Source organism: Balaenoptera borealis, assembly GCF_965194805.1.
Source record: "Balaenoptera borealis genome assembly, chromosome: 7".
NCBI classification, from domain to species: Eukaryota; Metazoa; Chordata; class Mammalia; order Artiodactyla; family Balaenopteridae; genus Balaenoptera; species Balaenoptera borealis.
This window is the reverse complement of record NC_138864.1, coordinates 103,441,031-103,558,521: the sequence shown is the minus strand read 5'-3', so window position 1 is coordinate 103,558,521 and position 117,491 is coordinate 103,441,031. Positions and strand designations below refer to the sequence as shown.

Here is a 117,491-nt window from a genome sequence, read left to right as displayed (position 1 = left end):
GAGACTCTGAGGGAGATACTCTGTTCCACGCTTCTCTCCTAGCTTCCGGTGGTTCCTAGAAATCTTTACTTTTCCTTGTCCTGTAGATGCATCACTCCATCATCACACAGTGTTCTCCCTGTGCTTCTCTGTCTCTATGTCTCCTCTCTTCTTCTGATAAGGACACTATTTATATTGGATTAGGAGGCCACCCTACTCTAGTATGACTGCATCTTAATTAATTAATTATATCTGCAATAACCCTCTATCCAAATAAAGTCACATTATGAGGTATGGGGATTAGGACTTCAACATATCTTTTTGGAGAACAAGATTAAATCCGTAACAAATTTGTTAGCAGAAATGTATGACTATTCAAAACTATTAGAATTTATGAGTTGAAATAAATACACCCATGTTCCTGCAGTTATGGTTTCTCTGCTTTTGTTTTTCATCAAAGAAAACTTCTCGGTCTTAATGTCCTGTGAATATTAATAGAATATAGTTATTTTGTTTATTTTGTTGGCTATAACTACAAATAGTTTCACATTTGTATCATAAACGGGCTTACATCTTATTCAATAAACGTTTACATTTCTATTCACAATAAGATACTGTTTTAGGAGCAACAGGGGTTTATAGAAAACATGTAAGGACAACTCATTCCTTCAGGGAACTTTTAATTTAGAATAAGACTACCTAAATTGTAAGGTACTTGTTGTACTAAACTGCTAAAAAAGGTAAAAATGAAACATTATAGATTCCAATAGAGGCAAAACTGATGTCAGCTGAAGTAATGAGGAAAGGCTTCCCAGAAAATATAATTTTAATTTTTTTAATAACTAAGTTTAATATAAACTTAGTTCTTAAAGGATAAGTAAGGAGAAGAGCAGTGAACACTGGATTAGGTGGAAGGTTGTATATTTTGTCTCCCGAAATTCTGAAATTCTATGATTCCATCATCTCACAGATGTGAAAATAGATCGATGATAGACAACATTCCAGGCAGAAGAAAATCAAATTGTGACTAATTAAAGGAGGGCAAGGAGAGTACACCTTGGTGGTGCTGGATTAAGGCTAAGGGAGCAAACTGGGGATGAGATGGGTCATACACACCATGTACCACCCGGTATGGTTTCCAAGAGCAACAGCCCAACCTTCTGCTCTTAGGACCAATCTTTGTCAGAAATAGGAGATATATAGGCACTTCCCACCTGCCCAAACAACTAATCACACTTGTTATTAATCCCCCATAACAATCAGAACGCATTGGAATGAGACACAGTACATCGTTCAAAGCTAAAACTCTGAAATTTATCTTTAAATGTTATATTTTAGGATGGAATGTTATACTTTTTCTGGCAATAAGATCTAGAGTTTTCCCTATGAATATACTTTTACCCTAATGAATACTGAGATATAGGAAATCTTGTCAACATTTGCGAAAGTTAAACAATAATTCTAAAAATGAAAATCTGCGGCAAATCTAATGTTCTCCATTCATGGTCAACCTGCCTCCCCATCTTAGGTGCCCTGGGTACTCCTCACCTCCCACCCCCTCCATCCTGTCAATCCCATTATCATGGGCTTTGCCTTTATTCCCAAGGAGACACAAAGGACTATAAGTGTAGACCGGAGATAATATCTTGAAACCGTGCAGACTAGGGCGACTTCTACACTTCCCTTACATTAAGCCAGTCCTGGGTGAACATTTATATCAACCAAGGAGAGCCAAGAATTCTCCAAACACAGAGAAAACTTCTCAGTCTTAATGTGTTGTGAATATTAATGGGATTTAGTTTATTTTGTTCTCTATAACTACAAATAGTTTCACATTTGTAACATAAATAGGCTTACATCTTATTCAATAAATGTTTACATTTCTATTCATTAACAAACCTCATTCCTCTCTGGACCAAAAAAATTAGCCGTTTTAGGAGTCATGCCTGCTTATCTCTTGGCAAATGTCTTTATCCAGATACACTGAGAGAATTAGGACACATTTGGAAACAAATTCATACCAAATAGTGAAAAATTTGATAATATTTTAAAATATGAATCTCTTTTTACATAGACAGATACCTTAATAATTCTGCCAGCATTTGGAACTAAAATTGCATTCACAAAAATAACTTTATTCACCCTTAAAAACATCTTACACATAATTGCTCAGTACAGAATGTTTCTTCCATGCCTGCTTTTTTCACTTTTAAAAGAATACCGACTTTCAGAATTTAATTGGCTACTAAGCTGCCATGTCACAGATAATACAGCCACATGTAATTTTTAAATATCATACAAAGAAATATTCAGGGCAAATATTTATAATGTTACATGCTCAGTGAAAATGTAATAAAAAATAATTTGGGGTTTGTATTGAAAAAAATATCATGTGCCCTATACTGTCCACCTTCATTTAGAAAGTCAAAACAAAATATCCCTAAAGATACTTAAAAAGGTATGTAATAAAAACTCATTGTTTATGAAATAGTTCATTAGTAAGGTGAATGCATTTTTTTTGCTAGAATTTATCAGCAAACCGGTATTTACATGTCTGTGTATGTGTACAGAATCTTTTATCTGCCAAGGTAAGGATCACTACCCCTGAATGTAGAGCATTCACCATGACAAATTATCGATGAAAACAAACAAGCCATTGTTCACTTTTATGGAAAGGTGTTGGGTGGAAATGAAATTAATTGAATTAAATATGATCTGATAGTTGGATGATCATGCTGAACTAATTAGTGTAACACTAAATGAAAGGAAGGGAGAATTGGGCATCAAGCCAAGATATCTCATTTTAAACAGACTCTTCTGCTCCTTTTTAGAGCATGTGAAGGAAATGACAATCTCCAAATGAATGTCTCACCCACCCCATAAATGAAACAGTAACAGTGAAGAGGGTATAAAAGTATCACAAGCTCAGTGAGATTGTAGATCATTTAGCACTTCTATTTAAGTAACCATTTTTTTCCCTCATTTTAGGGACATTTTTTGTAACAGTTAAGAGAGTAATACCTTGACACGTAATAATTTTGTAATTATTGTTTTAACCTGCTACAGTCTTTCATCAGAGCAACTGTTATCAATGGAATTTGCTCAGTGTAGCAAGGTAGAGCCCAAGCAGGGTAGAGGAGGAAGACAATCATTCTCTTCAGGTCTTGGTTCTAAAGCAGACAATTATGGCAGCAGGAATATAAGCCCTCATGTACTGTGCACTCTTAAGTCCTCATTTTTAGCTGTTGGAACAGATCATAAATGTGTTGGGCAGACCTCACAGAGGGCTGGGCTTAGCAGGAGGAAACACAGATCTACACTGATAGCGCATTCTAGGAGTAAATGTTGCTTAGGCTCACCTTTTCTACAATCCATATAGAGCCAGGAACTGGTACCCAAGTTCGTAACAGTATTGGTTGGTGCCAAAGGGTTGGTGGGTTTCTAAGAACCCTGGACTTTTATCTGAGGCTGACCCTCTCCTATATTTGTATCCAATGCGGTAGAACTTTAGTTGTTTCATGCCTGTTAATGGTGAAATATTTGGACCTTCTTTTCTTGCTCTGATCTTTTTTTTTTTTTTTTTTCCTCTTCTACATCACTTCATCTCTGTCCAGGTCTATTCTTGATTTATTTAGCTCTTCCTGCTCCTGTATGTATTATCCTGGAAGTTATATAGAAGATTTGGCTTTCTGGTTTGATGTTAATCCCATTACTCTCCAGCACCCTTTACCTTTGGCCATACCAGGGAATGAATAGGAATCAGAATCAAGGAAAGCTTGCAGGCAGGAAAATGTTATTAAATAAAACATCTGGCAGGGCAATAAACAGGGAAAAAGGATGTGAAGTTAAAAGGGTGAACTATCAGAGACAAATTAAAATGTGGTGGATGTAATATTAGGATTTACTCTTGAAGACAGTTACCAAGAAAAAAGGAAGGGTGTTGGTGACCACTTATGTAAAGTGCCAACTGTGTGTTGCAGAAGTCAGACAGCTTAATAGGACCTGTCTCTTGGAATGCTCTTGTCCACCCCACCCCCATCTGCCTGAACAACTCCTGGTTGTTCCTCAATTCCTTCCACTTGTTATGTTTGATAACATTTGACACCATCTGTAATTAATGTGTTTTATTTATTTGTGAACATGTTTATTATCTCTCTTTCCTAATAGAGTATATGCTATGTGATATTAGGAGCTTCTCTTTCTCATTTACAATTTATAACCAGCACTAAGCACAGTGCCTGACACAAAACTGACGCTTAATAATTTTGATAAATACATGCATGCTAGCATACATGAATGAATGAACGAATTCAAGAACCAATTCAAGCATCATATCCTTTGTAAAGTTTTTGCTATACACCTTAGTAACTTCTTATAATGATGGCACCTTCTATATACAGTTGTATTGTGTTCTACTTTAATAAATTCATGTGTTCACTTTTGATTCTAACAGAATGAGTCCCTTAAAAGTTGGGTCATGTATTATTTCTCTTTGGAACTCCCACTTAGCATAGAGTTTTGTGCATAGATGAACAGTTTTGAGAAAATATTACTGGGTACCCAGAACCATTTTGACTACATGAGAAAATTTAAATTTAAATTATTTTTAATAATTTTAAATTATTTAATAATTATTTTTAATAATTTTAAGTTATCAAATATGGAAAATATACTTCTTTATAATTCACATAGCAGAGAGTTTTATATTATTTGCTTATGAAAATGTCATAATTTAATTACATATATTCTCTTTACCTATAAATTCCGTACTCTATTTTAACCACTTCCTTAGCTAAAAAGTTAGCTGTCAGTATAGGAAAATACAAGGCTATGAAACATTTCTGAAGTATTCTTTTTAAAAATTGGTAACTGGCTTCATAACTTCTTCACTTTCTTGAGCTTATCAGCTGCTATGATGCCTGAAAATAATTGTGAGTTTCTCTATAATGCTTAATAAAAAGTCCAGGAGTACCAGAGACTTCTTGACAACACATATTAATTTAAAGGAAAAGTCATTTTCCACCATTTTGCAAATTTCCCACTTAATAAAATGCTCAATACTTAGGCAAATTAGAAGGAGATAACGTAGGCTACAAAAGTGTAGACATGTTCTTTTTTTTAACAATAGAAATAGAGGACGTTGATTAAGGAAAATTGTTAATATTTTTCTCCATTATGGATATTAATTTTGGTCTTTGCCTAAACATGTACTTAGATAAAAATTTAAATAAAAAGTATGAGATGTATGTGCTTTAGATTATTTAAAAGAAGGCAACCAACTATCCCAGTTTTCCTGAGACTGAATTGCTTCCTGGGAAACAGGACTTTCACTGCTAAAATCAGACAAACCAAATGGTTGTTCACCCTAGACTGATATAGCATTATTTTTTCGTTTCTAACTTAAATAATATACTTAAAAGAATTTCTAGAATTTTACACGAATGCATCTCTAAGGCATTGTTAAAGAAAGGAAGGTAACTCATTTTTGTTTGAAAGGTTGACACTTTTATGTTTTATTTTTATCCCAAGATGGTGATTATTATTTATTTATAATAGTTGTAAGGGTACATGGCACTTACAAACACATAAAAGACAAAGCTCCTGTGAGATTTCCCATCTAACTCAATATACAACACACCATATAAGAGCAAAGGGAGAGGTAGAAAAGCGTTAGAAAAAATCAATACTGGAAGGCTTAGTGGGAGAAATGTGTTCTAAACTTTCAAGGAGAGATGTCAAGGAATAAAAGGAAGTTTGTTCAAGTAGGACTAATCTAGTTTCAAATCTTTTAAGAATTATACATGCATAAATAACAGGAAAATGGATTTCTATATCTTTTTTCTCCTTACATCTTCCTGGTGAGTATTTTTAAAATCATTTTCCAGTGACCCTTTTTAACTTCATTTAATGTTTTCGGCCTTAAACTGTTTTCCCTGTGAGTTGTATAGCCACAGCAGCTTCTTGTAGTTAATAATTGTCAGATATATCATTTTTCTTCCCCTTACTTTCAAATTTCCCCTGTCACTGTGTTTTAGATGTGCCTTTTAAATTAACGTATAGCCGGAAATGTGTGATCTAATCATAAAATTTCCATCTTTTAATTGTCAAGTTTTTTACTTTTTCCTGTACCGTTTCTTAGTATTTTATTTCTGCCGCCTTACTTTGTGATTTTATGTTCTTTCTTCCTTCTTTACTGTTTTAAGTTAGAATGGTCAAGTGTATTTATTCCATTTTTCTCCTCTAAATTATTGGAAGTTATACCTTATTTTTCTGTTATTTTATGGGTTTCCCTTAAATTTCCAATATGTTGAGCCTAACCTGACAAAGTCTAAAATTAATCACTATCTTTGTACCACTCACTCATAATATAAGTAACTTATAACCCCCTTTCACATAATTCATGTCTAATAGTTTAGTTATGTTTTATTTTTAAACCATACACAATTAGTCATTATCTTTATAGTAATTTTAATTTAGGTTCACCACAAATTTATCAATATCCATTCCTATCATCCATTTATGAGTCCTGCTCCTACCTTGTGGGTGTAATTTTCTTCTTCCCAAAATAAATCATTGAATGGTAATTTAAGTGATGGAGGGTCTCCGGCAATTTTTAAAAAAACTAACAAACAAAAAAAAGTTCTGTCTAATTGAAAATCTCTTCCTCCTCCTGCCCGCGCCCCTAGCAACTCTTGGAAAATTATTTAGCGGGGTATAGAACTCTAGTATGATAGTTATTTTCTCTAAACAGTTTTGAAGATATTATTCTTCTTTATTTTCTGGACTTTCTCGCTGCAGTCTAAATATTATTTCTGTGTGGTGAATCTGTCCCTCTCCAACTACCCCCACCATTTCTTTCCTAGTAATCTTATTTCACCTGGTTGTCTTTAAGATTTTTCTTGTTGCCTCTGGTGTCCAGTGGTTTCAACTAGATATGATTAGTATAACTTTATTTTTATTTATCCTGGTTGGAAATTATTTTGCTTCTGGACTGTAAGGATTCTTATTTTTCCTCGATCTGGAAAAAACTTTAACCATTATCATTTCAAATATTACTGCTCTCCTATTCTACTTCAATAACTCATATAAATATATATGTTGGATTTTCTCTTCAGTCTTCTCTGTGTCTTAGTCTCTCTTTCATATGTTTAATCTTCATATCTCTCTGGGCTACATTCTGAGAAATTTCACCAGGTAACCAAGTCAACATTCTTATTTAATCTACTTTTCGACCTACTCATTGATTGTTTTTATTTCAAGAATCATAAAATAATTTAATTTCTAGAAGTTTTAAGTAATGATTTTTCAAATCAGCTTGCTCTCTTTTTCATAGTCTTTAATTCTTTTCTTATGGTTTCTATTGGTATACAGTTTTAACTATATTAAATATATTTTTTATTTTCTGTTTCAAATTATTTCATTATTCTCTTATATATTTTAAATATGTTTCTTATATTTGCTGTATCTCAGGTGGATCACTTCCTTGTGAATTTTTTGATATTTAATTGTGATCTTATCTTCCAAAGCAACTATATTTCAAAGGTCTTTTGTGCAGCATAGATTATGGAAATATCTCTTCAGAGTAATTTTACACTTACTTTTTCCAATGTGTCGTAAGTAGCCCCAGGAACAATTTTTTAAACATCTTTATTGATACTATAATATTTACTAAAGCTTATAATTCAATGGCCTTATTATATTCACAGAGTTCTGCAATTACCACCACAATCTAAGTTTAGAAAATTTTATCATCCCAAAAAGGAAGGGTGTATCCATTAGAAGTTGCTTCTCAACCCATCCCCTTCCCCAAGAAACCACTAATATACTTTCTATCTCTGTGGATTTGCCTAGTCTAGATTTTAATACAGTATGTAGTCTTTTGGCTTTCTTCATTGAGCATAATGTTTTAAAAGTTCATCTATGTTGTAACATGTATCAATTCTTTATTCCTTTTTATTTCCAAATAATATTCCATAGTATAGATATACTTGTTTATTCTTTCATCATGTTTATTCTTTCACCAGTTAATGGACATTTGGGTGGTTTTTACTTTTTGACTTTTATGAATAGTGCTGTTATGAATATTCATATACAACTTTTTGTATGGAGGTATGTTTGCATTTCTCTTTGAGTATATACCCAGGAGTGGAATTACTACACCATATGGTAGCTCTGTGTTTAGCATTTTAAGGAGCTGCCTAACTATTTTCTACATTGTTTGCAGCATTTTGCATTCCCACCAGCAGTGTGAGAGTTCTAATTTTTCCACATCCTTATCAACATTTGTTTTTATTGTTTTTATTGTAGCCATTCTACTGAGTGTGAAGTGGTATCTCATTATAATTTTGATTTGCATTTCCTTAATAGCTAATGATGTTGAGTTTCTTTTTATGGGCTTATTGGAATTTTGCATATCTTTTCTGGTGATATGTCTATTCAGATCCTTTCCACACTCTTAAATTGTGTTATTTGTATTTTTATTATTGAGTTATGTTTTTGTATTTCTGGTTACTAGTTTCTTATCATATAAATTATTTACAAATGTTTTCTCTCGTTCAGTGAGTTATCCTTTCACTTTCTTGATGGTATCAGGATTAAATGAGGTAGTCTGAGCAACGGTATTAGTAATTAGAATAAGTTTGTAGCCACTCAAATGAAATTACAATGTTAATCTTATTACTATTCAGTTATACATTGGATTACATGTGTGTATGGTTTACCTTGAGAGTTACTTAAATACTTAATATTTCTTATTCCATAGGAAAAAATGCATTCTGAGTTCCAAATAACTAATTTACAAGTGGCTTTTGAAATAAAAAGGAATTGGTGTCTGTCATTCTATATTATACATAAGGCTTTATTTGCTTTAAGGCAAAAGCAGTTAGGCAAATATAAAGGCAGGTTATGTTGTAGTGAAGCATGCAATTTCTAAATGTTTTCCTGCTCTCATTGTGATGATACATTCATGGAAATGCATGATTTGAATAAATGATTTTTAAAATCTCAGAAGAAAGGTTTCAGAGAAATTCTTTAACTATTTTATTGCGAAAATAATTAGCTATGGGAAACTCTCCAACTTCAATTATTAATGCACAGAAATGATGCAACAAACCACAATAATCTTGAGAACATTTAATTCTTGAGACGGACCATTCCGCTTCCATTTCTAATGAAGGGGCAATAAGATAAACACGTATTTCTAATATTTTTATTTTAAAGCTCTGATTTTATTCACACTGATGATAATGTTATTTTAAATGTTTATCTATGAAATACATTTTTAAACTAAAATTTTAAACATTTAAACTTTTTCTTGTCAAAATGTTTTTCTTTCTGGAAAGCTTTTCCTGTTTTCTGTGTTGTCAAATACATTTTGAGAAGCAATAAATCAGTATTTTAACACCAAAACTTATTCTTCCAAATAAATATTGCAATAAAACATTTATTACAAATCAGAGTTTTTCTTACAAAACATGAGTGATTTCACATAGTCCCAAAATATCTTCTAGCCATACAGTTTTGATTACCTTCGTCTTACCTGGTGAGGGAGCTAACGCGCTGGATATCTGTATTAAATATCTATGGGGTTTATTCAGGAAAGAAGACAAGCAAAAATCAAGGTATACAATGTGCTTAGTTTGTATGAATTTATAGATATGTCTTACTCCATCAATTAGAACGGGGGCTAAGCCATACAGCTTTGATTACCTTTGTCTTACCTGGTGAGAGAGCTAACACGCTGGATATCTGTATTAAATATCTATGGGGTTTATTCAGGAGAGAAGACAAGCAAAAATCAAGGTATACAATGTGCTTAGTTTGTATGAATTTATAGATATGTCTTACTCCATCAATTAGAACGGGTGCTAAGCCATACATCTCATAACTGTATGTGCCACATTGTATAAACATAATTTTTCTTAGCTTCAACACAAACATTTTACAGAACGTAAAACTTTGTTTTATATAACATGCTGAAATTATTTTATATATTTTTGAACTTGTGTTTTGGTTGAAAATTGATCCAATTTAAGCATACTTCCAATTTATTAAAATAGATATTTGGTTTTGCCTAATTCTATAGGTTTGATGTTGTAGGATGAAGCTTTAAGCATGCTGTTTCAACAAGATTAACAGCTGATATAGTCTGCCTTAGCTGGGTGAGCTTACTTCATAAAGACTTGTTTTGCTATGTCGCATTTCCCAGAAGAATTGAATCTTTTTCTCATCATTTAATCTTTTAAAATCCTTACAAGTGATGTTTTCATTATTATGTTAATTACCTTCTAAAGAACATTTTTTTTTCCCCCTGTAGAAATAATCTACTCATTTTCACATTTAGGTGAAAGTGTAAGATTTTTGTTTTAAGCATATCTATTTTTGCAGCTCATTCACTTTTTTTTTTTTTTTTAAGAAGTACACCCAACTTTTTTTTTTTTTTTATAGCTACTTTATTTATTTATTTATTTATTTATTTATGGCTGTGTTGGGTCTTTGTTTCGTGGGAGGGCTTTCTCTAGTTGCGGCAAGCGGGGCCACTCTTCATCGCGGTGCGGGGTCCGCTCTTCATCGCGGTGCGGGGTCCGCTCTTCATCGCGGTGCGCGGGCCTTTCACTATCGCGGCCCCTGCCGTTGCGGGGCACAGGCTCCAGACGCGCAGGCTCAGTGATTGTGGCTCACGGGCCCAGTTGCTCCGTGGCATGTGGGATCTTCCCAGACCTGGGCTCGAACCCGTGTCCCCTGCATTAGGAGGCAGATTCTCAACCACTGCACCACCAGGGAAGCCCTCATTCACTTTTATATCATCCATTATTTAAAAGTTTCTTTTGAATTGTTTGATGTCAAATGACAGTAGTGTCACAAAATAAATATAAGGGTTTTTCATTAAAAATATGTAAGATTCAATAGTCTCTCAATTAGTTATTGATAAATAAAAAATGCCATTCTCCCCAAAATGACAAGAAGAAAAACCTCACTGAATTTATCTCAGAAGTTTTCTGTTAAGGTAAAAGGAAAAAGTATCACTGCCTGCATTCCTTCCATTACAGTGAAAATTTAATTTCTGACCCATCCCCATAGGGATTTTGAAAATGTTGACAATTTCCTAAACTCCAATAATTAAAAATTAGTCCTAAAAAAATCTTAAGTGTTTGTGATAAATTAGCAGAACTGCAAGAATAATGTCAAGTACAAATACAATGTATAAGTTTTTGTCACTTGCTAAATTTGCTGGGAAGATTCTCATTGGTGTTACAGTTTACCTACCAGTTTTTCTGTTATATGTGTTCACAGAAAGATTTTGAAATCAGTATGAGGTAATGGTTGAACATAAGAATTGAGAGTAAATATGACTCTGTTTTCACTTTAAAATATCTTCATTCTTCAGATGATTTACTTTAAATTTTATACAAGCTCTGTATATGAACAACAGATTGTGAGGGCATACTCTTCTCAGTGTAGATTTTGCTGTGTTTTCACAATCTAAGATTCCAGTTATCAAGTAATAAAATAGCTAGCCTCTCTGGTTGCAGAGATAGCCTTTATGCTATAAATCAATGCACTAGCTTCTTGTAAACTGCTATGAAGCCAGACAGCCTGGAACAATTTAACAACAAGAGAGATGTGAACTTTCTCTATTTATCTTAATAAAGTGTTAACTTCAAAGTGTTTAAGTGTTTGCAGTTTTATTCCAAAATAAAAATGCTCAGATCCAGTTATGGAAACTTAATTAAATCACTTTTCATTTTTCAGTGTCTTTCTTAGGTTCTGCTATTTAACTACTACTATAAAAAAAGGGTTCGCTAGAACTGATGACAATAACTGGTGAAATAAATTTCTGAGCATAAACACGAAAAGGATTTTACTATACTTCCAAAGATTTTATCAATAATAACAACCTTGAATTTTTCTATCATGTAATAAAACTGCAATATTACTACAGAGTTAGACATCAGCATAGAACAAGAACTGAGCTTGGTTATAAAGCACTGGGACTCGAGTGAGATTTTTCTGGGTTGTAAAGAATAAACAGAAACTTTAATCTTCAAAAGTCAGGAGACCAGAAGGGGGCGCTCTCACACCGAGCCGCAATAGATAGTGAGGCTCAACAAGAACAAGATAGATTCCTCCTCCTTCAGCAAGGACTCAGCCAATGAGAACTGTCTCAAGTCAGCCAGTGAAAAGCCATGGACTCTTTGTTTACCATAGCCCTCCCAACTTCCTTTTCCTCTTCTTCTCTAAGAGTTTTTCTCTCTTCTCATTCCAGGAGGTAATTTTGCAACCCTCCCTCAAAAATGGGAAGACGGGATGCTATCTTTCTTGATGATTGCATTTCAAAGAGATGCCTTCCAGTTTCCTTGAGACAGACATACCTGGGTCCTAAAGCTGGTAAGAGTCTTATTTAGCTTCTAAAAGATTTACATACTTTTCAAAGAGACAAAGAAAGAACTTACAACTACGGTTTTCTAAAGTAAGTTTTCTAAGAAAAGGGGTGAGGGAAGTCTCTTAAGTCTCTTATTTTTAATTTATTTTTGCACTTAACAGTAGAAGTGAGAAATTGGAAATGGAAAGGGGAAAAGCAAAGAGAAAGTCTCTGCCATGTATCATCAGACTTAAGATACAGAAAATATAAGTGGCTAAAGAGAGAAATCAAGGTTATTTGGTTTTTAACTACTTATTAATGAGTAACATCAAGGCAGACAGTTTTCATTACGAAAGAAAATATATATCATAATGTAAAAAATTTTAAATTTTAAGAAATATTCACCACTTATATCTAATGTAAGTTTAGCCTAATAAAATTATGCTTACATATGTGGAAAAAAAAAAAAGAAAACTTTCTTTACTTGTGTCCAGGCTCCAGTATTCATTGTTCCAAGAAGGTAACTGGAAGGTAAGCTAAAAAGAATTTCACTGGGAAGATCTGTACAACATTTACACAAACCCATTTCCTGGAACATACTCTGAGAAAAGAAGAATGCATGGGAGAATAAGTATGAGAAACATTTCATTTGCATCCCTGTGTAGGAGGTTCACAAACTACATTTTCATATTAAAGTCCCTGTGAAGTCCAGCTTTTGAGGAATCCCTTTAATTTTTTTTTTTTTTTTTTTTTGGAAATAACATAGACTATCCAAATTAGAACAATCTAATTTTTTTTTCAGAGCTTGCTATGGCAAAAGAGTCATCTACTATCACTTGTCTGCTGCCTTTATAGATAAACAAAAATTTAAAACAGTACAAAATATTTGAGTCACACTTCTCCTACTCGAGGACTTCCTAGAATTGCTTTATTTCTTTCTCACATTGAAAAATGCTGTAGCAAAGGTTAAAACCAATCTGACAAGTGGCTTAAAATGAGTTGATCTTTTATTTTATTGAATATTTTGGTCTGGTGGCTTGAATGCCATAGAAATCTTTCTGTTGTTTTAAATCCAGGAAATTTACATGAAAATGTCATAGTATTAATAAGTCAGAGCCAATTTTAATTAGAATACAATGTCCACCTTCAATTTATTGAATCAAAATTTTTTATCTCAGGAATTTTTCTTGATTTATATTTTTAACTCTATTTTCTGTTAAAATTGTTTTATTCTCCTCTACATGGACCCCAGGTATGTGTATAATAGGTCTACGTTGGCAAACTTCCACATCTATCTCTTTCTAATTGTTTAAATGTTTTTTTCTTTTCTATTACATTTAATTCAATATGCTGAAATTTGTCCTTCTTTTAGGTAGATTTGTTTTCAATTGTGTGGATGCTTCAACTCTTGCATCACTTATTGTGGTTTTATTTTTGTCTCCACTTCTTTTGTCGTATTATTATTTCTCCTCTGATTCCTATATTTCTGTCTTGAAATCTTCACACATGGAGGGCTTTAAACAATTAAAATTCTTTTTTTTTAATTTACAAAGCTATTTGGTTCTATAGGAAAATACTTCACCAAAGTTTTTATCTACTCCATGTTAAAATATTTTGTAGGCCATCTTAGTTTTCAGCTTTTTATATTCTTTTATGACTTTTTTCCTTACGTGTCCCTTTTACATTTCTGCATACCTTTGATTGTGAGAAGTTCTTTCTGGCCCCAGTGGTTTACAGAATTTAATGTGGGAACAGACCGGAAGATTACTTTAGGCTAACATTATGAAGGGTGTGGTAAACTTCTTTGCTCCAAAAATGGAACATATATATAGTTTTTTTCCTTCAACTCCAATTCCCTTACCAATCCATGAGGGCTAAGACAATCAGGATGGCTTCTTCAGCCCACGCACTTGGTCTTGATGTCTAACGCAAGAGTTAATTTTCCACTGAGTGGTAACAAGCACTATGGAAACCTGCTACTCTGACAGATTTGCTCATGATCAGAAGTGGCTGCTAATCTTTCCAAACTTTCTCTCTTAATGTAATCATTCTCAACATTTCATCTCCAATGTCCAATGCAGTTGGTATACTTTATTAGTGTGCTTTAAAGTTGGGGGTTATTGGTGCTAATATAATCTAACATAAAATTACTATTCTACTTCTCATTTTCTTTGTTAGAAGTGGGCAGAGATTTTGTTCCTACTCCAGATTAAAAGTGTCTTTGTTGTGCATTTTTTAAGAATAAATCTTTCAATTTTTAAATTTTTATCTATAATTATTCATTGATTCATAGTCCATCACTCTAGAACCAATGTGAGCAATTTATACTTCCCTAGAAAATTATCGATTTGTCTATTTCAGTTAGCCTTTGAATTTTATTGGTGTAAGTTTTTACAGAGCATTATTTTATACACATCTAATAATCTACATCTATGATAGGTAACATTATTATTTCTGATATTTTTGTAACATCTTGACTCACTCTGAAGATGTTAACTCTGTGCCTTTTAAAGTCTTCTGTTTGGTCTCTAAAATATTGAGGTTAATTTCTTCAAAAATTGGGCTTGGTGACATGTTAATAAAGCATATTTTCCTCAAACTTTTTGTGATATTTTTGCTAGTTCCTTATAATTTTGTTTGCTAATTTCTCTTTGCCTGGCCATGGATGTATGTTCTGATACCAGAGCAGGCCTCAGGAGACCGTGGGAGTAAAGTGCTGGTAAACTCTGCTTGAAATTTCTGTCTAATTATGTCTGGTTTCAGTGATGCAGGCACTGACCCTTGCCACTTTGCTCTGAGGGCAAATGCAGCTGATGCCCAGAGAAGGAGAGGGTTCCATCCAGCTATTCTGCATGCATTCACCCAAATAATCGCTTCTCTGGGGGGCTCCCCAGCTGTTTTAATGTGTTGCTCTGGACTTGAATCATCCTTTGGTAAACATTTCACATCTGCCCCTCAGTCCTCCTCCTAATGTCTTTTGAGCTGTAGTTTGCATGAGCCTCTTTTCTCTGTTTTATACATTTAACTAATTCCTCAAATTACATGGCTAATTGATAAAAGGTATTCTAGTTTTCCATCACCACTTTATATTTATCATTTTGTAAAATATATATGGCCATTTAAAGGTGATTTGGCTTGGAGAGGGTTCTTATGTTTAGTCAGCCATCTTCATCCAATGTCCTTGTTCAGCACTTCCTGTGATTACTGATTTGAAGCCCGATTTTTTTCTCTGATCTGGGTTGAACTTTTCTAGGAAAGTTATATAGTATCTGTGTGGATTTATTTCTTCTAGAAATTTGGGGGGTTGTTTGTTTTAGTGATATTTTTGGTGAGGGAATTTGTCACTTGCAGAATGTTTTTTCCTTATGTGTTTAAGAGATGAGTCAGCTTACAAAGCCCATAATGGGAGAAGAATGGCTTGATTATACCTTACACATTAAAACACAGTAATGTGTGATGCAAAGATCTGAAGAGTATCATTAGATATTTTATTATCTACTGGTCCTAATTGGAAGGGACCCTTTAAAGCTTGTAATTTAGTTTACTTTGGGCGTTTTAGATATTTAATCGTGTCCATGTTTTTCACCTCTGTGGTAGTAATCTCCATAGAACGCAAATATCAGTTCACAGGCATAGTGTGGATGAATCTATGCAAAAATATGGATATTTGCACTCTCACTTAAATGGCTGTTATTTTAATATTTGCTTTCATTAAAAAATGGGGGATATGTCAAAGATAGCTTTGAAAGTCTAATACTAAAACTTGGATCTATCTGAGAGTAATCAAACTATGCAATTATAATTAGAATATGCTGAAACCATCAATCTACAAATATGACTCAGGCTGTAGTGTGTATTTTACTATTTGATTCCGGGGAAAGCTGGAAAATTATGAAGTTTATATAGGCCTGTGGAAATTGCCCCATATACTATTTTTGGGAAGTTTTGCAATTTTAGTATTTCATCTTTATATTAATATTTTACATGACTTTTTTTTTTACAGTCCTCCAGGATTTAAAACAGTGCTAAACTAGGGTAATAGATAGCTGTATTTACCAAAGGGCCTCTAAGAAATCGGAATTAGATTATCAATTTATTACAGGTCCCAGTATGTCCTGAAAAGTGTATTTATTACTGTTTTCTCACAGATTGGTGATTCATCCTCAAAAACAAATAGTTTGGATGACACTTGCTTTGCCTTGAGGCATTTACTGTCTGGACTTTTTCTTTTTGCTCAGTATTCCCTAAGGGGTATTTTACCTCCTAATTCTGTGTCCTGGAAATAGATAGTTTTGAATTAGTCTTCAAAAAGTGAGATAAAGATACCTAGGATATGCCATATATCCTCTCTTTGCCTTTCTGTACCGTCTCACTATTCTTCTTTGACCTGCTCTCTGCCAGAGGAGGCTTGCATGTGTAGACCACATCATTTCTACCCCATACCCTCTGGTTTCTGGTTTCTTGGGGACTATGGATCTGTGGTTTGGCTTGAAGCTGACTTCACCACTACACTGAAGGTCACATCTCTATTCAAGTCAGTCTTCTCTACATGACTTTCTCCTTCTAAGATCTAGGAACTGCTCCCTCTCCTTACTGTTGACATAGGTGGTCTATAGCTTTACTAAGACATGTTGACACAGGTGGTCTCAAGTTTCACAAAGCAAAGAGTAATGACACTAGTAAAGAAAAGGAGATAGCGATAGTTTTAATAGTGAGGTTTACATAGTATAGCCAAGCTCAGTTTTTGGCTCATGGAGAGTTAAAAACTTGTACTAATTATTTTGTTGCAAATGAGAAAAAACAAAACAAAACTCATGTCAAAATGTCATAAGCAAAAATGGATTAGCTCTTATTACTGAAAAGTCTAAGAGTAGATGATCAGTTATCAACAGATCTGGAGATCAAACATTGTCATTTGGACTGATAACATATAGTCACCTATTTGCTTTAAAACTAACACAAGATAGTAAAAGACTAGTGAACAAATGGTTAGGAAAGCACCCTCTGGTAAGGTGACTTTTCAGCAGAGACCTGAAGGAAGAGAGCAAGTTTCATGGATATTTGGAGAAGAGAATTTCAGTGTGTTTAGGATGTTTCAAAACCAGCAGAGGGTCAGTACTTCTTAGCAGAGAGACTGAGGAGAATATTTGAATGTAAAGGTGGAGGTGGTGAGAGGCCAGATTATTTTTTTCTGAGTGTGATGAAAAACCATTGAAAGATATTGCAAGGGGAAGTGACATTTTCTGAATATATTTTTTAAAGAATCACTCTGGGTCCTATGTGGGGAATTGGATGTAAGAGGATAAGAATGATAGTTAGAAGGCTGTTACTTTGTAACAGTGAAAGATAATTGCCTTAATGGAGGTGGTGGCAAGTGCCTGGATCCAGGATAGGACATGATCTGAAGACAGAGACAAAGGACTTACAGACTGATTGTGGAGTGTTAGAAGAAGAATTAAGGTGGTTTAGCCTGAGTAATGAATTGCATGAAGGTGGTGTTGTTCACTGAGTTAGGGAATATTAAAAAGTAGCAATTTGGAGGTTCATAACATCCCGAGTTCTCTCTTGGGCCTGTTATGGTTTGAAAGTTGGAGATATCTTCTAGATATCTGAATGGAGATATCTAGCATGCATCTGAAAATATAAGTCTGGAATTCATGGGAAATATGAATTTTAGAAATATAGATCTTAGAGGCTGTTTTTTAAAAAATCCTCCCATAAGCAACCTAAATGTCCATCGACAGATGAATGGATAAAGAAGATGTGGCACATATATACAATGGAATATTACTCAGCCATAAAAAGAAATGAAATGGAGGTATTTGTAATGAGGTGGATGGAGTTAGAGTCTGTCATACAGAGTGAAGTAAGTCAGAAAGAGAAAAACAAATACAGTATGCTAACACATATATACGGAATCTAAGGAAAAAAAAAAAAAGGCCATGAAGAACCTAGTGGCAAGACGGGAATAAAGACACAGACCTACCAGAGAATGGACTTGAGGATATGGGGAGGGGGTGGGGTGAGATGTGACAGGGTAAGAGAATGTCATGGACATATATACACTACCAAATGTAAAATAGATAGCTAGTGGGAAGCAGCCGCATAGCACAGGGAGATCAGCTTGGTGCTTTGTGACCACCTAGAGGGGTGGGATGGGGAGGGTGGGAGGGAAGGAGATGCAAGAGGGAAGAGAAATGGGAACATATTGTATATGTATAACTGATTCACTTTGTTATAAAGCAGAAGCTAACACACCATTGTAAGGCAATTATACTTCAATAAAGATGTTTAAAAAAAAAAAATCCTCCCATCTCGTCTCAGATTTTGCTAAGTGAAGATTATTAGCGATGTTAGATGTCTTGTACCTATGAATTCCCTTCTGCTTGCCTGAAAGAAACCTTCTTTCGACTTCCAGTCATGTAAAACTGAAACAAGCTCATATAACTAGAAATTCAGAGGCATGTGAATTTCAGAGTTAATTGATTCAAGGGCTTAAGACTATCAAGTTTGCAGAATTTTTTTTTTTAATCTGACATTCTGCTCAGTTACCACAGACTGGCTTCATCTTAAATCTGGTTCCTTTCTGGTCATGGAGCGGCATCCAGGAGTAATTAGTCTACATGTTTCCTCACTTTGTATCAGGAAGATGGGAGGCTGATTTGTCATATTGTCACTACAGAGAGAGGAAAAAAATCTCTCCCAGAAGTATCCATCAAATATCTTTTCATCTCTCCTTGGCTCGCATTGGGTCACATGCTCATTCCTGAATCAGTAATTGTGGCAAAGAGGATAGGACTTTTCTGAGGGAGGAATGAATGGTTTGATATAAAGGCTGATAGGCAGAGATTGAAAGAAAAGAATGTTTAATATAAGGAAAAGTTGAGATTTATCAAGATTAATGTTATTAGTATTTGTAAGTTTAATATGAATAGAATTGATTAGCAGATTACTTGGAGTACATAAAAAATTCTTCATGGTCAGATATAAATGACAAGGTAAAAAGAATAAATTTCCTTTTCACCATTTCCTTACATTCTAATAGACTTACAAGACTCTTAAACAAATATGCCTCTAGACTTTGGACTTGTTTACACCATCTTAATATGAAAATAATTAGGAATGGCAAAGTATTTGTTTTTCTCCATCTGTTCTATTCCTTTGACTGTGCCAGACTTTGACACTGTACTCTGGGTTGAATATACCCTAATTAAACTGAAGTTTTTCAAATGTGGTTATATGGTAATCATTTGTATTCCACTCTAATCATAGGAAAGATACTTTGGACTAATTTTTTACTATTGAGGACTAGATAAAAGTAGGGCCAACACAAATGATATTTTATTCTCTAATTAATACGGTAGCTATAATCTATCATTGTAGGGAGAAAAGAAAAACTGTCATTTAGCTATAGAAAGTCGCATTGTACACAAGTGAAAAATGGATAAGGTACCCTCAATTTTCATCAAGGGGACTCTATGATGTTGAATTTTCCATTTCCTGAAAAAGAAATGTATGAAGGTAATGAATAAATGCAGATTTTATTTAAACTAATAGAAGAAAGATCTGACAAAGGTACAAAATGTCTTTTTGTGTTAAAAATGCATTTTGAACCTAAAGCACATGGTTCTCAATTATTCCAAATAACCATGATGAATTTAAAAAACATGCAACCTCCTAATCAATTTTCCATTATTTAAAACTATTCATTATAAAGGTTTTTAAAATGTGCCTATTTTTGATCACTCAAAAAAGATGGGAACAAAAGAGAAAAATATCAGATTACATACTGCTACCTGCTACCATGCTCTCCAACTTTCAGAACTGGACCAGAGTCTTTCTAAAACAAGTCATCAGCACAATTTTTTAGTCTAAGATTAAATAGATATAAAGTTCTATATGTGAGTAGTATTGCAGGATTTTCTAGGACATATCCTCATGGTATAAAGCATAGGGCATTCAGAAAATGGGGACTCTAAACTCAAGGCATAAACCCATTTGTCTACAGTGTTAAGAAGTTGAAAGTTCCCCTTTGACTAATCTATTCTTCATGTCTGTTAATTTCCAGCAGGTCTTTCCCTCTTATTTTTCTTTATCTCTCTTCTGTGTGTGCTGCCTCAATTATACTTGTATCAATCTGAACATAGACCAAGTTCCTTACTTCCTTACTGTGATCTCAATAATTTTACCTTATTAAAGATTTTTTTTTTGAATGGGTGAATGAAGGACAGCACAGGCATCAAAAAATGACATCTCTTCAGGGAATCATGCATACCCTCTGGCTTTTTCCTGGTTCCTTCTCAATTTCTCCCTCTTCCCCACCTCTACAGAGAAACTTGAAGAACCAACCATTTTCTTAGGCAACGTGGTTCTTCCCACACATTGGCACCTGGGGATCTTAGGGGTTTTTTGGTTTGTTTGTTTATTTGTTTTGTTTTTTCTATAAATGGTTTTGTCAGAGAATCTTATTCTGAATTAACTCATGTTGATGTTGTGAATGCAGGTATTTTTCATCTCAATATATATCTTTGGTGTAACTTAACTAAAGATTATCTCTGTTGAGACAGCCTGTCTCAATCAACCCTGTGCCTCTTAGACACTATGAGTTACTTAGGTGCCTCATGGCATGGTCCAACAGAGGAGAATATCCCACTCTTGTTCATGATAAAATCATGACCCTTCTTGCTTAGTGCAGCCTTGCTTCACACATGTGTCCCTGTAATGTTAACTAGGCTTTTAGGCTGTTATTTTCTGTTTCCAGCCATTCACTTTTCCCTTAGTGTGTGGTTTGTCCCTTAGTATTCCTCTCAGACAGGGCTTTTCACTGAATTTCGTTTGAAGAAAACTAGAAGTCATACGTAAATTTTAAAAAATACTACTAAAATACATAAGTTATCAGGCAATCTCTTCAATAGACATTGATTTTTTCCCCCAATTTGTGATACTCAATATTATGTCTAAAAAATATCTCTATTGTTTTCCTAATATGCACTGTGATTACAAACCTATTACATATTTAAATTTATACTTGAAATATAAATTTGCTATAAATTGGAGATATCTTGTTTCAACTATATAACAATATAAAAATTTGATGCTTTAGAAATAGGATTTTATACATTTATTGAGATGTTCAATAGGATTGGACAGAAATGCTATTGGATTATAAGGAAATGAACGCTAAACAACGTAGCCTAGATATTACTGTTGGGAAATCTCAGGAATAAGTAGAACATGATATTGTCAAGCTGTTGGGATGCAACATGATAACAAATGCTTGCAGGAAGATAGTTGATTGCAATAGGAATGGGTTAATGGCCCCACAATTAATGCAAAGGAAATAAATTTGAAGTGTTGGGTGTCTAGAAAATTCAATTCAAAATTTCAACATTAAAAAGTAAATATTAAGGAGCAGTTTAAAAATGCTAATGAGAGATAAGAAGTACCAGAAATTTGTAGATTAATTTCTTTCATTTTGGTCAATTACTGAGAATAACAGCACTGAATCCTTATATTTTTTTCTCAATTAAAAAAAAAATTCTACTTTTAGTGCTCATTATTTATTAGTGAGAATCTCATTTTAACTTTTCTTAAAAATTGAACATTTTTACGTTGTAGATTTTATACCAAAACTTTCTTCTTTGCACGTTTAAAAATTATAACTTGTAATAGCTATTACATTAATTATTAGTCTTGGAGCAGCTTTTTATGCTGCTTCAATGGATGTAGAAAAACAGTAATGGATTGTTGTGGCATTATATGAGTTCAGTAACCTTATCTAGTTGATTCAGTTTCTTTTTTTTTCTCCTCTTATTGTCTTAAATTATGCTGTATTTCATGTTCAATTTTCTTCATTTGTAGGACAAACTAATTGCTAATGTCAGAGAAAGACGTATAGGATCTGGAGCCAGATGCATCCCCAGCTCTGCCACTAATTGGGAGGTTGTGAAGAAGAAACAAGATTGGAAGTTACTTGGATGTGTAGGGAACACCTGGGTTCTAGAGTAATTGAGAACAATCACAACAAAAAAAAGCAGTTATGTACACTTCTGTTAGATATCTGCATCTGCGGTGGGATATGGACATTTATAGGCTATATAGGAAAGAAAAAAAAACTTTAAAAGGTTCAGTTGATGGAGGATAAGAGAAAAACTAAGAACATGTGGTAGTGTTACCAAACTCAAATTTGGCTGCTCATTGCTCAAGAATCCAATACTGAGAGGCAAATAGTGGGTAAAAGGAAAGATAGCATTATTGAAGAAGCTAGCAGTCCTGCGGAGAAGGTGGACTCATGGCCAAAGAACCAACTCCCAGCTCCCTAGGTTTTGCTTGGAGATTATACAGGGTAAAGAGGAAAAGGGCTACATGCTGAGGAGAGGGTTTTGGGGCACATGATCAGTACATGGACATTCTTCCAATTGGTTGGTGGTGAGGTAACTGGGCGTCAACATCATCAACCTTCTGGTTCCAACTGGTTTGGGGGTCTACGTGCTTGTGGGCAGCATACAGTTAACATCTTCCACCTGGTGGGCGTTTCACTATCTGCAAGACAGCTCAAAGGATATGGCTCAGAATGTTTTCTATAGCCTTTAAGGAGGAACCAAAGGTCCTTAACTTTGTTTAATGGCTAAACCATCATTATTTTGTCTTATTTGACTATTTTCCTTTGTTTCTGCATTTTCTCATTTCTCTGATTGAATTTATTGTTTGGCTAAAGGTTTTCTACAGACAAGAAGCAGGTGAAGGACATTGGCGGTGGGGGGGTGGGGGGGATCCTGTCCCTGGAAGGCCCCATAGGGTCCTGCTCAGTTACAGTAGCAAAATGAAAATACTTTTTAAAAAGATGAGTAAGAAAGACTAAAAAGTGTCCTTTTGGCTTAGCAACAAAGAGGTCTTCAGTTATCTTGGAAAGGCAATTTCAGTGTTAATAGGGTAGAATCGGGGGTGAAATGGAATGATGGAAGCCAGAGGTGAGGAAAGAGAAAATTTTTTCCAGAACATTCGTTCATTCAACAAATATTTAGCACCTACAATGTGCCAGAACTGCTCAAGTTTCATGCATACAATAGTAAACAATTCTCCTTGCCCTTAGTAAACTTAGGCTGTGGAAGAATGTGTTTAAATGCCAATGGCGAATGTAAAAAATTAATAAACAGAAACCTCAATTAAATAGAGTTGGGAAACCAGAAGGGGGAGCTCTCACACCCGGCTGACCTCAACAGTTAGAAGAAAGACTTCTTTCCTGGCAAAGACTCAGCCAATGAGAAGCCATGGACTGTTTGTTTACTAAAACCCTCACAACTCCCTTTCCCCCTCTGTATCAGCTTTCTTCTTCCCTTGCCAGTCTGGGTCTTGCATATCTCCCCCTGGCTCAGAGTTGCCATGCTCTGCTGATCCCATATAAACCCATCTTTGCTGGAGAATTATCCAGTAGTCTCTTTGTTTCAGATCGACACAAAGAATAAGAAGGAAAAGTTGAAAATAGGTTGAGAGAAGATATATAATTTATGACAGAGGTGAAATGAACGTGGCAAGGATCCAGAGCCAAGGTGGAGGGCTTCACTTAGGCAAGAAGAACAGTTTATATGAGCTGGTAGAGACCAGGGTAGGAACAAGGAGAGGATCTAAGCCTTACTTAGGAAAGTTTTCCTCTAATGGCCAGCTGCTGAGCTCAGACTGTTATCACAACTGGTGGTATATGAATCCAGGGGTGGGAGAGAAAGGGAAGATGGACTAACACCAAGTGCTTCCTGCTGAAAAGAATACTTTCTTTAAATATAGTTAGCTATTTCTTCCTGCAAATATATATGTACAGCAGATATTTTAGTCCAAATAGGCTTGGAAATACTTATGTAATTCTTCATTTCATTATAGTTTTGCACTGAGGTGGTTTCGCTTAAATAGAATGATTGGAGGCATGAATCAGAAATTAGCAGAGGATTCACATTTAACAATGTCTCATTAATTATAGCACAAAATCATAGCCCTAGAAACCAATGAAGCGGTTAATCAAATCTGTCTGAAAAGTAGCATTACTCATTGGTGGAATTATTTCACTGTAAAAGCTGCATTTGAGCGCTTGCTTTTGGGGGGAGAGAAATGGAAGCTAAAATAAGGGCCCTGCCCACAGGAACTTCCAGCCTACCAAACGGAACCTTTAAACCCGCTCTGGTTTTGGAGAGGCTTTTCATTGGTTACAGGATTTAGGAAACACGAAGCATAGCGTTCCCGTCTCCCCCCGCCCCGCACCCCCCTCCCCCACCCCCGCCCCGACACGGCTTGCTCAAAATAGGCGGGGGCGGGGCTAAGGGGAGCGGAGGAAATTCGGGGAGCGGGAGAAGTACAGCCGCCCCACGCTTCCCCAGGTGCCGCACCCTCTAGGTGTTCCGTGAAATTTCCAGGGCATTTTAGGCCTGGAAACCGTCTCGCAACTCGTCCTTCCAAGCGCCCAGGAGGAAGCGGCTGATTCCGCTCCCCCCCCCCCCACCGACCGTGTACGCATGCGTGGGACTGGGTTGCTAGCGTGCGTGTGACGTCACGGGCGCGCCAGTCTGAACGCTTCCTAGTTTCTCTTTAGAGCGCTGGTCAATTTCCACGTACGTTTGGAGTTCGTTGCTTGGGTACAAGGTGAGTCGGGACCTGAACCAGTATTATGAAGAGGCTGATTTAATTTAGATCAAAATTTGGAGGAGTTATTGCAGAGAAACTCTTCGTACTTGTCTTTCTCGTGAGCTTGCTGTGTTGAGCATCTTGCTTGGCGTTTTGTGAGCAGCTGACTTGAGTTAATGCAGGTCCCCGCCCTCTAGACGGTCAACTGGCTTGGAGAAGCTTGGTGGGCACACACTAAAATTAAATATCGACACTAGCTCGTGTCCCAGGCAAGAAGTTTGAGAAAAAAGATTGAATCTGAAATGCACAAGTTAACATCAGTTCAATAGTCGTTTCTTTCGATTGCATAGGGGCTGGAGGGGGGGAGGCAACTGATATATTTTGGAGTAATAAGCTTTTGGTGCACAATTTGCCCACACAATATTACAACTGCCAAAGGGATTAAAAAACAAACCCCAAACTTTTCAACCTCCCTTCCCTTCCCCAATAGTTTGTACATTTTAAAGCACAGTACTAAAGGGAATTGCTAGTGCAGTGTTCACAGATCCTAAAACTGGCTTTTAGAAGTAGTTCTTTAAATACAAAACTAAGTAAAAAAGGGTTAAGTTTCAATGCCTTAGGAGGATGCGTGTATTGGTCCCTGTAATAAAATTATAGAATAATCCATCCTTCCTCCCTTTCCCCCAACAGTGATGACTAACTTAAAGGAAAGGAAAAGCAAAACTAAATCAAAGAAGCTTAAAGCAAATTATTGACTACATTTTGGATAAAACGCTGGGCTTTGTGTTTTCAGCAGTAAGCTATCAACTTCCCTAACTGAATTTGCTTTCCACGGCACTGTGAAGCAGATCTGATATGCCACTTGAATTAATAAAAGAAGTCAAAGGAGTGCCTGAAGTTGATCTGCTAAGTAAATTACACAAAGTAGATTTCAGATACCTACAGCCAGGTTGTGATTATAGCAGGAAATATATCGAGGTAAGAATTTTCATAACTCAGAATAGTTGTCTTTTGTTTTCAGCAGTTGGATTGTCTAGTGCCTAGGTGTGGTTTTTCTTTGAATTTCTCTTGCTTGTGGGTGGTAACTGAGCTTCTTGGATCCACAAGTCTATGTTTTTCATCAAATTAGGGATATTATTGGCTAATGTTTCTTGGATTTTTTTTTTTTTTAGTATATTATTACTCTTTTCTCCTTCTGGATGTCAGTTACATGTATGTTTGTATGTTGGGCTGTTTGATATTGTACTTCTGGTCTCTGAGGTAGTTTGTTTTTCTTCAGTACTATTTTGTTTTTGTTTTGTTTTTTGGCTGAGAGGGATTTTCAGATTGTGGAATTTCTGTTCTGTCTTTAAGTTTGCTGAACTTTTTTTTTGGTTATATCCAATATTCTTTTATGCATATTTAGTGAATTTTAAATTTTAGTTATTGTATATTTAAGTTTTGGACAAAGTTAAGAATGCTGGGAAGGAGGTAAGGGGCTTACTGATAAAATGGGTCTGAGAGTAAAAGAAGGAGAAATAATGCCACACTTCAGTTTTGCCCTTCTAATCAATATTCTCCATGTAGACATTTATCTTTTATTCCTTTATTTTCCATTTTCCTTATATTTCATATGAAATAGAGTATTACGTATTACAGTTGGTCTTCTCTACTTCATTGAATTTAAGTTCCTAATCAAATGCTTGTTAGTATTTGCAAACTCATTTTGCATTTGGTTGATTTGGATGATGTTTCTTGCATACTTGTATTTATTAATAAAGTGCTGTGATTAGATTCCTTTTCTTTGTGACAAGTCATTAATACTAATTATTACTGAGCTGTATCTAACTTTATCATTCTTCTCTTATTTTGTGTTTGATATAGAAGCATTTAAATGAAATATTTTTTAAATTCTAGCACTTTTATTAGTGTTACTAAAATAAACCCTTTTAGATATAAGTGAAACGTCAGTTTGAATTCTTAAATTCCTTTGTCTAACCTGCACGTGTCTGTAGATATCTCAAGAAACATATTTATGTTTCTTGAATTTTATTAAATACATTTTACTGTGAAATTCATTGTTTTTAGTATACAGTTCTGTGAGTTTTGAGAGATATATAAAAACGTATAACTACAACCATAATCAAGGTATAGAACAGACAATCACCCCCCTAAAAAAAATTTTATAGTCAGCTGCTACCCTAATTTCAGTCCCTGGCAACCACTTTTGACCAGTTTTCTGAGAGTATACAGTATTCTTGCTTTTCAAGAATGCCATGTAAATTGAATCATACAGTATGTAGCCTTTTATTTTTTTAATTGAAATATAGTTGATGTACAATATTATATGTTACAGGTATCAGTAGGTAGCCTTTTGATTCTGGCTTCTTTCACTCAGTACATTTGAGATTCTTCAGGTTGTTGAGTTTATCAATAGTATTACTTTTTATTGGTTGCTAGAATTCCATCACAGTCTGTTTATCCATTCCCCAGTGTAGCAGTACTTGGATTCTTTCCAATATTTTGTAATGGTGAATAAAGCAAATTAAAAAATTTATTCTAATTTTTACTTGTATCTTGGTGTTATAATCTCTTTTGGCTTTTCTGTGTAACTGTTTTTCTCTCGTTTCAGGGAAAACTCTCACTTATCTCTTCTTTAACTTATGGTGGAAACAGAAGAGCTGTTTTGAGGATTGGACTACAAGGTATATAAGAAGACCATTTCTGCTTAACTTTTTGCTTGTAATCTAGAAATGGGTAACTTTATATATGTATACATACATACATAAGCACAAAAATCATTTCTAGTATAAAAATCTATGGAATGAAAGGTTATTCTTTTCCTCTCTAAATTTTTTTCTCCAAAGTCTATCCTCTCCCCATTCCCCCATTGCTTCTGTTTTACTTCAGATTCCTTTAACGTCCTATCTAGACTATTACAATAACTAACTCATCCCCCTACTTCTAGTTTCACTAATGTGACCCAAACAACTTAGCAAATTTTAAGAAAATGCTACTTTCAGCATGTTATTTCTTACCCAGGTGTAGTTATATGAGAGATAATTCTTCTTCCTAGTAACCCTTAAATAATCCTGGTAAGAGCTTAGAATACTTGGGGACCGAAGTAAATCTCATCTGAAGTCTGAAATTAGTTGAATGAATGAAGAATGGTCTACAGCAGTGAATGGGAAACAAACTTTGAACCACATTTCTACAACTATTGAAAACCAGATATATATCAGACACTGTTCTAAGTACAGGGAATATAGCAGTGACCAAAACAACGTTCTTGCATTCATGGAGTTTACATTGTAGGGGAATAAATAAATTCAACAAATAATTATATAAAGTAATAATTGATAGAAATGTGGTTTGTAGACAAATAGAGCAGGATAAGGTGGTATGCCTGATGTATTATCCTTTTATATATTCCTAGGTATGATTTGCTAGTATTTTGTTAAGGATTTTTGCATTTACATTTATGAAAAATATGATAGGAATCTGTCTTTTCCTGTAGTGATTGGTAATTTATGTTTCTAAGGGAATTTATCAGGTCATCTTGGTTGTCAGATATATTGGCATAAAGTCATTCATAATATACTTTTTATATGCTTTTAATGTTGGTGGGATCTGTAATGGTGTCCCATTTCACTGATTTGATAATTTGTGACTATTTTCTCTCTCTCTCTCTCTCTCTCTTACTTTTTTTTCTGATCATTCTGGCTAGAGATTTATTTTACTGATCTTTAAAATCAGCCTTTCTTTTCATTAATTTTTCTCTATTTTCCAGTTTTCAGTAACATTTCTTCTCTGTTAATCTGCTGTTAACTCCAATCAGTGTACTATTAGCTTCTAATATTATATTTTTCAACTCTGGAAGTTCATCTTGAGTTTTTTCATATCTGCCAGTTCTCCTCACCTATTTTCTTCTACTTCCTTGAACATGTACTTTTAATAACTGTTGCAAAGTCTTCTCTGACAATCCTATCATCGCTGTCATATCTGAGTTCTTTTCTGTTGATTCCCTGCCCCCCCCCACCATCCTTATGTGTTTTTCCTTTCTGTATGGTTGGCAGTTTTTTAACCGGATCCTGGACATTTAGAATTTTATATTATCAAATATTGGATTTATTTGTAATCCTTTAAATATTATTTGTCTTTGTTTTGGGATACTATAAATTCTCTTGGAATCAGTTTGATTAGCTTTTTTAGGATGGGTCTAGAGCAGCCTTTATTTGGGGGCTAATTTGCCCTTATCACTAAGGAAGTGCCCTTCTGACAAGTTTACTATGTGTTTTGTGTATGAGGATTCCACTCTGGCTGGTTGGAACCAGAACAGTTCACAGCCCTCTGTGAGTCTCAGAATTGTTCTGCCTATTTCTTTCAAGTGGTTCTAATCCCTTTCCTCCCGTGCTTTTGGAGATCAGTACTCAACCAGAGACCAGAAGGCACCCATCTCCAGAGCACTCTTATCTATGCTGCTGTCTTCCTTTCAGCACCATGTCATGCAGATTCTAGCTGCCTTGTTGTCCTCAAATCTGAACTCTTCTGAATTCAGTGAGGCTGTTGGGCTTTCTTTGGATTTTTACATCCATTTTCTGCTGCCTGGAAACTCTTTCCAGGAAGTAAGCTGGAGCTATTGCTTTGTTTTCCCTCTCAAAGACATCACTTACCTGCACCTACTGTTGTCCAGTGTCTGAAAACTGTTGTTTTATATATTTTTTCTTGGTTTTCTAGTTGCTTTAAGGCCAGACAACAAATCCCGTCCCTGTTACTCTGTCATGGCCAGAAATAGACATTTGATAGGTCATTTAAGATGTTAAAGAAGTAAGTTATGTCTCGATTAAAAACCATTGTATTTTTGTTTTTAAGGAACATTAGTGTTTCAGTTTATGTATATACTTGTTTTGAGGAGTTGGATGAAAGAGGTAAGTGAAAGGCAATAGGCAGATGTAGTTGTTTCATTGCTGGTGATAAAGTAGCAGATTCAAGAGTTTTAAGTTACACTGCAAATTTTGGAAAGATATTTCATGTACTTCATAGATGCATGAAAGTCTGATATGAAGGCAGTTTCTTCGAGTAGTTGAATGTTTGAAAGCTGATGTTAATGAGACCTCCCTCAGATGATATAGTAATTGAATCTTAGCATTTGGACTTGCTTCAGTGGTTCTAGGAGGTGGCCTCTGGAGAATGAAGATTATGGAGATTCTTCACCAAAGCCTTGACTATCCAAATGAAATTATTGTAGAATGTTTGTTTCTTCTTTTCCAAGTAATTTTCATTGTCAAAATCACAGATAGCTTGGTTTTTACACACACATGCTCTTTTATTCTTCAATATATGGGTGCTGGGGGAGAAGAACACACTTCCCTAGATTAAAACTTCATGTTTTAATAATTATAGATTACCAGAAGATCAGTAAAAATGAAGTATTTGGGGAATGATATGTTATACACTATAAAAATTGAATAATTGTATCTTATTCAGTTCTTTTGATCATAACCATGTGAAAATAAATTGAAAGTGGTCATTATATGATGTTAATGTAGTATTTACAGAAACTTGTGAAACATATTTTAGGTGAAACTAGTTATAATTTTGGCCTTCACGCCTAGTAGCATTCTATACATTATTTTTATGATACTTAAGGTGTTAAGAGTAAACTACAAGTGAATTATAAACATTTTAATTACTCTTCTTCATGATTATATTTTGAAGTAACTATAGTTTTTAGAATTTAGTTGTCATCAATTTTCTTGTCTAGAGCACTTTTATATCTAAAATGTTTTTCTGTGTGTCTGTGTTTCTCCACAGAACAAGAAAATTCAAATTCGGAGATCAACACCATCAGTGTATTATTTTTTGGAAAATTAGCAAAGGACTGTGCTAAAGTTTTCTATGAAGGGGTAAAGTATTTTTATATTACTTTATCTTTTTCACAATAGACTAATTATTGATGATGCTGTATTTATCCTATAGGCCATTTTTTAGTGATTCATTATATATTTGTAGATATATGAAAAACTATACTTAAAAAAGGAACATCTTTAAAATTGAACACTCGTAAGAGGTTAGTAAAACTTATCATTGACATAAAAAGGGACAATTTTTCCTCTCACTTAAGTTTAATTTTTAGTATTCAGTAGAATATCTTAAAGATATGTACATTTTCTCTTCACTTAATTAAAAAATAATTCTCACTAAAAAATAATGAGCTATAACTCTGTATTTTTATAATATTTTATATAATTGTTATAAAAATAAATGCCTGCTAAATCCCCAACAAGATAATACCAAACCAAACACAACAGCATATTAAAAGGAGTAAACACCATGACCAAGGGGGATTTATCCCAGAAATGAAGTTTGGTTCAACATAGGAAAATCAATCATTGTAATACATCACAGTAATAGAGCAAAGGGAAAAAAACACAAACGATCGTCTTAATTGATGCAGGAAAGGCATTTGAAAAATTCTACACACTTTCATAATCAAAACACTCAGAAAACTAGGAATAGAAGGGAACATCTCGACATAGTAAAGATCAATTATGAAAAACCTACAGCTAACATCATACTCAGTGGTGAAAGACTGAAAGCATTCCTCCTAAGGTTAGGAACAGGACAAGGACGCTTGCTTTCACCACTGTTATTCAACGTTGTACTGGAACTTCTAGCCAGAGCAACTAAATAAGAAAGAAATAAAAGACATCTAAGTTGTAAAAGAAGAAGTAAAACTATCTCCCTTCTCAGGTGACATGATCTAATATATAGAAAATCTTAAAGAATCCAAAAGAAAGCTACTAGGGCTAATACATGAATTTAGCAGTGTTGCAGGTTACAAGATCAACACACTAAAATCAGTAGCACCATCCAGTAGAACTGTTTGCGATGATGGAAATGTTCTATATCTGTGCTGTCAGTATGGTAGCCACTAGTTATATGTGGCCAATGAGCACTTAAAATATGGCTAGTACAGCTGAGGAACTAAATTTTAAACTTTGTATAATATCATTTTAATTAAATTTAAATAGCCACATGTGGCTAGTTGATACTGTATTGGACAGCACATCTCCAGAAATTAACCACTGTTTAGTGTATAATCTTACAGATTTTTCTGCATGTGTATTAAAATGATTTAAAATTAACTTTCTGTAAGAATCTCATAACATCTTTGATGTTAATTGGAGATCCTCTAGATATTTGCAAAACCAGTTTTCGCAATTAACCAATATTGAAGCATATAGCTATAAAACATTGTTGAGTCATTGATAAGTCTCCAAATAAGTTGCTCAGAGTTAGACAATACTTCTATAATGATGTTGCAGGAATATTAGATACATGGTTTCAATCCTTTTTGATTTATGGTTGTTACTAATAAGTAAATGACATGGGAAAAAACAATGGTTTCTGCAAAACGACACAGTCAGATGAGATTGTCTGTACTCTGTCTCTTTTTTCATTTAGGTTCAGTAAACATTTATTAAGGGCTGACATTTTGCTTGACTCTGTGCTAGGCTCTGGAGAAACCAAAATGAATAAGACACAGTGCTTGACCTTATGGAGTCCACTATCTGTAGTCTAATGGAAAATCATTTAATGGTGGTAACTATAATAGAACTGGAATAGCAGCCTCAATAAACTGAATCTGCCTGGAGGATTTGGGGAAAAACATCAAAGAGTAGGCACTTAGTTTTTTAGTGGGATATTTTATTTGTTAGTCTTTGAACTTTTTATTATGAAAAATTTCTAACATATATGTAAGTGGTGAGAATTGTATAACGACTGTCCATATTCCAAATATCTAACTTCAGTTATCAGCATTCAGGCTCTTATTTCATCTGTTTCATCTTTTCATTTTACTGCCACAAATTATTTTGAGGCAAATATCAGGAATTATATAATTTAAACCCTAAAACTTGCAGTATGTAAAAGAAAAGCATCCTAAAATTATATGTGTATGTGTATATATACAAATGAATACATACCATAGTACAATTATACTACTGAAATATTAACATCAGCTTTTATAAGCCATGAAATATCATCAATGTATTCATGTATATACATATACAATACATTGTATTGTATGTACAATACAATACATATACAATGTATTCATGTATATACATATCTATGTATATCTATGTGTCTTACTATCTATTTGAATAAACACAATTTCATCATTATGCCTAAATAATTTAACAGTAATTCCTCTATATAATCAAATATCAAGTCAGTGTTCCCATTTCCCTGATGATCTCATAAATTATTTTTAAATTTATTTTCTTCTACCAGGAGGAGACTTTAGGTAGGGAGCTCAGTGAGGAGACCTTAACAGTAATTCAGAAGCTATTGTGTATGTATAAAGACCAAAACTAAAGCGATTGTTGAATTGACATAGAATTGATTAGTTGTATATGTGTGTGTGTGTGTGTGTGTGTGTGTGTGTGTGTGTGTGTGTGTGTGTAGTTTGGAGAACTGACCTAAGAAAACTGTATGATTTATGTTAGAGAATGTTTTGCCTGTGTTCTCTCCTAGGAGTTTTTTGCTAAGTTTCTCTAAGGAGGTGGTAAATCAGTTAATTTTTTCTTAATTTATGATTTGAACAAAGGAAAGAATTAGTGTAGTGATTTTTTTTCTCAGTGAAAAGCTGTTATTAAATCAGTGGTATATCTTAAAATCTTACTTTACAATTTGAAGAAATCAAATAGTTGCCATGCAATTCATGTCCAGAAATTCCTAGGACAGTTCATTACACTGTTTCTCTCAGAATGATAACTAGACTAATTTTTGATGCAATTTTAAAAACTTTGAATGAGATATAGTTTTAATATGGTTGGTATGGCACTGTGAAGTTCTAGAGGCAAGTATACTAAAAAAGTACTATCTGACAGTCTTATCAAGAAAGGGGACTAGGAAATAAAGTATATAAAGCATGTGTACACACACACACACACACACACACACACACACACACACACACACACAAAATCATACCTGCTTGAGGCCGTTTAGGTAGGGTAGGATCCAGTATCTCTCTATAGCTATTTTGATGAGGCACTTTTGTGAGTGGCTCCAGTAAAGGCCTGTTATTGTTCCTTATTATTATTCTTCTTGCCCTTAAAGGCATGACTTTATTTCAGCTTTGTTAAAATAATTAATATTTATGATGACAGTTCTGAATTATTAAGAATTCAGTGTTTAATAAGTCCCCAAATCATGCCATTTTTTAAGGAAGATATTCTTCAGAAATGATGAGAGTGAGGGAGGGAGAGAGAGGAATGAAAGTGAGAATACTAAGCAGGTGTTTAACAGGGAAAGATTCACTTATTTAGAAAAATAACTTAACATATTTTTCCCTTGAACTAGAAAACAATTTTTCTATTACAATACTTTGATGAGATAGGGGAAAATGAAAAAAAATCAGTTTAATGACTAATTTGCATGTGGATGCTAAGTTATAACAGATATTTTCTCTGGCTGCCCATCCTTCAAAACAAACAAACAAAAAAACCCCCAAATCAGTGTATTAACAGCTTTCTCATTCTTCAGGCTGTTAGGTATGCATAGGCAAGTTTTGCGATAGTACATTGAATTAGTAATATTTAGTTTTCATGGGTTATAGAATATTTGAAATATACATGAAATGTAGTTTCATGTTCTTATTTCAGATGAACTCTTTCCTTTCTGTAAAGAAGTACACTTTTAACAGTTTTAGAGATTTCAAGGACCTGGGCCAGGAAATAATAGCCTACTTCCTTTCAATTTGCTAAGATCATTAAAGTTGCCTTTCTTTTCTTCGCTCCTGATATATTTTTTAATAAGTACGACATTACACTCTCTGCTTCAGTTTCCTTCAGGGAAGAAAAGTTGATTTTAATGCATGATCAGGAAGAGGCTTTAGCATCCTGTTTTAAGAGTCAACTGGCAATAAAACTAAAGCCTGCTTCATTTTTATGAAAGGGCCTATAGTTTATAGATGAAGATGAGACCCTAGGGTGCTCGGGTCTCCAGTGAATCCCCAACAGTGTATAGATAGCCAAAAAAGGTTCTTCAATCAACTAAAAGTGTATGTAAATGTATTTATGTATTTTTTTCCCTTCTGAGGAGGCCATCTGTAACTATTACCTCATTCTCAAAGAGATCCATGAACATATGATCATCAAGAACTGCTTTTTAAAGGCCCAATTTCATGATTCTATCTCAGTATATAGTTGAGTTAATAGTGAACTCCAAGAGCAATTAGCTCTTTGCCCACATTATACAGAAATAATAATGATCTTATATTAGAAGTTGGTATCTTACAAAAATCTTCTTGTATTATTTTTAGAAAAGTTGTATGTTCATGAAAGTCAAGTGCTAATATGAATGTAATGCTTTAATCTTCTTAAAGAATGTTTTGAAACATTTTACAAAGACAATACAAAAGAATCTTTGGAGGAAATGTTCTAGGTAGAGTTGCTATTAGAGAGGTTTGTGTGTATTACATTTATTATGCATATATTAATTTTTTTTTTTTTACCTTAGTGCATAGATCTCTGTTTATCTTATACTTCCTTCCTCCTCATTAGTCCTGGGTGTCTCTGACTGTGTATGTGTGTGTGCGTATGAATATGTGTGTTTGTTTTTGGAGGGGTTCATAATTAAAGAGCTCTTCTGGCTGGCATGTTTGGATGTTTTGAAGTGAAATGATATAAAGAGATCGCAAATTCTAATTTTTAGTGATGTAAGGAGATTGAGGAACTTACTTTTCTGGTTTTTTTTCTGTCCTTTATTTTACATAGTTCAATAGCAAAGGCCATACTTAAGAGGCTGTTAGATTTTGCTTAAGCTTAGGCAACAAAACACATTTGTTTATTTTTCAAACATTTATTAAAGCTAGCTTCTAATGCTTAATCAGGTTTTTGGAATCTTTTACTAAAATATGGTACTAGTCTTTTATATATTATATTACTAATCTTTTATTGAGAATATCATATTACATTTGTATGGAACTTTACAGATTGCAAAGTGCTTCCATATACGTTTATCATTTGAGCCATTAGTAACCCTCTGTCCTGATGGTCAGTAGTACTGTTATTCTAAATCTAACCTTGTAGTAAGTACAGAAACTACTCTGTCTCCACGACTGTATTTTTTTCCTGCCTCAAGGAGATATTGTGGGCTTGAATTAGGTCTTGCAAATATTTGCCCTAGAAGATTTTGTTCTTGTGTGGCCATGGTTTTAAAAGCCTTCAAGCAGCATGGAAGGGCATAACCAGAAAAATAAAAGCTGCCCCACTCACTCGGAACCCACTCTCATTACCTACTCCCATTATTAGATAAAACCACTGCTATGTCTTTTTTTGTTTTGGTATCCTTCCAGCTTTTATATATGTGTGTATATATGTATACTTATGTATGTATGTATGTATCTTTATATACATATAAATATATATGTACATTTTCTACCAAATGACATCATACTATCCATGTTTTGTAAATTGCTTTATTTTACAACGTATCTTGGACATCTTAGAGAAGTGTTTTAAAAATAAATACATGGTATTGAATATTAGGGATCTGTTTGCTTATATTTTAAATACGTTTTTATCTTTATCCTTCCTTAACATTCTTGTATTTATTAAATTCTTACCTGAGAAATAATATAAAAGGTTTATAATATAATGAATTAGCAAAACATGTACGTGTATCTATAAAACATGTATGATATATTAGATATTAATATTTTTCCTAACTGATATGAAAGGTGCCTTCTGCTTTTGAAATATATTTTAAATAGGTATTCATTAGAATAGAATAGAACTATACAACTAATTAGTACTTGTCAGATAATAGGATGTTGGTAATGGTAAGTCAAGGTTTCTCCTTTTAAAATATAATGGTGAGAAGACTGAGGTCACAATTTAGTTTAAATTCTTTCTGCGTTTAAAATCACGAATGTTGATCATTTGGGAGGTCTAATTAGGCTATTTATTTTAGAGTTTATAGTATTAAGGTTAAAGATTGTTGCAAATCAGAGGTAAAACTTTTTGCATAAAAGAATGAATTTTTATTGTAGAGAGGTGGATGGACCTAGAGACTGTCATACAGAGTGAAGTAAGTCAGAAAGAGAAAAACAAATACCGTATGCTAACACATATATATGGAATCTAAATTTTAAAAAAATAAATTAATTTAAAAAAATTTTTTTAAGTAAATAAAAAAAAGAAAAAGAAAGAGAAAAAAAAAGGTCAGAAGAACCTAGGGGCAGGACAGGAATAAAGACGCAGACGTAGGGAATGGACTTGAGGATACGTGGAGGGGGAAGGGTAAGCTGGGACAAAGTGAGAGAGTGTCATTGACATATATACACTACCAAACGTAAAATAGATAGCTAGTGGGAAGCAGCCGCATGCACAGGGAGAGCATGCACAGGGAGATCAGCTCGGTGCTTTGTTACCACCTAGAGTGGTGGGATAGGGAGGGTGAGAGGGAGGGAGACACAAGAGGGAGGAGATATGGGGATATATGTATATGTATAACTGATTCACTTTGTTATAAAGCAAAAACTAACCCAACATCCTAAAGCAGTTATACTATAATAATGATGTTAAAAAAATTTTTTTAATTAAAAAATAAAATAAATAAATAAATGTGGACATACACAGGGTAAAAAAAAAAGAATGAATTTTTATAGCTTGATTCTTACACCATTCTTCTTTGTCACTTGTTTCCTTAAGATTAATTCTGTATTTGAATACAGCAATCCTACAACATCTTTGCTTTGCTAGATTAATGGTACATTTTGTGGGAATACAAATGGTCTAATTGAAATTCCCTCCATCTGAGGCATTTTTTTCAGTTTTAACTTTCATTTCAAGAAAGTTTGAACATTAATATGTAGATATAAAATAGGAAAGACTTTTCCAAAGTATTTTAAAAGTTTAAAAAAAGGTCTTATCACAAAACTGTCAAAGTTACAGACATTTGTTAATACGTTTTTTCCCATTCCTGTAAGATTTAGTTCTGAAAGAGGAGGTAGAGTAGTACCTACCATGGAAGTCAGGAGATCTGGGTTCTTGTCTTAGTCTACAACTAATTAGCTGTGTGTGACCTTAAACTGCTCATTTATTCTCTCTGGCCCTTATTTTCTTATCTGAAAGATGAAGGTGTTTGATTACACGATCTCTAAGGTCCTTCACAATTCTAAAATGCTAAGATTCTATGAAGTAAGCTTTGTAGTAGTTGTATAGTTTGTGTTAAAATTTAATGAAGGTATATTTTATGTAATGTGTGTGTGGTGTGTGTTTGTGTGTGTACATTCATATATTTAGGTATTCACTGAGTTGTCTAAACACTTGTTGAATGTTTTTTGTCTTCTATGCTCCATGTCAGAGACATTTTAACTGAATAAGACAGTTATGGACCTTGCCTTCGTGGAATAGTTTTCAATGGAGAAGAGTGGAATTAAACAACTGTTATGTAATTAATTATTTTATCCAGATATGATAGGTACTAAGAAGATTGAGTAGCAGAATGAGAAAAATAGCAGAAAGAATGAACATAGGGGTATTGGGAGAGTAGATAAGTAAGAGAAAACAGCATATACAGAGGCCCTGAGTGAGGATCCTGGAATGCTAAGGAATTATGGTAAGGCAGAGTTCCAGAGTGAGTCACACGAAATGCGGCTGGTGAGCTGGTTGGGCATCAGATCATAAAATGATTTGTAGACCATTTAAAGATTTTGGTTTTTATGCTAATATTACATATATTACTTCCAATTATGTCCTTGGTGTTACATGATCCAATAAGTGCTAATACCCATGAAATACATTTTTTATGTTAAAGAAACATTTTCTGTCAATCACTGCACTATCAATGACATCAGGTCCCTGGTTTTTCCCTGTACCCTTTCACTCTTTAACAGTGTTTTAAGATGTGATAACCTAACAATATTTGCAAGGTCAGTATAGTAAAAATTAATGCCTGTTAAAGTCAGATAAGTTTTTCTTTTTGGATTGTCAACTGTTTCATATTTTCTTTGCCCTTTTCCTGCTCAGTGATGACTTGAGAATTTTTAGTATATTATCCATTAAAAATTAGCAAATTAATACACTGGTTTTGTGATTTACATTTTTGTTACCTATTGGTTTGCTTCCTATTTCACCACTGATTGTGTTCCTCGTTAGGAGATATTAGCATGTAAAAACCATGGTTGTTTATATGCAAGTAAGTTGTCTGATTTTTTTTTTTTCCTTTTAATTGTTCATTTTTAAAGAACACTTAAGTTAAAAAGACCCGTACTGATTTCATTCATTTTCTCTGCGACTCTTTTGCGGTAGAAATAGTCCTGTTGGCTACCCTGAAAATTGTTTAATGATGAGGGCTCAATCTATCAAAGGCACTGTGACAAAAGGGAAATGACTGCTTTGCTGATATCTGAGTATGCTGAGTTATTTCAAAAATTTCATTTCAAATGTGTTTTCACTTTTATAACCTTGATGCAAAGATAGCAATTAAAACCTTATCATTTTTAGTAGCAGGGTTATGCTTCTCAAGCTGCTTTTCTAATACTGTTTTCAGCAGACTGAGATAGGCATCTACTCTGACATATCAGAATACTGTAGTCTCACCACTGAACTGTGTAATTCCCATTCTTGTTTGAATGGCTTCAGTATGCTATGCTCTTCTCAGAAACTTAGAACAATGCGTATTAAATCTCATTTTCACCTCAATCTAATGAGTGTTTATACGAACTAAAACAGCCTATTATATATTTATGTTTCTTATCCTCTGTGTATTTGAATTAATTTGAAAGTCATTATGATTAATAAATTCATGGGACATGAATCCTAAGCCATTTATTTTTAGATCTGTATTTCAGTTTCTACCAGTGTTGATTAATCTATTCAACAGATATTTGTTGACCACTGATTATGAACAGAAGCCTCCACTAGTCACTTGTGTGGGATATTCAGATGGATAAGACATTCTTAGTCCCAAGGATCTTACAGAGTTTTAAGGGCAGTAAAAACATTAAGAAAGTTTATAACACACAACATGAAAAATATTGAAATGTGGCATAGGAGAGTTCAGAGGAAGGAAGAATTATTTTTCCTTCTTCCTTCTTTGGGGTACAAGTTAAGCTAAACCTCACAGGGAAGAAGCATTTACAGCCCAGATTTTAAAAGATAGGTACTCAGAAAATGCAAAAAATGTATGAGGAAAAACATTGGGTATATAAGAGAATCTGATTTATTTTGTATTGAATGGAAGTATAGGGAGATAAAGCAGGCAAAGTAAGTTGGGATGAGATCACTGAGAGCCTTCAATGCAATTTATATGTGTAAATTAAATATAAATTCATGTTTATAAATATAAATAGGGGAGGGATAAATTGGGAGTTTGGGATGGATATATACCCACTACTATATATAAAATAGATAACTAATAAGCACCTACTGTATAGCACAGGGAACTCTACTCAATACTCTGTAATGGCATATATGGGGAAAGAATCTAAAAAAGAGTGGATATATGTATATGTATAACTGATTCACTTTGCTGTACACCTGAAGCTAACACAACATTGTAAATCAACCATACTCCAATAAAAATTAAAAGTAAAATTACATTAAATTAAATTTAAAAAATAAAACATAAATATAATAAATTGAACATTTATTTTTCTTTTTTTATAGCTTTATTGTGTAGCTTAAAATTTTTTTAAATAACTATATTTTATTTTTTTTTTTGAATTTTTTAGTTTTACTGATTTTTTTATACATCAGGTTCTTATTAGTTATCTATTTTATACATATTAGTGTATATATGTCAATCCCAATCTCCCAATTCATCACACTACCACCACCCTCTGCCGCCACTTTCCCCCGTTGGTGTCCATACGTTTGTTCTCTACATCTGTGTCTCTATTTCTGCCCTGCAAACTGGTTCATCTGTACCATTTTTCTAGGTTCCACATATATGCGTTAATATACGATATTTGTTTTTCTCTTTCTGACTTACTTCACTCTGTAGGACAGTCTCTAGATCCATCCACGCCTCTACAAATGACTCAATTTCCTTTTTATGGCTGAGTAATATTCCATTGTATATATGTACCACATCTTCTTTATCCATTCGTCTGTCGACAGGCATTTAGGTTCTTAAAAAGTATTTTTGGTTCTTATTTCCGTTTTGTCGATTGTATGCTAGAGGAAAAGTTGTAACTTTTTACTGAGTTGTGTTGCTAATGTTAGAATAGACTTTTGAAAATTTTTTATTATGAATACTGATGTCTTGCTTTTAATGATTTATTCTCTTTATTTAAAAATGTTTTCTCCATCATAAAAGAAATACTTTTATTCTTTAAAAGTTTGGTTTATACAGAAAAATTGAAAAATATGCATTTCTTCCCCTAACACTTGCATTTAGTGTATATCTTTCCGTATATTTATGTTTAAGACATTTTAAAGTAAAATAGAAAATAACATGAGATAGGTTATTTTTTGTATTTTGAAGAGAATTTAGAACTGACAGACCAATGATTTCCCTACTTCTATTTATTTTCCTGTGTTAGTTTGATTAAACAACTTTACATCTTTGACTAAAATCTTAAGTTTTCATTTAAATCAGAATATACTGTTCAAAGGTAAATTGGAAAAACTGCATATTTTTCAGTTATAAAAGTAATTTATTCCAGAAGCACTCTTGCTCTTTATTTTATTCCCCTTTAAAACTGCCTAAACCATGGTACCAACAGAAAATCTTCAGTGGGAAGGAAAATTTTCTCCCACTTAACTGTGAAGAATTGTGTTTATTTAGCATTAACAGCACAGACACAATTATGTTTGCAGTCTCACCTGAAGAAAATAAAATGCAGAAATTTGCAGAGCTAAAATATCTGGATAGGGCCAGAGATTTTAGAAAGGCAATTTATGATCCTTCCTTCGATTCACAGGTAGTTTATGGAGGGCCTAGTTTGTGCCAAGCCCTGTAAATACAAAGCAGAATAAGACATGACCCTTGTCTTCAAGGTGCTTACAGCCTAATTAATGGATCTAAATAGAGAATCCTGGGGGTTGACACCACACTCTTATATGTGCAAAATAAAAATCAGTAATGCAGAAGACTTCCATTTGGTAGAAATTAAGATTATTGAAGGAAGCTGACTAAAGTAAAGCCCAGGAATTTCTGTTTATCTTAAGGTTTTGGTGTTAAAATTAGAGGAGTAAGATAATAATGTGTGTGTGTGTGTGTGTGTGTGTGTATGTGTGTATGTGTATATATATAGATAGATAGATAGATAGATATAGATATATACATAAAATACAGCAAGACAGGACTCACTAAGTGTGGATGTTCCAGTATTTGGAAAATAAGAAAAGGGAAATTTAACTAAAGAATGAGAGAGGCAGGAATAAATGGAGATTGGCTTCTTCTTCTTCTTCTTATAAACCTACGTGGAAAGAGAATATCTTTGTTCTTATTAGTGTATAAATGGAAATGTCTTATTTATGTCTCATACCCTGGATCTTTATGCTCATGTTAGTTTTATAACAATATGGAGTTCTTGCACTAATGACATGTCTTCCTCAATGTAATCTCTCAGAGATTTAGTTTCATTTAATTTCCATTCTTAATACTGTTGGCTCATCACTGTCTCTTCGTTGTGTTTATTCATGCACACTTATTCACATAAATTGAGATAAACATTGATTTTTGAAGCCCTACTAGATAAATAAAAATTTCTAAGTGATTTAGGTAGTGTTTTCCTGGTCCATTAAGAGGAGCGCTGTACTTACCTATGGCTACATTGCTGATACCCTTTTGTAGGAGGTGGTAGTCTCAATCTTATATTCAGAAAGCATTAAACAAGTTTAGGCTAACCAGCTTTTGATTTTATAGAAGTGATTCCTGTTTTTACATAGTAATAAAAATAAGAATCCCTATGGCATTCAGAATTATGGTATTTTGATGATTTTAAAATTATTTTTTTCTATATAGGACACCATTGCAGTGGCCGGATTTGTTATTTTGTCAGCATCTTCATCTACAAGCAGAGATGGTAAACTTTGCTTATTTTTGAAAGCATCTGAGGACTTCAAATCAACTGTTTATGTAAGTGTGCAACTTTTTAGTCTCTAATTATATTGTAGTTTTAATGAGCTAAAGTAATGGAATAGAAGTAGTATTTCTGTGTATCTGCAGATAAACTACTTAGTCTGACTGAATTATTGTAATTAAATATTTTAAGTTTAAAAAATAAAAATCCTTTTCGTGGCTTTATATTTAGAATGATTCCAGGTAGCAGAGAAGGATCCCTTAAAGATAGGTATTTGTTACTCAAATTCTTAAAGCTTCACGGACACTCTAAACCTGATCAATATATTCTTTGCAGTTATACTGTCATCCTCCATCCTCTTTTGATGGTCTGCTTGATTTTATCTTAAATTGATCAGGCGCTCCTTTTTAGGTAAAACTGATTTCCTCCTATTTCATTCTTTATGAAGGTCTTCATCCTCTCCCTCTCACTTCACCACCCCCCGCCCCCTCCCCCCCCACACTCACACAAACACACACACACTTTTGGAGACTACCTGTTTGGTCAAGGCTGTCAGGTGGAGAAGTAGGGTTGGGTCAAGCTATGTGCCTGCAGACCAACATCTGCCTGTTTTGTTTTGTTTTGTTTTTTTGTCTGAACAGGGCATTTTATGGGCCAGGTTGTGGTTCTATGATATTAAAATTAGTGAATTAAACTGAAGCTTAGCTTAGACAACTTTGTACCTGCACTCTTAATTTGTAAGCTATAACTTTATGCCATTCTGTGAACTGGAATATTATAAAGTGTGTAGCTTTACTACAATTAAAGGTCTGTAATCACATTGGACATGTCTGTATACAAATAAGTCCTCTCTTTTTTTTTCAGGTTTATGTTAAATCCGTAAGAGATTTTTCTACAGAATCAATGTCTTTGGTAAGATGGTATTCATTTTAATTTAGAAATGTACACCCCACACACACATACATATATGTATTTGATCCACTTTATAGACTGATTTTGAAATAGTATCAATACAGTGGGAAAACATAATCTCTACTTTTTTGGTATATAATGATATTACATTTGAGTTATATATTTGCTTAGTAATTAATACCTGGTTCATCTGTTGTTTGGAATATTTGCTGATAATTTGCAGATGTTACATACACAAGAAAATTAAAATGAAAAAGAAGTTTTATCGTGTGAAGACACTGGGATTTTTACTCCTTTTAAATCTTAGGCAAATTCATTTCTTTTGCTCTTCATCAGCTTATATTTAAACAGATTATTAAGTGCTGAATTGTGATTTGACAAATTATGTAATTTTAAGTAAAGAATTTTATTTTACTTTTGATACATTTTGCTTTTTCTTTTAAATCATATTTTCAATATTTTATAAAATTTTGTCATCTCATAGCAATGGGAAGGTTCCCATTTTTAAAGGTGAGCTACTTGTAGCTGAGTGAAACTGGAAAGAAGGTAATATGTTGATAAAGTTTAGTTATGGCACATGGGCTCCTTAGTTGCACAGGCAGGTTCCTTAGTTGTGGCACATGGGCTCCTTAGTTGCGACCCATGGGCTCCTTAAAATAAATTTTATGTTCTACCTGTGTTCTTAAACCTTTAGTTTCTATTGGACAGAGTTCAAGGACTTTGCTTCTAGTTGACAGTGACTACAGGATACAGGTTTTAAATTCTGAATACTACCATAATAGTATAACTTAAATATGTTATTTAGGGTAACTGTAACCAATAAAAGTATTGATGTACTTTTTAAAAAATATGAATTAACTCTGATATTAGTGTTTTTCAAAATTGTTATAGATAGGTCAACTTCAAATATTTTATACATCCATGCACTTGTAGTAAGGCAGAAGTAAATGAGAGAGCCTCTGAACTTGGCAAAAATGGTTTTTCAGGAAGCTCAGGTATTCTGAACTATTAGAATATAACCTAGCTGCTCTGCACACATATACTGACTTATTTACATTGAGAGCCAAATTACAATCAAGATGTTGATTGCTGGTTGTGAATTAACAAGTACATTACTTGGAAGACCATAATGGTTAGGGTCATTGAGCTGTGCTGGCCTTCCCATTCATCTCCACATTAGGGAGATATTTGTTAAGATAATATATTGGATCCAGTTAGTCTGTCAGCTGAATACCTATTGTCTCTATTCTGTCCCATATGCTGACCATCGTTTTTCTTTCATTACTTTTTCTTAATATCATGGTTTGATGAGATTTCTAAGCAAGCCCTACCCTTGTGTTTGGCCTGAGGGATCAGCTTCCTTGAAAAAACCGATTCATTTTGATTTGATTTTTAAAATTTTAACTCTTAGTGTGATAGGTAACCTTATTTCCAATTGGGAGTGAAGTGGGTGGGTGATGGGGCCAGATGTCTGAACCCTTTTCAGGATTGTTTGACTAACATCAGACATTCTTGTGAAATCACTTCCCCTTTTCTTTCCAAACTTCTGTACAGTTATTTCAGAAAATCTTTTTTCTTTTATTACCATTTTTAATGTCTTTATATCATTTATAATCAAAATCTGGCTTTATTTAGGCCTTATTACAACCTTCATAGCAGTATAGGAAAAAAAATAAATATATGCCACAAGTTTTGAAGTGATATTAGTTAAGGTTAAAAACCAGAACAAAAGTCTCTTAAACTGCATTTTTTAGAGTTGTGTACAAATTACACCATTTATAATCAAAGTTATTTATATGAAAAACTAGATGGTTTATATAGCAACCTTTATAAGCTGTGCATTTCCCCTTTTTTCAGGCTACAGCCTCTTTTTAGACACTTAGAAGGAAAAAATGCAGATCAGTTTACTAACTTACAAATTTGATCTTACAAATAAGATCTAAAATCTTAATACTTTTATTCACTGTCTTTCTTTAGGTTCCAGCCACACATTATGTATATACACCCCTGAATCAACTTAAGAGTGGCATGATTGTCAATGTCTATGGTGTTGTGAAGTTCTTTAAGCCTCCATATCTGAGCAAAGGAACTGGTAGGTATTATTAAAATTGGTCAAGATTTTAATGGGCTGGAACTGTTTTATTGGTTCGGGAACACAGCTCCTTCAGTACTCTAAGTCTTAATTTAATTGTGAAACTTAATTGTGATTTATAATTGTCAAACAATACTGATGCAAATTTTCTGGCCATTTTTATTTATAAAATAAGTATAAAATAAGCAACATGACAGCATATGAAAGTATAAAATAGCCTATGAAAGTATAGAATAAGCTAGAAAAGGTAAATATATAGACACGTACAGAATGTGTGATGCTGTAATGATGTTATGTAAATCATTTTAATTCTTGTATAGAAGTTAAAAGGCAAAAGTATAAAAAAGAGCTATGTAAACATATGTTAGTGGTTACAACATAAAATTGTGACATCGGTAACATAAAGTATTTGTTGGGGGAGGGGAGTAAAAGTGTAGAGCTTTTGTATATGATAGAAATTTATTTTTTATCAGTTTAAGATAGTTATAACTGTAAGATGTTTTATGTAAATTTTGTGGTAACCAAAAAGAAAATACTTACGGAAGATACACAAAAGAAAATGAGAAAGGAATCAGAGTAGGTCACGACAAAAAAAAAATCAGTGAAACACAAAGGAAGACCATAAGAGAGGAAACAAGGGACAAAAGAGCTACAAGGCAGACAGAAAAGAATTAACAAAATGGCAAGAGTAAGTTCTTCCCTATCAGTAGTTACTTTAAATGTAAAAGGATTAAACATCCCAGTCAAAAGACATAGTACTTGGGTTGTTTTTAAAGATAATTAAGGAGATATAACCTATTCGATATAAAAATGTAAGCTTTTAAACAGACTAACATGTAAAAGAATGAATCAAAAAAAAATGGATTTCAGCTTTCTGAGAGTTAATGTAGTTTGAACAGACAGGCACTTTCACCTTGGTTTAATTTAGTTCAACGAAATTTAATGTTTATTGCTCTGTTTAGTCTAATTTGAAACAACAACATTTGTAAAAGGCATCATTATTTTATGTATCATTAAGAAAAGCTATGCTTCACTGTCAACTGTAAGATATAACCATATTTTAGAGATGTTACAAATGTGAAACACTGGTCTTGTTGATGAAATACTGTATCGACTGTATGCCTGCCAGCTGCTGTGGCTCATGCTGGGAACACAAAGATGTTCTCAGTGAGTTAATATTTTTAAAAGATTTAATTTATTAAATTATATATATGCAAATTTTATTGTGGTATGAGCTCTAAGTTTACTCCTTGGTGGGGTGGATGGGGGAAAAAAAGTCTCATTTTCATGTGGTCAGCATTTTTTTTTAGTGTGTGTTTTAAAATTTTATTTTGAGCATTATTTGATTTTTTTTTACATTATGAAATATATCAAACATACAGAAAATAATTAAATGACCCCTATATTATATTTACTGGGCAGATTTTACCATATTTGCTTCAGTTTTTTTAATTTTTATTTATTTATTTATTTTTAACTTTTATTGGAGTATAGTTGACAGAATATTTTGTTAATGTGTAAAGTCAAGACTTAGTTTATGTGAAAGTGACTATGTGAAGACTATTGAATCTAGAGATGAGAAGTTTGAAATAGGTGGTAGCTAAGTCTGAAGACCGCAAAAGGATGTTTTATTGAAAACCCTGATTTCTGTTGTTTCAGCAGGAGGGGAAGAATTAAACATTAAGGTTGAAGCAGAGAAATTTTGTTTGAATTTCTCAAATATTTTCATTCAACTTTACTTTTTTGCAAAGTCTACTTTCCACACCCCATCATGCCATTCAACATACATATGAATACTTTCACCTTAGTAGTTTCTTCTCATCATCGAATTTTTTTCCCCTGAATTTTACATTGCCCATTCTGTGAATTCCTTGTAGAGGTGTAATCACTGCAGTCCTCTTCCAGTTGCCAGTGTTATCTGGCTGGCTTTAATAGGCCTGCCAAATTTAGGAATAAGCTACAATACTGGTAATAATGTTCATCTAACTTGGTAGAAGATATAACTTTAAAACTTTTTGCACTTGGTATGGTTCAAATGCTTATCATTGAAAGTTTTTAGTAAATTAATCAGCAAATACATTATTTTAAAAAATAACATGAAATGAAAGTATTATAGAGTAAAATGATAGCTGTTTTTAAAACAGCTATGATGACTCAATTTTAGTTTGTTATTAGATAGCATAATCATTTTCTTCTGACAATGTTATTAAATCATGTGTATATAATGAAAGCATTGGGAAACTGTAGTATTTATTGTATATTCTATGCATCCTATATCTCTCAGATATGTTTATAGTTAGATCCAGTCCCTTACTAAAAAAATTCATGAGTAGTAATAAGCCAACTTTTATTATAAAGATAATATGTTTCTCTGTTTCTTCTGAGATACTAAATTAAAATGAATGTCATCAATTTTTTCTGAATATATTCATTGAAACTCTAAAATGTGTTTGAAGACACAGCGAGATGTCGTTACTACTACCAAGATGGTAATATTTTAAAACTATCTGTCTTATAATTTTAGTTACACTCACATTTTTTTTCTGTTGATAGAATTTATCCTTCAACATGCTGCAGGAGAGTCAGACAAATAACACTGATTTTCGTGTTCAGGAAAGAATCAACTTCATTAGTATTACCACTGAGAAGTACTAGAATAAATGTACAGGAGTAAGCCACAGCTGAGCCTTTTTTGTACTATATAAAGCAACATTATTTCACAAATACAGGGCCACAACCTAAATATTACATCTTGATGTACATAATAGTTATGTGTAGGAAAATTACCTTTATGCAACTCAAATTTAGATAGATGGAAAAAAGTTTATTCTCTTATATACCGTTAGCTAGAATTTTTCATTAAAATTCATTTTATAAATGTTAAATTCAATGCAGTAGAAGCAATTTGGTGCAATTTAGCATCCTTACTTCTTGACTAAAATTTTTCTTGAGGACTTTCCTCTCATCCTCTGTAATAATGATTACACATGACCTGTAGCATACTGCTATCTTATTTCTGTAGCAAATGCTTTATTTCCCAAGCTTTATCTGCAGTCTTGGAGGAGTTGTAGCTTTTATTCTTACAGAAGTCTATCAGTCCTGTTTTTAAAAGGACTGTCGATGCTCACATTCTTACTCATTTGTGATAAGATTCATCATGAAAACTGAGAATTTCTCAAGGATTATGGAAACAGCATATATTAAAAGATCATCGTATCATCAAAATTGATTTTGATCATGACTCAGCAGGGATACATAATATGGCCTTTTTCATATAGGAAGACAAGGTTATTGCCACATTCTTGGGATTTTGAGATTTTATAGCATTTATCTTCTCTGAAAGCCTTACAGTTACTTTTGCTTTGAAGAGCTGGGTAGGTAGAGCTACGTAGGCAGTGTTTTGCCCTGCACAGATAACATTGGGCATTTTTCTTAGATAACACGTATAAAGGAGTTTAATTTTAGCTTTGTCTCAGATTTTAAGAAGTAGCTTAATTTTTTTTTTTAATTTGAGACACCTTTACTCTGTTCTTATTGTCTGTTCTTGCTAAATAAGGTAAGTAGAGGCAGGCCATAAAACATATCCATCCAGACTTGTTAATAGTATGTGGTCCTGCTTGCTTGGTTAATATCATAATGCCTGCTCACTCTGAGCAAATGGGAAGAGTAGAGAGAACCCTGTTTGTGCTTATTCTTCCTAATATTTGAGTCCAGAGGAAAGAAGAGAATAGCCAGAGTATTCATATCATCAGTTTTTACTGTTCACCTCTTTTTTAATTTTCTTCTCTGTCCAACTTTGAGACCCTAGAGGTCTCAGCCTTTTTGTGTCACATAATGTGGCACATCACCTGTGGCTCCCTAGCTTTCTTTCCTCAGGAATGCTTTATGTTGCTAAACTATTTTCACACCTCCTCCCATCAAAAATTCTCAATATTAGAAAAGCAGCTTGGTTAAACTGAACAGTTTTGGATGTTACAGTGTTTCTACAAGCAGACTTCTGCTATTCAGTTTCTTAGAAAAAGGACACCTGTTTTAGCTACTTACTGAGCATTATAATCAAATTACTAAAATTGTATCCAAAACATTGGATTTCTAAGAGCCCCTATCTGTTTACCTTACTTTTAGTTCTTAGGATAGAGTGCTAGGATATAGAGCCCTAGGATTTTTTCTTTTCATGTTCTGTTAAACATTCCAGCTAACTCTGGATTACTAATTTTGGCTGTGTGAAAATACTGTTTTCACTTATGAGAATGACTTGCCATTTATGCATTAATGTTATGTAGCATAATTGTTTGAATATTTTTGTTTTGCCTGAGTAATATTGGTTGCCTATTAATGATTATGTAGTTAGTGTCTTTTAATTTCTTAAAGTATAATAATTAACTCCCACATATTCTACATTAAAATGGTTGAAAAAGAATTTATTAATTACTGAATGATTAATGACTTATTGGTACTCCATAAGATCCAGGAGCCTTTCTGATTCATCAAAGGGAGATTAAAACATCTAGTACAACATAAAATTGTATGTAACATTTAATTATATTTTTTATTTTTTAAAATTGATAACACATCTTTAGAATTTTTGACCCTTTTGTAGTCCTACACCTTTCTGAAAATGTGATGACAGTTATAGAGCCTGTCCTAGAAAAATTCACATGCATGCTTAAAGACTTAAATATACAATATCAACGTTCATTCCCTGCTGCCTCTGAGCCTCAGATTGCAAAATCCTGATCTGTGGTATGTTCATACTCACTTATTTGACTATTCAGTTAATATCAAAACTACAACATACATTTTGGTTTAATGTATGGCATTTAAAACAAAATAAATAAATACACAGTTTTGCTTTTCAGTTTGCTCATTTGTTCATTTATTCAACAAACATTTATTGAGAACTTTCTATGTGCCAGTGTTATATTTTATAGACATGAGACGTTCAAAGATTTATGTAATTGTTTCCACCCTCAAGAAATTAAAGTCCGTAGTTGAGCAGATAACCATTATAATACAATGATTATAATTATTCATGATTTCACTTTGATTTTAGTCTTTCCCCAATTTGTAAAACTCTATTTGTCCATTTTATTGTTGACTATGTAAGGCAGAATCTTCGCTGTAAAATGTACCATGCTTTTTGAATGTGTATTTTAAAGTTGAATGATGGATTTACCTTTTACATAAGATGCAGGTTGTGGGCAGGCAGAGTTTTCCATTTCCCAAGAGCTAAAAAATGATAATATCTAGTTGAGTGAGGTAAGAATCTTCAAGGGCTTGGCTGTCTTGCTTTCAGGAATGGAGGGCATCCGGGGCACAGCTAGTCATCACTTATCTCTTTAAGGATTTGGAAAGGTGAGCTCAGCCTCTCTTCAGCACTGTTTTCCAGCTATTCTGTCTGTGCCAGTAGGAAGTAGGTTTCCACTTGGAGAAAGAAGGTGAAGAAAGATCTTTCTTCCCCGTCACTGAAACTTTGTATGGCTTGCTTTCTTATATTCAAGAATGACTTCTTTGATGAAGCTTGAGGCTTCTATCTGGCTTCCTATCCATATCCTAAGAATCTGTCTCTCATGACCTTTTCCTCTAAAAAATTATTAACCTGCTTATTTAGGATGTTACCCTTACGTTTCATGAGTTTTTTAATTTGAATTATTTTCATGAATCATAAAATCAGTACTGTTTTCCCATTTTTTTCTTGACACTCGTGTTTTATTCTTTTATTCATTAAATTAAAAAATGTGTTTGCTAGCCTTGTGTAGCATTGTACTGTACTTAGTTGTTTTCTATAGACTCATAGATTGTTGTCCATAGATAAAATAACTCTCAGAGAGTTTACAAGCGAGGGAGACCCAAATGTAATCAGCTAGCCAATAGAAGGCACAGTTGTATGCTGTGACTAAAGGAATAAGCAAAGTGCTTTCCGAGTAGGAATGGAGAGATTAATGCTAACAGGAGAAAAGCTTCTAAGAGATGTAGCATTTTAGCTGAACTTTAAAGGGTAAATTGGATTTTGATAGATGAGGAAGAAGAGGCCAACATTCCAGAGTTTGAAAATAGCAACGAAAGTTGTCAGATTTATAATGAAAATGTGAACTAGTGCTGAAGCAGTTGACTTAAATATAGTTTTAAGCAATAGAATGTCAGCAATATATTGATGCATAATTTTATGCTCTTGTAGCAGTCTTTTTTTAGGGATCATTATTAAGGACCTATGATACTTTTGTGGTGTACATTTTGTTTATATTCTTGAAGAATTTTTTTTTTGATTCTATATTTTATGGTTTCCATATGTGGTAAAACTGGCTTGTTCAGATTGTATTGGTTATATATGCAATCAGCTTTATTTATATGCTATAGCTGTCATGTAGTTGGCAATTTGTCTTTGAAAGATTGTGTGTTCAGAATTATTACAAATATATCTTAAGTGGCTATCAGTGGAATGCTTTGTTACATTACTTCTCAGGTCAAATGGATTCTAGTAATATTTAGGTTCACAAAAATTACTTTCGAGTTACAAATTACTTTGATTTCCATCTGCATTGTTAGGATTTTCTTCTACTTCAGTATATTAGTTTCCCTCCCATCTTTACATAGCAATTAAGAAAATCAAAATATATTCTCTTCCTTATTTTTCAGTTTGCTTGTTTGTCCTTTTGTAGTGGTTTCTGGCAGCTTCTTATATATTAATGATAATCTCTTTTTTGTCATTATGTTACAGATGCTTTTCACAGCATTTTAGTTTTGTGCTGGTAGTTTTTGAAATTTAAATGTTTAAAATGCTTGTGGAGTCATAATTTGTTTGTTTGGAAAGGCTTACCTATTAGAAGATCTGAAAAATATTACCCTATATTTCCTTAAAATTATTATTATATATTTTTTAAAACTACATGTATTGCCTGGAATTTTGTTTTTTATATAGTGTGCAATGATCTCACTTTTTGTTGGTAACTGCCTTGTTTCAAAATCATTTATTAAAAATGTCATGTTTAAATCATGTATAATTTCTATACCTCTATATAAGGATCCATATAAGGAGCAACACCTAACAGAGAGCCTGAGGTGAATTTTCTTCTCCCAGTATGTGACCTGCAATAGGTCTCCTCAAAAACAAGGAGGACTATTTAGATGTTGCCCAATTTTTAATCATTAGGCAGAGTATTTGCTACAATGTCTACATGAATTTTTGAGGATGTTTGGGTTGGTAGGATTCTTTATCCTCAATTCTGATTTACTGTGTAATAATATAGTTTGCTTGTTAATCTCAGTTTTTTTGTTTCTTCATTCATCATTTTAGTACGCTTTTAAGCCTTACAGGAATATATTGGGTGCATTTGCCATATACATACTGGTATCAGGATTTTAAAATATTTGAAATCAGATTAGGATTTATATGAAACTCTACCATAAGTTGTGATTTTTTTTTTCCTACAGCTAGAATAAATGGTGTCAGGTTCTTAAAGGGGTGTGTGTGTGTGTGTGTGTGTGTGTGTAATATATCCCTAGTGCATTTTGTAAGATAAATGTTAAACGTACGTATTATTAATAATTTATCAATACTTAATAGAATGAATATAAAATTCATAAAATAACATTTAATTCACTAGCGGAACTAGTCACTTGTCCTAGTGCTTGGATTTTAATGAAGAGGTGTAATGAGTTTTAGCTTATAAAGGAATATGTTAGAAGTTAAAGTAGTTCACCTCTCATTTTAACTTTTATTATTATTACTTTAAATTATTTTCCTTATTTATACATTAATCATAGTACTTTTATTTCTACAAGTGTCAGTTTTCTTTTGGAAGTATAATATGCTGTATATTTGAGATACTTACATAGCTTTTAAATTTTCCTTTAAATGAAGCTGAAGTGTAGTAGACTTAAATAAAATGACGTTATATTAAGTTCATGTTTATAAATTTATTGTGAAATTGTTTGAAAGCTCAAATGCATATAAATGCTAAGCATTGCTATATCTAGTCCAGTATAGTGAAGTTCTGCTGCATATGTTATTAATTGTCCTATTTCCACAATAGAGTTGATCTTTGAATAATTGAACCTCTTGCCACTTTTAAACCATATAAGGCTCTAAAGTCATGAAGAAGACTCTCTCTTTCCACTGAGAGACTAATTTCACTCCCATCTCCAGCTAGTGAAATTTTTTAATATAAAATTAAGAATAAAAAGAGTTTAGAGGTATTATAATACCTCTGTTCGTGAACCACAGAGGTTGACCCTTTTGTTCTGTAAAATTTTTATTGCCTGCATTCTTCAGGGGCATGGCCATCTAAATAATAACATTGCAACTCTTATTTACTAAATTCTGTGATGTCTTTCATATGATTATCGTTTATGCTTTACAAAATACCCTAAGCGTGGTGTTGCATCGCCTCTATTTTATAGATGTGGAAACTTGGAAGTGACACTGGTCATGCTTTCTCCTGTTCCAAAAGGCTTTTAAACAAGTCACATATTTTGCCAGTTACCAGCTCGCAGTATCATACACTGTTCAGGAATGCCACTTCTTTGTGGGCATTCCTGGCTGTTGCTCATCAATATGAAGCTTGAAGCCCAATTTTATGAGTCTTAGAATCAGCAAAACAAATGTCAGGTGGCTTAGTTGGGGAGTATTCCTAGGATAATAATCTAATTGGTAGCAGTACTAGTAACTTCCTCTTTGAAATTTGAGGAGAGTTTGGTTGTGATTAAGAATAGGTTTAGTAGTACGTAAGAGCTGAAAGAAAAATGTGAACAAGGAAGATAAATAATATCTATAAATTACATGGCACTTAAACTGTAATACATACATTTAGTGCCTTAAAGCAGCTGTTTCACCAGATACTTATAGTCCCTTTTTTTAAAAACAGCTTTACTGAGATTTAATTCACATCTAATTTACTCATTTAAAGGATACAGTTCAGTAGCTTTAGTATATTCATGGGGTTGTGCATCTACCACCACAGTCAATTGTAGAACATTTTCATGTCCTCCGGAAGAAACTCTGCATCTCTTAGCCCCCAAACTCCCCGTATTCCTCCCAGCCCTAGGCAACGATTAATCCTGTTTCTGTCTACAGATTGCTTATTCTAGACTATTCATATTAATGGAATCATAATATCTGATAGTTTGTGACTCGTTTCTTTCACTTAGCATGTTCTCAAGGTTCATCCATGTTGTGGTATGTATCAGTACTTCATTTCTCTTTGTTACTGAAAAGTATCCCATTGCATGGATGGACCACGTTTTATTTATCCATTCGTCACTTGATGGACATTTAGGTTCTTTCTGTTTTTTGGTGTTACAAATAATGCTGCTATGTACATTCATATATATGTTTTTGTGGGGGCATATGTTTTCATTTCTCTTAGGTATATACCTAGGAGTGGAATTGACAGTCTTTTTGAGTACTTTTTTTCTTGTAGGCAGTTTTTCTTATCAGAAATAATTGTTGAGTTGCTTTGAATATCATGATCTTTTATCTTCTATACTAAGTTCATCTTGAAATTTCTTAAATTGGTCATGTAAATATTACTGCATTTGATGCTGGGCTGTTCACATACTAGAACCATTACTTTGAAAAATTGAGTTCTTGAAAGATTAAGTATTAAATAAAGACATTGTAGTGTACTTTAGTTTCTTTTCCTGTTTCAGAGTATTATGCTCTTAGTCCTTTATTTCCAGTATCCTTTTTGTATGTCCACCATTAATCTAGTTTAAGAGTTGGATTTTTTTCTTAAGGCACTGGATAGGGTACATTTTAGGCTTTGCAGGACAGGTAGTCTCTGTCACAACTACTCAGTTGTGCCTTGTAGCATGAAAACAGCCATAGACAATGTGTAAATGAATGTGTAGCAATAAAACTTGATTTTACAGAAGTCAGCTGGCCCACAGGCCATAGTTTGCTGACCGCTGATCTCATTCATGGTTATGGTTTTTGTCAAATTTTAAGAAGGATTCAGACGGTACAGCACATGTGTTTATATTTGCTCCCAAGTTACAATTAAAATGATGATTTAAAAAGATATAATTTTTAATGTCAAATCAAATGGATGAGGAGCTCATAGTTAACAGAAGATATCAGCAAGACTTCATATGCTGACATTTGTATGATTGATGCTAACTGATTCAACCACGAAGAGTGAATTTCATTTTTATGGCCGTGAGCAAGCAACACCATACAAAAAGATCTCCATTCTGTTTGCAGTCAGTCCTCATTCCCATCCCCAGTCCTAGGCAACCGTTAATTTGCTTTCTATCTCTGTACCTTTCTGGACACTTCATATAGATAGGCTCACTTTGCTTCTGGTTTCTTTCACTTAGCGTAATGATTTTGAGGTTCCATGTTGTAGCATGTATCAATAGTTTATTCCTTTTTATTAATGAATATCAATACACTTTTATAGTTATTTTAAAAATTAATCTTATTGTTTTGTCTCCCTTATTTTAAACACAAACTCTGTGAAGATAAAGACCATTGCTAGTCTTAGTTGAAATCCTTACACCTAGGTATACCATCTATGACCTATGGTTGCCCAATACATAGAGTAAAACATAAGAGGAAAACTCCCCCAGGTGTAATTTCAGAATAACATTTATGAACTCATAAATATATCTACCTACCTATCTCATCTGTGTGTGCATGTATATATATCTATATATTAGAACCTATATCTCTATCATACTATTTACGCTTCTCTTTCCTGCCTCCCATGATCTTTTTCAATATTATAAAAACATGAGTGGAAATTATGTTAACCTCATACCAGCATAATAAAGAGAGTGCTGTTATATGTGTATTGTATAGCAAGTATCCTTGTAAACAAGTAAGATTGTAGCATATAGTGTTGCCTTAGTTCAGTGATTTGCCTTCACGGCTTTTACTTTAGTATTTCAATAATAAACTTTTATACAAATGGAAAACTGTTGGTGAAGTACTGATTGGTTTAAAAACAACAACACTCTACACCATAAGCTTAAGAGAAATTTTTAGTTGTTTTACCATAGACAACTTACACTGCTTCTCTTGCTTAATTTGTTTATCTGAAAATGGAGATGATGATGGTCATGGTCTCTCATGGAATTTGCTGTAACAATTGAAGTAACATATGCAACTGTACCTGTAATGTGGTAAGAGCCAGTTGCAGTAGCTATTAATAGATATGTGAATTCTTTGTAAGGTAAATATTATTTTAATTTTCAAATCTTGAATTGGATATGTAGAAAACATAGTTAGAAAATCAATGGCAGATTGCCTCAGTGAAGAACAGCACTTGTTGTAATAATATATAATATAACAAAATAGAATTTCAATTTACTTTCAATAAATAAATGCCAAATTACCTCAAAAAAATAAATAAATAAAAACAACAGTGCCCTAGTAGATAAAAAGGTGGTGAAGCAACTTTCATGGAGGAATTTTTTTGTGGATTATATAATTATATAAGCAAGCATGCATGCATGCTTCTTTGATTAAAGACATTACTTAGATGAACTACCAGCTTTCCCTTATAATAAGACTCCAGGGCAATTTACACTTAATCATACTGAGGAAATTAGGTGAATTGCTAAAGATCGCAGAATGTAGGGCTTAATTTATCATTTGTTACCTTTTCTAGATTTACATCAAGTTAAATGAAGTATTACCTAAGTGTTAAAGTAGTTAAAATACTTTGTCAACCGTTTAAACATGAAGTCTTACTGAAGCTTTAAAGTCAGTTCTTTATCAAAGTTTAAATATGTATTTTTAGAGGTTGTTATTTAGATAAACTAAGAAAGAATACTGATTTATTAAATGTCTCTCTACTCTCCCTACCTTCCCTGCTGATACAGGCTATCAAGAAAGTAGACTTAAATTACCTCTTAGTTTTGTAACTTTATTATTAAAATATTAATTTGTAAGTTGACTCTAACTTCACAAGGTGATTTTTCTTTCATTTCATTTGGGAATGAGTAAAAAATGAGGCACGGGGAAAATAAATATTTTTATCATTTTATGTAGTCATTATTGAAGGATTATTTACTTACTTGGTGAAACACTTTACGTCTTTGGAGCAGTTAAATAAAACTTATTCTAGCAGTTTGCCTTGTTAGTATTTGTTAAAATGAGTAGCTTGGTTTCCAGTTATGTCATGAATCTAATGGTAATTTGTGAAATTACCTGAAAGCTGAAAGCTATTTAATATTTCATTTATATTACTTCTTTATTGTTCTTGAGAGCAAATTATTGGACAGATTTTTTTAAATGCCACTTGTTTCTTGAATCTGAATTTTTGTTTCCTTCTTTTATAACTATATACATATCTAAACCCAAAAATCTGTATATAAAATATGCATATAAAATTTTATTTTGGAACTCCTCATTATTTTATAGATAACCTTAGGAGACTCTGAGAATTTCCTCATGTTTAGTTATGCTATTCTAGAGAGCTTGCCTTGTAGCAGGTAGATGATATTTTGAAGAATATTGCTACAGTAAGTCTGTCTGGGCCTGCAGCTCAGTAATTGAATTGATTGTGTGTGTGGGCATGCCTGTAAAGAAAATACTTAAAGTTAGATTTAATATACTAAGAAGTAAACTTCAAGTGAGGTAATTTTAAATTCTGTTTTTACAATCCTTGATGTTAAGAAAGTAGTTTTTTATTTGGTAGTTCTCTAACTATATACACATCTGCGTATCTGTACATATATTTACATATAAGCATTTTTTAACAACTCAGAAATATCCATAGATAATGTGGTAGCACTAAATGTCTTTGCTAAGAGTAGTGACATATTTCAAGAATGCTGTTTTAAGTGTTTGTAATTTGGTATGGGGAGAACAAAATATGAGTAGGAAAAATAATTCCAGATTATAACAGTAGTCCAAAATTAAGCTGCGGAAATAGAGCAATAAAACAAATCTGAGAAATAATGTACATACAGGGGGATTTTATAATTTTTCAGTTTATCTTTTCAGTGTGCAGTATTTGTGAGTGCAATTTATGTACCCTTTCCCTTAGTCACTGCACCAGATGTTTATAAAATACACTGCTGTAATTACTTGAATAAGGCAAAACATTTTAATTTATTGATGCAGAGTCCTAAGCTTTGTTGTGAATACTTCTGAAATGCTTTATGGAAGAGTTAACATAACACAGAATTACAATGGGTAGGGATATATTAATGTTACCTCACCTTCCCATCTCCCCTTCCCTGAATGAAAACACACAAAAAATTCTCTTTGGTTAAAAAATGAAAAGAATTAAGAAAAAAAGTAGGAGTTTGAAATAGAGAAACCAGTGAAAAGTAGCTTATGCATTGGAGTATTTCTTATAATTATTTTATAATTTATTTTATACTTTTAATTCTTTACTTCTAGGAATTTGAAATATTTTGCTTTATTTGGAAAACAGTATCAGGACTTCATAGGATTTGTGTATATGCTTGGATGTTATTACTAGTTGAAAAACAGTGAGTTTGATTTTTAGAGTGGAATGATAAACTGAATACATATTCTCTGCTTTGCAGAAATGTCATGATAAGAAAGCTCGTATTTTATGCTAAATATTTGAAAGATTTATTGTCATTTATATGTATTATATAAGTTAGATTTAAGCAAAAGATTAATGGGAGCATGTAACAGCAATAGAATAAGAACTTAGAAATACAAATGAATTTCTATCAACACTAGAAATAGTTTTGATCATTTAATCATAAACAGAATGTATACACCCCAATCTCTACCACCACCTTAGCAGCTATCCATCAGTTTTTAGCCGAATCATCAGGCTTCTGATTTCCAGTATACGTGATACTTTTGAAAAACTGGTATCATCACACACAATTACTTATATAACTGAAAAGAAGATTCATGTAGAGTTATAGATAGGAGAACACTCCAAGTTGAGAAAAGAACGAAGATCAAAAGTAGGGTTTATTGATTTATTTATTATCCTTCATAGTACTGTCAATTGGTTTGGTATCAGGAAGCATCAAAATGGGATTTTACTCTTAGGATTATTTTTTTCTCTCTCTCTTGTAAGTTATAACAAAGAGGGAGATAAGAAGGCAAGAAAGAGAAAGTCTAGAGCAGTGGATTGCCAGGAGATAGGTAGATAATGGGGAGGCAGGAACTGCTGAAGAGAATGTCCCAAGACAACAGGGAACTGTAGTCCTGAAGAGCTGTCTGCCTCTTCATCAAGTGAGGCTGTAAGTTCTCTAGTTTTCTCAGTAATATTGCATTTAAAATAACTTGGAGATCTAAGCTACATAAGCTTTTAGCAAAGCATTTTCAGTGAGAGAAATACCAATTCTGTGAAACATTCCACGAAAAAGTGGGAAATTTTGCATACTGTATCTGGCTCTTGAGATTCACGGTGCATTATTAGCACGTTATCACCTCTGAAAAGTTTTAATAAAGGAATCTGTTTAACTTTACTTTTAACATAATTTTACTTGGAATTACTTGAACATGGAACCCTTTTTAATGTACTCTGATTCTTGTTTGCTGAAACTATTGTTCCATAGAATCAAGCTTAGAGATTATCGACCTAGATTAAGGTTGATAGAGCTTCACTTTCAAGCAATTCACTATCCATATATGTATCTATTTTTTTACCTTTGTTTATTTATTGTGAACTGGGAAGGGGTAGGACCAATTCTTACTTCTTTGCAATTTTGATTATGGTAGAATTGCAAGGGACTTTGTCTCTGTAATGATCTATATAAAATGCAGTACTTTATGAATTTTCACTTTCAGAAAGTATAATATTGTTGATGCCCTAAATCAGTGCTTCTTAAGCTTTTTATAGTCCTAAAAATTATCAGGATCTCAAGGAGCTTATATTTTTATGGATCACAGTTATAGATATTTAAACATACTGGAAATTAAAAGTGAAAAACTAACATATTTAATGACATTTAATAATTCATTTAAACCAAAAATAGTCTGTTGTAAACATAAGTAACATTTTTAATGAAAAAATATATTTTCCAAAAATATGGAGTGTGGTATCGTTTCACATTTTTGATGACATTTTTATCTTTAAAAAATAAAAGTAGCAGCGTTCTCTTATCTCTTCAGCAGTCTGTTACGACATGTTATTTCAGTTGAGATACATAAAAATTTCTGGCTTCACACAGCTATGTAGTTGGAAAAGGGAAGAGGACTTTTATAAAAGTCTTCAGGTAATTTTGGATATTCTTTGATAACCTTCTTAAAGGTTGGTTACAATGAGGAATCTGAAACCATAGCAATGAACTTTCATATTCTATTGAATTAAAATCCATTGATCCATCTTGCAGTTTGAATGGATCTTTAAATCATCCATGATTTGTAGTGCATAGGTCATTTGAAAAAAAACATTTCCTGAGGTATGCAAATCTTCTATATGTTGACCCATTTCATTGTACAGTATCATACAATACCAAAATATAACAGTTATTTCTGTCACCAGTCAATTTTATCAGAAAAGTCTTTGACACAAGAGGGAGGAGATATGGGGATGTATGTATATGTATAGCTGATTCACTTTGTTATACAGCAGAAACTAACACACCGTTGTAAAGCAACTATACTCCAATAAAGATGTTAAAAATAAGATTAAATTAAATTGTAAAAAGTCTTTGAATATTGAGAAGCCATCAATATCATGGTAGAAGATGGAACTTTTCCAATATTGTAATTTTAGCCTAAAAACTTTGGTTTTATCATTGGCAAAAAATGCCAGTTTTCTTTGAACTGAAAGATTAATTCCATTCATTTTTGTAAAAACATCTGACAAATACCAGAGCTTGAATAACTAAAATTTTTCTGTCAGTCATCCTTTTAAATAAAAATGCTGTTCCATGAAAAGAATGTGGCTAGTGTAACTCATAAACAATCACACAAGTGCTTTTCCTTAAGGTGACCTTCATACTTTGGTAAGCATTTGAAATATTTTGCTTCCCATTTCACCACGTAAAATATTAAAAAGACATGTACTCAAGGATCAAATATAAAAAATTTTTAATGCTTCATCAAGAATGGCCTTATTCTTTAGTAAAACTGTTGTGGTTTTTGTTTTAATGTTAGTGTGTGTTGGTGAAGGATACAGTGACCACTACTACAGTTTGAGGCTACTGCCTTGATTCTTGCCAAGACACCAGCAGTTTTACTCACCAATGCTTCTATACCATCAGTCCAAAGGTCAACACAATTGAAAAGGCAAATAACATCTTAATATTACTATGAAAATAGGTTTGAATTTATGGACCCCATAAAAATATCTTGGAGCCCCCCAGTGGTTTGCAGACCAAACTTTGAGAACTGTTACCCTACAGGAACTTGAACATTTCTTCAAGCTGACACAGTGAACTTCTTTATCCTAATTTTTAAGTGAGGTATTAGATCTTCTTGGCCCTTGATTACCATTTTGATCCATTAAAATTGTTCTATATTATCTTCAACATTGTAATTTTTGAATAAGTGGTTAGTGCTATATTCCACCTTATAGCTTTTTCAGAAACTCTTTGTGTTCCAAATGAAATTTCTCTTGAGGACGAGATGCTCTTGTTAACTACAAGATATTTCTCTGTGGAAGGTTGATAGCACCATATCTAAAAACAACTAATTGAGATTCCAGTGGAAATTAAAATTGGAATTCCTTTGCAGTCCCTTACATCTATACTTTTGATTTTATGTTCTGACTGTGATCCGTTTGGCACTGTATCTTGGCAAAGTATCTTCATGTACTTCGTTAAGACAGATTCTAAGATCATGTCTGTGTTCATTAGAAAAGAATGTTATGATTAATTATCAGTAATAGAAATGCTGCTGTTGCTACTGCTGCTGCTACTACCACCACTGGCCACCTCTTATACATAGCATTTAATCATGTTCTAGGTGCTATTTTAAATACTTTACATGTAGTTACTTATTTAATTTTAACAATCATATGAGGTGAATACTATTATTTTCCCCATTTTTTAGATAAGGAATTTGAGGCATAAAGAGGCTAAATGATTTTCAGTGTCTGCAGTAGGCTTCAGAGGGAGAATTTTTGCAAGTACTGTATATTTGCTGTAGGTAATGACATGCATTAATTTAGTAAAGATGGTTGATCAGCTACTGTGTGTTATAGATGCTGTGAACTGTGAAGACGTAATGCTAAATCTGGAAGCCTACCTTTCTGTGTTTTCTGATTAAAGAGTGTCTACTTTCCTTCTGGCATTCTTCAGAAATCTTCTATATACAATCACTGTTCTGAAAATTATTTACTATGTACACATATGTCTTTGTTACACAGTAAATATATGTAATTTATTTCATGACACATTGGGTGTTTTCCTACAGCTAAGTTATTATTTAAATTAGAAACTTTCTTAAGCAACTTCTTATCTAATTTGACAATGCACAAACGTTCTACACTCCATCTGTAAAACACTGTTACTGATGCTTTTGTCATCCCAAGCTTTCATAGCTAGGAATTGGTGACTGGGAATTGCCTAGCCCTGATGCGCCTGCTCATTTCCGCTCCCGCTAGTGGAACTGTGTTCTCCAAAGAATTGCATTCTTACAATTTTGTTCCCAAATCTCTTTGTACTCCTTTTACTGGTTATTCTCATCAAGTAATTTCATTAAATCTTATACAACCAAATGAATATGAATGTGAAAAGACTTTTTTTGGAAAACTTAAGTTGAATGCTTTGTAAAGATAATAAACCAGTGGTGGGATGGATTTGGCTATGGACCATAGTTTGCCAATTCACGATTTATAATACTGTGCTCTCTCCTTTGTCCTCTTACACTCACAATTCAGTTAACTCCTCTTTAAGTAGCCTTAAACATACATCTTCTTTTATTGCTTTTGTCTTTCCACTAGGATTTAACTCTTGTTCAGATACCTCAGGAGATACTCTTTTTTGTCTCCTTTTCTTCTTTTATTCTTTCAGTTTATGAGTCAAAAAATAATTATTACAAGAATGTACAAATGCATATAAGCCTCATAAGAATGAATTATTGTAGAATCTTTCTATGGTGTTTGTGGGGTTTCTGTGATGCCTCTGGAGTAAATTATAGGTAAAGTTTCATTATAATGATATGTTATTCTTCAGTAATGAACTCTCCTTTAGTATGTTTCAAGATAAATGCATGAAATAGTAAATAATACAGAGTTAAGATACAGTATAATTTTACCTACTTAGGAAAACTCTCAACCCTCCATCACAGTTTTAAGCATAATATTTTACTTTCTTTGGGATTGTTATTGATGTTTTAAAAAGCATGCAACATGGAGACAGTGTGGTGTTCTGGTTAAATGAAGAAACAGGAGTCAGATATGCTGAGTTATATGTGACCTATAAGACATTCACACTTGGATACCTTGCCTAGAATTTTTAAGAAACTAAGTTCTCTCGTTTGTAAACTGTTACATACAACTATCTAAGAATTCAGGGAGATAATGCATATAAATTGCTTAGCACACTACCTGACATATAGTAAGCCCTCAGTAATTGCTGACTGCTAAATAATGTAATTTCTGCCTAGTTATAGGCCTGGGAATAAGATATCTTGCTAACATAAGTACTGTATTTTTGTTTTGTTTTCTGTCTGAGAAGTAAAGTGGATTATTCCATTTCTATAAATTCATTTAGAATATTGACATTTTGCACATTATTAATCATTATTTGATAACCCCAAACTGTATTTAGGACTGTAAATATCTTTTACCATAATATATTCTTTAACATTAAACATAATTTCAGACTCTGATTAAACTTCAGTCATGGTATGAAATTTAATTTAAGGTCTCTTGTGTTTTGAACTGCAAGGTTGGGTGTGAAATTTATAAAACCTTTTGTTTTCACCACTTTTCTAAAATATGAATGCTTATTGTACTGCTCACCAAGGATCCAGGGCCGTCTTAAGGCTGTCTATTTATCCAGTGCCAAGCTTAAATGTCAGTTTCCAGTTATTCTAGAAAATGTCATCTGGATCATTAATTCTGCCTTTACTGTGATGAGTCATTACATGTACAAGGAGTATAAACTCTATATACCAGCAAATGTTGGCATATAAAATAACACACAAGCTGAGATTATAGCATTAGTTTTTAAGGATGTAAATCAATAAAAGGAAAATGTAAACTTCATAGGAGAAGGTGCCATGCCTTGTTCATTTAATATTCTTCCTGAATAGTAGCTATATCTAGCACTAGGTAGACACTCAAAAAATTTTAGTTTAACTTATGTAAAAAAATTTTTTTAATTGGATTGGAAAATAGTAAAGCAGAGACTAAGTAGGGTTCCTTGCTGCTAAAATACAAAATTCTAACCAGCACTGAGATATTTGGCATTCTAGGGTGGTGGAGGGAATTCCTACGGAGATTTAAATTCTAGAGAGGTTTATTCAAACTATGCAAGCTTGGTCATTCACCTATAGTTAGTATCTATGGTGATTCTGCTGTTGCATAACATTCACTCCACTGCCACCACTGTTAAGATCCTTACTGAATTGTCTTATTTGCCTACAAATTCTCAGTATTTTGTCACTCTATATATATATGCAGTATAGATGTTTTTTGCTTTCACGGAACTCTTGCTCTATGGAAAGATTCTCTTTTTTCTTTCTTTGTTAATAAAATCTTACTTTATAAAAGGATTTGAGCACCAGGTGAGTCTCTTTGGCTTGCACTTGGGAAAAGTCATCGGTAGTACTTCCGATGAAAGAGAAAGAAAGGAACAGAGACTTAACATATGATAGTTCAGGTATGCAGTGCACAAGTGTGCACCGTCTAAGGAGATACCATTTTCATCCACATGGAGTCACTTAGATGAAAGCACACCTGTGTAGATTTCAGGCCAAGTCCTATTGCAGCTGGGGAGTGCCCTCCTCTGCATAAATCTACACCAGCACGTAGAGCCATCCCTTTGACCCAGTCAGAATTCTGAGCATGCACATACACACCCTGGCACACACGCCTGTTGTGTTGCTCTCTGGACAATCCCCTGCAGTCACTTCCCTCTCTCAGCAGTCCCTGGCCACCCTAACTCGGAACCTGACACAGACACTTCAAGGGGAGTGGGAAGGAGGAAGGGCCTCGAGAAGGAATGTGTGCATTGCAGGTGGCACATGTGTCCCTGTTTCTGAGGGTTTGTATAAAAAGGCCAGAATGTATGTGCCAAGGCTGCTACTCTCTTGGGCTCAGTAAAGTTCCTCTGTAAAGCTGTCTAAGTTGTACAGCATTTCTATTTAAGAAAGAGGAGTCTTTTTCTAAATCTGCACAAAGATACTGCAAAAGCTAATGGCGACCCTATATTAGACCCTCTAGACAGTGGGCCTACACAGTGTTTCTCAAAGTGTCATCTGGAGTCCTTTGCAATCTATCAAGTCATCTTTGGGAAGGCTGGCATTTTCCCGGAAAAACGAAACCATGAGACAGTTTTCAATATTTTGAAATTTAGGTTAAGCCTGATTTTTTTTTTTTTTTTAACTAAAGCCCCAGGTTTTGTTTGTTTGTTTGTTTTTCCCAGTTATTCCATTCTTTTTTTTTTTAATATAGATTTATTTACTTATTTTTGACTGCGTTGGGTCTTCACTGTTGCGCGTGGGCTTTCTCCAGTTGCGGCAAGCGGGGGCTACTCTTCCTTGCGGTGTGTAGGCCTCTCATTGCGGTGGCCTCTCTCATTTCGGAGCTTGAGCTCTAGGTGCGCCAGCTTCAATAGCTGTGGCACGTGGGCTCAGTAGTTGTGTCTCGCGGGCTCTAGAGCACAGGCTCAGTATTTGTGGTGCACGGGTTTAGTTGCTCTGCGACATGTGCAATCTTCCTGGACCAGGGCTCGAACCCGTGTCCCCTTCATTGGCAGGCGGATTCTTAACCACTGCGCCACCAGGGAAGTCCCTCTATTCTTCAATGTCATGTACATGCTACAAAGACTGGTCTCTGTCATTTCATCCTGGCTAACATTTAAATTCAGCTATTGTTATTTATGCCTGCTAAATTTGCAGCTTTCTTGGTGTATCATAACCCCAGTTTACAAAAGTGGCTCACTGTGAAGCATTTAAAGTGAAAGGAGTAATCTAGAATCACTGCAGCTTAAAATAACACTATAAGTAGTAAATCGTTCTCTGGTATAAATATGAAATGTGAGTTTGTGTATTCTATTACAAATAAATCTGTGATACGTGATCTTGCAGAAGCTGCCAGGAAACAAAAATGTAAAGACACCAAGTTTGATCATGTGTACCTGAATTGAGTTTCATTAGATTAGTGATCTCTTTGCCCTTGTGTTTAATCTGTCATGAAATTGTATGAAACTTAAAACCTTCAGAGCATTTGTGTTTTATTCAAAGTACATTCATCGTTATCCATAGTGTCTAACGCGCTGCTACCTGTCTTTGCATTCAACTTCTGGTCCATCTAATAATGAGTAAAGGACTTCTTCGGTCAATCTTCTTCTCTGTGACTATTGGCAAAAAAATTTCAGTTCTGAATTCTTAACTGAATTCTTAAAGCTGAAGAAGAAACTTCAAAGATAGTTTTCAAACTTGGTTTATATCTTCTTGAAAGGTGTTATAACACATTGAGCAGCGGCGCAGTGCAGTAGGGATGATTAATTTCACTCTTGCATCACTTCCTCTAGGCAAGTTTCTCATTTTCCCATTTTAAAAATTAATTTAGTCTTTTTAAAGCGTAGATAGGAATAATGATGAAATAATTTATAGGATAATGAAATAGCAAAATATTTTGAGATAAAGGAAAATAGATGACTAAGATTCTGTAATGTATCTTAGATTTATAAAAGGGTACAATAGAGCCATATGATCATCACAAGAAGAATGTGTTTTATTCTATTAAAAAATCAGTAAAATTTATCTTTAATCTTTGGAAGACTGCTAAGAAAGAAAAAAAAAAAAAATGTCCTGAAGTAACACTCCTTACAAATAGTTAAAACTACTGAAAATGGAAACTCCAAAACTAAATTGGGTCCAGTAGATCCTGTATATCAAGAGACAAAGATGTAGTATCTTTTTACTCTTTTTGAAGATGCTTATTAAGGTTTTGTTTTTAAAGTTTTTTATGTTCTCTGAATTGATTATTGTCCCCTCCTCACAGAATCAGGTTTCTCTTTCTCCTCTTGCCCTCCATTCCTCTCCCCTCTCCTTTCCTCTCTCCCCACTTCCCCCATTCCTTCCCCCTTTCTCGCCACTCCTCCTCTCTTCTCCTCCACCTCCTCCCCTCCCCAGTGTCCTTCCTTCTATCCATTGTTGTTCTGTGTCTGGTAATGGTTTACTGTTTACAAATTTACAAATGTAGGTATGGTTTATTTTAGGTTGTAGACATTTGTTTCCTTTGCATTGTGTATAATGAGTTTGTTTTTTCAACTGGATCTCTTTTTTTGAATGGGAAATCTAACAGTCTGACAGAGACAAATAGTACTTACATAGGGCACATTGATTGAAAGTGTCAGTCTAAGGTGGGTGGGAAGAGAGCCTTCTGACTGTAGACCCCCTAATGTGATAATGCAGATGGATTTATTCTGGGTGCTAACACCCTCATTAGAAGCCTTACTACTTCCTGGTCTATCAGTGAAACTTCCTTGGAAAGCAGCCTGTGTTCCAGGAAGGGCTTGGTGTTAAAGACTGAGATACCCTACCTGCCTACCTGAAGTTATTTTCAAGGGGAGTGAGGGTTAGGATGGGTGCTCATTGAAAGTTGTTCTATGTGTAAACTTTTCATGAGCCCTGATTTTGGCTCTATTTTTCACTGTCACCCTTAATCCCAACGGCTCCCATCTTTGCTGTAGCTACTTTAGAGTATCTTCTGGATGCATCCTCCTCTGTCCATTTGATCCCTTAACCATTTACTTTCCCAACTTCCTGAAATATGTTGATATCTTCTCTCCCTCTCCTTCACTCCCCTCTCCTCTCCTCTCCCTTCACTGTTCTGGGTTTATCCTTTTCTATGTCTATACTGCCCCAAGTATATTACTGAGAAGGAAGGAAGTCAACACATAACTCTCAGTGTGCAATTTTCTGAAACATGTATATTAAAAGGTAGCATCTATTACAGTTTTTGCTGCCACCAGTGATTGAAGTTACTTGTTTTCATGGCAACCCAACTATCATTAAATTTTTTTTTTCCTGCCAGCTTAAATTATATAAAATTGCTCTCATTCTAATGTGTAACCTTTTATAGATAACTAGCAAATCATCATTTTCCCTTTTGAGTTGTTCTTATATAGTTTTCTATGAGTTGTTTGTTCATTTGCCTTTCATATTTACTGTAAAATCTGGGTTTTATAACCAGTTTTCATAGTATCTTTATACAGTATATTGACTCTTCATCACATTTGCTGCAAATATCTTCTAGTTTTTTGCTTTCACTCTAAATTTAATTGTGTTTATTTTAGAAATTATATTATTTGAATATGTTTATCTGCTTCATGGTTTCTAAACTTTGAGGTAATAAAGTTATTACACCTCCAGACAATTTATATTAAGTACGGTTTTTATTTTTGTTTCATTAAACTTTCTAAAATGAATTTTTGTAGAACACTTTTGCAAAATAATTTGGCAGTGCATTTTGAGAGACAAGAAAATTTCTTTATGTTTTGATCCTATTCTTAGAAGACTTAATTAAAGGGAAGAATAATGTTTGGTGTTTTGAACTCAGTATTATTTTGTCAAATGCTTTGAAATACGAAAAGTCAGGTAAAATATTTTTGTGTTTTCCAGATTATTGCTCAGTTGTAACAATTGTGGACCAGACGCATGTAAAGTTAACCTGCCTGTTCTTTAGTGGAAATTATGAAGCCCTTCCAATGATTTATAAAAATGGAGATATTGTTCGCTTTCACAGGCTGAAGGTATAATTCTTACTGTTTAGAACTTATATTTGTTTGAAGAGAACACTGTATTGTTCACTAAAACTAGTTACACTAATTATGTGGTTGCTTTGTTAGAACATGATGTCAGGCATTTCAAGAGACAAGAAGAAATGTAAATAGTATCAGACTTCAAATGATTTATATTAGGAAACCTCTTCATTTGAACAAACTACCTGACCTCCTTCCACAGAAATGTGTTAGCTGCCGCGATTCGGACTAGTTGCATTCCGTAAGAAAACATTTAATAAAAAGGTAGAGCTATTAGATAGTATGTGATTTTTTAAAAATCAGCTTTTTAACACTTTAATATTTTCAGTCTTTTAGGTTTTAAACATTTCAGTCCCTTCATAGTTTGCTTTTGTTACATGGGTTTCCACGCAACCCCTTCACTATCTTGGTTGTCTTTTCTTCTGATGCTTCAGTTTACCTGTGGTCCTCATGGTCACTGATGCTCATAAATGAATGCAATACTCCAGATGTCTTCTAGTCTTAAGATATGGTGGGAAATAACTCTCTTGCTCTATTAATGCCTTTTCCTTGAGAATAGAAGAATAGTGGAGAACATTTGCTTAAAGATAAGGAGAACTAGAAATATTACTGTTGTAGCACTATATTACAGGCTTATCCAGACTTCAAAAAAATAGCTTATTTCTCACACACTGCTGTTTCCTATAGAACAGTTGACCCTGAACAGCACAGTTCTGAACTGCTCGGGTCCACTGACGTGCAGATTCTTTTCAGTAGTAAACACTGCAGTACTACAGGATCCCACGGTTAGTTGAATCCATGGATGCTGAACTGAGGATAGAGGGCCGACTGTAAGTTATAAGGGGATTTTCAACTGCACGGATGGTCGGTGCCCCTAACCCCCGTGTTCAGGGACCAACTGTATTTGTAATTCTTGCTATTGTTTAATTGAAGTAAAATATGCATCTCTCTTTTCACAGTATTAGCATGTTCATGTTACTAACACTCTAGAAACGTCCTTTGTACCCCTACCTGGGGTTGTCATTCACATTTCTCCTACCCCCAAGAGTAAATAATCTCATAACTTCTAACAACATATATAGTTTCATATATATTTGTTCTTTATATAAAGGAAAAACACTATAGTTTTTTTTTTTTGTTTTTTTTTCGTTTCTGGCTTATGCTTGTGTGAGTCAACTGTACTATTGCATATAGTTTTACTTTGTTCATTTTCACTGCTAAATGGTATTCCATTGTTTGAATACACCAAAAATTATATATTTATTCTGTTGGTCATTTAGTTAGTTTTCAGTTTGAGGCTACTATGCTGCTATAAACAGTCTAGTACATATCTTTTACTGAATATATATAATTATATGTAATATAATATATACGTTTATATGTAATTATGTAATTATAATATATTACATATTATATATTGTATAATGCATAGATATATATGCATTTCAGTTGATTGTATACCAAGGAGTGCGGTTCGTGAGTTCAAGGTTGTGCATATATTAGCCTTTAGTTTTCCAAAGTGTTTTTTTACCAACTTACACTCCCATTAGAGATATAAGAGAATTCCAGTTGTTCCACATTTTCACCAGCACTTGATGTTTTCCATTTTTTTGAATTTTAACCATTCTGTTGCATATGTATTAGTATCTTATTGTGGTTTTAACTTGAATTTCCCTGAAAATTTATGAAATTGAGAACCTTTTAAAATTTGTATGTCTTCTGAAGTAAAAAGTGTTCATTTGAGCCTTTTGCTCGTTATAGAATTTTTAACTTTTTTAAATTATTTCTGAAAGTTCTTTATATATTTAGGCTACAGATCTTTTGTCAGGTATATGGATTGTGAATATCTTTTCCCACTCTACGGATTGCCTGTTTACCCTCTTAGTGATGTCTTTTGATGAACAAAAGTTCTTTATTTTAATATAGTCTACTTTATTAACTTTTGTTTTATGGTCAGTACTTTTTAATTTCCTGTTTAAGAACTCTTTGTCTACTCACTTCATGAAGATGGCTTCTAAGTTTTCCTCGAGGTCATTTATTATTTTCCTGTTTCATATTTAGATCTGTAATTTTCTTTTCCTATAATGTCTTTGACAAATTTTGAAATTAAAGTTTTGCTGCCTCATGAAAATAGGAAATGTGCCCTCCTTTTCAGTTCTAGAGTTTGTGCAAGATTACTGTTGTTTTTTTTTTCGTACTTAAATGCTTGGAATAATGCACTGGTAAAGCTATCTGAGCCTGGTGATTCCTTTATTAATAGATTTTATTAATGAATTAACATTTCTTTAAGAGGAATGAGATCATTCCGATTTTTTATTTTTCTATCAACTTTGATATATATAATTTTTAGAAAAGTTTATTTCATCCAAATTGTCAAATTTATTGATAATGCTACTTACCTATTAGATGCTTATAGAATTTATAATGATAAATCCTTTTTTGCAGTCTTGATATTATAATTTGTGTTTCTTCTCTTTTTTTCCAGATCATTCATTCTAGGTTTATCATTTTTATTAATCTCTTCAGAGAACCAGTTTTTAGCTTTGATTTTCTCTATTGTATGTTTCTATTTCTCCTACCTTGATTATGTTTTCTTTCTACTTTCCTTGGATTTGAAATAATATTCTTTGTGCAGCTTCTTGAGATAGACGCCTACATCTCTGATTTTTAACCTTTCTTCTTTTGTAAAATATTCACTTATTTCTATAAATTTTTCTCTATGTATTGAATACTACTTTAGTTATATCCAACAAGTTTTAGCACATCACAACTTAAGTATCCTTCAGTTCAATATATTTTCTAATTTCCAATAAATATATAAATACATTTATTAATATCAGACAGTATTACAGGAGACTAAAGGAGGTATTTCATAAGTTCAAAAGGGTTGCTTTATGAAGAAGATATAACAGTCATAAATGCATGTGCATCTAATAACTGAGCCTTGAAATTCAGAAAGCCAATGTTTTTAAGGCATATCTCAGCTCTCTCAGTCAGACTGATGAGCCCTTAGCCTTAGCTGCATTTTACTCACTTCAAACTCTTATATTTTAAGTGTTCTAGTTTTCCCTATAATATTCATAAGTAACTATTACTTATTATCCTTTTTCCTTTTATAAATTTTACCTTAATAAAAAAACTAATAGATGTTTTGTTAGTAAAACTACAAGCCTGATAGTATTAGGGAGGCTGCCACCTAGCTCTTTAAAAAATAAAAATAATTTTGCATAGTGTTTTACAGTTTACATGGTGCTTGTGGATTTTGATATAGCCCAGTAGATTTTATAATTTCATATGCTAATTAAATGAAATATTTAAAGAATTATGTCCTCTATTAACTATGATGGCAAGATTTTATAATCTCACAAGTGTTTCCAGTTCCTAGGTTCTACATCAGTAACCTGTTTTGTTTGTTGCTGTTTTGTTTTCTACTTTGCCACTTTCTTAGATCCAAGTATATAAAAAGGAGACTCAAGGTATCACCAGCTCTGGCTTTGCGTCTTTGACATTTGAGGGAACTTTGGGAGCTCCTATCATACCTCGTACTTCAAGCAAGTGTTTTAACTTCACCGCTGAGGACCACAAAATGGTAGAAGCCTTACGTGTTTGGGCATCTACTCATATTTCACCTTCTTCAACGTTAGTGAAGTTGTGTGATGTCCAGCCAATGCAGTATTTTGACCTGACTTGTCAGCTCTTGGGCAAAGCAGAAGTGGATGGAGCATCATTTCTTCTAAAGGTAGATATTTTTAAATACTTGAAATTGTGTTGTAAGTTACCATGACCTATAAGCCTGTAAAGAGCTTATATTTCAGCATTCTGATGGAATAAATATGCATACTGTGTATTAAGAACTTAAAATCTAACCATTTTTAATGAGCCTGTAATTTCTATGCAACTTTACTCTTGAACTTCTCTTCTTTATCCTATACTTCTAGAGAAAAATAGTATTACCAGATCTACATTTTAAGTATAGTATTGTTTATGTTGTGTTTATATATTTCTTATTAGTACTAACAAAATGAGTTGTTTTCTATTGCTATTTTTAAGTTGCAGTTCTAAAAATGCATATTTCTGTTTCCCTGTCAAGATGTAGCCTTCCTTCTCACTCATTTGCCTTCTTCTTGGCCCATTGATGTTGGATTCTCTTCCCATGTTATTTCACTGTTTGCTTCATAGGTAGATCATGGATGGTTTTGAAGTGTTTATTTTTCTTGTTATATTTTATTTTGTTCTTAAATCTGCAGAAAAAAAAAGTGACGTAAGACCCACCTAATCTTTGTTTACCCCTATCCCAATTTATTCATGAAGAGCTTCTGGAGAGGACAGTTGTCTGATACCATCCTCACCTACCTAGCCTAGGCAGGATGCATTTAAACAAACACTGCTTCAGCCCTGCTTCTCTGGTTCTTTCTTTAACTTCTGACTCTTTGGAACGATGGAACAGGAAATGGAGTACAGTGGCCCTTGGACAAATATTGGGGTTTAGCATTATTATCAGTTATACCTTGCCCATATTAAAGAACAGTGAAGATAGAAATTATTGAATAAAATACAAAGTTTTTGAAGTTGAAAATAGCACATATTTATATACACATGAAATACTCTGAAAAAGTAAATGCATGCTATAAAAAAACATAAATAAGTTAAGTATGACAAAATTGAAGCTAGAGCAACATAAAATCATCCAAACAAAATGAGAAAATCTTAGGTCAGCCAGTCATACTTTATGCCCAGAGTGACATATTTAACAAATGAGTGTTTGCTAATCACTGAACACTTCCAATGACAAAAAATCGGCTGTGCAGAGAAGTATCCTCCACCTTTTGGCTGCTGCATTGAGCGTAAATTCTTAAATTCTGAGATAAAACCTGCCACCTTTTAGCTGACGCAGCTGAATCTACATTTTCCTTCTAAAGCAAGAAAACATGCCTGCATCCCATTTTTATAGATAGCCTTTTCGGATAAGTAAAAACAGCTTTCATGTAGATATTATTTTAAAATACAGCATTCGGAAGTGAATGTAAGAAATTACATTAGTAAGACTTTCTTGAGGACAATTTAAAAGAAATCTCAAAAGTCTCTCTATGCTCTTTGTCTCAACAACTCTATTTTCATAAATTTATTTTATAGTAATAATTTAAAATGTGGAAAAATGCCTTTAAAGGAATATTTATCCTTATATTTCTTGCAGTAACAAAAATCAGAAAAAACATACTAGCAATGGAGAATTTTGTGAATTATTTATGTGTTGTGGAATACTCTGTGACATTTTAAAATGACATTGTAGACATATACTTATTGATATAGAAATTCACAATATTCTCTTTAGTGATTAATGTACTTTCATTTATATACTAAAAGTGTATTATATGCATAGCAAAAAATATATTGAGAGGACTACATAGCAATATTTTGCTCATTTTATCTATGGGAAGTCAAATTTTAAGTGATTTTTTTTTCTGAAATTGATTTTCCTATCCCAAACTAGGAATAATTTTTTTAAATTTTGTTTTGAAAACAAAAGGAGCCAGACCTTACTCCAAATGAGTTCGGGTCAGCATGGAATAGCGTAATTATTTCCTGTCTCAACTGAGATATGATGCTAATATTGGTCTCTTTATTAGTAACTATAATACATTCATTTTAATTATTCTAGTAGATATGATTCCCCCAAATACTGTTGTTTCTAAAAGAAGTTAATTTTAATTATAGGTTATTAAGACTATAATGTTAATAAGAAGAGATTAAAGGCTATGGTTGGAGATAGACTCAAAGATAAAATTTAGAGCCTTAAATGTCTTCATGAACAAAGAAAGAAAAAAAAAGCATAGCGTATCAGAATAATCTTTCAAGTCAAGAAATTGAAAAAGTAACAAACAGAATTATAGAAAGTATGAGGTAGTATTTTAATAAGGTATTTAATTTTTGGATAGGTAATTTTAACATTGCCTAGAAATTTAAAAGATATTTTTAAGTGATATATAGTAAAAAATTTCTCTCCTTGACTTCCTCTCTTGTCCCCATTCTACTATAATAATAAAAATAACATTAACATTTCAAATTGTCAAAGAAGGATTGTTAAATGGTGATTGTTATCTATTTGGAAAAAAGAATTAGATCTGTATAAAATATGCAGATACCTAACAGATTGAGTTTTGATACAAGATTACAAAAGTTCCAGAATTTCAACGCAAGGTCTGACTTATACTCTACTCTCTCAGCCCCTCCTTCAGAAGACTCATGGATTGGTCTGTAAAGCCATTTTAAAGTCTCAAAAACACATATACAAAATGAAAGAACAAATTCCAAGTGAAGAAAAATGCGACATAATGTTACTACTCCCAAAGTGATTGTCCTGGTTCTTTGAATAATTTAGGAAACAGAGTGAGTGACACAAACTCATGATTGTTTATTTACAACTTAGCACTGTCACCAACATTATTCAGTACTTTCTCTGTAATCTGACACTGGCAGACACCTGTATAGATATGCGGTGTTTTCCAAACAACCCAGTCAAAAAATAAGCAGAAGACCTAAATAGACATTTCTCCAAAGAAGACTTACAGATAGCCAACAGGCACATGAAAAGATGCTCAACATCACTAATTATTAAAGAAATGCAAATTAAAACTACAGTGAGGTACTGCCTCAAACTGGTCAGAATGGCCATCATTAAAAAGTCTACAAATAACAAGTGCTGGAGAGGGTGTGGAGAAAAGGGAACCCTCCTACATTGTTGGTAAGAATGTAAATTGGTGCAACCCCTATGGAGAACAGTATGGAGGTTATTTAAAAAACTGGAAATAGAGTTCACATGATTCAGCAGTCCTATTCCTGGGCATATATCTGGAAAAGACAAAAACTCTAATTTGAAAAGATACATCCAATTTTCATAGCAGCACTATTTACAGTAGCCTTGACATGGAAGCCACCTAAATATCTATTAATGGATAAAGAATATGTGGTGTATATATACAATGGAATATTACTCAGCCATAAAACAGAATGAAATAATGCCATTTGCAGCAACATGGATGGACCTAGAAATTATAGTAATAAGTGAAGTAAGTCAGAGAAAGGCAAACATCATATGATATCACTTATATGTGGAATCTAAGCAAATGATACAAATGAACTTATTTACAAAACAGAAATAGATTCACAGACATAGAAAACAAATTTATGGTTACCAAAAGGGAAAGGATGGGGGGGAAGGATAAATTAGGAGTTTGGGATTAACAGATACACACGACTGTATATAAAATAGATAAGCAACAAGGACCTATGTAAAGCATAGGGAACTATATTCAATATCTTATAATAACCTATAATGGAAAATAATCTGAAAAAGATATATGTGTGTGTGTCTGTGTATGTGTATAACTGAATCACTTTGCTGTACACCTGAAACTAGCACAACATTGTAAATCAACTACAATTAAAAAAAAAAATAACAGTTAAAAAAAAAAAAAAGGAAATGTGGTGTTTTCTATTTAAGTAGACTGTTCACTCTTACCCAGCCGAAGTTCTGACATGCAGAGGCATTCTCACCTCTCTCCAAATGTCTTTTGTCCCTCCCTGTTATAGCATAGCATAGCCTCAAGCTCGTCTCTTCCAGCCCTAGCACAGCACAGGCTAGCTCAGGTCTTCAGGACGGGATAGTGCATACTCGTCCTGGGCCCCTGTTCCCATCCTTACCTCAAGGTGACTTAAATAGCAATCCAACCTACCTTTCCCTTTCCATCACCCATGATTGTCATTCATTTGTGTTCATAACATCTAACATAAACAAAATATTCATAACTGTACTTTCAAAGGCCTTTTCCAAATCAGAACAAAGTGGAAAAATGGGCAGAGGTCAGATTAGTTCCCTAAAAGCTAGGAATTTATACTTAAGAAAATTAGCAGAGATACTTGTAAAGGTTTATATACAAGATGGTAATTACTAAATTATTTAAAATAGCAAAAATTTTGAAACAAGTCAAATGGCCAAAAAAGGGATTGGTTTAATAAATTTGTTTGCATCTATAACGTAAAGTAATGTGAAGCCATTGAAAATCCTATTTTAGAAGAATATTTAAATTGCCTGAAAAACTGCCCAGCAATAAATTAAGAAATGAAAAGCAGAATAGAATGCCAGTTTGGTAAAAAGAAAAAAAGACATATATATTATAAATACATAGAAGAAAAAAAAGATAAGTAAATTCAACAATATATTAATAGTTTTTCTAAGCTCATAGCTGTTTGAATTTTTTTCCTTACATTTTATTCATTACCTATACATATGTAGTCCTTTTACAATCAGGAAAGAATATACATCATATTCAAAGTTTAACAGATATTTGGGGGAATATATTTAATTACTTTTAAGCTATGTCACCAGCAAATAAAACTCTTCTAGCCTCCACAATTTTACAAAAAGATCATTAAACTTTTGTTCTACTTCTTGTGCAGGTATGGGATGGCACCAAGACCCCATTCCCATCTTGGAGAGTCTTAATACAAGACCTTGTTCTTGAAGGTGATTTAAGTCACATCCACCGGGTGCAGAATCTGACAATAGACATTTTAGTCTATGACAACCATGTTCAAGTGGCCAAATCTTTAAAGGTGATGTTGTGTAGCAAGCATGTTTGCTCTTTTGTATTTTTATAAATTTTAGGGTAAATCACATGTTAGATGATATTTGAGGTCTAGAAACTAACTACAAATTAATTTTTTTCTTTAATTTGTAAAATGTGTATTTAAATTATTAGAAGATCTATTAAATTATAATGGCTTGAACAGCTTTTTTAAAGTTAAAGAATGTTTCCTGAATATCTTAAAGCTGTGCCCAATTTCACTATGGAAATAAAGAAAAGTTTTTTTCTGCAATAAAATTTGCCTTAAAATAACAAAGGATGTATAAAATGTTTGTAAACTTAAATGATAAGCTCTTTTACTTGGTTTGATAAAATCCAGTCTTTAACTTTTTACTCATTAGTCTAAGAAATTGTTAATCCACCTCTAAAATATATTGATAAATTGTCTGTGTGTACCATACAGTTTATTAGCATTTGCTCACTGTTTTTGAGATGTGGTTTTCTAGGTAAAATAACGCTGCTTAGTTTTGGCACTTCTTGCTTATTAATAACATTTTAAGGAATATTTTTCTTCATTTTACCGTGTCTTCTATTTGCAAGTAACCTTTCTTGCAAAAAATGCTGTCATTGATAATAATGATAATAATAGTAACATTTGTTAAGCACTTCATATGTATTTAGCACTGTCCTGTGCAATAGGTACTGTCATCATTTCTGTTTTACAAATGAGAAAACTGAGGCACTCAGAGGCCCAAGATTTCGCAGCTACTTGGGTAAAGCCTGTATTTGAATGTACGTCTGTTTCCAGAGCTAATCTTCTTAAGCAGTATAAAGAAATTAATTTCTTTATTGCAAATAGCTTCCATCCTACATTTAGGGAGTTATATAACCTACTTATAGGAAGAAAATAGGGAAAGTGAATTGTAATTTCTTTAGATCTGAATTTTAGTGCCCGGTTTATTTTTTGCAAATAAATGTTCTTGGGGAAGGAAATATTTCCCCTTTTATACTGTGTTACAAAGAAGCCCACCCAACTCAATAAGTTAGGTTAAAGTCCAGGTCAAGGAAGGTGATAACTGTACTCTTTTGTCCTTTATGAGTGTGTTCATACCTTTCATATCAGAAAATTGACTGTTGACGATATATTTTTGATGCTTTTACTTGATTTTATCTGCATTGATTAGCTTATTTCAAAATTAAATTTAATGATAAAGCCAATTCTAAAGTCTTTTTAAAATACAGATAGAGTTCTTTTACGAATGAAAAAGATTTACATTTTAGATTTGACTTTCACTGTTTAATTCCCTTCTCTTTCCCTATGCTGTGTCTATAGGTCTTTTGTTCCTCTCTCTTGTCCTGATTTCCTTGTCCCAAGTCCTGAACAGCACCTGCCACAGTGCTTTCCATGTAGTAAGGGTGAAGTAAATAACATCTGCTGGTGAATGCATGAATCAATGAGCGCTGTGAATTTTTTTCAGATTTTTTTTCATTTCCTTTGTCTGCTTTATCTCACCCACTAGAGGGTGCTATGAGCACACATAATTCAGAAAATGAAGGGCAATTAATTTTTCTCAAAGATATCATGACATTTACCTACAATGTAACAAAAATGAAAAGGATTTTCTCTATGTGTAAGTAATATAACTGTAGGCTTTTATTTAATGTACATTGACATCACATTTTATTTGTTCTGAGGCAACCTCTATACTAACCATTTCGTATTTTTTTAAGAAGTGCCCAGAGTCAAATGATATTGATATCAATTAATTCTTGTCAACACTTGACGATAACTGCTTAAAATTGCATATTTATATTGAAATGCGTGGAATACATGTATTTTTGTTGAATAGGAACAGGAAAAAAATGTGATTTTTATTTTATGTAATAAAGAGGATAGTTAAGGCAATTATAAAGTACAATATAATTGAACTCTATATACGATACATTTTACAGCTAAAGTTGCCCTTAACGTTTTTCCTAAACCTTGCTTTTTAAGTAAGTTATCTCCTTCCCTAAACAGTTTACACACACACACACACACACACACACACACACACACACACACACACACACTCTTCAAACCTTTTGTCTACAAACAAAAGCAGTGTATTTTCAATCCCCAGACTTATTCTGACACAATTTAAAAATTATTATAAAACACACGTAGTTCTAATTATGTTTGGCATTCAGTGACCCAAGAACTATAGTTTGGTTATTTTCAGACATATACAGGTCATTAAAAATATTAAACCTAAAGGGAAATTTTTGAAAGTTTATAAGGAATATTTAAATTATTTGTAAAGGAATAAACATTTCTTTTTTTTTTTTTTAAACATTTCTTAATAGCCAGTTTGCTTTGCTTTATTTTTACTGTTTCTGTATTAAAAAGGGCTTTTACAACATTTTTAGAGGTATGTTTTATAATTTTTTGGTTATTACTAACAAGACGATTTGTTTGTTATATATTTGTCTATTACAACAGAGCATCTGGCACATTTTATAATATATTTAGCAAGCTTAAAAAAAAATACAATGCTGCCTCCAGAAGGAATTTCTGGAAATAACAGTTTGTCATTTTTATAGCCTATATATATAAAATTCTCTCTTGGTCTTTAAAATATAATTTTGTTTTATTATGAAATACAATAGTAAAGAAGATAGTATAACAAACATCTACGTGCCTGTCGTCCAAACTTAACATTTCTAAATGTTTTGAACACTTATTTCAGGTACTTTTAATTTTAAGAAATGAAATTTCTACATGTGGAACCTTCTTTGTACCTCTGCTTATTCTAATTTTTTGCTCCCCAATATCCTCTTTTTATTTATCCTAACATGTACGTGTGCACACCCATGTTTATTAGGGTTTTATATACTTTTGTCTGAAAAATGCATATGGTTATGTATCATTCTATAATTTGCATTTTTCCTTTGACATTATATTTGTAAGATTTATCCGTGTTCATATATGTGTCTGCATTAATACCAGCCTGTCTTAATTATCATACCTTTATTTTTAAATATTTCATAGGTTAAGCCCTCGCTCCCAGTTCAGTCTTCAAAACTAACTTGACTGTTCACTTTCAGATCAGTTTTTACAATTCCTTGAAAGGCACTGGAGATTTAGATAGAAATTGCATTGATTTTAAAGAATAATTAATTAGGAAATTATCTTTATAATGTTGAAACTTTTCATTTATGATTATGGTATCTTTCGCCTTGTGTCTGGCCTTCTTTAAGTCCTTTGTAGATTATATACATTTACTGCACTAATATATTATGTATATTAAAAAGAATTACAGAGTAATAAATGTTCAAAAAGAATGACATAAAAGTAAATAGAAATAGACATATTTCCTTCCATCATCTTACTTTGGAGACCATGAGGAAAATCAGTTTTGTCATCTTGTGTGTGTGTGTGTGTGTGTGTGTGTGTGTGTTTTCCTTCTCTGACTCTATTTACCCTGCTCCCCTGCTGTTCTGTCAGTGGAAGAAGTTAGAGAAGAAAAGACTAAGTGCCTTACCTCCTTATAAAACCCGTGATTGGATGGGAAAAAGATCCTTGAGAATGAAGGAGTAGCTCTGGGAGTGTGGATTTTTTCCCCTTATTTTTCCCCCCATTTCTCTCCTCCATCACATACAGAGGGTGATGAGGAGAAATACAATGATCTGAAACAGCAATAAGCAGAGGTGGGAGGTTGGTTTACTACCTTCTCTTTCTTTATATTCCCCCATGTATAGCTTTTCTGTTACACAGAATCTCACCACTGTTAATCTTGACCTTGTAGGAAAAAAAGAGAATGGTAGTCCCACAGTCATCAGCAGTCAGGATTGCTGCTTTATACAAATGAATTAAATTTCCTAGTTGGTAACTAGCTCCTTTTGCTTATAACTCTTCTTCATAAAAATAAATGTGATTTAGGTAATATAGCTTCTTCCTTTGAGTAGGTGTCAGTTTCTTTAATAAACATTCTGCATCTGTCTCTTTTTAAGTCTTCTACATTAAAAGAATATCAAATACTCCGTAATTAAGGATATTTTTAAGACTAAGTTTAGCAAAACATCTAAAATTAACTATAGGACATTTGGTTCAAAACTATAATTGGTTTAAGTCTATATCTGAACTCATAGAAGGTGTTTCACATTATGGTGTACAGACAAAAATATTTACAGAAGTTTTCTTTCCATAGAACTTGTGGAATAGAGGGAGTTTATTATTTTGATAGAGTAGCACATTTAAACATACTTTCTAGTATTCTCATAATGAGAGTGTTTTAGTGATCATATTTAATTAAATCTTACCTTAAATTAGTTAAAGCAGGTTATTTTCAGAAACCTTAACCAAATAGGTTTCTTAATCAAATAGAGGGCTTGGATTTGATTTAGGTAATAGGTTTCTTAGCTACCATATCTTACCAATGCTAAGACTCAATGTTATTTAACGTTTTAATATCTCTAAAATGGAAATATGCCTTTACATTTGAAAAATGCATACATATCTATACATGCATATGTATGTATACAAACACATACACACACACACACGTTTTGGTTTTGATACAGTGTCCTTGGGGCTGATGTTGAGTACACATTAGTAGAACATACCAGTTTCCTTTCTGATGAGTCAACATCCCCGGTTATTGGTCTGTGCCCCATGTTAGTTGTTAAATATTGTATCAGAAATTGTTTGATTTTTCTCCATTTTCTAAATAATAAATCATCTACTTTTAGGTTGGAAGCTTTCTTAGAATTTATAGCCTCCATACCAAACTTCAGTCAGTCAATTCAGAGAACCTGGCAACATTTTTAGCCCTAGAGTTTCATCTCCATGGAGGCACCAGTTATGGTCGGGGAATCAGAGTGTTGCCAGAAAGTAACTCTGATGTGGATCAACTGAAAAAGTAAGCATATTATAAACCTATTTAGAAATTGTAAATAAGGTATTAATTAAGCTGATTTCTAGGATAATATTGTTCTGAGGTGGGAAGGGGGGCTCTAAGAGGTCTCTTGTAATTGATCCGCAGAGCCTTCCTTGCCATCATTCATTTTTTTAAATAGATGAACCAAATGAAACAAATCAAGTGATTGTAGGTTCAAATAGTAGCAGAGCTGGGTTTATAGTCTAGGTTTTCCAGTAGTTACTTATGCTGTTACCTCTACTCTTTGCACTCATGTTCTGCCATTTGCCACCTTCTCCAAGTACAGAAACAAACTGTGGAAACTGGAGCTTAGCTAAAGTTTGGAAAACTTGATGTATATATGTCTAGGGTGCCAAACACACTTGATCAATCATGGAAAAAATACTGCCTTTTTAAAGTGCGTATAACCGAGAAAATAGGTAACGGAAATATTTCAGGGTATCATATTTTTAAAACTTTTAGGTGTGCCCAGAAAGTGAATAGTACCTTAAATCCTGCTACACTTGCAGCTCCCTTTTCCTTGAAGTATTCCTGTTAGTGATGTGTGCAGAAACTCTTTGACCCGTATTCTAGGGAAATAAAAATTCTTCTACATATTTTCAAAGAGTTATAGAAAATATCCTTTTCAGTAAATTGAAATGACATAACTATTTTCCAAGTTTTAATATATTAATCAATATGACTTTATCATCAATGAAATTAGCTATTTTAATAACCTTCCATCAGTTTCCCTACTTTATTTCTCATATTGCAATATATAGCCACATAGTATTTCACTACTTGAGTCTAGAGTGAGATTGTTCTAACTTACAATGTCATCCATTAAATACCCAGCTTATTTGCAGTATTTCATCATCCCACTGTTCTACTTGTGTCTTTCTAGACTTAGGTTTTTAAAATTTGAGGGTCTCTTGGAATCCCCCGATAATCTTAAAAAACTATAGTCCTACTGAAGAATGCATACACACACAGAATTTTTTATACAATTTCAGTGAGCTCTTGGTTTCTTTGGGTAGAGCTAAACTGACCATTGTTTGACTTTGTTTTATGCAATTAAAAATTATATTCTTTCAATTACAGGGTTTTAGAATCTGTAGACTTGCCAGCCAATCAGTGTTTAGATGGTATATGTCAATCAGAACATGAGGACAGCTTTTCAAATATTTCAAGTAAGGACAGTTTTTTTTAATTTATTAAACTACAGTTGATTTACAATATTGTGCTCGTCTCAGGTGTACAGTGTCAGATTCTTTTCTGTTATAGGTTATTAACAAGATATTGAATATAGTTTCGTGTGCTTTAGAGTAAATCCTTGTTGTTTACCTATTTTATATATAGTGGTGTTTATTTATTAATCCCATGCTCCTAATGAGTAAGGATAATTTTTAATGTTGCCAGTTTAGTTTCTGCTAAGTAAAATGACTTTATCAACATAAATTCTCTTTTTTAATATCTTCCTATCTCTATTTTTTTTTTTTTTTTTGGTTAAATCCATATTCATTGTAAAGAAACATGCTAAATCTTTATCAGTGTCCTGTGCAAAGGTAAACATTACTCCTCCCTTACCTGTATAGTTACATTTTCAAATTGGGGTGGTAAGGATTACTTGATTTGTGATATATGTAGTGTTGATGTATATATATATGTATTTATTATAAATCTGTATTTATTTTCTACTAAACTATTTTGCTCATCAGTTTCTAAAAGGAACAAATGTTGTTTTTGCTGCTTTATTTCAAATAGCCCAAGTATTTTTTGATCATACATATCTTAGAGTTCCCAGTTTTATTGAGTTAAGTACCTAATTATAAAATGTTAACAAACAATTGGTTGTTTATTTATATTATTGCCTGCCTGAATAGCTGACTATTCAAATCTAAATTTTAAAACACTCAATCTGTAAGATTTTTTTCTTTACCATTTTGTCTCTGTATTTGCTTATACATTCTGACATCTAGAATCTATATCATGTTTCTATCCCCTATTTTTTTTTTTTACAACCTAACTCCTTCCCTTCTATGATCTATTTTATGAGTATTTACTCTCTTTCTGTATCAGTAATGATAAGCATTAAAATTAACATGTGTGGCTTGATGGGCACTTAGTCAGTGCCTACAGCCATTATTATTTTATCCTAACAGCACTCCTATGAGGTTGATATTATTCTTCCCTTTTATAGAAAGGAAACTGAGGCTTTGAGTGATGGGAGTCATATAATTTGTCCAGGGTCACTTAGCTATTAACTGATGACAAAGTCAGTCAGATTCAAATGCTAGCTATTTGATTTTTTTTGTACATGTTTATTTCTTCATTTTCTCTGCCTTAGAATTCTTCATATTTCCTAGCACATTGGTGATAGCATTTTAGCCTAATCTGTGATTATTTGAACTGCCATTAGGAGGCCAGTTTACTTCAATTGACAATCATTTGGAGACAGTATTAATTTGTAATTATACTTTTTGAAATCTCTTTTCTCCTTTTAAAATGTATTTCTAACTGTTTTTAAATTACAAAAGTAGTACACGTGACAGTATCAAGCTACGTAGCCTTCCCATGCCTTTATGCCCACTCGCTTCCCATGCCTTTATGCCCACTCGTTTAGTGTGATTTCTTCAACATCTTCATGTTTATATGAATATATATACTTCTACATAAACAGATAGGAGTTTTCCCTCTGTTTAAAATTTTTACAAAAATGGGACCATACTAGACTAGCTGCTTTATTTAACAATGTATCATAGACCTCTTTCTGGGGTAATTCATGTAGCTCAAACTCATTCTTTTAATAGTTACATTATATTTTATATGAGTCTAACATTATTAATTCAGCCATTTTCCATTTGATAGACATTCAGGTTGTTTCCAGTTTCTTACTCTTACAAATACTTCTTTAATAAACACCCTTGAACAATTGTACTTTCATGCTTATTGTTTCTCTAAAATAAACTCCTAAAGGTGGAGTTGAAGGATCAAAGAGTAAGCACATCTGTTATTTTCGTAGATGATGCCAGATTATATACCAAAATGTCATAGGATTCATAAACAACAGTGTGGGAGAATGTCCTTTCCTCACACTCTCAGTGGTATTGGCCGTTGACAGTATAAGTAATTTTTTGACAGTTTGGTAGGTATAAGGTGATATCTTATTTATTTTCCCCGAGTACATGGAAACTTAGAAATCTTATTATATATTTATTGGCCCTTTTTACTCCTTCTTTGAATTGTCTGCTCTTACCCTATACCTGATTTTCTGTCGGGTTCTTTATTTTTTTCTTATCAGTTTTGTGGGAGATTGTTGTATATATTTTGCAATATTTTCTCTATTTTCTTATTATTTCGCTTCATACAGAATGGTAGATATTAAGTAATCAGATTCTTTGAAATTATACTTTGCCAGCTTAAGGTTCTCTTGCCATGGATTCTTATGCCATTTATTAGTGATGTTGAGGAAGATGCACAAGTAATGCATATGTTTGTATATGATGCCACATACAATAAATTATAAAAATACAACATACTATTATATATAATAGAATGTAGTAAGCTAAAGTAGTTGCAAAATATGGATACTTTTCTAAGTCTTAAATTCTTCATTTTGGAAAGCATTATTAAAACTTATTGCTATGGAAATTGAGTTATTTGTAGTGAGGTGGATGGACCTAGAGTCTGTCATACAGAGTGAAATAAGTCAGAAAGAGAAAAACAAATACCGTATGCTAACACATATATATGGAATCTAAAAAAAAAAAAAAATCGTTCTGAAGAACCTAGGGGCAGGACAGGAATAAAGACGCAGACGTAGAGAATGGACTTGAGGACACGGGGAGGGGGAAGGGTAAGCTGGGACGAAGTGAGAGAGTGGCCTGGACTTAATATATACTACCAAATGTAAAATAGATAGCTAGTGGGAAGCAGCCGCATAGCACAGGGAGATCAGCTAGGTGCTTTGTGACCACCTAGAGGGGTGGGATAGGGAGGGTGGGAGGGAGACGCAAGAGGGAAGAGATATGGGGATATATGTATATGTATAGCTGATTCAGTTTGTTATAAAGCAGAAACTAACACACCATTGTAAAGCAACTATACTCCAATAAAGATGTTAAAAAAAAAAAAGACATTGCTATGATCACTACTTTTGCTTTTTTTGTTAAAGTAAAATCATATTTTATGGTATTCATCAAGTCATCCTATTAAGTTTGGTAAATTTATTATTTTATCCACCTATCCCTTCATTCCCTTCACAATGTATTTTTTCAACATAAGAAAAATTTTCGAACATACAGAAAAGTTGAAACAATTGTACAGTCAACACTCATATACCCACCATCTGATTCTCCAGTTAACATGTTATTCTCTTTGCTGTGTCATTTATCTCTTTTTTAGTGCATCGATCCAGTTTATTTTTTGATGCATTTCAAAGTAATTTGCAGACATAAGTACATCTCCTAAACACTTCAATGAATGAACATCATTATCTAGAGTTAAATATTTGTTTAGAATTCTCTTGTATTTTTGAGGTAAATTATATTCAATGAAATGGGCAACCTAGGTGTATCATTTCATGAGTTTTGGCTAACACATAAACTGCATAACCTAAGTCCCTCTTAAAATCAAGACCATTACCTTTTTGCAGAAAGCTCCCTCGTGCTCTTTCCCAGTCGATCCTCACCCCCAATCCCACCCCAGAAGTCCTGATTTTTTCCACCATAGATTAATTGTGCCTGTTCTAGAACTTCAGATAAATGCAATAACATGTTATGTACTCTTGTACATACTATTTGTTTTTGAGATTCATCCATGTTGCATATATCAGTGGTTTATTCCTTTTTAATGCTTAGTATTATAGTATGACATAGACATTTTTGAAAATATGAATTTCCAGTTGCAGCACCATGTTTTTTTTTTAAAGATGGCTTTGGTGTCTTTGTCAAAAATCAAATGAGTATAAATGTGGATTTACTTCTGAGCTTTGTGTTCAGTACTTAGTAGTGTGGTGTGAAGTAAGCATTTTTTTTCCTCATACTAATTTCCAGTTGTTGCAGAACCATTTTTTGAAAAGAGTTTTGCTTTCCATTTGGATTGGTTTGCTGCCTTTATCAAAAATCAAATGACCATGTAAATGTGGGTTTATTTCTGGACTTTCTATTTAATTCTGATAATATTATTTGTCATTCTTTATGTCAGTACCATATTCTTTTGTTTACTCTAGCTTTATAGTAAATCTTGAAGTTATATAGTATAAGTCCTCCAATTTTGTTCTTTTTCAAGATTATATTCTAGATTCTAGATTCTTTGCCATTTCCACTTAAGTAATAGAATCTGCTTGTCTCTTTCTATAACAAAGCCTATGCAATTTTGATTAGGATTTTATTGAATCTACAGATCTATTGGGAAGAATATCAGTTCCTAACAATATTGGACCTTCCAATCCATGAACAAATGACATGAATCCATAAACAAATTTCACCATTTGTTTAGATTTTCTTCAGTTTCTCTCAGTAATGTTTTATAGTCAATGCCACATTGAGCTTTTAATGGATTTTAAAAATGTAATTCTTCTTTCCTTTTTTCCTAATAGGCTCTGGATCAGTATCACTATATGAGGTAGAAAGATGTCAACAACTATCGGCTACAAGTAAGACCATTTTCATTTTTGTAATATGGGCACAATAGTGAGTATTATGAAGTCTGTCCTTATACTTATCTATCCACGAGGGCAAAAACATATCCGTGTTAATTTTAATCAATTCACACTATGTATTTAGTAGTGTGTGCATAAAGGAGTTCCTTAAAATATGCCCCAAAACTTTAATGTTAGCAATGATAGTTAATCTATCAGATACCCACCTTCTGATACTTCAGCTAAGATTAAAAAAAAATTAACTATTTCTAAGCACAAGTCTATTAAATAAAATTCTGTAGTATACTATTATAAAGATACGAGTTTCTCATTATTGGAGAAAGGACGTATAATTATGAAATGGGCTAGAAGAAAGAAGCTGTGGTATTGTATTAGAATTGGAGGTGTCAGTATGTACTCATGGTTTTAGAGACAGATACAGAAATAGATATATGTGTGTTTGTATATATGTATTCACTCACATATACATTCATACACATGCAGGTGCACGTGTATAAGTATAGGTATGAACATGTGTGCATATGTGCCCGAGCTCTGTTGATGAAAGGGCATAAAAACAAGGACACCCAGTAGCAATGAGTACACCTAGTGTACAGATCTTAGTTTATAAATAATATCCCCAATCAGGGCTTCTTGGAGAAATAGCAGATTCCAGGGTTGGGATAGGAGAATTATAAGGTGATTCTGGAACATCTTGTTGTGCCAGAAAGTAGAGAATTTCTCAGGTTAATGGTGGCAGATGTCAAATCTCATACAATTTGAGTATCAAAATAAAAATTACTAGTGATGGCATAGAACTGATTGAATAAAGTAGGAATCTGTTAGTCCATATGGATAGTAAATAAATTAACAAAACAAATAAATAAATAAATGAGGTTGAATGGAAAGCTGTTATTTAAAATAGAATAAAAAAAAATAATAATAAAAAATAAAAAAAATAAAAAATAAAAAAAAAATAAAATAGAATGGCAGCTGATAAATGTAAAAGGAATAATGAAGTTAGGGAAAAAATCACCATTTTTCAATCATGATAGTAATTATTTAGTTGCTAATCGTCAATGGATCTTAAACTAGCAGGATCCTAAATGTTTAATGAAATTGGGATATTTATATTTTATCAAATACTTTCTTATTAGTTATAAAGGGGGAAATAATAAGTTTATAGCGGAAAATCCTGCTGAACACCACCTTAATCAGCTGAGCAAAGTTAACATACCCAGGAATGAAAACACTGATATCATGTGCCTTTTGATGTCATGCAATGAGAAGGCCACAATATCACTTACACAGTAGTATTCCTACCAAAAATGCGTAATTGGTATCTGATCATGAGAAAAACCAGACACACCCAAAATAAATGGCCTCTACTCCTCAAATATATTAGCATCCTGAAAGACAAAGAAGAGCTGAGGAACCATTCTCTACATTGAAGGACTCCAAGGAGACAGGAAAAATAAATGCTACACATGGTTCAGGATTGGGTCCTAGACCTGAAAATAAAATGCTAAATAAGAGCATTATGGGGATAGTTGGAGAAATTTGAATAATGTCTGTTGATTCAGTGATAATCAATGTTTAATGTTCTGATGTTGAAAATTACATTGTAATATGTTAATGAAATTGCTTGTTCTTGTGAAATACATACTGAAGTACTTAGGGATAAAGGGGCAAAATGTCTGGAAGTTACTATCACGTATCTGCTAGGTTTATGTATATATGGAGAGATGGAGATAATGACGGATGGAGATGATGATAAATGTGACAAAATGTTACCAAAATTGACAATTAATACAACTTAATTGGATTTGATTGTGTATGTTTGTTTCAGGGGGATTCATGTCATGAATATACTTATATCCTTGCAGATTTCTCTAACTTAATTCAAAAATTCTTTATAGTACTTACGGATTATCAGTATTTGGAGAAAACCCCACTGTGTGCTATTTTGAAACAAAAAGCTCCTCAACAATATCGTATCCGAGCAAAATTGAGGTCATATAAGCCCAGAAGACTCTTTCAGTCTGTTAAACTTTATTGTCTTAAGTGTCATTCACTGTAAGTATTTTCCATAACAAAACCAAAGTTTTCATTTCATGAAATTTGTGTATATATGTTTTCTTATGTGTCAGTTTAAGTCCTGACATTGAGTAAATTGTGATTTTAATGTACTGTATTTTGAAAGAATGGTAATCTTTTTAAGAGAAAACACTAATTCTTAGAAAATAAATCCTTTTGATGTTTCTTAGTAATAATAATTAAAAGTAGCTGCTGTTTTCAGATCTGAAATTCAATTTAGTAGCTCTGATAAATGCAAACAAATAATAACTGTGAAAAGCTGTATAGCACAGGGAGCTCAGCTGGGTTCTCTGTGATGGCCTAGTTGGGTGGGCCAGGGCCGAGGGGAGGTCCAAGTGGGAGGGGATGTGTGTATGGGTATGGCTGATTCACTTCGCTGTGCGGCAGAAACTAACACAACTTTGTAAAGCAATTATACTCCAATAAATAAATAAATAAATAAATAAATAAATATAATAATAAAAAAAGAAAATATTTGGGGGGACTTTCTCATTTGTCACAAAAAAAATCTTGAAAGTAAACCATTATTAGCTAAAATCCTTAAATAGAAAAGATTTCTGGTTAGTTGAAATTCCTAATTAAGTGTTAAGAGAAAGCCTTGTTGGAAATATTCCTGTCCTGCTTAATAACTACCATATAGTGAACATAATTTGAACTTTTGTTGGTAATTAAGGATTTCTCAGTTCCTCAAAAGCTTTATGCTAAACATCAATTATTTTATAAATAATAAATTTATAAGACATTAGAATGAGTATGTACTTACTAACTCAAGACATATTCTGAAAATTATTTTTAATCCCTCTCCCTCTTTTTTATGCAATTTGACTATCTTCCCTCTATATATGTAATATGAACATGTATATACATCTCCATTATATTTATGTGTGTGTACATTGTGTGTGTGTTGTGTACACGAATGTACATATATTTTCCCCTCCACAATCTAAATATAATACTGTTTGTGGAGATATTTGATCATCAGATCTCCTTATATAAAACAGGGGACCGTCTTCTACCCATTTGGGCTTGAAATGGTAGTTGGAATTAAAATATAAGTACAGATTTTGGATAGTTCTTGAAGTATTATCAAAATATAGTTCGTAAAATTCTGTAAAAATCATATAGCTTTGCCAAACAAAACCACCCTCTATGATAATTTTTTAAACAAATAGGGAAATCATCTTAGAAATGTTAAGAGGTTTTACCTAAATTTACACAGCTGATTGGTGACAGAACCAAGACAAGGAAACAGACCTTTTGATTCTAGATTATGCGATTTCTACTGTATCATATTTTACCATATGACTTTTGAAAATTTATTCTAGATTAAAAGGAATCAAATGGAATATTGGTTTGTAAAGTAGGTACCCTATGAAAGTGATATTACTTAAGTGGTAAGTGGATATTTAGCTGGAGTGAAGACGGGGCTCCTGCTGGGAAGTTTAGCATTCTTTACAGAGGAGAACAGTTTGGTGCTAGAAATAATGGTGTCACAAAACCAGGCAAGGAAATTGCTGGTGGTTAATGTAATTATGATATGGATCTAATTAGCCATAAAATGTCATCAAATATCTTTCTATTGAATGAGTCATGTAATCTGCAGAGTGAATTATCTCCATGTTTTAAAATAAGTAGCTGGTTCATAAGCATATAAACAATTTTTTTATTGGATAGTTTGTTAAATTTGAATTTCCAAGCTTATACCAATTGTTTTTGTATTATTTCGTTGTCAATGATTTTAGGCAAGAAGTTCCACATGAGGGTGATTTGGATATAATTTTGCAAGAGGGTGCAACCAAAACCCCAGATAGCAAACTACAAAATACATCATTATATGATTCAAAAATCTGGACCACTAAAGATCAAGGAGAACGAAAAGTAGCTGTTCATTTTGTGAAAAATAATGGTATTCTCCCACTTTCAAATGACTGTCTAATTTTGATAGAAGGTATGATATTTAAGTTGCTGTTCTATTAGACTACAGCTTTTGTTTATGTGTTTCTCTGATTGATTATTGTTAAATATATTTTAGGGGCAACCTGGGACGTATAAAGTCAAAATATTGTTAATTTAAACTTCAAATAATGTAATATATATAGCAACTAGATTCAAATATATACATATACACAAATATGTATAAATTTATCTGAATGACATTTTGAAATTACACATTAAACTCAAGTGTTTGCATTTGTCCATCTTGTTGGATTCCTACATGTCATCTTAATGAGACCCAAGGTGATTGCTGAGCTGAATAATAATCAAGAAGCTGCTTGTTATGTATAGTTGCTGTTATCTTGGCCTCTGGATGTCACTCTTGTTTCATAAAAATAGAATGAAAGTCATCTATTGATAGCTAAATCAAGTAAAGATAGCCTGACATATTATACTTTTGTCTTATTTTTATCTACTATTTATCTAATAATCCATAATAAAAGGGGACCATCATCTTTAATATCCATTAGAGAAATCTTTCATTTTGTGAATGAACTGATCTTTATTACAATGGATTATGATCATTTTTATTCCTGGCATTTTTCTGTCTATAAAACTAACACATAATCGTTTTAGAAAATAATGTATATATGCGAATACACATGTATATAAACATTGATATTATTTTTATGAACATCACTTGTTTTAATACATTTATAGCATACCAGAAACTATTTTAATTAATTTTATCATCACAACAATCCTGTGAAGTTGGTACTATTATAAGCTGTTTTTTATACATGAGAAAAAACTGAACCACAGAGGAGATAAATGTCTTTCCTAGTACAGGTAGTGGGTGGTGAAACTGAATTGCTTCCAGTTTTTTACATAGCAACTCTGTGATGAACTTTATCTCCCCCTGAAGTGTAATTGGGCACAAGGAATTAAGTGAATGTTGCCCAATTACTTTCTAGTAAAGTTATCATAATGTGCACATGCTTTAGCAGCATGTGAGATTATCTGTTCACCTACCCTCCTCATAATATACTAGAGCTTTAAAAAATTTGTCCATTTTGATGAGTGAAATGTGACATCTTATTCCATTAGCAGTATTTTAATCTGTACCAGGAGATAGATGTAAAAACAGAAGGACACAGACACACACACACATACATATGGAGTAAATCTATTTATATGGCCTAAAAATAAAATAAAGCTGTGATCCTATCAGGCTTTATTAGAACTGTCCTTGTTGGGCCAACTAAGAGGATGTCAAGTATGCCTTCGGGTCCTTCTGTGCTTTGCTGCCTCCCACAGAATTCTATGCTGAAGCCAAGTTGGCCTTGACGGTCCAAAGGAAGCTTGAATAAAGAAGTCCCCTTAGTTCCTGATCCTATCTTTAATTACCAGTCAACCCTCAAACTTTCAGCCTCACCTCCTATCGCAATTCCCATCCCACCCTCTAGCCATATTGAACTGGTGATAATTCCTACACCTAGTATATTCCTCTGTGCCTCTTTGCCATTCCATCACTGTTCTGAGAAATTCTGCTCTAATACATCTTCAGAAGTAAACTCAATAATTCCCTTTATTCAGCAATTCATATAAAATATTTAACGAGCACCTACATGCATCAAGCACTTTTCTGATTTATCAGGCAGATCTGAGTGGTTCTTATTGCAAACTGTATGAACTTCTAGTAGAGCACTTCTTATATTATATTTGTGTTTTATCTGTCTGTTTATAGATTTGTTTCTTTCTTAGAATGTAAGTTCCCCAAGGTCAGAATACACGTTCTTTTAATCTATGTATCTTCAGCACCTAGAGTAGAAAACCTGGCATGTAACTGGCTCTCAGTAAATATTTATTGAATATATAAGTACATCCAAAGTAGTAACAGTTTGCCTTACAGAGCCTTTTAATAAAGTCAAATGAAAGTGTATGTGAAAGCACTTTAAAAGGGTTTCATCAAAATGTAAGCTGTTTTTATTTTATCATATTTCTGAGTATTATAACTCTAAGCATAGGCTAAGATCTAACTGTAGGATGACATGGCAAACCTGTGGTTTCCAGCTATCACAGAGCTGAGGGAAGAGGTATGGGAGCTGGGCAAGTTAAAACGCCATGAAACTTGCTGTTCTTATAAGATTTATCCACTTTTTTTGAATAAACACTCCTTGGATTGTTGCAAGCCTTTGGTTAATTTCTAGAGTTCTGAAAAAGTTGAATTTGACAAATTTTGCCAAAGTTGTTTTTGCTATTATGGAGAAGTGTATTTTTGGACGTTCTTACTCTGCTATGCCAGAAATGCTTCCCCCTCACAATTGAATTTTAACATTACAAATTTTACACAAATTTTAGGAAATACTCAGAAGTATTTTTATAAATCATATTCTCTTTCCCTGGAGAGGAAGAATTATCAATCTAAGTGAAAAGTACACCAGAAACGGTACCGGTAGGTTTGAGTAATCAGAGAGAATTCTGCCTTTTAATAATGGTGCACCGTTGAGCATACTCTTTCTTCTCAGCCAGCATGATGGTTTTAATACCCACCCTGTCGTAGCATTAGGGTAACTGTGATGGTTTTCATAGGAAAAATGAATAAACACTCTACAGGAATTCCTATTACATAAACTGTTTGCGTCTATATTTAAATTCAGTGTTAAACTGAAAAGATTTATTTCAAACTCAAGACTAAATTTGCCTAGACATTAGTAGTAAATAGCAAATTTAATAATGGGAATCCTGTCATATTTTGACTCTCAACTTTGTTCTTTTTAGATCATTTGAACCGAAGTATTCCTGGCATAAAGAGCAATTTGTATAAATTTTAAAAGACGGTTCATATTTCACAAACCTTATATTTTGCTCAAATCTCAGCATTTTTGCTCAGTGGTTTCTTTAATCAATGAATAGGATCCTAAGCTTACAAATTATTATTTTTAACAATAAATGTATAAGTGCATTAAATCTCTTAAATTCATGGTATTTGTTGTCTTTTTCTGTCAATCCCTTTAGTCCTTTACTGTTGCTCATGTGTTACTTAATAAGTACCCCAGTTTGCTTACTTTATATTTGTACTACTTGAAGGGTTTACTTGTTCTGTTTTAATAGGAGGTACACTTAATGAAATCTGCAAACTCTCAAACAAGTTTCATAGTGTAATTCCTGTGAGATCTGGCCATGAAGACCTGGAAGTCCTCGACCTTTCAGCACCATTCCTTATACAAGGAAAAATACATCACTATGGGTATGTTTTCAATAATGGGAATTCTGGGAATTTTAAATTTTATTTATTATTTTATTCCACTTGTTACTATATATTCAGTGGATACTTATTTAGTACCAATTTATAGGTACTAGATTTTTTGGTATATATCTATTCTTCGGATACCGTATATATTGAGTGCCTACAGTATGCTAGGTTTAAGGCTGTCCCAAAGGCTAATATTCATTTGCTTTCTTTCATAACAATTTAGGTATTAGTTACAGAGAAAGTTCAGAGCTGTATCCTAGCAAAAGTTAAGTGATTGAATTCCAGAATTTCTGTGCCACAAAGTTATAAATGAGTTGCCACTGAGAAACTGGAAGATATCAGAATACAGTAGGAGCTAGAAACAGATGTCTAGGTTTGGAAGGAGGCAATATAGATAGAATCTCTGTTTCCACTTGATCAAATAATCACCCTGGAAGTGCTCTGCTTTGAGAAACCTTGGATTATAGAATATTTTCTGCTTTATTGGAAAATACCAAATTGTTTTTCTAATGATTGTAACATTTTATGGTCCAATCAGCAGTGTGTAAAAATTTGTTTACCCCGGGTTCTCTTCCACGGTTAGCTCTTGGTATTAGTCTACCTTGTAATTTTGTTAGACTGATGAGCATCAAATAGTATCTATGTTGTTTTTGTTTGCATTTCCTAGATGACTAGGGAGTTTAAACAAGTCTCATGTTTATTGGCTATTTAGGTTTTCTCTTCTGTGAATTCCATATTCACATTTTTCTATTCAATTACTGGTCCCTGTTTTGGTTCTTGTGTGTGTGTTTAGGTCATTGTAAAAATTCTTTCTATATGGGAGATACTAAACATTGTCAGTTACGTGCATTTCATCAAACTTCTAGTCTGTCCTGTACTTTTTAACTCTATGCTTCCTTTTGTTTTACAGATTTTTCAAATATTAATATAGTCATATTTACCAAAATGTTTGACAAGGCAAAGTTTTTGCAAAACTTTACTTAGATTTCTGGATCTGATGCTTTTTTAATGGAACAGAAACTAATGCTTCAGTTTCTTACTAGTTACACATCTTTTAAGGATTTGTTTCTTCTTGAATCTATCTTATTAATGAAAGTTTTCTAGAGAAGTATTTCATTTATCTTTTAAATTTAAATTTATTGAGATAAAATAATTCATAGTACTTTCTGATGATTTTTAAATCTCCTCTTCATCTGTTCTTGAATCCACTTCATATTATTTGCTCCTTTTTTTCCCTTGGACTTTTTTGCCAAAGCAACTAGCTTTTGTTTTTGTTGATGCTCTCTATTTTTTTATTATTGTTCTTAACTTTATTTTCTTCCTTTACTTTCTATAGGTTTCCTTGGTATTTCTTTTTTGTAATGTTTTTAATTGAATGCTTACCTCACTTAATTCATTATTTTTTAGTATGTTTTTAAATATTTGTATTTAAGTCTGTAATATACCTCCTGAGAAAATAGACATAGCTTTAACCAAAGATTGGATACGTAGTGTTTTTCTTGTCACTTCTAAATGTTTCGCAATTCCTATTATGATTTCTTTGGCCCATGAATTATTTCACTGTGTATTTTAAATTTTTCCACACACTCATTTTAGGTGCTATGCTTTTGTTTGTATTTTAGTTAGATTACTTTTTAACCAAGTAACGTGATGCATTTCATAATGATTCTTTGAGATTTGTTTAGTTTTGCTTTATCCTAGAATGTGTTTGTTCATAATTTGTACATATTACATAGATTTTAAAAAGAAGGTGTATTCTTTAACAGTTGTGTTTAGTGTTTAATAGTGTTTAGTTATGTCCATTAGACAAGCTTGTAATCGTATCCAAAACTTATCTTTCCTTTGTAATTTTATCTGTCTAATCACTTCTTAGAGACTGTGCTAAACGTCCTCTGTGATTGTAGGTTTGTGACCTATTATTCTGTCAATGTGTGCTTTATATGCTTTGAGTCCTTTTTGCTTGCTCATTCAGGTTCAGTATTTCATCTTCTGGTGAATTCATTGTACTGTATATCCTTATGTAATGACTTCATCTTTAATCGTGATTTTTTGCTGTAAGGTTTATTTTTTTCTCGTTTTCTTATTACTATATCAGAGTTTTTTTGGTTGGTAATTGCATGGTGTATCTTATTCTCATCCCGTTGCTTTTATGTTTCTTTGTTGTTATATTTTAGTAGGTCTCATAAATAAATACTTATCAGTAGATTTTAGTTGTTTTTTAATAGATGAGTTTAAAATATGTTAATTACTGAAACATTTAGGTTTTATTTCTATACTGTATTTCTTGTTGTTTTCCACTTATATTATTGTTGTTTCTCTTCCCACCCTTTTTTTTGTTATACTTTATTTTTTTTTCCAGTCTTCTATTGGATTAATTTATAAAAATGTTCTCATTTTTCTCCTTTTTCCTCTTTTATTACTTCGGAAGTAATGAATTCTCTAATTTATGCTTATTACTCTTAATTTTTAATTTGTACACTTAATTTTTAATTTGTATACTTGCTTTATCAATGTCTAAAGTTTAATATCACAGCCGTTTTTTTTTTTTAAGAAACTAATACTCGTCATTCAATTACCTTTTTCTGTTAAAGAAAAAACTTTTATGTATTTAAAGAGTGGAAGGGGATAACATTTAATATAGTTACCCTCTGTTTTCCCCCAGATTGCAAATGAAAAGGAATCTGCATGAACCTTTTGAATGTTGATTTTTATATTTCTATCCAAGCTTATTTTCTCATCAACATCTCCTAAACATTAATACATATAGTAAAAAGTAAATTGCTTGTACTTAAAATGTTTGTATGTAAGTAAAGCAAAATACCTATACTAGATAATAGGCAATTTTAGTGTATTATGTAATTTTAGATTGATTTGTATACAAAGGATAACTATAGTACTAGGCATCATAAACTGTGATCCTCTAAATATGTGCTAGTGCTGACTTCCTTAGAATAATTTTCTCCTGTTGCTATATTTATAAAATTAAGACCTTGGCTATTCCATATTGTTCACAGAGCCATAAAATGAAAGAGTCCTTAGAGTTTGTCTCTTCAGACTTTTTGTTTTACCAGATAAGGAAATTAGCCAAATTAATTAACAATCTGCACCTGGAACCTCTCTCATTGTCAACTTAGAGTTGTTTATTCTGAACTGTACTATCTTTTTAGATTGCTTCTATTGTAAGAAACTTATTTTTTTTAATAATTCTGTTTGTAATATGCACATTACAATACAGGAAGTGCAGTGCTCTTTTGTTTAATAATATACTTTTTAAACTGCATGCTTGAATGGCAAAAATGTTATAATTAAATGAGTTGTAATAATTACTTACAATAAATCATTTTTTCTTTTATTAATTTCAGATGTAAACAGTGTTCTAGTTTGAGACCAATACAGAATCTAAATTCCCTGGTTGATAAAACATCGTGGATTCCTTCTTCTGTGGCAGAAGGTTAGCTAAGTTTCTGTGTCCTGTCATTGTAACTGTCTTTGTATAAGGTGATCTCACTGAGAATATTTCAGTATTTGTGGATATTGTAAAACCAGAGCAAAGGCTGAACTAAAGTTTAATTGTCCTTAAGCAAAACCATTCATAGTGGTCATAATAAAAGTATAAATGTTTAAAATAATTGAAAACTTACTTTTAAGCATCTGCCAATGTTTTTCAATTATTACATTTTAATTTTCAATAATTTAGTAATCATAAATACAACTTGTGAAAAATCTCTCCAGTTTATAGTATCTTGGGATTGAAAAGAGTTGTAGAGATAGCTATTACAACTTTTTACCCAATACAAGTCTTTAGCTGGAACAACAAGAATCTTTTTATATCACGTTATTAACTGTGGTTATCCAGCCTTGGCTTAAAACTCTTCAGTGACTGGGGACTCGTTACATTGCAAGGTAACATATCTTACTTTTTAAGTGCAGTACTTAACAGTGAGGCAAAATCTGCTTACCTATAATTTTAACATGGGCCATATTCTGTGTACTAGAATTAAAGTACATCTGTTCCCTCTTCTATAAAATCAACAAACTGTACATTTGAAGATAATCTGTCAAGTCTTCATTGAGTCTTTATTTCTCCAAGCAGGTACCCTCACTTCCTTTGGTACTTTCCCACATTCCTTACTATTTTATTTCTCCTCCTCAGTAAACATTCCATTTTACCAGTGCTCTTCTCAAAGTTTGGTACTCAAAGCTAGAAATAGAGCTGCAGGTGTTGGCCAATTCAGAATATGAAGAAAACCTTTATTTACCTAAGATTGGATACTGCTCCTACTTGCCTGAAAATTTTATTGTGTAGATATTTATTTGTATACTTGGTTTTGTTTTCTTTCTCTTTTAATCCAGCTATATAATACTGCTAACTCATATTTTGTTTGTGGTCCAGTGAAATTCCAGATTACTTTTGCATGAGCTTCTTACTATGTGTTTCAAGCTTGGTCTCCTCATCCTGTACTAAATATAGTTTTTTGTTTGCTTGTATGGTCCCTCGGGGTAGGTTTTATGTTCATCCTTATTGGTTTTAGCTCACCGTTTATGCCTATCGAGAACTTCTGAATCTTAAAAATCAATTCCTCAGTATTCGCAATTTCTCTCATGTCTGTATGCCCTAATTTATTTGTTTTACTTGCTCCCTTTATTGCTGAATATGGATTCCACAAATGGAAGACGATATTCCATTATATAAGCATATCGAATGTCTTCCATTTCCAGACACAAAGTAAGATGTTCATTTTAACCTATAAATTTTCATATGATTTAGCATCTCTTTAATTTCTTCCTTTTTCCTCATCTTACCAAATTATGAAATCTCAGATTCTCATATCATTCAACCAGATGATATCTCTTAAAAAATAATCGATCCCTATGCTTAAAATACAAAGGAGAGAGACATGTTAAAAAATCCTGACTATTGAACTGTATGCTGTTTCTGAATTGCCTTTCATGAATTGGTTTTTATGTTTTTTATGTTTTCTATCAAGATCAACTCATTTTAAAGATAATGCTGTATTAATATTTAATTTACAAAAGAGACTATTGCTCATGAGTCATTATCCCTATACAGGTGTAGTGTAATGTTCCAAAATTACCCTTCTAAAATGAGCTTAATATATTGGTATTAGAGAACAAAAAGGGATAAGTTTTTTTAATCTCTTGAGTTATTTTAGTAAACAAGACTAACAGGTATCTAATATCATAAAACAATTTTTTCTTTACTTTGATTAAGGCATAGGAGATTCATATGGTTTCAACTTTTTTCCTTCATTAGTACTGGGTATTGTACCTCTCCAACATGTGTTTGTGATGACATTTACTCTTGATGATGGAACAGGAGTATTGGAAGCTTACCTCATGGATTCTGTAAGTAATAGAGGTAGTGAAGATACTTCTAATTAAAAACTAGTACTTTTTAAAATTTTAATATATTTATTCATGCCTACTTTGTTACTGAGAAGATTTAAGGCAACTCGGAAGAATAAATAAAAGACAAGCACAAAAAAATAAAAATAAAAATAAATAAAAAATTTAAAAAAGACAAGCACATAAATCTTAAATTGTCTATGTATTTCTCTCTCTTTTGATTTGACACTGTAAATCTTAATATGTGAATAATGAAAAATTGAGGAAGTTCTGCTCCAGGAGCCAAAGACAGAGGTATGGTCACACCCTCAGGCATTATCTATTAGCATTTCACTGGGCTTTTTAAGCCTCCACATTTCATATTAGAGAGAATGAAATTACTTTGATAGGGAGATAGTTGTTATGTGTGAAGCTAGGTAGCTGTCCACAAGACCACCTTCATTTCTGATAGTGCCAAGTTTGGAGGTTCCCAAGACCACCCTTACTTCTGACACCAGTTGAAAGTTCAGAGGTCCCCAAGAGCACCCTTAGTTTTGATAATTCACTAGAAAGACTCACAGAACTTATTGAAAGCTAATATGCTCACTGTTAACAATTTATTACAGCTAAAGGATATAGGTTAAAATCCTCAAGGGAAGAGGTACATAGGGCAGAGTCCAGGAAAGTTTCTAACATGGAGCTTCCGTTTGTTCTCTTCCCATGGAGTAGTGGACAGTGTTACTTTCCTGGAAATGATATGTAACAGTACACGTGAGGTATTGCCAACCAGGGAAGTGCAACTGAGCCTTAGTGTCCAGAGTTTTTTTTGGAGCTTCATCAAGTAGTCATGGTTGGCTGCCCATGTGACTGATCTCAATCTTCAGCCCCTCCAGTGGTCAAGTTAAAACCACATGCTCCAAACTCCCCACCCTAAATCACAATGTTAGAGTGACCCAGGGTCTCCAGGCAAAAAAGAACACTCCTATGAGGCATGACATTCCAGGGGCTTAGAGATTACCTCTCAGAAACCGAGGGCAAAGGCCAATGAGGTTAAATTTTTTACTACACACATTGGGAAAAATCTGGGGTAAGGTTGAGGACAGTTTTTCTCCTGCCTAAATAAATTATTTATCCATTTATTAAATAAGTATTTAATGAGCACTTACTGTATGCCAAGTGCTACTCTTTGTGATGGGGATATAGCAATGAGTGAAACAAGCAAACTCCTTTCTCTCCTGGAACTTATAAATAGGAGAGGAGAAAAAAAAATTAAACAAATAAATATATACTATATATTAAACTCTTTTAAACTTAATACTTAGACATTGTAGGTACTCAATACATATGCTATCAAGAGAATAGTAAGCCTCACTGTATTCTAATCATTATTCTTATCATTAAGTCAGAGTGGTTTAACTTGATTTTATATATATGTATCATAACTGTTTTTAGATTAAAGTAGTAAATCAGATTTTAGAGTTTAGACTAGCACTCTAGTTTATGAATTCTACGATATAGTGTGAAATAGTCTAGATTATTTTAATTAGATAATATTCAAATAATTTTGTATTAATTATAACTTCTGAAGAAGATAAAGATCATTTCCTTGTTTCTTCATATTTTGCTTAAGGAAAAATTTTTCCAGATTCCAGCATCAGAAGTCCTAATGAATGATGGCCTTCAGCAAAGTATGGATATGATCATGGATATGTTTTGTCCTCCAGGAGTAAAAATTGGTAGGCAGTAATATTTAACAATCCATTCATTCTTTTTCTTGAAATAATACCTAGCATATGGCTAAGCTATGGACTTTTAGAGGTATTAAAAACTTTGAAATCTGAACTCAAATAAATTACTAAGTAGTTATTGATTATACTGTATGATCTACCTATTGATGAAGATAGTGGCAGGGATAAAATAGGTATGAATCATAATTCCTGAAATGAAAAAAGTTTTTTAAAATATTTTGAAATATTGATATAACAAGGGGGAGGCAATTTTGATCACAAGCACATTTGATATGATGCTTATGCATGCAAACAGTTGAAATTAAACCAACAGGGATGAAATTTTGACAAGAAACATTTCCTACAACAAACTCATTTAGCCTGTTTAATTCAATTGAATTAAATTGAATTTAATTGAATTGTCTATTCAATATTAACTAGTTTCAGATTTTACAAGTTTTTATTTTACTAAATATTTTTGTCAGCTTTAGTTGTTTTCTGTGTAATATTTGATTCATCAACCAGTCTTCAGGTCAAATTGTATTGATTACACCTACTGCCACTGATTTTTCCTTTTGTGGCCATTATTTCTCTTTGCATTGAAACTTGCAGATCTAAGTCATTTTAAGACAATTTGACTTCTAACAGTTTTTCATCAGTAACAGATTTTACCACCTGCAGCTCTAGCTGTTGTCAGTTTAACGTTTATAGGTTATTTTAAGTCAGGTTTTATTTTCCCCTGGTCAGTCTTTGCATTCTATAACAATTCCAAAAAGATAGTTTTTGTACAGCCATAACTGTCTAACTTACATACTTTTATTTGATGTCACCTTTTATTTTTGTTGGCTGCTTGGATTCTTTTGGATAAATTTCTGCAAATAAAACTGCCATATCAAAAAGCATAGGCCTGATAGGCTTTTGATACATACTGCCAGATTGCTTTTCAAGAGCATTTTACCTATTTGTGGTTCTACCAGCAGTGTAGGAGAGTGCCTGTCTTGCTTGACCCTTGCCAATAGTGAGGACTATATTAAATGTCTTTCAAATTCAAACTTCAAGAAATATTAACAAACTGTTCTAGAAGTTATAAACAGATTTACTGTGGTCATGACCAAAGCTTGGGAAATGGCATCTATGGCTGCCAACATTGCTTGGACACAATACCTGGTACCTGACGGGAATTTCAACTAGACAGATGTAAGGGTGAGCTGGTTTCTTTGCAGTCAACCAAGAAAAACAAAACAGGGGAGATCAGTAAGTGATCAGCAGAAAAAAAAGGAATAAAAGTTGGGAATGACGTAGATTACTACCTTTGCTATCAAATATTTTGAAAAACCCCACATTTAATGACTTTCCTGTTGTTGGGAAAAATTCTAATTAGTCAGAATTGCTACAAAACAATAACATGAATCCAGTGTGTATTTGGAAGAGCAGATAATGGTAAATGTGGTGAGTGTATTTATTTACTTTTCAAGCTAAATTAAATATGCTAATCTTACTAGCTAAGCATTATGCTTAGATACATATTTCAGAGTTATTTGTTTAGTTTTAATGGTTAAATAGCATTTCTTTTTTTGATTTGTAGATGCATATCCATGGTTGGAATGCTTCATCAAGTCGTATAATGTCACAAGTGGAGCGGAGCAGCAAATTTGCTATCAGATTTTTGACACCACAGTTGCAGAAGATCTTATCTAATTTTGACATTCAACTTAGCATATGTAAAATGCTATAATTTTGGAAAACATTACTATTTTCTATGAGATTGCTATAAAAGACATAAGAGATTTTAGCTCTGTAGTTTATTTTCCATTTTAACCAGTATTTAAAAATTTTTTGACAAATAGGCATGTGTTATCTTAATACCCTCTTATAAGTTAAAAATGTTCCTGTTGCTCAAAATATTCAGTATGATGGCTGTGAGGGATATAAAAGAGAGACATCGAATAAATAAGGACTGTGTTTTCATTTACTCTTTACTCTCCTCCTTTCAGAGAAGCTATTTTGTTACCCTACCCTAAAAATCACTCTCCCTATTGGTTTTTCCATGTATCAGCCACTGATTTCTCTGCCATCCATCATGCCTGCTTGAGCTTCTTTTTCTGTCCTGATTTTTATATCAGCAATTTGGATGACTTTAGCATGTATATGGGATTAGGAAATGTCCTTACCTTAAATCTTCCACTCTTACTGAGTGCAAGGATTTGATCTGTTTTGTTTTTATGCAAAGGGATCTGCTTGAACAAGTACTCCTTGAAGAAATGCTTGTCTGAGTGAGCTACAGTGTGCTTGAAAAGAGTGATTTGCTTTAAGTGGAAGTAGAATTGCTTTCTTTGGGTGCTGATTTTGACTAATTGAGGATAAATCCATTTTTTCAGACCTGAAATATGTGCTTTGATTGCTTGTTTCTCTACATGATATTAGAAGTTATTCCATTCCTACTCAACCTAATCAAGTGGTCAGATCTGCAGTGTTAGCGACTTACGTATGTTACCCTTTTTGTTAGGGTCTTATGTAAAATATACTTATATTTCAGGTTGAACATTGAATGAGAAATTAACTCAGTATGATAGTCTGCTTTTTACCTGATGATATTTGTCAAATTTAAAAGCATGAAATTCAGTTTTATACAAATGCTTCTGTATATTTGTATATATGTAAAGATTTATGTATGTTATTTGCTGAAGGCTGAGAGATACAGATCTGCCTAGTTCAATATTAGTGAAGAATAAATAAATGTACACATTTCAGCTGTTTCATTTATTTGCCCTATGTTGAGCTGAGGCATGATTTGGAGTGAAGAATCAAAGCAAGTGTGTCAATATAGCAGATATTTAGGACTGTCTACACACCAAGTACCATACTAAGTAAGCACTTAACGTGTATTTTAGTTTCAAAACAACCCATCTTCCTGATAAGAAAACTGAGGTTTCACTGATAAGCTGACTTGACTAAATGCATACAATTATTAAATGCCGGTCAGCACTTGAATCCAGGTAGTCTCTGTTCAGGGGCTGCATTGTTAGCCACTGCAGGACTCTGGAGCAAAAGCTGGTATGGGGTTTTCTGCAAGTGAGTTCTCCCTTAAATATCTGAAGTAACATTGCAGATAGAACCAAAAGGCTTTTCACACCTTATTGGCCAAAAGGATTGAATATCTGATTTCCTCTGCTCATAATAACTCTAAATTCGAATTCCTGAGTATATTAGCACATCTCGAGACCTAACTACCCATCTGCCCCATCGCCGAATTATCAGCTTGTTCGAGACAATGGAAGAGACCGACGCTGCTGTTTTGGAGATGTACACTCTTGGTTCAAAACATATTCAAGGAAAAACTTTTAAGAAATGTTTTAAGAAATTTTTGGTATTGGTGGTATGCTAGGGACACAAAAGTGAGAGAGGCATTTTCTCCTCCTTCGGGAAGCACCCAGTCTAGGAGAGTAAGGGTCAGAGGTGCAGGGAGTGCCTCACGTGTCAGCCTGTGCTGTCTGCCGGTTAATAAAGTAAAACTATGAATTTTCATGATTTCTCTTTACCTTTTGTTTTGTTTAGTAAACCCCTACATTGTCATCATTTTTGTTTTTTTTAACTTTTCAGTTTTGAACAAGAAGAGTTTGTCAACCCCTAGTGTTTATCCAGCGGTGATGTATGTGCCTGACCCTAATCGGGAAGCCAAGTGTAAGGGGAGTTCCATTTCTGGAGCAACAACTAGGTGATAGTTCATCGTGCCCAAATTTGAGCCCTGTCCCCTTTGTAGTCCGTGTGACTATTGGTAGAATCTTCCTGTCAGATTTTAAATTACATAAATTTAAGAACGTAGTATGCGTACAGCCTCTTCCTCAGTCTCCAGTCTCCGCGGCATCCATTGTTTCAGACACTACTGGATTCTCTTGAGGCCTCCACGCTGTTCTGTATGAGGAAGAGAGTGCATGTCTCAGAAAATCTGAGGCAGTCGATTCCTCTTTATCTAGATGTGATAATGAAAAGTGCTCTGCTCACAGGCTCTTTCTGTGGCCACCTCATACCGCTTTATTTGAGGGAACTATACCTGCCGAGAAGGAGTGCATCATTCCCCATTTCGTTTTACCCTGGTCATGTTGCACATTGGGTGTTGTTTCTAAATAAATAGAGAAAGGCTGGTGTTGGTGGAACAGAAGGAGCTGAATACATCTTTGACTACCTGGGAAAGCAGTCTCCACACAATACTGGCTGCCCGGTTTTCAAATCTGTAGATCCTGTACCCAAGCTACTTGCACACACAGGAATGGGCCAAAATCTTTCTCCTGCCTGCGCCCCAGCTGACTGCTCTTTTGTTTCCGAAGTCAACGCATGCATTTGTCACTAATTGTGACTCTCAATCCAGCCAATCTCTTCTGTACTCTATGGAAGCTTTCATTGGTATCTGGGGAAAATGCTAACATTCTTCTGATTATTTTCAGTATTTTGAATTTTGACCATGCATTTCATCAAGTTTTGTTTTTATCTAGAATTTTTTTTTTAATGAAAGTGATATGTACTTGTAAGAATTTGAAACAGCATAAAGTATGTAAGGTTGAACTAATTCGTGCTTTAACTAGTACCCCAGAGGAAACCACTTTTAACAATTTGGTGTATAATTTTCCAGACTGTTTTCCCGGAGAACATGTAAGTATGTGTATATATACATTTTTTTTAAATAGCATTATGCTATGAATATATTTTGCAACTTGCCTCTGTCACTTTGTAGAGTGGATTTTGGTTTTTTATGTCAGTACACGTAGAGAAACTTGTTTGTAATCATTCAGCATAAGTCACTTTTTAGTGGGGAATTCTCCAATCATTTCACTTTCTATTTTTGTAGTGGTTTGGGGTCTAAGTGTTCTTCTTATGCCAATTTTGGAATTTTATATTTTTATAGAATGTATTCTGTTGTTGACTTTATTACCTTATAGTTATTCATAATATTATTTTTATTACCCAGTTTGTATTTTATCTGGTGTATTTTCCCTTTAAATAAACCTGGAGCCCCTGGGACCTGGTTTCACTATATCTCCTGGAGGTTTTCAAGTGATCGGAATTTTGAAAGTCTGTCCAGACTTCCTAATACAGGTTAGGACGCTGCCATGACATAGCTGTCTTGAAATATTCTTTTATGCTTTAAAGAACTCATTGTGAAAAGAATTACGTTAATATAAAAAAGGAGAACGCCTCCGGTAGTGCTTTTCATTAGGAAATTCAAGTTCTGTGAATGATATGGTGAGTCACACTCAAGTTCTAGAACATCATTTTAGGTGAAATAAAAAAATTTCTTCCTCTGCTGCTCCCTCAGTGTCTCTGGATAGTGACAAAGCCTCCCACCCACTCTAGAAAGAGGGGGAACTAGACAGCTCGTAAAATCTGGGCAGAGTGATCTTTCTTGTTTTCCCTCGGGTACTTGGAAATAGTATCGAAACTCACCAGCGCGCTCAGGTATGTGAGCTCATATCTTTTGGCAGTCAGGAAATGAATCAGTAGCCCTATGTATTATTTTTCCCTGCAGTATTGTGATTTAAGCTGTTAGAAAGTTTGAGATCACTTAGGGTTTCAAAGTGATGATCATCTTACATGGAGATTAATGGCCCTTCCAGTCAGGACTGCATTTGATGGGTAGAGAACTATTAGGCATCAATTACAATGATAAGGATAATGCATCAATGTGCTGATGCCCCCTCAGATGTGCTGATTGATGAAACATGGATAGTTCAGAGACTCCTCTGCTATTTTTAGACCATAACAACATCCTGATGAATGTCTATTTTTTTCCCCTTGAAATCTAGGCCACAAGGTCGCATTTGTATTCATGTGTGTGTGTCTGGGCGCGCGCGCGTTTGTTCTCTGCTTTGAGTTCACTTTGCAGGGCACTATGTTGGAATTTACTTTGACAACCTCGTCCACAACTGCCAAAGAAAGACATTTTCAACTTGTGTGAAAGTTTCTTTTATTTCGTCTATTCACAATACTTTGAAGATATGGAGCATGTGTTTATTGAAAGCCTTCTCTCTATTAATAAAATATTCCATCAAATATTGTTGCAGTTTCTAAACAGGTACCTTTTCATATACAACCCTGAAGCCCTGGTATATACCTTTTTTTTTTCTCCTGTACCTTCAGAATGATTTTTCCCTTCTGTGAAATATGAACTCCCAGATAAAAGCCGATTTGTCTTTACATATAACTCTATTCCTCAGCAGATTTTTGTCCTCCATTAGAGGGCAAAGTCCTTCTAGAATTTCTCTTGCCAAGTTTAGCTACCTCATAAATGATTTTCTGTCTCAAGCTGCTGTTAGAGTTCATAGGAATGGTAACATTTAAAAATCACAATTGTTGGAGTCAGATGAAAATATTGCTTGTGATAGATAGGCACGGTTCTGGTTTTATTGGGTTGTATAGGAAGTCCTGTGTGCTTACTCCCCATTAGATGGGGTTCTCGAATGATAAACTTGCCCTTAAATTTTGGAATCATTAACAAATATTTCTGCACAATGATCAAAGCTTAAATGGAGGTTAAGATAAAGAATACAGAGTACAGAATAGGCACTTAAAAGTCAGCTCATACATTCATTTATAATTCATACTGTGTCTATCCAAAAAGAGTTGGATGTGGTTTATAATAAAAGACAGACATGGGACACAACCTGTAGAATTAGGGCAAGAAGACAGGAGCTAAATAAAGAGAAGAGCGTTAATTCAAAATTCCTAACCTATGGGCTACTGCAGGTTTTGAACAATACTTCTACATGAAGATGCAACAGGTTACATAGTTCTTATTAAATAACAAGAATGATGTTATTAGATACAAACCTTTTATTAGTCTCAATTTTAAGACAAGGTGGATTTTTTAAAATGTGAAACAACAATTTTTGAATTAATATTACTTGAAACTTGATCCAAAATGGTGAGAGGTAAGCTCTGCAAATGGAAGAAATAAAGCAGGGGAATTTCCCACTGGCTATCCACCTTTTGGCTCTTATATGAAGCACTTTTTTTTTTTGGTTTTGTTATTAATGATTAAAGTGTTTCAAATACCTATGCATATTCAAGAATTATTAGAAGCATTAATGAATTACCACAGGAGAAAAAAAAATCAATTCCCTACAGATGCAAATATCACTGAGACAATTAGCTCTTTTTACCTTTTTCTTTTCTAGTTGCAGGTAATGAAATAAAAGAGATGTCTGTATTCAATGTTTCATGTCAGGAAGAATATGAGTTTTAATGAATCTCAGTCCTTAGGAAGATAATATGCTCCAGTATTTCACCTTCAGTGTTCCAGGGAAGGTATTGCTTTAGTCATAAGCAAAACAAGCTTCACACTGGTGCCCAGCTGGGAATTTGCTGGGAGAGTATTTTATCTACACCAGATTTACTAAGCACTAACTGCCCAAACATTAGATCTAGTCATCTTGATTCGTCTCTTTCATTAACAGCCCACAAGCAATCCATTTGAAAAATCATCATAGATCGCTCTTTAAAGTTCATCCAGAATTTGACTACTACTTAGCACCTCCTCTGCTACCATGCTGGCCATGCGACCATCTTCTGCCTTGACTACAGCCGTATCTCCCCAACTGGCCTTTCTGCTTCCACAATTTCTGCACATGGAATATTCTCCATACAGCAGCCAGACTGATTGATTAAAACGTAAGGCCAATACCATCATTTTCCAGTGTTCTCTAATGTCACACAGTGAGCTTACCATGGCCTTCACGGCCCAATGCGATTCATTTCCTTACTCCCTCTCTGACATCTTTTACTATTACATTTTTCCTCCCACTCCTCTCCACTGGTCCCCTTGTTTGCGTACCAGGCAGTCTCTCCCTTCATGGACTTTGTAACTTGATGTTGTTACTTTAGTCTGGACATTGTTGAACTCTTCCAGGTTCCTTGTTTCCCACCTCCCCCCGATCCTCTGCAACATATAAGGTTAGGCCTTCCTAACCTTATGGGAAGGCCTCCCCTGATCATGTAAAGACCACTCTACCCCATCATGCTTCATTCCCCACCCCTGACTTAATTTTCTCTATTGCACTTATCCATCTGACATTGTTTTACTAGTTCATACTGTTTCGCTTTCCTAAAAAAAATGAGCTCCCTAGAAACAGGGAGTTTGATTTGTTCACTGCTATTTACCCAGTGCCTAGAAGTTCCTGGCATATAATAGTTGCTTAGTAATATTCCTAGAACCAACAAAATATTTGAGACTCAAAATCTGACAATACTAGAATTTATTAGCACCTAAAGTGATACGAACATTTAAAGGGATTTCTGGCACGCAGAAATTTAAAAATGAAACCTAGGGACCTTCAAGATGGCAGAGGAGTAAGATGTGGAGATCAACTTTACTAGTATGAACGGAGGCAGAAGAACGGATAAGTGACCTGGAAGATAAAATAGTGGAAATAACTGCCACAGAGCAGAATAAAGTAAGAAGAACGAAAAGAATTGAGGACAGTCTCAGAGACCTCTGGGACAACATTAAACGCACGAACATTCGAATTATAGGGGTCCCAGAAGAAGAAGAGAAAAAGAAAGGGACTGAGAAAATATTTGAAGAGATGTTAAAATAAATAAATAAATTAAAACCCAGGTAACTTTGATGCAGATTGAACAAAGATTCTATGGGTCTGAAGCTCAGTAATTTGCATTTTTAGCAATCTCCCCAGGTGATACCTTTCAGGTAAAAGATTCAGAACCATTATTTTAGAAATTATTTAGAGTATGAAGTCTGTAACTGCTTGCTTCATTTAATTTACCTGCCTGGTCTTGCAAGCATTTGAGTTGAAGCACCTTGAACTAGAATCTGAACCAGTCTGTGGTTCTTAGCCTTGGCTTCATATTATAATCACCTGGGAGGGAGCTTTAGCAGCATTGGATCCTTGGGCTCTTGCTCTGGACTGCATGGATTCAACCCCTGTCTACACCCCCAAACTAGTTGTTTGACCTTAGGCAGATTGGTTAGCCTCTCATGAAAACTGAGAATAGTAATAGTGCCCACCTCAGAAAACCATGCGGAAGTGGAAGGGTGGGGCAGAGTGGATTAAATGAAATAATATATGTAAAACACTTAGAATTTGGCACATAGGAAATCCTCATAAAGGATTAGATATGAATACTAAGCTTTGGTGACAAAAACCAATCTTTATTGCTATTCTCTTAGAAACAAGATTTGAAATTTATTTATCCTTCTACTTTGGATTCCTTAACATCCAAGCAAGCTCTGCTGCTGTGGTGCCAAAGGGAAACAGCTACACACTTGGGGTCACTCCAGACCCAGTCTAGTGAAGCTATTACAAAAATGGGACTGTAATGGAGTGAATATCATTGGACCAAATGACCAAAGAATCCTCTCCTAAGAGGATTATCTTGGATAGTTTTATTATTTCAAGTCCCATTTTCTCAATATCTCATTTTTATTGTGAAAAATACAGAGAAACAAAGTAACGTAAGATAAACAACAGTCATTATGGGTCTGTAGGTTTGATTTTTATTTTTAAGTAGAGGGATAGCTTGACTAAGTGACAAGAGGAATCTGAACGTCCAAGTGTGCAATCACTGAGAAAGTTGAAAATATTTTTTCTGATTAAAATCTGCAACTCTGAAACAATGATGGAAAAGGAAGAAACAATCGTATGTAAATTTGATGGAGAATTTTTTTGCATTGTAGTCAGTTCATAGAAGTCTCTTCAGTTTCTGCATTTGAGTCACTTAAAACTAAAATACAAATAAAGCTACGGATTTCCCAATGCTTATATCATTCAGAAATAGTTACATTTAATAAGTCATTCACTAGCCATTAGTTGTTCAGAGAGTCATCAAGGAAATTTTTTCTTAATATTGGATAGGATCTAATTTTGGAATGAGCTTATATGACTCCACATACCTGTCTCTTCTTCGTGTAATAGCGATTTGAACAAAGAATAATGATGTAATATACTACTAATGTTGTGTCCCTATGGTTTTATTAAATCTAAATGCAAATCAAAATGCATTTTTTATACCAGTGTATTTGGTGAGATATTTTAAATGCTTATTTTATGGTTCCACAGACTAAAACTGACACCTATTTGAAAGCATTGAATTTTCAGTATTGAATGTGCAAATTACTTTCTACTCTAAGATCACAAAAAGAGCATGTGATACATATCATAATTTATCTACCTCAGAAAATAAGCTTTGGTTCTTATAGAGAGGACACACATTAGGTACTTAAAATTTACTGAAACCTGGCTTCCATGTATCCCTCAGTCTTTCTGACACAACACTTGCTTATTGTAAGATAGTGATAAAACCAGTCTTTCAGAACCAGACCATACCTGCAGGATCACGGCAGAGGGGGTTAAACCCCATGGCACAATTCAGTTACTTCCCTTATAAGGGAAGCCAACACTGCAAATATTCATAACATGATTTCCCTAGATCCACTCTAAATAGATCAATGTTCTTTTGGAAAGTTAAAAATCCACTTCATACTTGCCTTAATCATTGGCTCTTTACCAGAAATTCCTCTCTGCCAAAAGAATACCTAGTGAGAGGTTGAACCTCTCTTGCAAGAGCTTCAGTTTTTGGTTCAAGGCCTTAGACCTTCATAAAATGCAAATAAGTCTAGAAAGAAGGTAACATTTTGTTGTTATGAATATTTAAAATCAGTATAAAATCTGGGACTTCCCTGGCAGTCCAGTGGTTAAGACTCTGCGCTTCCACTGCAGGGGGCACGGGTTCGATCCCTGGTTGGGGAACTAAGATCCTTCATGACGCACGATGCGGCCAAAAAAAAAAAAAACTAGTATAAAATCTTCAGGGATGTTTTATTGGAAATAGAGGACTGTGCAGGGTTCCCAGGTACAGGAGTAAGAAGCCCACATCTGGGGAGGGCCCCTCACAGACTGCAGTGGGGTGGCACCAGCCTCTAAGAAGTTTGGAAGAAGAGGCAGAACTAGAAGATGAAGTTGCTTACCCTGCATCTCACCTTCTGGAAATCAGCAAACTGGATATCCAGTCCCTGCCTTCACACTAATTCACTTAATCCTGAGTCAGGCTCTTAACTTCTCTGGACTCTCATCTATAGACCATTTGTCTCCAAGTTTTCACCACTGATTAGTTTGAAAAGGTTATACCTGTGAAATTTCACCTATTAAATAAGAATTTGTTTCTCATTTTTATTTATTGAAAACAACAGTAAATAAGTGTTTTTGGTCTGATTAATATAATTAGTGCCGTCTAACTAAATTCATATAATCCTAAGCAAAAGCAAGGAATCAGTGCAGATTTCTCATGAGTAACTGTCCAACTTTTTAAGCTTTTTGAAAAGTTGAAAATGGTTTAAGAACCCCACTTTCTACCCACTGCTCCTTTAAAGTCCTCTAATAGTTCAGAAGTCCAGATGGTAAACCAGTGAACCAGGATGATCTTTAAAATCCCTCCCGTTTTAAATCCACATTTCTTGGATTTAATGGATCTTGGTTTCAGTTTTGCCAGAGACACTTCTGTTGTATTCAGCTATTGTTAGCTGCCCTGAAATAGGGCTTCGCTCTACCCAGTAACAAATGTCTTACACTATCTAACTAAAAGCCTTAATTTAATGAGCATTTTCAGTGGAAAGAGGGAAGGAAACAATAGAGGACTGCTTTACAGGCTGCCTTTCAGGCATCATTTAAGAACAAACAAACCCTAAAGCAGCCTAACGAAAAAGTAAATAGAACCCCAAAATACTATCACCAGTTCAGATTCATCACTGACCTTTATTCATTTCACAATTCCTTTCCTGTTGGGTTTCTTTCCTCTTCCAAGATGAGAATTCCTCTTTGGCATCTGAAAGATCTTTCTTGGAGAACTGTAGATTATCTGTGTTCATTTCAGTGTTTTAAGAAAAAGGAAAATTAATTACTGAGATCCTTCTTCATCTGAATGGAGTTTTTTTACTATTAATTTCAATCTGTAATAAGTTGAACACTAGTGTTCTGGCAAACCAAAATGGAATCATTAATATTCTTTAAATTCCTGGCAGTTCATTTAGGAAATAGGTGATATTTTAAATGGAAATTTACAGACTTAAAGAAATAATAATGTACATTCAAATAACCCTTTACAAATTATAATGCATGTCCATGGAGTATAGACGGTAATATTGATTTGCCCTGGATTCTCTTATGTCCCGCCTCCAACCTTGGAGTAATAATTGATTTGAATTTCTCTATTTGTAGAGAGAACTCACAAATACGTTTCCATGTATGTGGTATGAATTAAATAGATAAAGGGATAAATATGATTTTACAACGTTTATTTAGTGTCTATCTCTCTCCAGGTTATTCTACTTTTATGAACTATGAAAAATTGAGCATGACAATAACGTCCCAAAAATACTATTTAGGAAAAGTGGGAACAACCATAATGTCCCAGAATACTAATTAGATAAATTATAAGTCATACCCCCAAATTGTAATATAATGCAGCCCTCAAATATCATGTTTCAGAAGAATATTTAAGAACCTTCTTATATTTACTGTTACAGGTAAAAAGAAAGGCGTATACTAACAATCTGACCCCATTTCAGTATGTGTGTCTGTGCATTTATTCAATGAGCACATTTCATGAGCCTTTACTTTGTTCAGAGCACTGTGATGAGAACTGGCAATACAGCTCTCGACAAAACAGTCCCTTCCCTCAAAACCATACACATGCCAACAATTACAGGTAGAACCAACCAGAATGCTAACAGTTTGGGATTTTTTTGAACCTGTCTACACTTTTCAGAATCCCATGAAGATCATGTATTGACTCATATTTGGACTAAAGCATAAACTCATTTTTGTAACTTTATAATCATTTTATGCTTAGATGAGGAGAAATTCCAGCAAAAAGAAAGCAGTCTCATTACATCATGGCAGTTATAATAGTCTTCACATGTTGCTACTCTCTAGAATAAGAAGGAAAACTAATAAAAAGAGCATACTGGACTTCCCTGGTGGCACAGTTGTTAAGAATCTGCCTGCAAATGCAGGGGACACGGGTTCGAACCCTGGTCCGGGAAGATCCCACATGCCACAGAACAACTAAACCCGTGCACCACAACTACTGAGACTGCGCTCTAGAGCCTGCGAGCCACCACTACTGAGCCCACGTGCCACAACTACTGAAGCCTGTGCTCTAGAGCCTGCGTGCCACAGCTACTGAGACCACGTGCCACAACTACTGAAGCCCATGCACCTAGAGCCCATGCTCTGCAGCAAGAGAAGCCACTGCAATGAGAAGTCCGCGCACCGCAACAAAGAGTAGCCCCCACTCGCCGCAACTAGAGAAAGCCCAAGTACAGCAACGAAGACCCAATGCAGCCAAAAAAAAAAAAAAGAAGAAGATCATACTATTTTCTGGTATTTTCATTTTGCAGCTAAGAGAGGCTTCCTTTAAAAATTGTCAAGTCTCCAGGGAGAATGATACAAAAAAGGAAGAACAGTACTATATTATTAATGCTTTGGCTATTCAAAATTTGTATAAAATCACTTAATTTAACATCTTCTCAATAAAGTAGAACACCACATATGGTCTGTCATTTTTAATTATGATAAAAAATCTCATTTAATGATCTCACTAGTTTATCAATTTATAATTATTATTGGAAAAACTTTTTTGATTCCACTAGGTTTCTAGATGTAATGTATAATTCAAAAAAAGCCTTGCTGATTTTAAGTTAACATCATGTAAAATAAGTCTTCTACATTTTGCATAAGCTTCACATTAAGCAGAATTCATTATTTCTTATGTCCTTGATGAGAAGGTTAATTTTTGTTAGGACTTTGTAGATGAATATACGTTCAAATTAATATTAAAAGATTTGACAGGAGCTTTTTAAGTTGTGAATTAGGCCATGATTTCAATGATTAAATTTTGCTACACCCTTAAATAGATACCAAAATCATGGGACAGAGAAAATAACAGTAAACTTTAAATAACCAAGGAAATTCACATTTCTGCTGGCAGTAGACCATTTAAGCCTTATTCATAAAATTAAGGTAATTAATACATTTCTTTGTCTTCACTTGAGTGATTTTGAATTTGATAGGCAGAAAATAATCCATTTGATACATCTTTTCTGCAGTACTCAAAATTTTCTATTTCACCCACTTTGAGCCAATACGGTTTTTGTCCTTTGAATTTGCTTATTCCTCCATCAGAAAT

At 33.4% G+C, this 117,491-nt stretch overlaps 1 protein-coding gene across 5 annotated transcripts; it reads left to right on the top strand.

Annotated features, from left to right (window-relative positions):
* The first annotated feature begins 24,643 nt into the window (after positions 1-24,643).
* On the top strand, positions 24,644-106,821 carry POT1 (protection of telomeres 1). Of its 5 annotated transcripts, none has more exons than XM_082400029.1 (20): positions 24,644-24,967; positions 25,743-25,927; positions 27,561-27,633; positions 30,743-30,834; positions 42,920-43,033; positions 43,842-43,889; positions 45,867-45,981; positions 69,674-69,804; positions 73,262-73,552; positions 78,271-78,426; positions 83,130-83,299; positions 84,398-84,486; positions 88,896-88,952; positions 90,824-91,013; positions 92,777-92,982; positions 96,084-96,219; positions 99,588-99,676; positions 101,501-101,592; positions 103,202-103,307; positions 104,884-106,821. In XM_082400029.1, the coding sequence occupies exons 2-20, from the start codon at positions 25,805-25,807 to the stop codon at positions 104,994-104,996; spliced, it is 2,391 nt and encodes a 796-aa protein (XP_082256155.1). In that variant the 5' UTR covers positions 24,644-24,967; positions 25,743-25,804; the 3' UTR covers positions 104,997-106,821. The 5 variants fall into 5 exon arrangements, with proteins under 5 accessions (XP_082256155.1, XP_082256154.1, XP_082256156.1 ...); XM_082400028.1 differs by having other exon boundaries at positions 25,640-25,927; XM_082400030.1 differs by having other exon boundaries at positions 24,646-24,967; positions 25,640-25,927; positions 90,857-91,013.
* Positions 106,822-117,491: the final 10,670 nt, after the last annotated feature.

What these genes read in the sequence shown, in the direction of transcription:
- POT1 (XM_082400029.1), top strand. Translation starts at nt 25,805, where the DNA reads ATGCCACTTGAATTAATAAAAGAAGTCAAAGGAGTGCCTGAAGTTGAT. An exon ending in CAGCTTTTCAAATATTTCAA is followed by an intron (nt 84,487 to 88,895) that starts GTAAGGACAGTT and finishes TTTTCCTAATAG; the next exon opens with GCTCTGGATCAGTATCACTA. An exon ending in AAGCTTACCTCATGGATTCT is followed by an intron (nt 101,593 to 103,201) that starts GTAAGTAATAGA and finishes ATTTTGCTTAAG; the next exon opens with GAAAAATTTTTCCAGATTCC.